At 33.6% G+C, this 125,820-nt stretch overlaps 2 protein-coding genes, 1 long non-coding RNA gene and 1 pseudogene across 6 annotated transcripts; 2 read left to right on the top strand and 2 right to left on the bottom strand.

Annotated features, from left to right (window-relative positions):
- Positions 1 to 4,388: 4,388 nt before the first annotated feature.
- On the top strand, positions 4,389 to 7,806 carry LOC129907549 (uncharacterized). The gene is made up of 3 exons (XR_008771073.1): positions 4,389 to 4,723; positions 7,077 to 7,255; positions 7,322 to 7,806. It is a non-coding gene; the product is annotated as an uncharacterized LOC129907549 (long non-coding RNA).
- Positions 7,807 to 7,892: 86 nt separating this feature from the next.
- Positions 7,893 to 110,236, bottom strand: LOC129907538 (SHC-transforming protein 4). Of its 4 annotated transcripts, XM_055983822.1 has the most exons (8): positions 110,050 to 110,169; positions 91,470 to 91,566; positions 72,816 to 73,029; positions 26,658 to 26,728; positions 26,373 to 26,604; positions 8,670 to 8,821; positions 8,339 to 8,619; positions 7,893 to 8,276 (listed from the first exon to the last, which is right to left on the bottom strand). In XM_055983822.1, the coding sequence occupies exons 3-8, from the start codon at positions 73,008 to 73,010 to the stop codon at positions 7,918 to 7,920; spliced, it is 1,290 nt and encodes a 429-aa protein (XP_055839797.1). In that variant the 5' UTR covers positions 73,011 to 73,029; positions 91,470 to 91,566; positions 110,050 to 110,169; the 3' UTR covers positions 7,893 to 7,917. The 4 variants fall into 4 exon arrangements, with proteins under 4 accessions (XP_055839797.1, XP_055839798.1, XP_055839796.1 ...); XM_055983823.1 differs by lacking the exon at positions 91,470 to 91,566 and having other exon boundaries at positions 110,133 to 110,236; XM_055983821.1 differs by lacking the exon at positions 91,470 to 91,566 and having other exon boundaries at positions 110,050 to 110,183.
- On the top strand, positions 86,558 to 87,475 carry LOC129909508 (dentin sialophosphoprotein-like). Its single transcript, XM_055986585.1, has one exon. The coding sequence runs from the start codon at positions 86,558 to 86,560 to the stop codon at positions 87,473 to 87,475; it is 918 nt and encodes a 305-aa protein (XP_055842560.1).
- Positions 110,237 to 123,983: 13,747 nt separating the features above from the next.
- The window catches only part of LOC129921042 (C2 domain-containing protein 5-like), a 13,742-nt pseudogene continuing 11,905 nt past the window's right edge, over positions 123,984 to 125,820 (bottom strand).

The raw sequence follows: 125,820 nt of genomic DNA, 5'->3' as shown, positions 1-125,820 counted from the left end.
GAAGCTGCAGGGGGTAGATTTTTTGAAAAAGAAGTTTGTAAGTTGGTAGATAGAGATGCTGTGGGGGGGCAAATTTTTTGAAGAAGAGGCTTTAGATGTAGAAGGAAGACAAGGCGGAGGAGATGATGATGTGAGGAGAGGAGCAGGATTAAGAGTATGTGAATGTATGAAATTGGGATACAGTGGTTTAGATAAAGCTGTTTGAGGGGTGGGTGCGTGTTGTGAATCTAGGATGTGGAAGGAGACTCTTTTTTGCTTGGAGCTGTAGGGTTTTTCAGTGTGGGGTTCTCGAGGAGTATGCAAATCCTTTTTTTTTATTGGGATTGATTGAGAAGGTGAAAATTTGGGTATAGAAGGGTGGGAGAAATTTGGGAAAAGATTAGTCTTAAAGCTCCAATTGTTTTGGATGATTTTATTTTTAACAATCCATTTCTTAATAGTAAGTTTTCCCAAGAGTAATGGAGTCCCGTCGAAGTTAGTGACTAGCCAATCATATTTGGATGGGATAGTCAGCTTCAGTTTGATTGGACTCGATTTATTTAGTATAACGAAGTTAGCTATTGGAATTTTCAAATTATTAAATACTTTATGGATATATTTAATATTGATTGCACGGGAGGATGTTGTTACGAATAAGGTGGAGAGTTTTTCGTTGCAATTTTCAATTTTTTGAATCCGTTTGTTCCAATCAATAAGAGTCCAAGTTTCGCCAAAGCGCTGAACAACAGAAGAGATAGCCGGACTCTCAATTGGTGCTTGATCTTCAGGACTACGTCCAGGGTGTTTAGGTGAGGAATTGTTGTTAGTGATTATATCTGATAAAGCTTTATTTTGAGTTGCATTGCAGGCAGGTGGAATAAGGATGGGAGAGGGGGCTATAAGGATGGGAGAGGGGGCAAGCGCTGTAAGAGAAGAAGAACCTTGATGTTGGAGTTGAAGAAACTCATCGTGGAGTGATAAATTAGATGATGTGGAGGGTATATCGTCAGATGGGACATCATGAAGAGAGAGATATTGCTTCGTTGAATAATCGGATGCAGGAACATTTAATTGGATTGAAGTTCTCACAGCAGCTATTAATTCATTTACGCTTTCCCTTGTCGTTGTAAGTTCAACGGCAAGACCCGCGATGTATTAAACAGCATATTCGATCAGTGAGGGATGATTGGTAGGGGGATGGGTTTAACAGGATCTAGCGGTAACTATGCTATTCGCGGTTCGATTCAGATCGTCGCGTAACAATTGTATTGGTTTGTCAATGGTTATATTCTTTACCGCGGAAAGAGTTTTACCTTGGGAGGATTGGAAAGAAGTATCAAGTTCACTGATCGTATCATTAAATGTGGCATTTTGTTTCTTGAGTGCATCAAGCTGTTTATTTAAACTTGTCATTTTGTTCGATAGGGCAAAAATAGTTTGTTGTGTTTCCGATTGATATTCTTCGATACATTTAATCAATAAATCAAACTTCATTGCTTGATTAGATATTTTTTAAGGCAATCAGAATTGTCACTTCGCAAGGAGTCACTCAAGCATTTGATTGCTAGCATTATGTCCGATAGCGAGATTGTTTTGCATTCATCACAATAAAAAACTAATTTCTTTTTGAAATCATTTAGGTATGTGCATGCTCTTTTTGTAAAGGCCCCAGCCCATAGAATCCGTTGCGTCCGTTCCGTCGAAGTTTTTGACTGACAGCTCGATAAAATACACACGTTCTTATGGGAAGCGACCCATAAGCGACGGATCGGACGGAGACGGAGGGTTTCGACGGAAGAAGTTGCCCAACTTTCTACTTTTTCATCCGTCGTATGGTTTGACATTGGTTGTCAACAATAGATCTGTTCATTTTTCTGTTTGAAAATGCACACCGGGGAATTTCAGAACTAAATGAACTGCGTTCTTTTCTTCTCCGATTTTATGAGTTGTGAAATTTCAGTATTCATTAGTGAATTAATTGTAATAAAAGTAACATTTAATGATGTATCTTATAAATTATATCAATTAAATACTCAAATTCTGTTGTAGAGTTCAATTTTACTATGCCAAAGTCATATCTACAAATGATAATCTGTTATTAAAAATTGTTTTTAACTGAAGAGCAAGTACCTACATGAAATCTAGTCGTGCATTTAATTTTATTAAAAAAAAGAACAACAATAATAGTTAAAAATTTCTTGCATCAGAACTTCCTTAGTGCACATTCAGCGATAAAATATCGAACACACCTCGGAATTTGAAGTGAGCTGTCAAAAAGCAATCCGTCGTACGACGTATTCTATGGGTCACCCCTTTCTGTCCCAAACTTCAACTTCAACGGATGGATTGACGGAACGGACGCAACGGATTCTATGGGCTGGGGCCTTAAGGCCGGCACACAAGGGTTGAAAAGAATTACCGCACAAACCGCTACATTTGATCAATTCGGCATTGACATCAATTTGACCACAGATTGGATTAGCGCACGACATTGTTTTATTTTTTTTATTTTATTTTTTTTTTTTTTATTTTTGTTTACAAATGGTTCACTGTTCAGGTTTTTGGGTTGCACAGAATACAATTACCGAATTGCAGAATTTTGGTGACACAGTTTGTGGTACGCGGTGAAGTTAATGGGTCAAAAGAAAAGAGTCAAAACAATCAACGAGTCGACAAGTAAATTGCAAAATGCCCTTAATAATGTCAATGAATGGACAAAAACGTGGCGAATAGCGCTTAACGAATTTAAGTCAGTCCACGTGGACTTTACATATAAGAAAATAAATAGACTACCTGTTTTTATTAATACTACTCAAGTCCCATTTGCAAATGAGGCAAAATATCTCGGGATGACTCTCGACGCGAAATTAAAATGGAAACCGCATGTTAAAAATAAATGTGATCAATTAAATATGAAATTGAGAGAAATGTACTGGTTGCTAGGACAACATTCTAGACTTAGTATCGAAAACAAATTATTAGTTTGCAAGCAGATACTTAAGCCTGTCTGGACATATGGTATTCAACTCTGGGGTTGTACCCGCGATACAAATTTAAATAGATTACAAACTTTTGAGAATAAATTATTAAGATCAATTGTAAATGCGCCGTGGTACATAAGAAACGAAGATCTTCACAGGGATCTTGGAATCCCCACGGTTCGCGAAGAAATAAAAACGTTTGCCCAAAAACATCGAAAACGGTTAGTCGAACATACTAGTAGAACAATACTAGAAATTCTCGACGAGACAAACTTAGTACGACGTTTGCGAAGGACTAAACCTTCCGATTTGGTACAGTGAAATTTTTTAATTTAATTCCTTTACCTCAAAATATCATTGATTAATATAAATTTAAATGTTTTAAAGATTTTATTTGTTTAACTTCCTATAAAATGTTTTTTTGATACCAAAATTTAAACCATTACCTAAATGATTTAATTTTAAACAAATGTTATTTATTTATTTTTAAATATCATCAGTAAGAACTTTCATCGGAAAGTTACCTACAACACGTAACTTAACTTCGAGAAAGATAAATTGCTAGATAAGTTCCATATGAACTTAGTTGCAATCGGGAGGAGGAGGTGGCTTTAGTGGTTAAGAGTCCTACATATAGCATTCGCACTTTTATTTAAACTAAAAACAAATTAGTTTCACCTTTCACAAATATATTTCACCTTTTAGCAAATATATTTCACTTTTTAGCAAATATAATTAAACTAAAAGCAAATCAATTAAACCCAAAAGCAAATATAATTAAACTAAAGCAAACTATTTAAACTTTTAGCAAATCTATTTAACCAAAACACAAATTTATTTCACCTTTAAAATGAAAAATGATAGTGCTAATATTTTTTTAACAACGTTAGCTAGTTTGCTGGTATTGGAATAAGTAGAATAATGTCAATAACATTGCTAGGGCGATCTACTTTTATCAATTTTACTTCAATAACTGCAACAAAGTTATGGTCCATGTTAATCTTACTTAGAACTTTTCATGCGTATGTTTTGAAAGTGTCTTTTTATCTTAATAAGCTATACTATAAGAGTTGGAGTATGTTAGTTTTAATTTTTTCCAACATAACTTTTTCGGAAATAAAAAACATTAAAAAGCACAGGTTTTCTGTACAACAAGTCGTTCTTGAGATAATGAGAGTAACGCGGATGTCCCACCCAACAAAAAATTACGTAAACTGGGATTTTGTTTTTAGGGTCTTATTGTGGTTTTTGGGATGTTTCGTTGATTTTTGTGCTACGGACAGCTTCAAAATCCTCATCCATTCTTCATAGCTCGATACCAAAAGCTTTTTCTAGAAAAGGTTAAATCACTTTGCGATTAGTTTAAATAGATTTGCTAAAAGTTTAAATAGTTTGCTTTAGTTTAATTATATTTGCTTTTGGGCTTAATTAATTTGCTTTTTGTTTAATTATATTTGCTAAAAGGTGAAATATATTTGCTAAAAGGTGAAGTATATTTGTGAAAAGGTTAAATCATTTGTGTTAAGTTTAAATAAAAGTGCGAATGCTATATCTATGAGCACGCGTTTTCCGGTCCTCATAGAATCTTTTGAAGATTTCAACACCTACCCACGGACAAAAAAAAAAAAAATAGAGTTCCCGCTCGTTGTTGTATTTTCATTCATAAAATCCGAGAAAATATAATTGGCCCTGGAACTAGTTGTTGGTTGTTCGTCCAAAATATCTTCAGATTCCGCAGCAGTAGCAGGAACTATTGACTTTATGTAATCATATATTTCAGTCTTTTCAGTTGGGGACAATAATTGCATTTTATTGCACGGGGGATATAAAAATGTCGCACTTTTGAATGACATTTTAATTTCGGGATAAAACAAATTCACTAAATAATGTTTTACTTTGTATTTTAAATCACTTAAATTTTCTGAATTTTCCAAAATATTCACTGAACAAGTTTTTAATAAATTATTATAATGAGGAAACACTAGATGAGCCGTACAAGTTTTTGAAGATTGTAACTCTAAAAAAGCGTCTTTAACATTTTCTCCGTATTTAGCACCGGTATACACTCTTTAACAAATGCCTGCATTTCAGACCCTTCTACAGTAGAAAACGGTCTAATATCTTCAATACACAGCTTCACGGACACATCAAAAACTGCTTTCTTATCGGCCATCGACACAATCACTTCTTTGTTTATATTTGGCAAGGTTTCTTTAAAACATCTGTGCCTCAAAAGGTTCGTCGATTCTTAAAAATTTTTCATCACTTTTTTGCACGATCTGCATGCCACAAAGTTTGGTATAGTATCACCATTTTGATTTTTTATTTCGCCAAAAATCCTCCATACCTTACTTCGGCAGTTTCTTTTGTCGCAAATAGAAAATATGGGTGCTTTCATAATTGCATGGTTGCTTTGTTTACATGCGGTCATTTGCGATCAGACTAATGTCAGAAAAACTATTTGCGCATGTATTTTACTTTGAATTTATGAACACTTTTTCTGATTTGCGTCGTTTGTCAAATTTTTTTAAGTTGCAATTCAGCCTCTTCTCCAAAATAACAATATATTATCTTAATTCCATCCTTAAAAAAAAAAATTTTTTTAAAACATTTCTGTCAATATTTACAAATTTATTATATCCAAGAAATTCGCGGCTATTTTTGTTATTTTGACTTGAACTTTGAATTTCCAATTAATATTTTAACAGAATTGAGAAACAAAGAAAAGCTGTATCATCTTTTACGTCATTTTTCTTCTTTCTTTAAGTTTAAATTCATTGCGCATGAGAATTTTTTCATTTGCACATTTGCGTTGCAAATATTTGCGTTTTGCATTCATGAACACCTGACAATTGTCATTTGCATTAATGAAAGCTTAGCATTCGTCAGACTTGCGCAACCTTGCATTTATGAAAGCGCCCTATATTATTATTAAGATTTAAGCTAATACTTTGTTCTTCCGTTGTTTTTTTTTTTTATAAAACTATTACTTTTTTAAATGACCTCAGAAGATTACTATTTAAATATTGTTCTCGCAAGAAATCAGCTTTTGAACTAAAATATTTCATTCATAACTTTCCCTTTAACCCTTTCATGCTGATTTGTTACTTTCCTTATATACCTACCCGAAAAAATAGTAATTTGTTTTAAAAACAATCATCCCAAATCATATTATTGCATATTTTTTAGGGATATGTTTCTACTACGCACCTACCTGCATAAATTAACTGGGCATTCCCCACTACCCCATTTGTATTGTTACCTAACGACTAATTACTTTTTTATTTACTCAGTCATTGAAAATCCTTTTCTAAAACCACAATTGTAAAATTAAAATAACCTGCTTTAATTGCATATGGGCCGCCTAATGCACGCAGACGTCATGTCGCCCAACGACATCGGCTTAATATATACCTGCGCAGATACACACTGTGCTCATGTTCATATTTCACCAACACTCTGCACCTCATATGTATGTATTGAACAATCTGATCGATGCCCAGTGCCCATGAAATCTCAAAATCAGCTGACACCCTCTTATAAAATATTTTCAATTACATACAGTTTATGTACATATCGTCGGCGTAAAGCAAAATTGTTCTTAAGAAATCCTATGTACGATATATACCTATTTGAAATATTTCACAGCAGCTGACTGCTTAGGAAGTCAAAGACGAATTGAAATCACTTCTATCTACCCACATGCACTCCTTTTTTTATTTTCGCGGGAGAGTGAGTAAGGTCATGGTCGTAATAGATATCCTTTCCTATTATTCTCTTTTTAAATTAAAAAAAAGCTTTTTTGTCGGCTGAAAAATTCTCTTCTCCTTTTTGATTCCAATTTAAAAAGCTCTTGTCGGCTGGAAAAAATTTTGATGACATTTGTTTTCTATAGGATGCGATATCTGTATATAATTGTCTGTGCTATAACAAATCAATCTCCTAACAATACTCACCAAATCACCACAAATTACAAAAAAAAAATCCTGAAAATAAACAGCTGACTTTGAACTTGTTTTGTCACACCTCACACTTTACCATAAAAAAAAGAAGTGCAGCCCATGTATATTTACCATCCGCTTTGTAAAAAATTTAATTCAAAATTTTGATTTTTAGAAAATCGACTTTTGTCCAGCTTTTCGACCAGAATACTCCTACGTGCGCCGTTTCGAAGTCGAGGTCGGACTCACTACGGAGCCAATTCGGACTCGTTTGCTTGAAAGGTTCAGCCCTATTGTGAGTTTCACGTGAACAAGATTTCACACGGAAATCATGAATTTCATTTTTCCCCTATTGTGAGTTCCGGGCGAAAAGTTGTTCGCGTTCGGACATCTCCCTGTATTTTCAACTTTTTTTTTCAGGTAACTTATGAGGTATTCGACAGCTCTTCTCTCACTTAAATTTTGGTGGCGAACAAGAAACTAGTTAAGCGGAAAGTGTAAATTCCCTTCGGCTGAACTTCATCATAGCTTTGGAAATTCCGGGCGAACAAAAATAATCCGGGAGGAAAACATTCCACGTGCAACTCACAACAGGGCTGACTATCTGTTCATCGCTAATGGCAGCATCTATACAGACGAGCTGTAGAGACCTATCTGTAGTTTTAGCATCCCTTCCAAGCTAGTGCGTGAGCCGGATGACGATAGAGAATGCACGCTGCTCTGTCAGGGTCTATATTATTGATGAATTTATACCTCGTGAGATAGTGTGGAAGCACTTTTAAAAATAAAATCAAACCATTCGACGATACCAACTATTAAGCATAGTTCTTTTATAAACGATTTTCTATTTGTTTTTTTTTTTTTTTTTTACAAGAAATAAATTTATAAAATTATTTCATTCATACATTCGTTCACAATTTCTTAACATTAAAAAAATCAATCACATTTTTTTATGTTGCTTTAAGCATTATTTAAAATAATATACAATGAATCAAAAGCCAAGGAAAAGAAATCTTTTAATCTTCTTTAACAATAAATTTTTTTAAAACAGGGTTTTTCAAAACCAATTCAGTCTCTTCGGATATTATTGGTAATGTATTGTACCAGTGATAATTTATTAAATGGCTTATACTGTCAAATATTCGATCCTTAGTTCTTACTATTCCTTCGGGATCGATAAGTAGTAAGTGTTTTGGTGTTTTGCCTTCTAGTCCAGTTAGAACATATTGCCCATGTTTACCTTGTGATTCTCGAACCAAAAAATCACCATCGTAGCATAGAAGACTTTCGGAAGTTGGTCGACTTATCCCACCATGAAACCAAGACTCTGTCATAAGTTGTGAACGTTGAACTTCAGCTGACAGTGAAAAAGGTTCTGAAAAACAACGAATTATGTCATATTTATTAAATATTTGAAAAGAAATTTCTTTTTCATACGAATGTCAAATACATCTCGAACTGCTGGTGATGATTGTTCTTCTTTTAAAGTTTCAAAGCTTGAGAGATTCATTTTTGCAATTTGATCTGGGGGTGGACTATTGAGATCAATAAGATTGCTACTAAGACGATTTCGAGGTTTTTTAATATGAAGCTGTGTAACTTTGTGAGGCAAATTATTTTCACATAGTAGATCCGGTGGTAGTTTGTTTGGTAGATCATTGTAGTAATCTTTGTCGTTTGCATTACCGATGTTGTAGTTCTTATTCGGATAAGGGCTCCTTTTGAAAAGAATTAATGTTAAACCAGATTTGTATTGAAAAAAACTTACGTGTTTTTATTTAGAGCATTATATCTAAGCATAAATGCTTTGCCTATGGTGACTATCAGGTCTTCACTTTGACCTCCTCCACATTCCAAAACATAACAAGCACGCCAATCATCTTCGTTTTTTGCAATGTAAGCCAAGAAATCAAGTGTATCCTAAAAAAAAATAATGAAAAAAATAATCAATAATTTTTTTGATTTTTTGTCAGTGTTTGAGCAGTTTTTCTACATGCATTTCTCAAAATTTAATTTTCCCACACCGACTAACTCTTGAGCAGATAACATTTAATCTCGCTGTTTATTAGTGTAGTGCACAAACCGGTTGTTTCTTTCTTAACGCATCCTTCCCTCCCGCTCTAATCTTTTTTCTTTCTTTTGTGTTCACGGGCCAAACCACGTAGGTGGTCGTTACAAACTACTCGATCTCGATCCTGACTCTGACCTACAACAACCCATGAATATATTCCCAGATCTTTCATCGTGTTCCAACTCGATAAATCCTCGCTTTTTAGTCATGTCACCAAAAACAAACGAAAAACCAATTATCTTCCTCAGCCCATTTGTTCTCAAAATTGACGCAATAAGCAAAGATTATGAGAAAGTAACTCAACTTCGTGACGGTAACCTTTTAAATTTTGTCGATTCAAAAAAACGGAGACATTTTCTTAAAGGCAAAATATATCAAAGATCTCGCAGGGAATTGCCCAATTGAAGTGAAACTTCATGATCGCCTTAATCAATCAAAAGGTATAGCTTACGCTCCATACCTTATTAATTTCCTGAAAAAGAAATACTATGTGAAATGAAATCTCAACGTGTCACCGAAATATACAAATTAACGAAGAAAGGTGACGATGGCCTTATGCTTTTCAAATTTGACCTTTACCAAATACCCAAATCAGTTCATATCGGTCTTTTCTCCGCTAAAATAACGGGATATATCCCGAATCCATTGAGAGCCGCAACAGACAACTTCTCAGTCATACGAGTAAGCGTTGCAACGGTAATACAATATGCGAAATATGCAATCTTCCACCAGACATCCCAGAACCTTGCTCTCGCACAATGTGTGCAAACTGCTCTCTTTCCCACCCGTCCTCTTCAAATTCATGCCCATCGTACAAATAAGCTAAGGAGATTATGAACCTCAACCCATCTCTATCCTATCACTCACTCCTTAACTCCTCACAATCACAATCACCTCTAAACAACAACACAACACCAAACACTCACTCCTCTACAAGTGCAAATTTAACACCTACTGATAACCTATATTCCCTCCTGTACCACACTCAGTCGGTACCCGAATACTTTTATAATGACGATTATTATATAGCTAATCCAGAAGAACATGATGTTGCCATGCAATAACAAAAATACTAACCACCCTAATGACTGCTGTTCGGTTTCTGACTCACTCAGGTTCCATTGGGAACCTGGATTATTCAGCGTCCGAGCAGCAGAATCGCCTCAAAAAAATGGAATTTTTGGTGTTAAAAAGGAACATGAAAACAAACCGAATTCTTTTTGCGATTGTGTGTGTGTCATTTGACAACAAATTTTACACGAACGTCAAGCTGAAATCAAAACAAGTAAAATAAAACCAAAGGCTCCTTTGATCAATAATTTTGTTTATTTGCTTCGGTAATATTAATTTAATTTAATCCAAATCAATAGGAAATTGCAGATATTATTAAGTGAAGATGAAGTAAAAGGTTAATTATTTGGCCGTATGCTGTGGTTTTACAGAGAAAAAAAATTCCTGAAGATAATCACGAGAAGAAAAGTCACAGTAATTTGACTTTTTCACAAGAACTATGCCAAGAAAAATTATATTTTGATCGCACATTGTTTTTTTTTATTTATTTCATATTTTTCCGCAATAAAAACACGATATTCCATTATAATTTACTCTTTATTTGAAGTTGGTATTCTCAAATAAACAAACAACACGAAGGAATCTTTCAGCTTGACGTTTGAGAAATGTCAAATGTTCCAAGTGTGTGTGTGAATCCGTGTAAATCTCTCAAAAAAGAGGGATTAAAAAAAATTCGAATTCTGCTTCGTTTGAGGCGAATTTTTTTTCTATGGAACATGATTTTCAGAAAAAATTCGCTTCGAGATCGCCGAAAATTCGATTTTTCAATTGAAAGGAATTCGACATTATATTAGGAGTATTCACGATTCGATGCGAATGGTCTTATATTTGTATCGTTAAAATAAAATAACCAAATATAGAGACTAAAATTTTTTTCCACTTTTACACTTTTGCTATACCCTAATCCTATTGCAAAAATAAAATACAATGGTGCAAAACTTGTCTGTTGTAGTTGTTGTAGTAGAAAAACAAAATTTAGCAATTTTACACGTTATTGTTGCACCGGATCGTGAACACCCCTATTGGCAAGCATAGGTTTATGTCAAAATCGAACGAACTGCTTCGTTCTGTTTCTGAAAACATGAGGATTAACCATAATGAACGCATGTGCGCATAGCTTTCTGTCACGATTTACATTTTTGTTTGCCATAATTGAATCATTTATTTTCAAAATTCGCTTTTTTGACCAAATTTGTACTCTAGGGATAACCACGTCTGTCTTCAAAATATGAAGTATCTATATCTATATCCGATCTTACAGCTACGCGAAATATTTTTTAGTATCAAAAACAGGATAAAGCCTTAACTACATTGGCTCAAAAAGTTAAAAAGTATAAAAGTGAACATTTTCAAACGCTTTTTTGTACAATTTTTCGACCTGATAAATTACAACAATAGATGCAGAAAGCTTTTTTTGTCTAATAAACAATTTGTATACTCTTTTTCACAAAACAATTGCGCTAGCTAGAAAAAAAATATTTTCACTTTTTGAAAAAGTGGTGTATGTAGTTAAGCCTTAAGTCCCGGACTTATCATCTTTTGAAAATAAACAACAGCTTCTTTATGTGTAAATGCTATATTACACTACTGGCCGAATCTTAAGTTTAAAACGTCTTTAAAGATAAATAAGTGCTCTGAACATTGTATTTTAATCTCAAATACAATTGTTTGATAGACTGGGGCTAAAAGCAAGATTGTATATTCATTTTAAAACTAATTTAACATCCGTTTATTTTCAAAGTATGATAAGTCCAAAAGCGTTTTTATTTTTTATCTTTTGAACTATCGCTCCAAAAATTAAAAACGAAACGGTATTCTGTAGCTAGGCAAAAGTTTTACAGAATATATTTTTTATAAATTTAGCTACACACATCAAAAGAATATAGAACGTGAAAACAGAATATAAGGCACTTTAATCCAAAATCAAACTTTTGAGTGATCTTTCTTTTACGGAGACTGACTACCCAGAACCTCAAAAGTTGGCATTTTCAATTTGTGTGCCAAAAATGAAATACAAAATGTATAATTAATGTTACATGTAACAGGGCTGTTTAGGTACTGCCTAAAACAGAAATAATTCTACCTTTTTCAACATTTTTAACCCAATTCCTGTTTGATTAGTCTGAAACTGTGCAGTTTTTTTTTTTACAAAAAAGAAATCCCCGAGAAAGAAAACTGTTTCGTCTTCTTGCGAGTTTCTGCTCAAAAATTTCTCCGGACAAAAGTCTGAAATCTATCAAAAGCTGTTGCCTTCTTTATTTCTTTTAATAAATGATATTTATGTCCTAAAAGAGTTTGGGTACTTTTGCACATTTTTTTCTTTCTATTAGAAAACTTAAACTTATTTTTGTCCAAACTTATCTGCAATCTGTATGTACATAATAATGCCAAAAAATGTTTATCATTAGAATTTTTAAGCAAATCGGAGAATTTACTCGCCTATATATGAACGCGCCTAATGATACGAACTAATGATATACGAACACCCCTAATGTGAACATGAACACGCCATGTCAAACATTTCCAGATTTATTGGAAAGTGGTAAAAAGTCATTTTAAAATTCATTTTGACTGGAAAAGTATTTTTTAAACAAATTAAGATTTCTTAAAAATTATAAACATTTATGTATTTATATATATATATATATTAGGGTGGGTCAAAAAAATAGAATTTTTTTGTTTTTAATTGGTACTCCGAAAAATCGATTGCTAGAATATACACACCAAATATGAGCTCTTTATATTAATGGGAAGGTCCTCCGCTTTGCAATTTTCCATTTTTACATCAAGCTTCTACTAAAAAAAAATAATTTTTTTTATTAATTGACTTTTTAGCAAATTTCTTTTCATATTCTTGTAGGAAATTGAACGCTCTACAAAAAAGGCCTTATACACTTTTTTCGTTTATCTAACCGTTGAATAGATATTTGAGGTCCAAATATCGAGAAAATCTTTAAAAATTCGTTTTTTGTTCTTAATTTTGTAACAAATTGAAAAATTATAATGATCAAACGCGCAAGACATATTCTTGTTGGAAATTGATTGTTCCACAAAAAAGGTCTTATTAACTTTTTTCATTAATCTAACCATTCGAAAGATATTCGAGGGCAAAGTTAAAAAAAAAAAAAAAATTATTTTATATTTTTAAAAAATTTCAAATTCACTGAAACTTCATTATTTTCAAATTAGCAAGATATATTCTTGTAGGGGCTTAAACGTTCTACTAAAAATTCCTTGGAATGAAATTGATTGCTTTAACCGTTTAGAAGATATTCGTATCCAAATCGCAATGCATACGGGTCATAAGAAAACTATTGAAATCAGTGAGCATTGGTTTTGATATACAAAATCATTCGAACACAAATTTAAAACTGATTTATCCAATTGGACCTTATTAAAACAAAAAACCTTTGAAAACTTAAACCATAAGAATCAATCCTCAAATAATAATAAAGAAGCTGCTGTTTTACTGAAAGCTATCAGAAATGCTACAACCATTTCCAATCCCCAATCCAAACCAATTAAACGTAAAAAAAATTTTCCTTTTTTGGAATTATGAACTTTCATTGCTACGCAAATAAAAGATGACCTATCTTAAACATTTTCAAACTAATCCTACGACACAAAATCGACGATTACTCAAACCAAGCAAAGCTAAAAGCTTCGCCGATATCACAAGGTATTCGCCGCATTACAGGGGGCCCCCAGTAAAAATTTTCGCAATTGTGTTCATGAACGAAGTTCCTCTATAGTTCATTGCATTATTGGGGTCACCTTTCTTGAATATTGGGAAAATTATCGACTTTTGGAATTTGTACTTTTGGTACTTTCGCCTCGTTATAAATACATTATTCAGTGACCTTAAGACTTTTTTCAAGGAAATGGTTCGGAGCATTTTGGAAGAACTCATAAGGGATTCGATCTTCCCCAGGTGCTTTATTTATTTTGGCTTTTTTCAACACTTCGCAAAGCTCTTGCATATTAAATGGAATGTCCAACGAGTCATCAATAACATATGGCATTGAATACATGTATATTATTTGTTGTTCCACTGGATTAAGCATTGCTTGGAAATGATTTTTTAATGCATTTACTATTTGTCACAAGAGTTTTTATATTTGCCGTGTTTTTTAGAAAAATATTTCTTTTTATGTATTTATTTTTAAAATTTTTAATTTATTTGAAAACAAAATAAGTTTTTAGAAATCTAATCTGTTTAACTACATAAAAATTATAAATTTTACTTATGGGCAACCGTGGTTTCATTTCTACTTATGCATCTTTCTATCTCCAAAGCTAAATAGTAACCTTCCCCCGAATTGAAATTTAAAATAATAATAATTAAAATATATTCCAATATTTTAAGGCCGTGTGTGAATTGCGTCAAATAGTTAAACTCGTGTAAAATTTTTGACTGAGGTGAATAAAAAAATTCAGCTGTATGACTGATTGTTTAATATTTTTCGCTAACTCTTTCTGCCATTATACTCCTTTTTAATAAAAAACAAAACAAAACCATCTGCAAAAAAATTTAACCTTATTTCACAGAGCCCATTAAATTTTTAACCGCTGAAAATGTTTTATTCACCTCAATAAATCAAAAAATAAGTCAAAAATTTACACGGGTTTAACTATTTAACGCAATTCACACACGGCCTAAATAATATTCCAATATTTTGGCGACTTCTTCATTATCTGATTATTCTTAGTTTCCTACTCCTGTCATTCCATGAATAGATCCGCTCTCTCGAACAAGACGACGCACATAGGGGTATTTAGTCAATATAGGCGGACAAAACACGAAATTTTAAACTGATCCAAACGTAAAAAATCAACATCCTACTAAAAGTAGATAACTTGCTTAGCGTTTTCTTATAGTTTAAAAATTGATTATCACTTAAGGTGACTAAAAGCAGCGGTCTAAAGTTCAAAGTTTTCAGCCCAAAGATAAAATTAATTTTTTTTTTGTAATTTAGCGACTGTGCTTAAGTACTTTTTTACTTGCTCTATAGGGCAAGTATTGGTTTCGTGTAGAAAAAAAAATTTGAGGTTTTAATCAAAACCAACATAACGATAATGGAGAAGATCAAAAAAGTGGTTTTCGTCATGCCGTCCGTCGGTCCGTGCGTCTGTGCGTCTGTGCGTCTGTGCGTCTGTACGTCCATCTGTACATCGAGCTAGGGCCTAAACGGATGGATGGATTTGCTTGAAACTTGGTACAGATGATTTTTACGTGATTCCCTAGGTCCGTTTTTTTTATTTTTTTAATATCTCCTTTCTAACGCATATCTCCCATATAACGTTTTCGAGGTATTTGCAATTTTCTCGAAAACGGCTCTAACGATTTTGATTAAATTTGGTGTGCATAATAGTCTTATTGATTCTAACAAAACTGCATTTTTAGTTTTTCTCAAAAAATGCGGAGAACAGAAATATGGCGTTGCCGTTTTTCGAAAATCGACACATTTTTTATGTTCATATCTTTCATGAAAGCATAAATCAATTTTTCCCAAAACTTACAGACATCATTTTTGAACTACAAGAGCAAGTACGTGCGACCCCAGTCGTGCATTTTATTTTAAGTGGATTTAGAAAGAAGTTTTTATGGAATATTGATAAGGAGATACGCAACTGTCTACTAGATGTTGTATCTAAATGTTGTATTACTTAATAAATAAAAACGTGATATGTTGAATCTTAATATAAATTAATCGTAAAAAAAGTAAATTTCTGTGTTGGTAAGGAGATAAGTTATACAATTTCACATTATTGTGTGATAAAATTTAATGTTTTCTAAAGGTTAAACTTTTATCTAATTGAATCTGTAAAAAATAAGTGCAACTAAGTGCAACTTCGAAGCATTTGCCCTTAAAGGTTTTAGGTTTTGAAAAATGGTTACCTTGCATTCAGCATCCATATTTTAAGTTTTTTTTAAAAGATTTAACTTCTTGAATTACAGAACCTGAATCCTTATGATTTTTCCTAAATTTTAAGACCTTTATCTTGGTACCATTAATAGAACTGCTTTTATAAGCGTTTTAACAAACCATAGGGATCCATTCTTGACACTTTTTTGTTTGATCAAAAAGTGGTTTAGGAAGAAAAATGTTTTCATCGAAATCAACACTTTAAACACTTTATTCCAGTACTAAATAAAAGCTTTTACCTTGTTGATGAAGATCAACCGGAAAAATAATTTTGTCCGCGTAAAATAGGTAAATACCCCTATGTGCGACGCACAGTGTGGGAATTCGCTCATTTAGCGGAATTAAATTAATAGCGCTTACAGGTTTAACTTTTTGAGAATTCTTTTTTTGCAAGATTAATTATAAATATATCAATAATGAAAAATAATAACAATTATTTAAATATCACGTCAAATTTTTTATGTACAGAGCTCTGAAAGTACAAGTTTTTTGCCTTTCGGTGGACTCATTTTTAAAAGTACTGTACGGTCACAAAAAAAAATTTACCATTTCTTTTTTATAATATTTTTAAAAAATAAGTACAATAATGAATAGAAGTAGGTACTATTAATAATATATTTACACACATTTTTGATTTACAGAGCTCTAAAAGTACACGTTTTTGGCACCTAGATAGACTCTCTTAAAAAATTAATTTCGCGCAGAAAAAATACTTTGTATTCATTTTTGTTGGTAATATTTATAACTATTACATACGAAAATGAAATAGAAATAATTTGATATGAATAATTAGCCAATTTTGTGATAAACGGAGTTCGGAAACTACATAAAGGTTAACTGGAAACATTGGGTTTTTTACCTTTTTTGCAGGACTCATCAAATTCTTTCTTGTTTTATCTTGTGATGGTCTGTTATCATAATATAAGAAAGTTATTTCATCTTTGACTATTTATAGTAGTCTTAAATACTCAATGAGTCGTGAAAAGTATGTGAATTTCAAGCTTCCACAGTTTCGACCGATTTTAGCCCATATTTCACTGAATCTTTAATAAAGCGTTCTTATAGTTGCCATAAATAAATTTATTCTATCTTCAGAAAGCCACGAATTATAAATGACCAAGCACTTGATTATTAACTTAGTTATGGAAACATGAAAACCCTGTTTAAATATCGATAAACGTTATGAAAATTAAAAAATTTTAAATTATTTAAATTTTTTTATCATTACTGAAACACCCTTTATCCGAAATAATCTTTTTTTATCCCTTGGTAGTTTTCTTTTTTAATTTTTCAAATTACTTAGTTCTGTTTTTCTCTTACTCTAAATTTTGGATTTGAACACCCTGTATTTCTGTTATAACTATTTTTAAATGAATTCACTAGCCTATTGTTTTTTAAACACCCTGTGAAATAAAAAAAAGTTCTTAAATTTATAACATAGCTAACCAAATCCTAAGAAATTATTATATTATATTATACGAATATTTTCTAAACGGTTAAAGCAATCAATTTGATTCCAAGGAATTTTTTGTAGAACGTTTAAGTCCCTACAAGAATATATCTTGCTAATTTGAAAATAATGAAGTTTCAGTGAATTAGAATTTTTTAAAAATATAAAATGTTTTTATATTTTTTTTTTTAACTTTGACCTCGAATATCTTTAGAATGGTTAGATTAATGAAAAAAGTTAATAAGAACTTTTTTGTGGAGCAACCAATTTCCAGCAAGAATATGTCTTGCGCGTTTGATCATTATAATTTTTCAATTTGTTACAAAATTAAGAACAAAAAACGAATTTTTAAAGATTTTCTCGATTTTTGCACCTCAAATATCTATTCAACGGTTAGATAAACGAAAAAAGAGTATAAGGCCTTTTTTGTAGAGCGTTCAATTTCCTACAAGAATATGAAAAGAAATTTGCTAAAAAGTCAATTAATAAAAAAATAATTTTTTTTTAGTAGAAGCTTGATGTAAAAATGGAAAATTGCAAAGCGGAGGACCTTCCCATTAATATATAGAGCTCATATTTGGTGTGTATATTCTAGAGGGGTCTAGCAATCGATTTTTCGGAGTACCAAATCAAAAGAAAAAATTTTGATTTTTTTGACCCACCCTAATAATTATACCTTACTATAAAGGAAATATAAAAAAATAAAACTTTTATTAAAACACACACCAAACGCAAGAGAAAAAATTAAGAGCAAAGTAATCTCTTCCACCAAATAAACAGAATAAAAATCGCCAACTGCAACTTCAAAGCTGTTTTTTTTTTTTTGTTTACATGATCCCCACCTATCAATGCTTTTGTTATCACTTTCTACAATCTATTAGCTTTAAGAAAAAACGATTTTGGCATCAAACAAGGCAAGTCATTTTTCGAATTAAATTCCGCTAAATTCGCGAAATCCCACACTGTACGACGCACAGTGTGGCCGATGGTAGGAAAAGTTGGCAAAAATTATTTTTCTTCGTTTCTAAGTTTGTTATGGGTAAAAATACTATATTAAAGCACAAAACTGAGACAACTTTTGTGATTCTATGAAAAATTATCAAAAACGCACATTATAAGGACATAAGTATCTGTTACCTTTAACTTTGAAGTTGTTTGAGAAAGAAAATTGTTATTTATTTGTTCAATACTTAGATTTTACTGTTTTTTTTTTTAAATAAGATTATTCTTAAAAATAGATTTTAGACCTGACTCAACGGTTTAGTCATAACAAAATCTTCTTAATGAAAAAATACACTGGTCAACAAAATTCAACTTTTTTTGTCCGAAGAACCAAAACATACTTTTCTGAAAGATTAAGGGATGCTGAACTCGAATCCACGAAAGAAATATTCTATTAGCTTCCATTTTTTGGAATATTACCGTTATAAAATGCAAAAAAACACGTTATTTTGAATGTTTATGAGGTTATGGTAAAAAAGTGTGGTAATTTCTTTAAGCATAGTTTGACGCGGTCATCTTCTTCAGAGAACCGTTTCAAATTTTCCGATCTTTTTTCATGTATGAGATATCTCAAGCTGCGCCTGCGTCTCCATTGTGTAGATCAACACTATTTCCTTAAATTTTTAGCCACAATGCTAACCGTACACACATTCAGTTTTGGCTAATAGAATAATTCTGACAATGGATACGAGTTCAGAATTTCTAACACCTTCAGAAAAGTAAAATTCTGTTGAACTGTATTGTCAGTACTTCCGGAATCTGAGAAATATATACAAAAAAATCGTTATTTTTAGATAACTTCACATAGTGTTTACTCAAAAAGGGGCAAACATGGGCACCACTTTTTTAATTGACACGAAAGACGACACTATCAACAATAAAGGGACACCAAAAACAAAGCGCCACTTCACACCTTTGTGAACTTTTTCTTAACGAGTTTGTATGACGCACACAAAAAACGAATGATTTTAAAGACACCGAATTCGAATAATTTTTTCAAACAAACTAGACACTCATAATTTAAAAGAGGAATGAGAATCGAAAGTTTCTCTTTTGCTTGTAATTCCATATTTATTTCAAATTTTTATCTTTTGATTTAACGAAATAGCACTTAAAACTTGAAACACAGACGGGAGCTAGAAAAAGGTAAATAACGAATAATTTCGTCAATGGCGACATTTTAAAGTGTAGTTACTCACCGCGTTAGACTTAAACCGTGGAATAAAAACCGGTTTTGTGTAGCTTATTAATCCCTTTATTAAAGTAAATTTGTATTTGGCAGTTCGGTACAATTTGAAAATAGCTATTTTTGCCAGCTTTTGATACCATTGGCCACACTGTGCGACGCACGGTTGTCCAAAATGACTTATCTCGTTGCAAAAATCATAACTTTTGAACGGATTTAGGTAGAGGTACAGTTTTTTTTTTTTTTTAATTTGAAGGAAATTTCCAGGGCTGTTACACCAATGAATTTCAAGAAAATTGTTTCATAGGGTGTTTAGGAATCATCGGCCGAAAACAGATTTTCTTTAAAAAAAAAATGTTTAAGGGGTAATATCACCTTGTAAACCATGAAATCGAGCGTCATTTTCATCAGCCTATAAAACAGAGAAGAAATATTATTTTCTTTTGGTGTTCGTTTAGTTTAATAAGGTATATTAATAGGTAACAGAATAGGCTAATGTTAAATTTTTTAATGATGTGAAATTTTTTAAATGGCGGTGTAATTCAGGATGATAGTAAAATTCTGTGCTCCCATCGGGCGACCAACTAACTCCTACAGTTTTTAACCGATTGGGCTGAAATTTTGTGTGGAGCTCAAAAATACTATTCTCTAGTGAAGTACGTTTTTTTGAAATATTAATTTTTAAGGAAATGGCATTAGTTTGAAAAAATTATTTCATTTCAAAAACAAAATTCGTTGAAAAAAAGACCATAAAATCCTTAAAAATTAATATTTCAAAAAAATCCTACGTACCTATTTTTGAGCTCCACACAAAGTTTCAGCCCAATCGGTTAAAAACTGTAGGAGTTAGTTGGTCGCCCGATGGGAGCACAGAATTTTACTATCATCCTGAATTACACCGCCATTTAAAAAATTTCACATCATTAAAAAATTTAACATTAGCCTATTCTGTTACCTATTAATATACCTTATTAAACTAAACGAACACCAAAAGAAAATAATATTTCTTCTCTGTTTTATAGGCTGATGAAAATGACGCTCGATTTCATGGTTTACAAGGTGATATTACCCCTTAAATTAAAATTGGTATGCCACTTTGTAGAAATCACTAATCCACATCTAAAAACAAAATTTCAAAAAAATACAATGTCCCGTTTTCGAAAATTTTATTTTTCAACAAAAATTTTCAAATTTTTTTTTTTAAATCCAAAAATTATTTTTTTTTGAAATTTTATGTTTTGGCTTATATTTGAGTTATATAAGTGCTTCTTCACAAAAAGTTTCGTTGAAATCGAATAAGCCGTTTCCGAGAATATCGGATTTAAAAAAAAAAAATGGTTCTATGGCAGGTACCGTTAATAACACGGTGTTACAAAAATGAGGTTTTAAAATATACGCGGGCGGAGAGCTATCAGGTTTTGTAGAGCTAGTCGCACTGAATACGAAACGGTATTTGAAAATCCCCTAACATCCCCAAAATCTGGAGTTACGGGCAAAAAACGGTTTTTTGGACCTTCACCCATTGAAAAAATTCTAGCTTCGACAATTTTTTACCCATTTTCGATTTTTTTACAGTTTCTGATAAAAGATAAATATACCTTTTTAACAATGTATAAAACATGTAAGTCGGTTAAACCACTTAGAATTTATAAGATGTCAAAGTTCAAAAATTCAATTTTTTTTTGTCATTTGCCCAACTTCGGCATCAATTTAAAGTATATGTTTTCAAAACAACATGCTATTTAAAAAATATATTCTAAAACTATATCTATTTCCCAATTGATCGAGGTATTTTTTATGAACATCACTTCAAAATTGGCTTAGAAAAAAAAATTTTTCGATTTCAACCCAGATACAGAAATTCGAACTTTTAGGTATAGAACAAAAATGTTGTTTCGGCACGTAGTAGGATAAGTTGGGCGCCAGGATTTGATGAAGGGTTTTTGTAGAGGAGCTCAATACAAACATTTTTTTGTTTGGGAGGGGGTCTATCTTTCCCCGTTTAGGTGGGAGGGGGATTTTTCTAAAAAAAATTATCAAAACAAAAAAAAATTATTAAAAAACAACGGCAACACTTACAGTAATAAATGATACCATTTCCGAAAGGAAAAATTGTACATTTGATTCTAATTTTTAAATCAATATAATATAACTAATAGTTTTTGAAATAATCGATTTCAAAGTTAAAAATAGGGGAAACAAAATTTTAAAACTCATTTTATACTATTTTTGTCCAGACTGTGAATTTTAGTAAAAAAAATTACTCACACAGAAAACTGCCTCAATTGATTCCTTATCGAACCGTGAAAACTATATGTTTCTATGTCTTCTAGTTTTTGGGAAAATTGAAAAATTATTTTATCAGATTTTTCTTTTTTCAAAATATTTTTTGTTTTTATTTTTCAATTTTCTCAAAAACTAGAAGACATAGAAACATATAGTTTTCACTGTTCGATAAGGAATTAATTGAGGCAGTTTTCTGTCTAAGTAATTTATTTACTAAGATTCACAGTCTGGACAAAAATAGTATAAAATGAGTTTTAAAATTTTTTTTTCCCCTATTTTTAACTTTGAAATCGATTATTTCAAAAACTATTAGTTATATTATATTGATTTAAAAATTAGAATCAAATGTTCAATTTTTCCTTTCGGAAATGGTATCATTTAATACTGTAAGTGTTGCCGTTGTTTTTTAATAATTTTTTTTTGTTTTGATAATTTATTTTAGAAAAATGCCCCCTCCCACCTAAACGGGGAAAGATAGACCCCCCTCCCAAACAAAAAAATGTTTGTATTGAGCTCCTCTACAAAAACCCTTCATCAAATCCTGGCGCCCAACTTATCCTACTACGTGCCGAAACAACATTTTTGTTCTATACCTAAAAGTTCGAATTTCTGTATCTGGGTTGAAATCGAAAAATTTTTTTTTCTAAGCCAATTTTGAAGTGATTTTCATAAAAAATACCTCGATCAATTGGGAAATAGATATAGTTTTAGAATATATTTTTTAAATAGCATGTTGTTTTGAAAACATATACTTTAAATTGATGCCGAAGTTGGGCAAATGACAAAAAAAAATTGAATTTTTGAACTTTGACATCTTATAAATTCTAAGTGGTTTAACCGACTTACATGTTTTATACATTGTTAAAAAGGTATATTTATCTTTTATCAGAAACTGTAAAAAAATCGAAAATGGGTAAAAAATTGTCGAAGCTAGAATTTTTTCAATGGGTGAAGGTCCAAAAAACCGTTTTTTGCCCGTAACTCCAGATTTTGGGGGTGTTAGGGGATTTTCAAATACCGTTTCGTATTCAGTGCGACTAGTTCTACAAAACCTGATAGGTCTCCGCCCGCGTATATTTTGAGTGTTACACCGTGTAATCCATTCGAGTTCATGCATTAAGCCGAATAGGGTATGTGTACCAACCAATTGTTGAACCAAAATAAAAATATTTAGCTGCGCATGCTTGCGCACTGCCGAGATTTTGAACTTTGAAAAAAAAAAATAAAGGCTTGAGAAAACGCTTACTTTGGCATACCTTGACCCACGTAAGCGCTTAGTTCTCTGTTAATAGTAATGCTAGCAAGGATTTTAAGGTTTTAATTTTTAGAAGAAATATTATCCATTGTAACTGGGTTTACAATTTTTTTTAAATCTTTTTTTATTGGTCAGATATTATTTTTTGAAGGATGTTCCGTTGTTCTTGTCCGTGATAATTTTTGACAAATTTGACGACAAAATGAAGATTTATTTAATATGCTATCCATATCATCAGATCCACTTGTTTCATCTTCAAGACACGTTATATCCAAAAAAGAGCTTAAAAAAAGCTACTGTACAGAGCTGATTAGTCTATTAAATATTAAAAGTGATGATGATGGCAGTGAACTTTTTACCAAAAATAAATTATTGTTTAAGATATTTTATGTATATTTTTACATAGGTACTATACATATATCAAGTTATGCATTCCTACAAACAAAAAAGTTGAGATAACATTTTTCCATGATATTACGATAGTAGAGAATGCCAAAAAAGTTGGTCCCCGAAGTCCGTCTGTCTGTCTGTATAAGGATCTTCAGCCTAAACGGATGGACCGATTGACTTCAAATTTGGTATGTAGCATTTTTTGGAGACTCTCCAGAAGGGTTTTTGGAATTAATTTGTTTGGACCAAAAATAACGGTACTTGTCATACACCAATTTCAGTAAAGTTGTAATTGCTCAAAAACGGCTCCAACGATTTTGTTTAAAAAATTCAAATGTAAGTTTTAAGACAAGGTCTATCTTTAAATCAATTTTTTTTTAAATCATTATTAACGGTACCTGCCATAGAACGGTTTTTTTTTTAAATCCGATATTCTCCGAAACGGCTTATTCCATTTCAACGAATCTTTTTGTGAAGAAGCACTTACATATATAACTCAAATATTAACCAAAAATAAAATTTAAAAAAAAAAATAATTTTTTGGATTTAAAAAAAAATTTGAAAATTTTGTTTGAAAAATAAAATTTTCGTTGTATTTTTTTGAAATTTTGTTTTTAGATGTGGATTAGTGATTTCTACAAAATCGCATACCAATTTTAATTAAAACATCTTTTTAAGGAAAATCTGTTTTCGGCCGATGATTCCTAAACACCCTGTGAAACAATTTTCTTGAAATTCATTGGTGTAACAGACCTGGAAATTTCCTTCAAATTAAAAAAAAAACACTGTACCGCTACCTCAATCCGATCAAAAGTTATGATTTTTGCAACGAGATAAATCATTTTGGACAACCGCACAGTGGTGCCATTTGACGTTTTTGGCGACAAAATTCATTTGCACGGCCATTTCTGGACGAAAAGTCATGAAATTTGGTACACGGAATGATTATAGTATGTAGAATACGAAAAGGCTGCCAACTTTTTTTTATTCAAAATGGCGGAAAGAATGATCGTTAAAATAGAATTTTCATTTTCAAAACAATATATAAGCTAAAAATTGGGCTAAATTCATGTCAAAAAGGTGTTAGATTTAAGATTTAGAACTCATAAATTTATATTCTTTACAAAAAAATCAAAAAGAATGAGAACAAAGTCCAAAAAATGCCAATTTAGTAAAACACACTTTAAGACCTCTAATTACGCTATTTCATGCATTTTTTTTTTTAATTTATCACAATTTTGAGATCTCTTCTATTTATGTTTCATAAGAAAATTGAAAATATTGGGGTTATATGGTTGCCAACTATGTTTTTAAGAATACATGATATAACGAAAAGTTTCAATGTTCAATAAAACTGAGAATTTATTTTTTCCGTAAACCAATATATACTTTTCTAATAGATTTTAGCGTTTTAAATTCAAATCCGGAGTCAAAAAAAATTTATGACGGCACGTTTTTGAGATATAAGCGGATCAAAATTAATTTTTATCTTCGAAACGTGACGTCATACAGTGTACCAAATTTCATGAATTTTCGTCCAGAAATGGCCGTGCAAATGAATTTTGTCGCCAAAAACGTCAAATGGCACCACTGTGAACCGTGCTGCGCACATAGAGGTATTTCAACAATCTAAGCGGCCAAAATTATTTTTTTTGTTTTATAAAATGCAAATTACTAAAATCAGTTGTTTTGATTACCGATTTGATTTGATACCGGGAGAAAAATTCAGATTATAATATTTTTAATACTTATTATGCAAATATATAACAATTTATGAAAAAATTGTTTGATAGCATAGATTTAAAACTCTTCAAAAGTTAAGCCCAGAGAAATCTCCGGGCTAAACAACTAAGCCCAAGGGGCTAAGGTGTTGTTGTATTTAACATGTAAATTGCTTAGCCCAGACTGCGTTTAATAATGGATATATGTTAACTTTGATATTTTGACTTTTGGCCGCGTAGATCATGCAAATACCTCTATGTGTGGCGCTTCAGTCGTTTGAACCCATGATAGTACTATAGATAGAACAAGAGTAAAAGCTTGAGTAAAAGCACATGTCAATAATTGCTTTCGAATCAAAAGAAATTAAAATCGACGCCTACTTTTTGAAAAAATCCAATTGAAATTTGAAAAAATACTGTACTCAATTGAGTACAGTGGCAGGTAATGGGTTAAAACAGGCTGTAGGACCAAACAACCCAATTTTTGCACTGAAGACTTCTGGTTTTCAAAAGTAGAGGTAATTACCTTCAAACTTCAATTTGAAATTAAATTCTCTATTTAACTCGATAAAAACAAAGGGGCGCAGGGTTCCTTCTGATTCTTTTCTTTCTTCATGAATGAAATGAAAAAACTCGCTTCCATCGCTTCTACCCTGCACCGTGACGAAACTGAAAACCTAAGACCCGAAAAACATCTGAATTTGGGGAGATGTTATTACTTTTAATTTGGCACCAATAACATCTTTAGCTCTATGAGGTACACAATGCACTTTACCCAACCAATCGTGCCAGGATGCGTACGGGAAGAGGAAGACGTGTGGTTTTCGTAACTACAAAAAGCCCTCTTTCACTTCCAATTTCAAATTTTCTTTAGCTCGACGAGTAAAGCGTTTCTGCAGTGGTCGCCCTGCCTCATTGTAACATGGCCCTAGCTAATATGAATTATACATAAGTTTAACCTAACTTAAATATTAACTTATTGAATAAATTATAACATCAGAAGACTATATATACATATGTGCAAGAAAAAAATCGAAAATTATTTAATAATTTTGAAGACATAATTCTGAAAAATTAAAATAAAAACATATCACGTATTGAAAAAAACTTACAGAATCTCCACCCGATGCAAATGATATTCTCGGCATATTATGATTGACAATTATATCACCAGTTTCAGTATTTACTAAATTCAGCGCCTTGCTACTCACATTGATGATGACATTAGTTCCGGCATTTTGCAAACACGGTCTGTCGGATATGTACTGAAGAATTCTTTTATCTATTCGTCTTTTTCCAGCACATTTAAGCCCCGCTGCTTCGCAAACTCGATTAATACTTTCTCTGAAAGTATTCTATTAAATACAAGCTTCAGAAAAATTAATTTTTTTTATTACCTAGCAACTTGTGTGCGAGTTTGGAAATCCAATGACTTCATTGAAGTCTTTACTTCAAGACAACCGGTGTACTGAAACACGAAAAATATTTATACTTGAAAAACTATTTTATTGTTTTTAAATTACCTTTATAAAATGAAATAAAGTGAAATAAAATTACACGAAATAAATTTAAAAAAAAGCATTTGTGCAGTTCACATGTGGTAGAAGTGATACCTTCACAACTTTTGGTTTCAAGATATTTATTTTGATTTTAAGGCCGTGTGAATTGCGTTAAATAGTTAACCCCGTGTAAAATTTTTGACACTATTGGGGTGAATACAAAATTTTCAGCTGTATTGCTTTTTGTTTAATAACACTGGTCAACAAAATTAAACTTTTTTTTTTGTTACAGAAACCAAGGTATACTTTTCTATAGGATTTTGGTGTGCTGAGCTCAAATCCGAAGTCAAAAAAATTCTATCACATCACGTTTTTGAGATAATCCTGTTAAAAAATCGAAAATGCCGCTTTTTACCAGTTTTCGAGATTATTTCATAGCTTTTGGTTATTTGTTTTAAATAAATTTGTAACGGTTTCTAATAGAACTAAATGTTGTCTTTCTAAATCCGTTTAAATCTTTTAAAAATCTCTTATCTTCTTTGAGAAATCTGAAATTGAAATCAACGTGTTTCGTATATCTCATATTTATTTACTTTTAATAGCGAATCTCGAAAAGTTCTTTGCCAATCGCTTTCAAATTTTGACACAACGTTCCATTTAGAATCTTGCAAGTTTTTATATTTGCGAAGGTGGTGAATCGCAGTGAGATACATCAAAGCGTGACCGTGTCAGATACTTGTACTAAATAATTACTAGTGAGAAAAATATTATTTTTTTTTCTTGTTAAAAACAAGATAAGAACTTACTGGAATGTAAATGAAACGTTGTGTCAAAATTTGAAAGCGATTGGCAAAGAACATTTCGAGATTTACTATTAAAAGCAAATAAATATGAGATATACCAAACACGTTGATTTCAATTTCAGATTTCTCGAAGAAGATAAGAGATTTTTAAAGGATTTAAATGGATTTAGAAAGAAAAGATTTAGTTCTATTAGAAACCGTTACAAATTTATTTAAAACAAATAACCAAAAGCTAAGAAATAATCTCGAAAACTGGTAAAAAAGCGGCATTTTCGATTTTCTAACGGGATTATCTCAAAAACGTGATGTGGTAGAATTGTTCTGACTTCGGATTCGAGCTCAGCACCCGAAAAACCTATAGAAAAGTATATCTTGGTGTCTGTAACAAAAACCTTGTTGACCAGTGTAATTTTCTCTGCCTCTTTTCTGCCTTGATATTCCTTTTTAATAAAAAAAAAAACAAAACAAAATCGTCTGCAAAAAAAAATTTAACTCAAATTTAACCAGGTCCCAGAGCCCAATAAATTTTTAACAGCTGAAAATTTTTTATTCACCTCAATAGTGTCAAAAATTTTAGGCCGTGTGTGAATTGCGTTAAATAGTTAACCTCGTGTAAAATTTTTGACACTATTGAGGTGAATACAAAATATGTACCTGTTAAAAATTTAATGGGCTCTGGGACCTGGTTAAATTAAGGCCGTGTGTGAATTGCGTTAAATAGTTAGCACCGTGTAAAATTTTTGACACTATTGAGGTTTATAAAAAAAATGTCATCTGTATGGATTATTGTTTAAAATTTTGTCTGCCTTTTTTCTGCCATGATACTCTTTTTTAATAAAAAAAAAAACAAACAAAACCATCTACAAACAAAATTTAACCCAAATTTAACCAGTTTCCAAAGCCATATAAATTTTTAACAGCTGAAAATTTTTTATTCACCTCAATAGTGTCAAAAATTGTACACGGTGTTAACTATTTAACGCAATTCACACACGGCCTTAATTTAACCACGGCGTTAAATAGATAACCCCGTGTAAAATTTTTGACACTATGGAGGTGAATAAAAAAATTTCACCTGTTGAAAATTTAATGGGCTCTGAGACTTGGTTAAATTCGGTTAAACTTGTTTTGTAGATGGTTTGGTTTTTTTTTTTATTAAAAAGGGGTTTCATGGCAGAAAAAAGGCAATAGCGTCAAAAAATTTACACGGGGTTAACTATTTAACGCAATTCACACACGGCCTTACAATATTCATTTGAAATATCCATTTGAATCATGGTATAATCATGGTATCAGTTGTCAAAAATAGATCAGTTCGATTTTCGGTTTCTGAGTGCACACCAAGGAATTTCAGAATTCAGAACTGTGTTCTTTTCTTCTATGATTTTATGAATTATGAATTTTCATTATTTAAAAAAAAATTGTTTGTATTTTTATTTTACTAACTGAACCAAAATACAAAACATTCGAAAAAAACCTTCGAAATTTAAGATGTTTGAGAAAATTTTTTTTTCCTCATCGGCTGTTTTGGTCGTAATGGTGTTTGATTGATATAACAATTTTATTAGTTTCCCGAAGTTTCGATGGTGATTGCCATCCTCCTCAGGAGATCTTTTATTTACAAAATATATAAATTGAACAATTATAAACATTGGAACAAATATGGTGAAACAAAGTGATTGAACTTTTAATTAACAATTTTTAACAATTATTTGAATTTAGGTAAACATAGCAAAATGTAGAATTTATTGATATTATGACATTTGAGTTGAATTTATTTTAATTACTTTTTTAAATTTATTTGTTTTATTTGCAGAATTTTTGTTGTAAAAAAGGAACATGAAAACAGACCGAATTCTTTTTGCGATTGTATGTGTGTCATTTGACAAAACGAACGTTTATCCTTTAATCAATAATTTTGTTTATTTTCTTCGGTAGTATAAATTTATTTTAATCAGAATCAAATGCAAATTGCAGTTATTATTAAGATCTGAGTGAAGATGAAGTAGACGGTTATTATTTTGGCAGATGCTGTGGTTTTACAGAGAAAAAATTTTCTGATGACAATTACGAGAAGAAAAGTCATAGTAATTTGACTTTTTCACAAGAACTATGCCAAGAAAAAATATATTTTGATCGCACATTGTTTTTTTTTTTTTTTAATTTCATAGTTTTCCGCAATAAAAATACGATATTCAATTAAAATTTACTTTTAATTTGAATTTGATGTTCTCAAATAAACAAACAACACGAAGAAAACTGTCAGCTTGACGTTTGAGAAATATCAAAAGTTCCAAGTGTGTGCAAATCCGTGTAAATCTTTCAAAAAAGAGGGATTAAAAAAAATTCGAATTCTGCTTCGTTTGAGGAAGCTGAGTGAACATTTGATCTATTAACAGAATTCTTTTCTACATGATCATGGGGCCCCCGGACACCACCCCGCTTGCCCCAATGGTATTTACGCCCTTCAAGCAGGGGATTGACAGATAAGATTCCTCAAGAAACATGGAGCGGGCAGAAACAAAATTTGGAAATTTTCAAAGTTTTGCTGCCGCGCAATGGTGCACATACCAAAGCAATTAAGAAAGAAATTTGAACCCGAAGTCCAGAGAATGCCTCATGATAGGGTTTGTGGGAACTCGAAAACTTAGTGGACCCCAAAACAAAAAAGATCTACATCAGCAATGACGTAGATTTCTTTGAAAACGAAAATGATTAGCCAACAAATAAAAGTTTAAATGAAAAAGATTATGTGACTATACCTATGCTATGAGGATTCAATGGGAGATGAGTCTGAACCTGTAAATGTAAGCACATCCGAAGAGGAATCTATTATTGAATTACAAGAAACCGATACTTATTCAGAAGTAAGTTCCAGATCCGGTCTATCCGATCCATCTGAAGAAACTTTTTTCTCTGAAAGTGAAAGAACAATTCAACCTGAAAATGAAGAATACTTACCATAAGAAAGTATAGAAGTTCAAAGTTCAAACCTTAGAAACACGAAAATCATCTGGGCTACCTTAGCCTATACAGTCTGATTTTGTGAGCATGGCAGCCGTAAGTGAAGCTATGGCCAGAGCGGATGCCAACTTATGGCGTGCAGCGATGAATGAGGAGTTCGAAGCTTTTGACCAAAACAAGACCTGGACATTGGAATCGCTGCCACCGAAACGAAAACCAAATGGCTGCAAATGGGTGTTCGTACAAATGCAACAGGTAAAATTGTGAAATACAAAACTCGTTAAGTAGTGAAGGGCCGTGCGCAAAAAAAAGCGTCGATTATGGCGAAACATATTTGCCAGTGGTGCGCTACAGTTTCATAAGAGCACTTTTGGCTTTGGCAGTTCGGATTGATATGGACATTGACCAGATGGACGCTGTGTCTGCATTTCTCCAAGGGGAACTCTACGAGGACATCTTCATGATTTCATCCGAAGGTATGAGAGTTTATACAACGAAAGCCTGCAAAAATTGATTTATGGACTCAAACAATCGAGCAGGGTTTGGAACATCAACTTGGATTCAGCATTGGTAGCTTTTGAAATAAAGGATCTTCACCTGATCCCTGTGTTTACTAAAAGTCGATGGGGAATAAAAAAATTATTTGTAGTGTCAAATGATATATCTATGAAAACGGACTTGAAATCAAAGCTGATGGAAAGTTTCCAAGTGAAACCTGGGAGAAGCGCGCTTCATAGCAGGTATGCAGCTACAGCGCGATCGAGGCAACGGCACCATCTCTATTGACCAGGAGCAATACATTAAAGAGATCCTTCAGCGCTTTGGAATGATGGATTCTAATCCAGTTTCAACTACAGTTGACCTCAACACAAATTTCAAAAGAAATGTGTCCAAAAACTGAAGAAGAATCTGCAGAAATGAAAAATGTGCCTTATACTCAAGTCAAAGCGTCGGAAAAAAGGGCCTCACCTTGCGCAGAGAGGCACTGTCAGTTTTTATTTCATGGATCGATAGGGGTATATTTAAAAGGCTTAAACCCAATTTCTCACCACCTGATCATTCTTTTTAGCGGAGTTATTCACAAAAATGCATTTTTTGGGATATTTTACTTCTAAGCTAATATCTTTGCTCCAGATTGTCGTAGACCAAAATATAAACATACATTCTCTTCCTTATAATATTTTCTATCGTTGTATGTAATTTCATTGTATTTGAGTGAGTAAATATAAAATGGCAGCCATTTAAAGTCAAATTCATGTAACGAACAATTCATTGCTTTATTTTTTGCCGTAGGACATTCTGAAGTCGAGTTATTCCCAAAAAACGATATTTTTGGGTGTTTTCGCACCGGTTTTGCATGCGTTCATTTATCAATAGCTCGGCCATCTTTGGTGATAAAGAACTCATTTTTTCTTTAAAATGCAGGACATGAACAGGGCTACAAAATAGGTTAGAAAAATGTTAATCATGATATAAGCTTTTTTCGAAATAATGATAAAAATATGTTTTTTAACAACAAGAATTTGACTTTAAATGGCTGCCATTTTATATTTACCCACTCAAATACAATGAAATTACATACAACGATAGAAAATACTTTAAGGAAGAGAATGTATGTTTATTTTTTGGTCTACGACAATCTGGAGCAAAGATATTAGCTTAGAAGTAAAATATCCCAAAAAATGCATTTTTGTGAATAACTCCGCTAAAAAGAATGATCAGGTGGTGAGAAATTGGGTTTAAGCCTTTTAAATATACCCCCATCGATCCATGAAATAAAAGCAAGGTCAAATGACGCTTTGATTGGAGTATTATCAAGAAGCCATCGGGTGCATAATGTTCGCTGCTCAGGTTAGACGCCGTTTGAGCCGATATAACCAAAATCCTGGTAAGTCACATTGAAATGCCAATAAAAGAATAAAAGGGTACCATAAACACAAAGCTGCTGTTTAACAAAATAGTACCAAAGATCTACTGGGCTTCCGAGACGGACGAGAGGCGATCAACTACCGGATAGATATTCAAGTTGCAGAATGCTGTTATTTCCTGGAGTACTAAAAGACAACCTACTGTTGCATTGTCAACCATAGAAGCTGAATTCATGTCTATGTCATCAGCAACCTAAAAAGCCCAACAAAAAAATCTACTACGACAACAAAATAGCATTGCACTTGGCTGTTCTCAATGCGTATAGAGCCGTACAATACATATAGACGCGCGTCACCATTGTCCGATAGCAAATCAACTCAAATAAAATCATCCCGTCAGTATTAATGTACAGGGTGTCCCAAAAGTAATGGATCAAACGAAATATGCTGATAGGCCAACTTAAGTGCTCTCAGAATTTGGTAACTTGTTTTTTCCAAATCCTTACAGTTTTCGATTTAATGCAGTTTTTGTGAAATTTTGAAAAATCCCGACATTGCAACAGTATTTTGCTTCCTCCGCTCATAATTGATTTTTGTTTTTTATAATTCTTTCACTTAAACATTGCCTAATAATAAGAAATAATTAATTAATCCAAATATTTTTTATTTCAATCGCCATTTTGCTGCAAATTAATTAACAGTTCCAAGTTTTATAAGAACTCAATTTCTTACTTTTATTTCAGAACAACACCCTGAAAAAAACTTGTATGGAGTGACACTGGTTTATTATTTTGAAAACTTGTCGTTATTGCAGTTTTCAAAAAGCTACCATCTTTACTGAAAATGAAGAACAAAGGTCGACTCTGCTACTTAACACTCACTTCCCAGGATCGCTTCCAATGATATGAAATGTTAAAGAAAGTACACCTTTCAAACCTAATAAAATAGACTGTAAGTTAGCTACAACGATCTGTTCAGGCAAAAAATTGACTGGGCGATAAACACCTTTCAACATTTTAAGTCACCAGGTGTCGATGGTATCTTCCCTGCTCTACTTCAAAAAGGGGCGGAAGACCTGATGCCGTACATTATTAGCATACTTCGTAGTAGCATGGCACTTGGGCATGTACCAAGCCTGTGGAGAAGAGCTAAAGTAATTTTTATTCCCAAAACTGGGAAAAAAGATACCACCCATCCAAAGTCATTCAGGCCAATTAGCCTGACATCATTTCTACTTAAGACTTTGAAGAAAGTAATAGATAACTTCATTAGATCAGAAGTTTTAATAAATATGCCATTTAACCATCGCACAGTGTGACAATTCGCACATTTAGCGGGATTTAATTAAAAAAACAACATACATGAATGTAAACAAAAACCAGTTTCTCTTAATGCCTAAACCTCCCCCTCAATGAATATGCACATTTTTATGCGGTAGAACCAAGCACAACAACAAATAAATTGCACGACTGGGGTCGCACGTACTTGCTCTTATGCTTAAAGTAACTATAATGTTAAAGCTTTTCATTCAAGAAATTTAAAATTTGATATTTTGAAAGAATTTCATAAGTAGTATAAAAAAATTAAATCTGTTTTTATAATTAATTAAACTCCGTTTTAAATTATCTTAAAAAAAATAAAAAATATGCCATTTTATTTCTCACTAAAATCACTTAGACCAACGTTAATCATTGGTGGCGATTTTAACGCTAAACACACGTTTTGGGGCTCTAGATGCATATCTCAAAAGGGCCGAGCATTATACGAAGCCGGTATGGAGAATAATTGTGACTTTCATTCTACTGGAAAACCAACTTATTGGCCGGCAAATTCCTCCAAAATACCTGACCTGATTGATTTCTTTATAGTCAGGGGAATACCGTCAAATCGAATTAAAGTAACGGAATGCTTTGATCTTTTCTCTGACCACTCTCCCGTTATTCTCACAATGAGCGAAAGTCTTGTTAAAATTGAAATACCACCTAGGCTAACAAACGGTAAAACTAACTGGGAAGGCTTTAAGAAAGATATTGAGGATAATGTTGAATTAAGGGTATCACTACAAACACCTCTTGAGCTTGAAGCAGCGGTAGATAATTTTGTGAATATTATCCAAAAAGCCGCATGGAACAATACCCCTTGCCAAAGAGAAATTGCAGGGTACAAAGATGCTAAATATCCCCAAGAGATAAAAGACGTTCTTAAAGAAAAGCGAAAAGCGCGCAAAAAATGGCAACAAACTCGTGCTCCTCAACACAAATCTAATCTAATTTAAATTAAGTAATTTACTTAAAAAGATGATATCAGATTTCAAGAACCGCGAAGCTAAAAATTACCTTGAAAATTTGACGGCAGGTAAAGAATCTAACTACTCTCTATGGAAAGCTATAAAAGCCACGAAAAAACCTAAGATTCCAGCACCTCCGATTATGAAAGACCAAAATGAATGGGCAAGAAGCGACAAAGAGAAAGCAAACGTTTTCGCTGATTACCTAGAGGAAACATTCAAACCATTCAATGGGCAAGCATTGAATGATAGTATAAATATGAATATAACGTCAAGTGAAAGCTTCATCACAAGAAATGTTACGCTTGCCGAATTAAACAAAGAAATTAAGAAGCTAAAATCAAAAAAAGCTCCAGGATACGACTTAATTACTGCGGAAATTCTTAAAATGCTCCCACGGAAAGGTTTAATAAACCTCCTATACATAATGAATGCCACTCTTAGGTTAGAATATATTCCAAACCAATGGAAAGTCGCAGAAGTAATAATGGTCTTGAAACCTGGCAAACCATCACATGAAAAGAAATCATACAGACCCATTTCACTGCTTCCAGTAGTATCAAAGGTTTTTGAGAGAATATTTTTACAGCGCCTCCAGCCAATAATAGAAGAAAAAGGTCTTATACCTGAACACCAGTTCGGTTTTAGAAGCAAGCACTCGACGATTGATCAAGTACATAGAATCACCGATGTCATTGAGAAAGCTCTTGAAGAAAAGAAAATTTGTTCAGCGGTCTTTTTAGATGTGTCTCAAGCTTTTGATAAAGTATGGCACGAGGGTCTCAAATTCAAGTTAAGACAAGTCCTACCTGAAGGACTCTTTATCATTCTTAGAGAATATCTAGAGAACAGAATTTTTCGCGTTAGGCACGGAAATGATTACTCAGACTTTAGGGAAATAGTGGCTGGGGTACCACAAGGTAGTGTTTTAGGTCCCATTCTGTACCTTCTATTCACACGCGATATACCTCAAACAGAAAACACAATTGTAGCTACTTTTGCTGACGACACCGCAATACTTGCAGTAGGCAAAACAATTAACGAATCGACAAGTAAATTGCAAAATGCTCTTAACAATGTCAATGAATGGACACAAACATGGCGAATAGCGCTTAACGAATTTAAGTCAGTCCACGTGGACTTTACATATAAGAAAATAAATAGACTACCTGTTTTTATTAATACTACTCAAGTCCCATTTGCAAATGAGGCAAAATATCTCGGGATGACTCTCGGCGCGAAATTAAAATGGAAACCGCATGTTAAAAAAAAATGTGATCAATTATATATTAAGTTAAGAAAAATGTACTGGTTGCTCGGACAACATTCTAGACTTAGTATTGAAAACAAATTATTAGTTTACAAGCAAGTACTTAAGCCTGTCTGGACATATGGTATTCAACTCTGGGGTTGTACCCGCGATACAAATTTAAATAGATTACAAACCTTTGAAAATAAATTATTAAGATCAATTGTAAATGCGCCGTGGTATATAAGAAACGAAGATCTTCACAGGGATCTTGGAATCCCCACGGTTCGCGAAGAAATAAAAACGTTTGCCCAAAAACATCGAAAACGGTTAGTCGAACATACTAATAGAACAATACTAGAAATACTCGACGAGACAAACTTAGTACGACGTTTGCGAAGGACTAAACCTTCCGATTTGGTACAGTGAAATTTTTCAATTTAATTCCTTTATTTCAAAATATCGGCATTGATTAATATAAATTTAAATGTTTTAGAGATTTTATTTGTTTAACTTCCTTTAAAGTATTTTTTTGATAACAAAATTTAAACCATTACTTAAATGATTTAATTTAAAACGAATGTTATTTATTTATTTTTAAATATCATCAGTAGGAACTTTCATCGGAAAGTTACCTACAACACGTAACTTAACTTCGAGAAAGATAAATTGCTAGATAAGTTCCATCTGAACTTAGTTGCAATCGGGAGGAGGAGGTGGTTTTAGTGGTTAAGAGTCCCACATATCTATGAGCACGCGTTTTCCGGGCCTCATAGAATCTTTTGAAGATTTCAACACCTACCCACGGACAAAAAAAAAAAAAAAAAAAAAAAATTTCTTGTATAAAAAGGTATTTTTAGAAAAAAATTTTCGAAAATTGTAGGAGCCGTTTTTTAAAAAAATAATTTTTTATATATAAAAATTTTTTAACATTTTTCAAAAAAAAAGTTGGTATGCCATTTTGAAGAAATAATTAATTTACACATAAAAACTAAATTTCAAAATTTTTCATTGATCCGTTTTCAAAAAATTGATTTTTCAAAAAAAAATTTTGAAATATTTTTTAAAAATCCAAAAATGCGTTTTTTGAAAATTTTCTAAAATTTTAATATTATCTTTACTTACACACTTTTGTATAAAAATTTTCATTTAAATCGGGTTAATGTTGTACGAGATATTCAGAAACGAAAAAAACCGTTCTATGACAGGTTAATAACGGTACAAAAAATATTTTTTTTATTTAAAAAGTTGGCTATTATGTGTAGTACTACACACAAAAATTTTAATCAAAATCGTTAGAGCCGTTTTTGAAAAAAATTAACTTTTCTATTTCCGTTATATGGCAGGTACCGTTAGTTTTGGTCATAAAAAAAATTTCAATTTCCCCTCTAGGGAATCACCAAAAACTGCTAACCACCAAGTTTGAAGAAAATCGCTTCACTCGTTTAGGCTGCAGCTCCAGATAGAGACAGACGGACAGACAGACAGACAGACAGACAGACAGACAGACAGACAGACAGACAGACAGACAGACAGACAGACAGACAGACAGACAGACAGACAGACAGACAGACAGACAGACAGACAGACAGACAGACAGACAGACAGACAGACAGACAAACAGACAGACAGAATTGCCGGACCCACTTTTTTGGCATTCTCCATCATCGTAATGTCATGTAAAATTGTTATCTCGAGTTCGATTTTTTTTACGAATCCTAAACTTGCCCTATAGTACCTATGTATATCGCAAGTAAAAATTACTTTCGAAATTAACTTTTGTATTATTTTTAGGAGAATGGTCTGATTTAGTGCCAAGTGGATTTTGCTTCTGTTGCAAGTGGTTCGTGAGCTTTAAGGGAAAAGTTTATTTTTTTTATATTTAATATAATATTTGTGATTATAAACTTAAGTTTTTTTTTTATAAATTGTTGTCATAAAAATGGGGGTGCTTGAAAGCGAAAAAATAGTGAAAAACTATGTGTTTTATGTGTTCATTAGACAAAAAGTATAATTTTACAGTGTTTTTCAAGGTTGAGGCCCTTTTTGTTTTAAAGCTGTATACTGTGTTGGACAAAGAATTAGCACATTCATAGGAGAAAAAATTAAATTGTATTTAGAAAACTTATTTCTATTTCCATATGAACATTTTTCTGTTAAAAACATTACTGACACATATAAGTATATTTTCCCAAAAAAACAATCTTATAATTTTAATATCTGAAAGAAAAAAATTAAAAAAATACTAAAAATATCCATTTTTGTGTGGACACGCAATTAGCACATTTCAATAAAATTGCTTATTTATGATACTTAGCGTTACTAAAACTATATTTTTTTAATATAATTTGTTGGAAATCCGTTATCCTTTAAAACTGAGTTGAGTCTTCTTGGCAAGCTCTCGACTTAGGCCTCACTGCGTTGCTTAGGTATTGAATAACAAGCATTCTGTATCTCTTGCCACAAATCTGTTAAAATTTTCGGTTTTTGTTTTTCAATGCGTTCCTAAGCGTCATCCCATAAATTTTCTATCGGATTTAGATTGGGTGATTGAGCAGGCCACTTTAAAACATTTACTATATTGACCTCTAAGGGACTTTTCGTTAATTTTCAAGTGTGCTTAGGGTCATTTTCGTGCATGAAGCGCCATTAAAGCGGCGAATTTTCTTCGGCATGTGTAACACTCTCCTGTGAAGGTTCAGGATAATATCTTTGTACAAGTTCTGATCCATTTTGGGGTTTATCTTCACTATTGGACCAGCACCGTGCCAAGAAAAGGCAGCCCACACCATCGCGTTTCCACCACCTTGCTTAACTTCTTTAATGGTGTACTTTAGAACGATGAATCCAAGTCCTGTCGAATTGGATCGGGCGGTAAAACACATTTGTGGCGTCCACAAAACAAGGAACATGAGCTAAAGTACACCATTAAAGAAGTTAAGCAAGGTGGTGGAAACGCGATGGTGTGGGCTGCCTTTTCTTGGCACGGTGCTGGTCCAATAGTGAAGATAAACCCCAAAATGGATCAGAACTTGTACAAAGATATTATCCTGAACCTTCACAGGAGAGTGTTACACATGCCGAAGAAAATTCGCCGCTTTAATGGCGCTTCATGCACGAAAATGACCCTAAGCACACTTGAAAATTAACGAAAAGTCCCTTAGAGGTCAATATAGTAAATGTTTTAAAGTGGCCTGCTCAATCACCCAATCTAAATCCGATAGAAAATTTATGGGATGACGCTTAGGAACGCATTGAAAAACAAAAACCGAAAATTTTAACAGATTTGTGGCAAGAGATACAGAATGCTTGTTATTCAATACCTAAGCAACGCAGTGAGGCCTAAGTCGAGAGCTTGCCAAGAAGACTCAACTCAGTTTTAAAGAATAACGGATTTCCAACAAATTATATTAAAAAAATATAGTTTTAGTAACGCTAAGTATCATAAATAAGCAATTTTATTGAAATGTGCTAATTGCGTGTCCACACAAAAATGGATATTTTTAGTATTTTTTTAATTTTTTTCTTTCAAATATTAAAATTATAAGATTGTTTTTTGGGAAAATATACTTATATGTGTCAGTAATGTTTTTAACAGAAAAATGTTCATATGAAAATAGAAATAAGTTTTCTAAATACAATTTAATTTTTTCTCCTATGAATGTGCTAATTCTTTGTCCGTTTCGATGCTGTGTTTTCCTTCGTTATGGATAGTTTTAACAATTTTTCATTTTCTGAAGAGGCAATTAAGTCAATAAAGGCAACCTTCAAAACTTTATACTTGAGGTTTGACGAAAAAATGGCCAAATGTGGTCGTAATAGAGAACGCTTTGAAAGCAATAATTGTGATTGGTTAAATGAAATCATTAAACTGGCACAAATTGTTTTAAATGAAATTCCCTAATCATATATAACATCTTCGTCACAAACCTGCTAAATTTGCACACAAAAACCATCTGAAGTGAACATTCAGCTTATAGACTAGATGTTAAAGTTTGGCAGGTAAGAGATCAAGGGCCAAAGCAAGAACAAAATGATTCAAGATAGATTTAGAGCTGAAACTCAAATGCCCGGCAACACAAATGATGGCAACACGGCCAGAAGATTTTTTAGAGATGAAGAAAAAACTGCTGAAATTACAGGAATCGATATTGAAATCATAAAAAATGTTCACATTATTTTAGAAACGCTTGGATCTGGGTATGTAATTGACGTAGATTCCTTTTAAATATTTGCAAGAGAAACGAGGGAGCTATATATCAGAAACTATAGCTGGTTTTATATGCCAGCAAGTATTCATGAAGTTAAATATCAAAGACCATTTTTGATAGTGGCACTGTTAAAGCCAAGGTTATGGAAAATAGCAAAAAAATAAAAATCTCATAAGAAAGTAGTTTCCTTATTTTTCAATTTTCTCAAAAACTAGAAGGCATAGGAACATATGGTTTTTAGTGTTTGATAATGAGTGAATTAAAGCAGTTGGATTTATCAATCAATTTTGTATTGATATCCACAGTCTTTAAAAATATAGTTCTCTATGTGTTTTTTAAAACTTTTTTTCCCCAAATTTTGACTTTGAAATTGGTTATTTCAAAAACTATTTATTAAAATAACTTCATTTAAAAATACGAATTTTGTATAAAATGTTGGCTTTTGAAAAAGGTATCATTCATAACTGTGAGTGTTGCCATCGTTTTTAAATAATTTTTTCTTAATTTTAAGTAATTTTTTAGAAAATGCCCCTCCCCTTAAACGGGGGGGGGGGGGAATTGACCCCCTCTCCTGTAGTAAGAAATGCTTGTATTTACCTCCTCTACATGAATTCGTTACAATTCCTCACCTTGTGAGTTATCGTACTTTTGCCCAAAAATGACCCCCATTAAACCTCTTTTGTTTAAAAATATGAAAGAATATTAACAAAATTGTTGTTTCATTTCATTTTGTATATATTTGTTATTAATTCTATAAAAAAAATCCACGAAAAGTTATAATCTGTGAGCGTTATTAATTAAATCCCGCTAAATGTGCGAATTGTCACACTGTGCATCGCCAGCATGCTTACAGGGCAGGAAAATCTACGGAAACTTTGGATGCAAAAGAAACAGCCCTATGTGCTTTTCTAGACATAGAGGGAGCATTTGATAACACCTCACATGTCGCTGTAAACAAAGCTCTTGAAAGGAAAAAAGTTCCTATCACTGTAGTGAGATGGATCAATGAAATTCTGAGCACAAGAACAGCTGAGGTAAGGGCAGGTCTTAATGTACAAACTATCATCACAACAAGAGCCTGTCCTCAGGGGGGAGGCCTTTCACCCTTGCTTTGGAGTATTGTTGTTGATGAACTACTAGAAAATCTAACTTCCCTAGGTATACGATGTCTCGGTTTTGCCGATGATATAGTAATAATAGCCAGTGGGAAGTTTGAAGGAACTCTTTGCGATATTAATCAAGGAGGATTGAAAAACATTCGGAAATGGTGTCTATCGACAGGACTTAACATCAATCCTACCAAGACAACAATTATACCATTTACCAAAAAAAAGACTTCTTCCCCGTATGAAACCTACACGGTTAGCTGGAGAAGTAATAGAAACACAGAAGGAGGTTAAGTATCTAGGTATCACACTAGACAGTAAATTCCACTGGAACAAACACGTAGAAATAACCACTGGTAAAGCTACGAAAGCCTTAATAATTTGGAAAAGATTAGCAAGCAATTCATGGGGCTGCAAACCATACATCCTAAGATGGATGTACACTAGAGTGACCGCAAGAAATCGATTTTCGAAATTTGGTCGGGGGAACCCCATAAAATGTTCCGCCTTTGCAGATTTTTAGATAGCCAAAATTTCAGCTCGATTGAATAACTCTAAATGGTGCCGAAACTCGCTCAAAGTATCAAAAATCTCTGTTTTTTCACTGTTTTTCGAAGAAAATTAGCTCTAGCTCCCAAACAGATCGGGTTATTTTAACTTTTTATATATTAAATTATAGGTAGTGTTGTTACACATAATTCATAATTGTTTAGTTTTACTAAAAAAGAAACATTTTGTCATCAATCTAAATTTTCAGTACTTACCTCAAAAAGAGCTGAAGTGCAAACTCGATTTAAAATGAAACTTTTTTTTAAACTGTTTTATTTAAAAAAACGAAACATTTAACAGAATTCTAAGGCCGTGTGTGAATTGCGTTAAATAGTTAACACCGTGTAAAATTTTTGTCACTATGTGAACAAACAAATTTCAGCTGTATGGCTTATTGTTTAATATTTTTCTCTGCCTCTTTTCTGCCATGAAACTCCTTTTTAATAAAAAAAAAAAACAAAACAAAACCATCTGCAAAAAAAATTCAACTCAAATTTAACCAGGTCCCAGAGCCCAATAAATTTTTAACAGCTGAAAATTGTTTATTCACCTCAATAGTGTCAAAAATTTTACACTACGTTAACTATTTTACGCAATTCACACACGGCCTAAAAAACAAAAAAAAATAACATCGTGTTACATTTCTTATATATACATAATTAATGAAGTAAATACTAAAAAAAATTAATCAAGAGATTTACAAAGTAGTTTTGGAAGCATCAGGATACAATTTTCGGCACTCACTGACTACATATTGTACATATTGTTTTTGTTCCTCATCTTTAGTTAAAAGGTTATTAAAATCGGTAATTAATTTGACTCCTCTTTCTGTCATGTCATTTACGACTTTAAGTGATTGCACTTTTTTAAAGCCTTCTTTAAAATGCCATTTGGTAAAGTTAGGTCAAAGAACGCCAGACCTACCAGCTCTGAACTCAAATACCATAAATGGTTTGAGAATTTAGCAAGAGCCTTCTCTGAAATGTCTTTGTCTATCTTGCAGTATTCAATGCTATTACGCAAAAGATCAAGATCTTGTTTAGGAGCCAGATAAGCTCTTGGGGCATTAAACCAAGCAAAAGTTTTTTCTTGTTGAATGTAAGTCTGATTTTGAAACTACAAAGTCAATTGGATTTTGCCCTAGTGCTTCTATTGTAGCTATAATTATGCGAGAAGCATTTCTATCAGATGCCTTACATCCGTCCAATAACATAGAAAGTTTCATTGTTAATAGCTCTTTCACCCCACGACTATACCTCATACTTTTGCTACCCGAGGTCCCAGAGATAGAGAAACATCCATTCTATCCCAATCCGCAGAGTAAAACAGTTAAAAAAAAGTTTAATTTTAAATCGAGTTTGCACTTCAGCTCTTTTTGAGGTAAGTACTGAAAATTTAAATTGATGACAAAATTTTTCTTTTTTAGTAAAACTAAACAAATTTAGCATCTGAATTATGTGTAACAACACTACCGTTAATTTAATATAAATAACCCGATCTGTTTGGGAGCTAGAGCTAATTTTCTTCGAAAAACAGTGAAAAAACAGACATTTTTGATACTTTGAGCGAGTGTCGGCACCATTTAGACTTATCCAATCGAGCTGAAATTTTGGCTATCTAAAAATTTGCAAAGGCGGAACATTTTATGGGGTTCCCCCGAAAAAAATTCGACAAAAATTTTTTTCTATGGGAGTTGCGGTCACTCTAATGTACACTATGATGGTAAGACCTATAACACTGGTCAACAAAATTTAACTTTTTTTTTGCCACAAGAACCAAAATATACTTTTCTAGTAGTTTTTGAGGTGCTGAATCCGAATCAGAAGTCAGAAAAATTTGATTGGCCTCCGTTTTTGAAATATTACCGTTATAAAATGCTAAAAAACGTCATTTTGGCTGTTTTCGAGGTTCTCTTTTTTTGTGGGGTAATTCATTATAAACAAATTTGTAACGGTTATTATAAAAACAGATATTCTTCTTTCAAAAACTGTTTAAATTTTCCCGATATCTCTGTTATTGCTCCAGATATATTTTTCCGATTGTGGATTCGAGTTCAGCAACCCAAAAACCTTCAGAAAAGTATATTTTGATTCTTGTGGCAAAAAAAGTTTAATTTGGTTGGCCAGTAGAGTGGAGCGTTTTTGGACTTTTCTTTCAGATCACTGCGTGCAACTCATGGTTTATGCCTTGTTCTCTTCTAAACATATTCTGATACTTTTTTTTATTCGACAATGGAAAAATAAAAATCGGGAAGCCTCTGAAGATTGCTCGTATTTCACGAAAATCGATATTTTCTGAGGCGTTAGAACCCATTTGAATTGACTTAATCTTTTTCATTTCACTACCAACTGCTCATAACTTATGCTGAGTCATCTCTAGTACCAGATCTGAACCCCTATTTTGAGTCGTTAATGGAAAAAACGAAATCGGGAAGGCTCCGAAAAATGCACATTTTCGCAAAAATTCAGATTTTTTAAATTGTATAAAATCTCACCCAGAACAAATTTCTTTTACAAATTGTTTGTATTTGCTATATTTGTGAGAACCTCATTGAACCTTATAAGCTATGGAGCACTCAAACTGAGAACTTTTCTGTAATATTGACGTCGTTAGTGCCGGTTTAAGCACTACCGGCGCCCCTGGGCAAGATTGCAAGTGGCGCCTCTAAAAAAAAAAAATTCATCTAAAAACAATTTTTTAAAATCAAGAAAAAAAGCAATAGCAGATTATGTCTTACCTCTCATATACTTGTTAATGCATTTATTAAAAATGTGCAGTGTATTAACTTAAAAAGGTTACCTTAAAAAAAAAATTAATTATGTCATTTAGGCTCAATTGACAAGACTACCTTTATCTCTGACTTTTTTGTTTAAACACATTTAAAGATTAGGTACAGCTGGTTTTATTTGAACAATATTTTTTCAAAAACTTTTTCAACTAGGTACATTAATGTCGTTTCGATTGGAATCACTCAATGATTCACTCATTCTGAAATCCAATAAAAAACTTTGAATCGCTTCCACCCAATTCTAAAATTTAATATCTGTATTGGTGAAAAATCAAATATTTTGTTTTTGTTTTTTCACTAGGAGAATAAAAAACTTGCAGCACGCTTCTTAATGATTCCAGGCGCTTCCGGACGGCTGTCAATTTTTGGCATTTCTGGATTTTGGGTTTTCGGGATTTTGGGATTGTGGGTTTTCGGGATTTTGTGTTTTTAGGTTTTCGGAATTTAGGGTTTTCTGGATTTTGGGCTTTCTGGATTTTTAATTTCGGGATTCTGTCCGTCTCCCTTCTCTTTCCTTATTCATTATTATAGGGGCACCTTTGCAAAAATTAAATTGGTAGGAGGAATATTAGGATTGCTTTAGTCTTTCAAAAGAAATTGGGGCGCCTTGTTCTTCAAAGATGAACGAAGATTTTGGACACCATTGTCCTTCCGGAAGCCAAATAAATTAACCCAAAACTGGGGGGCGCCTTCATTCTTCAAAAAGTTTAGGACAAACAATACGAGCGCCGTTGAAAATGTAAAATAGAAAAAAATTGGGGCGCCTTTGTGAATGTAAAAAAAAATAAAACATCGATTGGAAAGACTTCGTTATTTATATAACTTTTGTAAAAGTTGGGGCGCCTGCGGCGCCCCTGGGCGACGGCCCAGTCTGCCCCCCCTAAAACCGGCTCTGGACGTCGTTTATGGGGGATTTAAGAAAATGCTACTTTGACATCCCCTGACCCATTTCAATAGAATTTTAAACTCCAATACTACACTTAAAAACTTGGTTAATAAATTTAATTTTTATATATAACACTAACCTTTGTAACTGCGTTTAATTTATGTCGATATCTTAGTTCAATCCTTAGATATTTGACATTTAGGTGTTTCCATAATTCTTGCCTATACTATTTTCTTGCCCATGCTAAATTTTTATTTTGAAGTCAAAATTGCGTAATAATTATACCGTTTAACGATTTATTTTTATGAATTTAACAATATTAAAAACAAAAATTTGTGGAAAACAAAAGATTGTATGGTATTTAAGAAAACCGTCTGCAGGCAAAGTTAAAAAAAATCAAGCATGGGCAAGAATTATGGAAACACCTAAATGTCAAATATCTAAGGATTGACCTAAGATATCGACATAAATTAAACGCAGTTACAAAGGTTAGTGTTATATATAAAAATTAAATTTATTAACGAAGTTTTTAAGTGTAGTATTAGTTTAAAATTCTATTGAAATGGGTCAGGGGATGTCAAAGTAGCATTTTCTTAAATCCCCCATAAACGACGTCAATATTACAGAAAAGTTCTCAGTTTGAGTGCTCCATAGCTTATAAGGTTCAATGAGGTTCTCACAAATATAGCAAATACAAACAAGTTGTAAAAGAAATTTGTTCTGGGTGGGATTTTATACAATTTAAAAAATCTGAATTTTTGCGAAAATGTGCATTTTTCGGAGTCTTCCCGATTTCGTTTTTTCCATTAACGACTCAAAATAGGGGTTCAGATCTGGTACTAGAGATCACTCAGCATAAGTTATGAGCAGTTGGTAGTGAAATGAAAAAGATTAAGTCAATTCAGATGGGTTCTAACGCCTCAGAAAAAATCTTCAGAGGCTTCCCGATTTTTATTTTTCCATTGTCGAATAAAAAAAAAGTATCAGAATATGTTCAGAAGAGCACAAGGCATAAACCATGAGTTGCACGCAGTGATCTGAAAGAAAAGTCCAAAAACGCTCCACTCTATTGGCCAGTGTTGTTTCTGATTCAAAGACCGCTACTTAAATTTTAAATATCTCGGGCAATAAAAGAGATATCGGAGATTTAAACATTTTTTGAAGGAATAAAACTAGCTCTTATAGGCACCGTTACAAATTTATTCATAATGAATTACTCCACATAAAAACAAAACCTCGAAAACAGCTAAAATTACGTTTTTTGACATTTTCTAACGGAAATATTTCAAAAACGAAGGCCAATAAAATTATTCTGACTTAAGATTCGGATTCAGCACCCCAAAAACTACTAGAAGAGTATATTTTGGTTCTTGTGGCAAAAACCTTGTTGACCAGTGTAATTACCTTTGGTGCGGTGGCTTGGCACAAAAGAACCGATCTTGCAACAACTAGGAAATCACTAGATAAAGTGCAAAGACTTGCATGTGTCTGCATCACCGGGGCTATGAAGCATGCCCCACAGCAGCAATGGAGGTTATTCTTGATTTAACTCCACTTCACCTTATTATTGAAAGTGCTGCTAAGGGAGCTATCATGAGATTTGCCAAGGAAGGAACTGGGGCTGGAAAATGCATAGGCAACAGAGAAAGAGAATTCCTATCCAGATCCTCAGAAGAAAACTTCCTAGACTTTCCAAGAGATGCAGTGGACACAAATTATAACTTTGTGAAAAACTACAATATACATATATCTCAATCTATCAACTACTCTTTTAAAGAAAATACCATCAAATGGTGCACAGACGGGTCGAGAACAGCGGAAGGTACAGGGGCAAGCGTCTTTGGGCCTAGTACCAAACTCTCCGTACCTATGGGTCAATCCCAAATTATCTTTCAAGCTGAGGTAAATGCCATTGCAAAATGTGCAGAAATAAACCTCGAATTAAATCACCGGAATAAAAACATTGCCATTATGTCTGATAGTCAAGCTGCCCTAAAAGCACTTAAATCCAACGAAATCAACTCCAAGCTAGTATTGGAGTGTATAGGAAAACTTAACGAACTTGGCAAAATAAACAAAGTCACTCTCCACTGGGTACCTGGGCACGTTGGTGTCCAGGGTAACGAGGAGGCGGACTCCTTAGCAAAAACGGGAGCAAATTCCCCTTTAATGGGACCCGAACCGTATTGCGGAATAGGAGAAAATGTCATTAAAAATAAAATAAAACTAGACGAGGAGTCCAGGAGAGCAAAAAACTAGGCAGAACTACCAAAACTGAGACAAGCGAAAATGCTCCTCGGGAACTACAACCGAGAGCATTTCAAATCATGTATTAGTCTAAGTAGGAACAATTTCAGGTTAATCACTGGGCTCCTCACGGGCCACTGTAAGTTAAGAAGGCACTTACATATTTTGGGCTTAGTAAATAGTGCAACATGTAGATTCTGTAGCGAAAAAGAAGAAACACCAGATCACATCCTGGGTAGTTGCAATGCACTAATACACCAAAGATTTAAACACATGGGTCGCTACCAAGTCGATGAGGATAAATTGCACTCTTTGAAAATACCCCAAGTAATCAATTCCATGAAAGGAATTAGGTTAGAGGAGGAGCTATAAAATGAGGTACTAACTCATTTAGCTTAAAAGGAGGGTACAATAGATCATACAGGTCGCAGTACATCTTACACCTCAAATATCAATCAATCAACCAACACACACTTATGAATTTGAAATTTGACTTTTTGTTTGAAAAGAGAAAAATGCGAAAAGTGTTTCTTTAAAATTCTTTTGTTATTAACAAAAACAAACACTATGAATATATTTCCTATTATATTATATTCCGCCATACATATTTCTTCCATTATTTTCGTTAATTCTTCACTTTTTCCAAAATGAAATTAGCCCTGTTCCATTGGAGGTGATATTTTACTACTAGTAGATGTTTTGGTTAATCTAGTACTATCATCTACTCATGCTCTTCTTCCCGAGTAGATAAGATTTGTATTGAATTCGTTGAATGTGCGTTCCATTGAAAATCGCTAGTAAAATACTAGGAGTACTTTACCACCTCCCAAAGGAACAGGGCTATTGAAAACCGAATAAAAGAGTTTTTCAGCCAGTGTTTTTCATCAATAAAAAAAAAAATCCTGTGTCAGATAAAAAAAAAATCCCATTTTTTTTTCTGCGATGATGGGATATTTTTATCTTACAATTATCAAACTGATGTCGTTTTCCAAAATTATGGGAGTGAATCACTCCTTTTTTGTGTAGTTTTGGAATTTGTTCATGACGAATTTGACAAGCGGAGTGATTTGACGTTTGCTTTGCATGTGTTTGTAATACTACACAATAAACAAAATAGTAACACAATATTTTAAATTCACTTTTATGGATTTTTTGAATTCCTTATTGATTTTTTTCATAAATAAATATAATTTTCTTAACAAAAAAAAATATTAAAACAATCACCCAAGAATATGACAAGTAGTCCATGAAGTGAAATGTAGAAGTATTGGTAATCACTCCGTCACACCTTCAAAATTTTGGGAGCGAAGAATTCACTCCTTTTTCAATTTTGGAATTTGAAATCACTCCTTTTGGAGGTGATTATATAGCTAGGAGTGACACTTTTTGAATTTTGGAAAACGACATTAAACTTTTTTTCTAAAAATTCTTTGTTTTACAAGAAATTAAATGGCATACCTACTTGGTTTGCAGTTAAAAACCATTTTAACGAGTTATTTTTGTAACTTTAAACGAACTTTTATTATTCTTTTAAGTTTTTTTTTATTTCTTAAGAATGGATAGAGAATTTGTTTGGACACTAGATAAGAATCTTTGTAAAACTAAAAAACCGAAAAATAAAAAGCTTCAAAATTTAATGAACACATAAAATAATTAAAACGAAAAAGTATGTATTAAAATCGAACCCTTTCACTCAAGATAATTTTATAGACTTTTAAGATGCTTAACTCTTATAAGAGACAAAACTTTTTCACCAAGTTTAAAAAATTAATAAAATGTAAGTCAGCTGTTATGATACCTTTCTCACACACAACTTAACCCATCAAAAAAAACACCCATTCACCAAAAATTATTTTAAGAACTTTATGAATCCTTTGTCCCTACTTTATCTAAAACCTTCATCCCGAATTTTATCAATGTAGCAAGTTGAGGTCCGATGTTTACATTTACCCCAAATGTCAAATCAAGAATATTTGAATAAACGAATAAAGCCTGCTAAGAACTTCTCAACAATATAATAAACATCATATCAATAGAGCATCCGGCCAATGATGCAATCCATAACTATAACCAAACAAGTACCTACGATCACGATCATGCAGGTAATCAATACCCCTGGCATGCAGTGTTCCAGACTGCAGTTGATGAGATCACCATCTCCCACCACATAAAAGTAATAATAAATTAGATATAAGAAAAGACGACACATAAAAACGACAGTAAAATCTGTAATTGGTCCCAAAAAGCCAATGATTCGCGTAAAACGTGTAAGAACTTATTTATCCTTCCGAAGGCAAGGCTTTTTTTTACGTGAATACAACATCATTGTACATAAAATTATTAATTTTTTGATAAAATAAAAATAAAAACTTTCAACAACATTTTAATTTAAATAATTAACTGACTTCAATACAAATAAATTCTAGACCGATCGATAGAGAATTACAAGAACAGAAGCAAAAGAATATACTCTTTCTCAAGTGGTGGGGTGATGTGTAACCCCACTTGCCTTCGGAAGGTTATAAATGTTTAATTTGTCATAAAAACCATAAATAAAATGAATCATTGGCTTTTTGGGACCAATTACAGATTTTACTGTCTCTTCGAAAAAAAAACACTTTCACCAAATTTTTTTTATGAAAACTCTTTATTCTTGCTTTCTATCCCAAAATCAATGTTTTCACCAAATTTCATTAGGGTGACCCATCATTTTTGTTTTCACTCAGAAAAACACCCTAATAACCATGATATTTTTTTAGACTTTTTATGTACTTGTTTCTTATCTTAAAAGTAACATAATTGCTAAATTTCAATAGGGTACCACTAATATTACTCTAATAATACACACTTTTTCAAATATACCCATATTTTCTTTACTTCTAAAAAAAAACACCCTTTCACATAAAAAAAATTTATAGACTTACATTATTCGTAATTTCCATGGGAAAGAGAACATATTTAATGAATTTCGTAAGGGTACCATTTATACCATTGATTTTATCGGACTTATCGAGGATTTTTTCCTATTTCCCAAAAAAACACCCTTTAACCTTGTAGTAGTTGCATTTACATATACCTCACTTATAAGAACTTTGTACTAAACTCACACTACCTTAACTTTATATAATGCTTTCTTATATTAATATTCTAAAATAAACCAGTCTTGTTCCAACCTTCGAAGCGTGTTTCATTCACTCGGTTACCACAGTGGCGACGAAGAAAAAAATAAAAAGACTTAGGGCCATTTTTTTCACTCGGAGTTGAACATAACTTGAGAATTTTTATATTAGTTTTCATATAAAAATTCTCAAGTTATGTTCAACTCCGAGTGAAAAAAATGGCCCTTAAACTGTTCCCCGTGAAAGTGTAATTGATAAAAAAATGTCTATTATTGGCAACGGACCACATTTTGACCACGAGGTCAACGATTGGAATATTTTCCAGAACCAAATTGAACAATTTTTTATCGCGAATAGCATTACAGACGAAATTAAAAAGAAGGCGATTTTTATAACGAGCCTATCAGAAAAATCGTATGTGCTTCTTAAAAATCTTATTAACCCTCTTAAAGTTGAAAATGCAACAACCACTTATGATATTTGTGTAAATGGTATGAAAAGTCATTTCAAACCACTATCATCGGGATTTACCGAGCGCTTTAAGTTTTACAACGCCAGTAAAACTGCAAATGAATCCATGAACGAATGGGCAGTACGAGTGAGAGCTTTGGCAATAAATTGTGAATTTGGAGCTTATCTGGAAGGCGCAGATTCGTAATGGGATTGTAAAAGGGTCCAGCCCGCGATAAAATTTACTTGGAAAGCGTCGCATCGTGCGGCATAAGTAGAGCCTTGGAAATCGCAACACAAACGAACATATACGTCATCAAAACGAAGAGCATGCGGTAAAGCAAGAACCGCATGGTTCATTTTGTACATGGGCAACAACAGAAAGAAGCAGCAGGGTAGCGGTTCTTCTCAACACCTGCAACGACATCAGACAAGTCGTTGGCGTGGCAAAATCGCATCGTCACCTCCTCGCGGTGCCCGCTGGATATCCAACTAACGACGAGCGTTTGATCCATTCGATCCACGAGCTGAGTCACCTGAGTTATCTTTTCAGGAACTAGGAGCAAAAGAACAGAAATATCGCTCTGAATGCACCAGCTCACAATTAAATCCAAGAGCGTCTGACACATATTGTGCGGCACACTGGTCAGCGTCTGTACCCTGATGGGCGGCTGAATATAAACTATGGATAGAAGTAACTGACCTATTTATGGTACGAAAACAAAGTTAAAAAAATTATGGCAATGAACAAAACGACTAGATTAAATACCCCAGGTGGCAATCCAGTTAAACTGGTAAATCCACTCTCTTTAGAGGTCGGTCCTATGGATTCTGGGGAGGACCAATTATTGCTTATAAATATTGAGAGACGGAGTTCAAAGATGCAAAGAACTCCCCCAAACAAATTTACTTCAGGGGTTACATCATCGACAACCCCAAACAATACTATTGATGTTAAACACATCAGCGACCAGGGACCAAGAAAAATGAAGAGATCGACATTACAGATCAACAGAGTTCCATCGAAAACAAAGAGATAGACCAATCAAAATCAAAGAACTACTTTGAAGAATGGCAAATTGAAATAGCGGCAAGAAAACAACTTAAAGTTCTAGTTCAAAGTCTTCAGCTGCAGGTGAAAAAACTGGAAGAAAAAGTTTCCTTACTTGACAAGAAAGATTCAGAGTCCACGCTTCAGTTAAGTCCAAAATATATTGAGTGTGAATATCAAACTGATGAAGAAGAGCTCTTGTTTGAAACTGAGAAAAAGAAAAATAAGCGTATCACAAAGAAACGTAAACCAAACGGGAGTCCTGAGATTTGTTTAAGAAATCAGAAAAGCTCTAAAACCGAAAATAATAAAGAATTGTTTACAGAAACTAATGAACCGAATAATGTGGTAGCTGTTGTTAAATCAAATTCTCACGCTAAAGGCAGCAAAAAAATTACACCACCAAAATTATGATCTCAGGATTTCCAATTTTTGGAGATCTTAAGAAAATAATAGAAAAATGTACTAAAAAAGCTTGCAAATACACATCGTACAACAAAGACAACTGAAAAGTCACAGTCGAAGAAGCCGACGAGTATAGATCTGTCACTGAAGAACTGAGCAAACACCAAATTCAATGGCACTCATATGAGAACAAAGCTACAAGGCCAATAAAAGTAGTAGCCAGAGGTCTCCATTCCTCGTGCTCTCCCGAGGAAGTAGTGGAAGATCTTGTACAAAAAGGCTTCCAAGCCCTTGATGCAGTCAATCTATTTTAAAATGAGACAATTAAAAACTCCTCTGGAGAATCCACGTCAGGTAAAAGGTTATTACATTTATTCATGCTAACTTTTGACAGTAAACAAAGTGTCGAGGAGATTTATAAAGTAAGATCAATCTTGGGCATAGCTGTTAAAATTGAACCACTCCGAAAATCTAAAGTTGTTCCGCAGTGCAAACGTTGCCAAGCTTTTGGTCATACCCAAAAATACTGCAACCGCGAGTTTGCTTGTGTAAAGTGCGAAGGAAAACATGCAACTAAAAATTGTCCGATGAGCAAAGATCAGAAAGCAAAATGTGTGAACTGCCAGGGTAATCACCCGGCAAGCTATAGAGGCTGCCCAGTCGCCAAAAAATTCCAAGAGTTCAGAAGCAAAAATACATCTGCTAGAAACAAACCCAGAAAAACAGTAAATACCGATTTAACTGCTGACAACAAATACTAAGAATGAACCGCCTAAAAAAGCTGTTCAAAGTAAAAGCGATGAAAATAAAGCCTATTCTCAGATTCTAAAAAATGTGCGGAAGAATGAAGAGACTTCCATAAAAGAATTGATAAACAGGATTTGAATATCAAACAGTTAAGCGAAAAAGTCGCTTTTAAAAAACAATGATGGACAGAACACTTAAAATCGCTACATGGAATGCAAACGGTATTTTACAACACTTATCCGAATTAAAAATCTTTTTAGATCTAGAACATATAGATATTTGCCTGGTGTCCGAAACTCATTTCTCCAATGGGCAAAGTCTAGATAATGTAATAGAACACTATTCATGTTACCACGCTCCACATCCAGCTGACAAAGCAAGAGGTGGATCGGCGATTCTTATAAAAGAAAGCTTAAAACATTATGAAGAAACCAAGCTTACTAATGAAAAATTGCAAGTAACAACTATTAGTATTGGTATGAAAAAGAAAGAGTTTAAGATAGCAGCTATATACTGCCCACCAAGGCGATCCCCGACAGAAGATGACTATACAGATCTATTAAATCTTCTTGGGCATAACTTTCTTGTTGGTGGAGACTTCAATGCGAAACACACCCATTGGGGTTCAAGACTTATATCAACAAAAGGCAAAAGACTTTTCCAAGCAGGCCGTAAATACAATTGCGAATTCTATTCCTCCAGGTCGTCAACTTACTGGCCTTCCGATACTAACAAAATACCAGACCTTATTGACTTTTTCGTAGCTAAAGGAATTAAACGAAATCACATTAGTGTCGAAGGTAATTATGACTTGTCATCAGATCATACTCCAGTGATTCTATCACAATAGAAAAAAGTAATCCAAAGCTTGTAAATAAGAAAACAAACTGGAGTGATTTTAGAGAAAGGCTTTTAAGTTTTATAAATTTAAGATCTCCCATGGATACAATCGAGCAAATTGACCATGAAGTGGAACAATTTATTGCTGATGTGCAACAGGCCGCTGAAGAAAGTACTCCAACATTTTCTAATAGAAGACAAAATGAAATAAAATATCTTAGAGATAAGAGAGTTGATAATAGAGAAAAGAAGAGCTCGAAGAAAATGGCAAAATACTAGATTTCCAGATGATAAAACAACGTTTAACCGTATAAGCAACAATATTAAAAAACAAATTTATAAATTCAAAAATTATTCACTCAGTACATTCCTAAAGAATTTAACGACTGATGCTTCAACCGATTTTTCGCTATGGAAAGCAGCCAAGCGCCTGAAAAGACCGCAGTTACAAAACTCGCCCTTGAAATCTCAAGATGGGAAATGGATCGGTAACACAAAAGAAAAAGCTAACCTTTCCGCGGAGCATCTTGCGAATGTTTTTAAGCCATACCCAACAAACGCGGCTGAAAATAGCTTACAGTTTGTTGATAAGATAGATGAAAGTGTAATACCAATTGTAAGATTAAAAGAAATAAAAAGTATGTGTTTACATCAACTATCAAATAAAAAATCATCAGGTTACGATCAAATTACTGCCCAGGTTATGAAAGAAATGCCTTTGAAAGCCTTCATTAAACTCCAATATATAATAAATGCATGCTTTAAGCAACGGTATGTTCCACAAGATTGGAAAATTGCTGAAGTTATTGTCATACCCAAGCAAGGTAAGCCACCTACAGAAGTGACGTCTTACAGACCAATATCGCTTATACAAATTATGGCAAAAGTTTTTGAAAAACTGCTTCTGAAGAGACTTAGCAAAATTATAGAAGAAAGAAGGTTAATCCCAAATCATCAGTTTGGCTTTAGAAATAAACATTCCACGATAGACCAAGTTCATAGAATAACGGATGTAATAGAAAAAGCATTAGAAGAAAAACAAGTATGTTCAGCTGTTTTCCTAGATGTTGCTCAAGCCTTTGACAAGGTTTGGCATGAGGGACTTGAGTACAAACTGCAAAGGGATCTTCCCAGACAGTACTATGAAATATTAAAATCGTACATCTCAGACCGATTGTTTAGAGTAAGGTACGATCAAGAATATTCGGAACTGAAGAAAATAGAAGCCGGTGTACCACAAGGAAGTGCCCTAGGTCCTACCCTGTATTTACTATACACAAGGGATATTCCAGTTGGTAATCACACCATAATGGATACTTTTGCAGATGATACCGCAATTTTGGTACCCGACAAATGTGTCTCTAAGGCAGCAGTAAAACTGCAAAATGCCGTCGACACAGTCAGAAATTGGACCGAAAAATGGCGTATCAAACTCAATGAAACAAAATCTTCACATATAAACTTTACAAATAAAAAGATAAACAATATTCCAATATTCATTAATAATCAAGCTGTACCTTACGCCAATACGGCCAAATACCTTGGAATGGCTTTGGATGCAAAGCTAAAGTGGAAAGAGCACATCAAAAAGAAAAGAGAAGAACTAAACTTGAAATATAGAAAAATGTACTGGTTACTTGGTAACAACTCTGATTTATCAACCCAAAACAAAATAATGCTGTATAATCAAGTACTAAAGCCTGTTTGGACCTATGGTATCCAATTATGGGGCTGTACAAAGAAAACAAATACCGAAATCATCCAAAAATTCCAAAACAAAGTCCTTCGTGGAATAGTTAATGCACCTTGGTGCATAAGAAATAGCGATATACATCGTGACTTACAAATAGAAACGGTTACAGAAGTTGTTAAAAAATACGCTGTATCGTATAATCAGAGACTGCAAAGTCATACCAATTCTGAAACGGTGTCCGTCTTGAATACAAGAAACCATTTTCGGAGATTAAGAAGAACCAAGCCTCATGAGCTTATGGTCTAAAAAAACATGGGAAAGTATTAAAAGTTTAAACTTACCCCAAAGTAATTTTACAAAGTTAAGAAAGAAAAATCTGATGTCGATCTCTCAAGATTGGTCCTGATAAAGAGCTGGTTTTAGTGGTTAAGAGTCCCGCACTACTTGGTGTCGAATACTGCCAAGTGTCTTTTGAAGATTTCCTCCCGTCAAAAAAAAAAAAAAAAAAAAAGAAAATCTTTGGTGTCAACGTTCATCACTCAGTTTTGGTCGTGCAGTTTGGTGATATATGACCAAGATTTCCACACTTATAGCACGTTACTTCTTTTTTCTCGCCAGGTGCACTGTGCGGTGGTCGAATGTTTTTGCGACGAGAATTAAAACTGCCATCAAATCGCTTAGGTGTAATATTCCGTGCTTGCAGATGGTGTGGCGCACTTCTTGATGGTCGGTTGTCGGAGTGATAATCGTGGCAATTAGTCTTCAGTTTTTCATACTTCCTCAGCGCTGACTTCAATTCTGTGACACTGTTGGCGTTATACAAGATTGTCTTATTCACTTCCGAATCGGTGATGCCATGGATAATAAATTGAATTATGTCTTCTTCTTCTACGGCGCTTTGGGCAGCGATCTCCTGCATAGAAAGAACATATTGTTGGAATGTCTCATCCCGACGTTTTCGTCTATTTTGAAGGTCACTGTAGACTTCAGCTTTGGTCACATTTTTTTTAAATTCGTTGACTAAAAGGTTTCTTAGATCTTGCCATTTTTTTGGTACAGTTGTTCTGACGAATAATTTTGCCGTGCCTGACAGTAGCCTTTTGCCATAGAGAAATTTGCTTCTCTCATCCAGACCTAGAATTTCAGAACATTCTTCAAATTGCTCAATCCAACGCTGTACAGGTAAGTTGTCATCCCCACTAAATGCTGGTATCGAGTCCTCAATGTCTCTGAAACAGGCTGTTGTGGATTTTGAAGTTGTTGGCGTCTCCTCCAATTGAAGTTCACGAAGTTGTCGTTTCAGTTTTGCGATATCTTCTTTCTTTTTGCAAATCCTTTGAAGTTTTATCAGCTCTTCGTCTAGAGCTTCCTAATCGGTATGCTGCTCCTTCTCGACATCTTCCTCATCATCAGACTCTGGGGTTGTTGAATGAGTGCCAACGTCATAGATAATTTTTTGCAGATCATGCTCAGTGAAGCCTTCAACACCTTCCAACACACGGCGCACTGTTGTCCAAAATGACTTATCTCGTTGCAAAAATCATAACTTTTGAACGGATTGAGGTAGCGGTACAGTTTTTTTTTTAATTTGAAGGAAATTTCCAGGGCTGTTACACCAATGAATTTCAAGAAAATTGTTTTACAGGGTGTTTAGGAATCATCGGCCGAAAACCGATTTTCTTAAAAAAAAAATATTTAAATTAAAATTGGTATGCCATTTTGTAGAAATCACTAATTCACATCTAAAAAAAGTTCAGATTACACTTTTCCATGATATTACGATTATAGAGAATGCCAAAAAAGTTGGTCCCGGAAGTCCGTCTGTCTTTCTGTCTGTATAAGGATCTACATCCTAAACAGATGGACCGATTGACTTCAAATTTGGTATGTAGCATTTTTTGGAGACCCTCCAGAGGTGTTTTTGGAATTAATTTTTTTGGGCCAAAAATAACGGTACTTGTCATACACCAATTTCAGTAAAGCTGTAATTGCTCAAAAACGGCTCCAACGATTTTGTTTAAAAAATTCAAATGTAAGTTTGAAAACAAGGTCTATCTTCTAATGAAAAAAATTTTTTTGGAAAATCATTATTAACGGTACCTGTCATAGAACGGTTTTTTTTAAATCCGATATTCTCCGAAACGGCTTATTCGATTTCAACGAAACTTTTTTTGAAGAAGCACTTATATAACTCAAATATAAGCCAAAAATAAAATTTCAAAAAAAATAATTTTTGGATTTTTAAAAAAATTTTGAAATTTTTTTTTTGAAAAATAAAATTTTCGAAAACGGGACATTGTATTTTTTTGAAATTTTGTTTTTAGATGTGGATTAGTGATTTCTATAAAATGGCATACCAATTTTAATTTAAACATTTTTTTTAAAGAAAATCTGTTCCTTCTGCCTTCATTTTTTTTCAAAGTACAAAATCTCGGCAGTGCGCAAGCATGCGCAGCTAAATATTTTTATTTTGAATCAACAATTGATTGGTACACATACCCTATTCGGCTTAATGAATGGAACCGAATGGATTTTTTACGGTACCTGCCATAAAACCGTTTTTTTTCAAATCCGATATTCTCCAAAACGGCTTATTCGATTTCAACGAAACTTTTTGTGAAGAAGCACTTATATAACTCAAATATAAGCCAAAAATAAAATTTCAAAAAAAATAATTTTTGGATTTTTAAAAAAATTTTGAAATTTTTTTTTGAAAAATAAAATTTTCGAAAACGGGACGTTGTATTTTTTTGAAATTTTGTTTTTAAATGTGGATTAGTGATTTCTACAAAATGGCATACCAATTTTAATTTAAACTTTTTTTTTAAAGAAAATCTGTTTTTGGCCGATGATTCCGAAACACCCTGTGAAATAATTTTATTGAAATTCATTGGTATAACAGCCCTAGAAATGTCCTTCAAATAAAAAAAAAAATTGTACCGCTAACTCAATCCGTTCAAAAGTTATGATTTTTGCAACGAGATAAGTCATTTTGGACAACCGTGCGGCGCTTGAGTTCAGCTTTGGAACCCTTTGTTTCAATTTGCAAAGAAGTTAATACTGCTTTTATAACAACCACCGTTGCGGAATTCAAGAAACTATTCCACTCTTCAAACATTTTAATGATTTGTTTTTTCTTTTAAGCAAAACTTTTATTTAATCAAACAAAAAAAAATTTTAGCACGCGGTATACATAGATGTACTCGTATCACACTTCTGAAATATTGTGGGGGATTTTCTTTAAACAAATGAAATTAGTCGCAAACAACAACTTCTTTTCTCGATGGTTCTTTATTGAGTGTCAAATAAATATTACTCCATTTTGTAAAATCGCTACTCTAATGATCATACCTTGTCTTCTTATACCATGACTATTTGACACTTTAACCAGTGCTGCCATAAATATTTTTTGAAATTGGGTGATTACCACATCAAAAATCGGGGAAAACCGGGGAATCAAAGCCTATTAAATTAAATTAATACAAAAAAAAATCAAGACTTTAAATAAAACAGAAATTTTAAATAAAACAGAATCTTTAATTTCGATAGAAAACTTCCTGTATAGCATTGTCATCAAGTTCTGAGTTGAATAGCAATATAAGCATCGAATTCCGGCCTGGACATTTTTTATTTCATGAGCAAAGGCTGAGATGTGGTTTTGTTTTAATATTTAACTAGAATAAAAAGAATTCTTTGTTGTTATCGACTTGGTTTGTCGTTTTGAAATGTTTTGAGGTTTAAACTGGGGGGGTCGTTCCGTAATTTTTGAATTGATAAAATCGACAAAACGATAATCATTAACGTGGTTGTCCGTTTTTTGCTTCACATAAAGTTTTTGCCACATCACAGTTTGAGAACCTTCAAAAATATTTGAAATCTTTAAAACTTCAAAGTTCTTGAATACCCAAACAGGAAATGGTTTAAAAATGTTCAAAAAATTATTTTTCCTCATAGTGATTAACTTCAGGACACACTCTGGCAGATTTCCACATAAAACAACGGAGAAACAGATTCTGGTGTTAACATTTACTTGAAATTGCAGCAGTGATGATTCCAGAGAAGAGGAATGAATTTTTTTTCAAGAAAAAAATTAGTGAAGCATCAGGAGAAGCCGCCACCGATACAAACACATATTATTATCATTTTATAATCATAACATTGATACTCGTTCATTTAAAATAAATTCGTAAGATATAGTCCGGTCAAATTAGACTAAAATAAGGGGGTGAGGTTACATTAATTCCCAGCAAGCTGAAAATTGGTAGGATTGTTTGAAACACCATCATAAATTAAATTTAAAAAGTCCTCATCGATCCGAGGTCTGGAAAAAAATTTACGGGGGTCAAAGGTCACAAAAACTGGCTTTTCACGATTTTCAGCAAAACGGTAAGTCTCATCAAGAAATTTTCAATGCAAGAATTGTAGACCAGATTATTATATATAAAAAGTGTCATGACACTTTTTTTCCTAAGACTCACCGTTTCTTAGGTATAACGATTCAAAAAGTTGAAGTTGAGTTGTAATCGTCATAATCAGGCCTATTTTGAAAAAAAAAACTCCTAACTGAAAAGTTCCTGAAATTTCATTATTTTTTAAGCTTGAATTTCGTTCTTCAACGGTTAAGAATATGGGAAAGCAAAAAAAAAATGGAATTTTTCGCCATTTTTCCGATTGGGGCCCTTCTCCCGAAACCATTTCCCTGGGAATTTTTTTTATAATATGTCTGAATATATACAGGGTGTGCAATAGAGAATGGACAACCCTAAAACGGCTGATAGCTACACTTATGACTGTTCTTAAAAACAGATAGAAAAAAGTTCTATCGCAACCAGTTCATAAAATATTGGCTTTTTTCGTTCAGTGTATTTTAAATTTTATCATCTTGTGTTTTCGTTCACTACTACCACGAATGAATGAATTTTATTTATTTCTTTTTTTTATAATTTTCTTCAATAATTGTATGAGTACATAAATGCTTAAAAAACTGCACAGCTATTGCACATTTTTGTAAAAAAAATTTTGAAATCTGTTTTTTGATGCAAAATGTAAAAAAAGTATTTTATGAAAAATTTTAAACACCTGTGGTATAAAATAAATCTATAGAAACCTAGGTGGCCAACTTTCTTAAAAATATTCTCACATTTGACCGTCGTCATATCAGCGCTACAATGGGGGGATAGAAGAAAAAGATTTAAATTTTTTTTCGCTACTATACATGTACGATAGTTACCTTCAGTAGGCCCTTTTTTGCAATAAATAATGAAATCTTTGGATTTAAGTCCGCAGATGTTACCGCTGTTGATCCGGCTCTTGCACCAGGGCGATGTCTATATTATTTTTTGACATAAATGAGGTTAGGGTGGCAGATGCCAACTTGCTGTGTTGCAGATTGAGTTGCAACACTTTCATATTTTTGTTTTTAGTTATTGTTGTTGTTATTTTGCAAGTTGGCTGCCGTTACCGGTCTCACCTTTACCGCATTTATGCCAAATCTCAAAAGGAAGTCTAAAGATGGTAGCATAGCCATGGTTTCATGGTTGAGCAGGATGATTGCTTCCCGACCTGATTTTGTAGGTGCCTTAATTTGCATGACCTTCCAGTCTGCACTGGGGAGGCTTGGGTTTTGTGCTCTTAGGTACCTTTCAAGGGTGGTCTCGTCGATATTGGGGCCCGGTACGTTAATACGGACTTTGGGTCTGGTGGGGAGGTCATCTTTAAGAGCAACGCTAAGCGTAACTCCGTCCAATAACCCCTTCATGCAGCCCACTTTATCTCTGAGCCAGTTCAGGGTAGGTTCACCGCAACAGGCAAGAACCTTGAAGCCTTTTACTGTCGATAGTGGCCCGAAGGTTGGAACGAAACCTGTGGAGGCAAGTATCTCTTCGTTGACGAATTCGAGAAGCTTAACCTCCACTTGTGACCACTGTTCATTGGTTAGCTTCCCTTCTGGGCTCCCTGCATTGATAACTGCCGCCTGAATGTTCATGGGTGTTTGAGCACTGTTTGCCGACTTATATTTCTTGGGGTCAGTTTCTTTCGGGGACGACGTGTCGTTTTGCCTACCTCTCTTTTGGCGATTGCTTTCACCAGCATCTTGGACCCTAGAGTGTTTGGGAGCGTTTTCCGGTATCACCCTTGGGTTGCTGGCTGCAGCTGCTTTTGAGGTGGAGGCGCGATGTTGATCATTTTTCTTTTCTTTTGTGTCGCTTGGGGCTTCGTTTTTAGCTTCGAACTTCGCAAGAAGTTTCCGGCCCCAACTCCAACTTATGAGTCGATATAGGCCCTTTTGGGCATCGCTGTTCGGGTCCGGTGTTTCTCAGCACCTTTGTGGGGTCTGAGCCATCCTTACAGACTTTGGTAGGTTCACTATTCCTTTTGTCCGGAGTCGACGAAACTTTGGCTCCTGTCAAGGACAGGGTTTTGGACAAAGTTTTGTCCAGTGGGTTGTCAATGTCCATGCCCATCGCAGGGTTTTCTGCCACTGTGACATCTGCGTCCGAGCTGTCTGAACTGGGTAGGGATTGAAAGTCGTCGTCATTGAGAATACGATTCTCTTCATCCGAAGACATCTCTCTCTCCCCAGTTCTCAGTGTTGGTGAGGTTCATGAGATACGCAGAGAATATCTCATCAACCCCACCGGCATGCAGTAGGCCTGCTAAAGGATGAAGCGCCATTAGTTCCTGATTGTTTTGTATTTTTGTTTGTTACCTTCATCTGTGCAATACAAAAATAAAAACTCAAACTATGATAAAGAAATAACCAACTTATTCGCCGACTTTTCTCAACAATCTTATAATTCGTGCAATCCAAATTACTGTGATAACTTAACCTTTAACCGATTTAACTTTGATATACCTTCAATAAGACTGACTGAAGCGGAAATAGTGCAATATATTGACGAGTTAAAAATGTAATTGTTCATCTGGTCCTGATAATATTCCGTCCAACCTTGTAATTCATATATTTGTCCTGCAGTCACATACATATTTAGTTGTTCGTTGTCATCTGGTGTTTTTCCTGACTTGTGGAAATCTTCGTTCATTTTACCCCTTCATAAGTGTGAAAACAAAAAGAACACAGAGAATTATCGTGGAATAGCTAAACTTTCTTGTATTCCAAAACTCTTCGAAAAAATTGTCTGTAGACACATTCAATACTATTGCCATTCACTAATTGTACCTGAACATGGTTTATGTCTTCATAAATCAACGACAACAAATTTTCTCGAATTTACAAATCTTATAAATAATAATATTATACAAAATGGACTGCAAACAGATGCATTCTACGCTGATTTAGATAAAGCTTTAGACAGAGTTAATTTCAATTTAATTTTAATTTTATTACAAGCTTAGTACAAGCTACTTAAATCTATAAAAATACATTAAGGTACACCCACCGAAATAATTATAATTTTTTTCGTTTTTAAAGAATATAAAGGATATTTAATTTTTACTCCTTGCACGAATTAGACGACAAGTATATGCTGGATTGTTTGCCACCCTTTATTTTTATTTAATTCGTTAAACTTAATTTTAAAAATTATTTTTTGAATTTCTGGTGCGAAATAATTATAAAGGCACAACTGATTTTCACATTAAAAGTGTGGTTTAGCGGGATCAAATGTAACCAAAGGTAAGCAAAACAGTTGGAAAATGAATTTAACCCATTTGAACATTTTATAAGTAAAATTTTTCGGTTAATTTTAAATAAGGCGTGAAAACCCCTTGACGCAGGCAGAAATGGGCAAAATCAAGTCTTACCATGAAAATTGATTGTCCAACCGCGAAAAATCTGGAGGAGAAGAAAGGTCCGATTGTGTAATTGATAATTTAGTTTACAAAGATGACAAGTATGGTTACCTAAAACGATCAGGAAAGAAGCCTTTGGTCGAAGAGAGAGCCAAAAGTGACAAAAAATGAAGTAATTTTCGTGAGAATTTAATAGCGAGAGAAGTTTTCGAGAAAAACTTGGTAGTGGGAGTACGGCAAATGCAGCAAATAATTAAGATGGAATTAAGTCATTCCTACGAAAGAAAATGTGGAAAACCGGCGTTCTTGTCAAGGCATAAACTTTCCCGCCTCCGCCTCGGTGAAAGGCATAGATTCTGGGATGAAAAATGGAAAAACCGATGTGTACACCATCTAGGCTATCCAAATTAAACTTTCTCTCATTGGTGAACTTAAAAGTTTTTCCTGGTTTTTCCTATGGTATCCAATTATGGGACTGTACAAAGAAAACAAATACCGAAATCATCCAAAAATTCCAAAACAAAGTCCTTCGTGGAATAGTTAATGCAGCTTGGTACATAAGAAATAGCGATCTACATCGTGACTTACAAATAGAAACGGTTACAGAAGTTGTTATAAAATACGCTGTATCGCATAATCAGAAACTGCAAAGTCGTACCAATTCTGAAATGTTGTCCGTCTCGAATACGAGAAACCATGTTCGGAGATTAAGAAGAACCAAGCCTCATGAGCTTATGGTCTAAAAAAACATGGGAAAGTATTAAAAGTTTAAACTTTCCCCAAAGTGATTTTACAAAGTTAAGAAAGAAAAATCTGATGTCGATCTCTCAAGATTGGTCCTGATAAAGAGCTGGTTTTAGTGGTTAAGAGTCCCACACTACTTGGTGTCGAATACTGCCAAGTGTCTTTTGAAGATTTCCTCCCGTCAAAAAAAAAAAAAAAAAATCAGACAAGTAGACGACAACAACAGCAGTCACATCGAAATCCATCACAGAAACAACAACAGCAGACATGTACAAGTACATGTACAGTGTGTGGATATAATAATCATGCAAGTTGTAGTTGTAAATTTAAGAATATGAAATGTAACAAAAAATGTCAAAAGAGGGGGCATTTAAAGAAAATGTGTCCAGAGAGAGAATTAAATTATATAGCAAATAATGATAACATTTTAGATAACGATGATATATGCTTATTTTCGTTTACGGGTTGTAGCAATAACTATGAAGATGGTCCAATTAAAGTTAAAGTAATAGTAAATGAAACTGCGCTTGAAATGGAATTAGACACGGGTTCAGAGTGTTGTGTCATCTCTCTATGTACATATGAGCGTTTTTTGCAAAGATTATGATAAAAAAAAACCGATATGATATTAAGATCATATAATGGCGTTATGATTAGTCCAGTTGGAATTTGTGACGTGTGCATGACATACAACGGCTTAAGTAAAGTTATCTCCTTGGTAATTATTGAAAATGGTGGTCCTCCACTACTTGGTAGAACATTTTTACGATTATTTAATTTAAATATATCCAAATTTAATTACATGAATAGGATAACAAATGAGCTAGGTAACGAAGTTATTAAAAAATTTGATTCATTATTTGATGGTACTTTAGGACGTTTTCGAAAAAGCCAGGCTAAATTGCAAATAAAAGATGAAACAGTTGCTAAATTTTTTAAACCTAGACCTATACCATTAGCCATAAAAGACAAAGTTGAAAAAGAAATAGATAAGTTGGTTAGGCTAGGGGTATTAGAGCCAGTAGATTTTTGCGATTGGGGTACACCGATAGTGCCTGTTGTGAAAAATAATGGTGATGTGCGAATATGTGGCGAATTTAAAGTTACCTTAAATCCTAGTTTATTAGTGGAAAAATATCCTCTTCCGCGAATAGAATATGTTTTTGCAAAATTACACGGGGGTGAGGAATTTACAAAACTGGATTTATCAATGGCCTATCAGCAAATTGAACTCGATGCATCATCGAGGAATTTTACAACAATTTGGTATTGAGGATCTAGTATACTCATGAGTTCAAACAATTTGTATGGTTTAATTTGTGAGTATTATTGTTTATGAGTAAGATGATTTACGAGTATAGAGAAAAAACGATCGAGCACGAACGATCATTTTAAAAAATTGAAATTGTTCGAACAGGTTCGAACATACTCATTTCGATCTCTGGTACCTACCTACCTACTAACTTAACTTGATCAAAATTAAAAACAAAGTGTAGCAGATATGTTACTATATCGTCGGCACAAAGCCAAAACCGCGAATCTGCATTTTTGGACATTTTCACTTTAATGCGTCATTTTACTTGTTATCGGTCCCTCTACCCACTGCTTCGAACCCAATCATCCATCTGCTGCCTAAAATATCAATTTCCGTAGCACGAGTTCCCATAAGATTGCATGAATTTCCAAAACTTTGAAGCCGTTTTTCTCAAAACTACAATTTTGCAGATTCGTGGTTTTGGCGTTGTGCCCACGATATGTACCTACCTACTTGTTTCACATTTATTATCTATTAAAAGGTAGGTGCCTACCTACTTAGATACTCATGATTTCATACCAGAGTTCAACAAGACAAAAAAAAAAATAAATACAAACCAAATCAATGCGCAAACAAATAAAACTGTGCATGCATTCTTTTTTCCTTGCATGCGTTTTTTTATCCCAAAACCAGATCTCATTTGTTTATTCCTAACCCCAAAATATTAAAGAACAACATTTCATTAAGGGTATTCACGTAACGAGATAATTTTCAACTTTATAGAAAAATAGAAAATTCCGCAAAAGGTTTAAATGAACACCCCAGCAGAAAATAATTGTGTAAACAAGGGAAACAAACAGCTGTTTGTTAAACGTCAAATTGAACTTATAAAATTTGTTTAATTAAAAATAATAAGTCAAGCTAATTTTGCAAATACTATGCAACAATAAAAAAAAATGTAATTTGCTCAAATAAAATAATATTCTCTTTTCAATATTAACATATTTTATTTGTGGTTATCTGAATAATGAGACATAAATCGCGTTCAAAAAGATATACCAGATACGGGGATCTCAGTATGTTGTTCTCTTGAAGCTCTTGATCAAAAGTTGATATGGGCAGAAAGCCGAAAAATGGACAGTTTTTTAAATAACGGGTTTTTTCCGATGACTATCTCAAACCTTTTAAAAGGGATAGTAACTCTCTATATTGTGTTTTGCGCTATTTTTAAGTGGAATCCATATGTTTTTGGGGTCGCTGAAACCGAACCCGAAGTCCATTTTGCCCCATCACGTCAAGTTTTCAAAATAACCTTATGTCGTTTTCTTTCACTCCAATGAGAGTACCCTTTTAGTACTTATTTTTGCACTTTTGAAGGTTTTGTGTTCTTTGACGAAACAAAAGTGTAAAAAAAAAATTACTCTGGAGTAATTTTAGTACTACGGAGTACCACGGATTTACTCCACATTTTTAGTCAAATTGGGCGCATTCACAAACCTAGGTGCTACGTAGTCGACTCGTTCTGATTGGCTGAAAAGAGCTAAAAAATTAGTTGAAATTTCCCCTCCAACGTAGTGTAAAAATTTTCGACTTCAAAGCTAGCTCACATTTCTCAGTCAGCTGTTTGATGAAAACAAATTCTATTTGAATTTTAAATTTGGTGGAAAAAAGCATATAAAATAATATAAATCAGGAAATTGAGGAATTTCAAAGAAAAAAAGCTATTTAAACCACTCAAAACAAATTTTTTTTTATTTCATCTGTCACCTAGCTTTGTAGTGCAAATTCGCATTCCAAAAGCTAGTTGAAACTCGACTACGTAGCACCTAAACTAATGAGTTTGAAGTTTGACATTTAAAAATTTTGTTTGAAAAGTGAAAAATTCGAAAAGTTTTTCTTTCAAACTCTTTTGTTATTAACAAAAACAACCATTATGAATATAATTTTTTATTGTATTATATTCCGCCAGATATATTTCTTCTATATTTTCTTTAATTCTTCACTTTTTCCAAAATGAAGTTGAAATCCGAATAAAGGATTTTTCAGCCAGTGTTCTTCATCAACAAAAAAAAATCCTGTGCCAGATAAAAAAAAATCCCATTTTTTTTCTCCGATGCTGGGATATTTTTATTTTACAATTATCAAACTAAGGGTGTGTGTCAAGTAGGCTGAAAAAAACCGATCAGAAGTATAATGAAAAATATACCAAAAGTAAAACTAAGTCCGCTTCTACACGAAGACGCAAAGCGCGAGACACACATAAGAGCAAGGGAAAAATAAAATTCGAGTCTCTGTGAGTCTATGGTAAAACAATTTGTGACTCGTTTTGACGTTTCTCTTTGAACTTGTTCTTTTCTTGCTGTTCTGATTTATTTTATTTCGTCGGCATACGAAAACAAGAACAAAATAAAACCAAAGGAAATAGCTGTCAAATTTTCGTGTTCAAAAAAACACTACGTGTAGATCGCGAGACGCACCGAAACGAAAATCAAAAGCAAATTCGAATATAATTTCTGCGCCTTGCGTCTCGTGCAGAAGCAGACTTATCAACGAACGCTTATGATGCTTCATATGTTATTAATACTATTTTTTTTTCCAATTCATTAATTTTTTTTCCCTAGGCCTGTTATCACTATTTTTTTCAAGGAAATTATCCATTTTTGCCTTGTCACACACACAATTACAAAAGAAGAAATTACTCTCATTATGTTCTTTCACTCCAGAAAAAGGAGTAAAAATTTAGAGTACTCCTTAATAGAGTGAAAGATAATGACATTAAAGAGTCTCAAAAAATTTTATTTCGATCTGGGAGTGCGACTATGTTTATTATATGTTTTTCGGGTCGCTGAAACCAGATTCGAAGTCTTTTTTGACCTATCACACCAGGTTTTCGAGATAACCTCAAAAAAGATGTTTGTTTCTTTTTTGCTTTTATCTCGAAAACCTGATGTGATAGGGCAAAATAGACTTCGAATCTGGTTTTAGCGACCCCAAAAACATATATTTAGCACTGTCGCACTCCCAGTTAAAAAACAATTTTTTTTGGGGCTGTGACATTTTTTGAGGTTATCTTCAAAACCTGACGTGATGAGGCAAAATGTACTTCGGATTCGGCTTCAGCGACTCTAAAAACCTATGGATTCCACTAAAAAATAGCGCAAAACACAATATAGAGAGTTACTATCCCTTTTAAAAGGTTTGAGATAGCTATCGGAAAAAACCCGTTATTTTAAAAACTGTCCATTTTTCGACTTTCTGCCGATATCGACTTTTGATCAAGGGCTTCAAGAGAACAACATACTAAAATTTCAGACAATTCCACCGAGGGCCACTTCCCATACAAAATGTGCGGGGTCCTTTGTGAGATAAAATTCTATGATTTGCGGAATATTTTTCCCATACAAATTTTTCCGCGTTTACGTGAATACCCCTATCATTGATTTACCTACTTTCTTAAAATGCGTTCACAATTCTTTTGCATACCTACACACAATTACTTAATCCCGCCATCCAAAGAAACAAAAACAAAACTGAATTGCAAAATAAAAAAACAAAGAAAAACAAAAAACCAACCCAAATATGTACAAGTACCAGAGGCGAGGAGTCCATATAAGACGATTCCTTCCGTCTTACCTTCTATAATTCTGTAACTCAATAATATTTTTTCATTCAATTTAACTATATATATATATACACACAATAGTCTGCCTTTATTTTTTTCAATATTCCCCACAAATACACACTTAATCATCAAAGCTACAGCGCAGCGACAGCCAACAAACAGAAAGGCAACCCGAAAGAAGCCGTCTTATCGCTGGATAGAACAAATCTGTTTTCTTTTTCATTTTTCCCTTATAAGTTACTTTGTTTGACTCCTCTCTGTTTTACGCACGCTCTCTTATGCAAAATAATAACACGGTTTCTATCGTCTTATTTTGAAAAAAAATTGTGTGTATCTCACAAGCAGCAGCAGAATATTCAGACAGAGAAATGTAGGCAATGGAAAGTCGTAGTCGTAGGTTTCTGTTTGAAAAATTTAGTTTGTTATAAGAACAGAATAAGACGGTTTTCATCGACTTATTTGGGGAATATTGTATGTAGTAAGCAAATAAATATAGAACAATATTATGTGTTTCCTTGAGTCAGGACATGATTCTTTCACGCAATATTTTGTCGTTAGATAACCTAAAAATTCGATTCATTATTTTGTGGGTTCAGGTTGATTTTTAGAGCTTAAGAAAACTGTAGAGGATTTAAAAAGAAAAAAATACTTGAAGGTACCTACGAAAAAATATCCTGTTTGACATTTTGCTTTCTTATTTTATAGATATTTTGGTGCATGAAAAAAAAAAAGAAAATAATTGATGATTCTTCATTTGAATACCTATTTCAATAAGAGTTCTTGAAGAATGCTAAAAAGATATTTAGTAATTGATTTCGTCGGCACAAAGCCAAAACCGCGAATCTGCATTTTTGGACATTTTCACTTTAATGCGTCATTTAACTTGTTATCGGTCCCTCTATCCACTGTTTCGACCCCAATCATCCATCTGTTGCCTAAAAGCCTAAAATATCAATTTCCGTAGCACGAGTGTCCATAAGATTGCATGAATTTCCAAAAACTTTGAAGCCGTTTTTCTCAAAACTACAATTTTGCAGATTCGTGGTTTTGGCGTTGTGCCCACGATTTGTCCTGGGAAGCAGATAATAAAAGCCAATTTTTGAGGTTAACATAATAATAATCAACATTAACATTAGTTATTTATTTATTTATTGATATTTGTTGCAAACATTATGCGTGGAGTTTCTGTTTAATAAAATTGTTTAATAAATGTCTTGGAAGGCCTTATTTTTTTATTATGTTGGTTCTGTCATTACTTTAATTTTTTTTTTGAGGAAGTGGAATGGATTCTGATTAGACTGGGCCAAAAAAATAAAATATTTTTTTTTTTGAAAGTTACTTCGAAAATCTTGTTCAGGATGATGAAAAAAAAATTTGGTGAAAATTTGAGCCGTTAAAAAAAATTTTAAGAGGTCTATCATCGGTGTTTTTTATTTTTATACATGATATGATGTTTTACAACAGAACTGCTAGACGATCAAAGTAAAAAAAATTTCTGTTCATTTTTTCTTATATAAAATTAAATTTCCTACAAAAAAGATCTTATTGAAAATTTTCGTCAGACGAGCCGTATTCGAGTAATTAAGCTTTTTAATTGCTTTAACCGTTAAGAAGATATTCGTATCAAAACCAATGCCCACTGATTTCAATAGTTTTCTTATGACAAGTATGCATTTGCGATTTGAATACGATTATCTTCTAAACGGTTAAAGCAATTAATTTGCTGCCAAGGAACTTTTTATAGAACGTTTAATTCCCTACAAGAAAACATCTTGCTAATTTGAAAATATTGAATTTTCAGTGAATTAGAAAATTTTGAAATTGAAAATTGATTTTTTAATTTTTTTCTCGATTTAAATCGTGAATAACTTCTTCAAAACTCAATTTAGGGAAAATTACTACGAGACCTTTTTTGTAGAGAATTAAATTTCCTATAAGAATCTGTCGTGGTTTTATTTTTCTATTCACTTATTTGCTCATCACAAAATTCCAAAGTGAAACAGGCAAATTGAAAAAACACTTCGATTTAAAAAGCTTAATTACTCGAATACGGCTCGTCTGACGAAAATTTTCAATAAGATCTTTTTTGTAGGAAATTTAATTTTATATAAGAAAAAATGAACAGAATTTTTTTTTACTTTGATCGTCTAGCAGTTCTGTTGTAAAACATCATATCATGTATAAAAATAAAAAACACCGATGATAGACCTCTTAAAATTTTTTTTAACGGCTCAAATTTTCACCAAATTGTTTTTTCATCATCCTGAACAAGATTTTCGAAGTAACTTTCAAAAAAAAAAAATATTTTATTTTTTTGGCCCAGTCTAATTCTGATACCTAAAATTTTTTTTTGTTGACTTTAAACTTTGTTGGGATGAAGTACCTACCTATGCAAATACAAAATCTCTTCTCTATGTTTAGTTTAATTTCAGGTAGAAAGCAATAATTTTCTTTTGCAGATAATAATTAATTTTTCATCGACTTCCCTTTTGAAATTATCGACGCCTCGCCACTTACAAGTACATATTCATTATTCTTTCTTTCTCTTCTAATAGATCTTTTGTGAGTAGGTACTGAACTACTGAGTAAGTTTTTTTGTTGTTTTTTTAATGAACCGCTCTCGTTGAGCCAGACTGACCAGCGTGAACCGTATTTTCTTTTGATAGAAAGAAACAAAAAACGTGTGCCAGGACGACTCGATACTCGAGCCACAAGGTCTATTTCTATGGACAGAAGGAAAAAAATTATGTGCAAAACGGTCTTGAGTTGTAATCGTATCTGAGTTCTATTTTCTTTGGTACTCTTTTACTTCAAAACGACGATTTTAGCCTTTCCATTTTTTTGATTGACAAACAATATTGCAACACCACAGAAAAAAATTTTAGAGAAAAAAATGCATTTATTGTTCAGGTTGTTTTTTTAAATACGTCCACAATCCATCTGCACACACACAATTCTATTTTTCTTCTAAAAATCACGCCTTAAAAAAGAAGCAGTTAAAGCGCGATTTTGCAAAGCAAAAACACAACAAGAATAGAAGAGAAAAATTCAAAGATACAGAAAAATAACGATTCCAACTCAAGACCGTTATGCCATGATTTTTTTCTTTTCTATCCATACAAAAAGATCTTCTCGCTCTGTCTGAGCGAGAGCCGTGAAAACACATGATACTCACTCTCAAAGACCACGTAAAAGAGAATCAGAGAATAAAGAATCAAAATTTTAAAGAGAAAAAAAGCATTTTAAATTTTCTCGAATTTTTCATTGAAAAAAGCTTTCTTAAAAGCTCTTCAAAGTGGTGATTTTCAGTTTTATATGTCACTTTTTTCTATGAAGATGAGACATCTGAATATAATTATTTGTGGTATAAATAAAGAAAAATACAAAAAAAGTATAAATAAAAAAAAACATGAAACCTACCCTAACTTGAAAAGATACTCCATCATCCATGATAACGTTGTCTGGATATAAGCAGCCGTCTCCACCTGCCGCTCCACTGCTTGAGCTTTCTTCAAAAGAGATTTGGCTCTTACTTAAATCCTCTCTACTGTGGAGAGTGGTGTTTTTTCCACATTCCTCAGAACTTGTTGATTCACATACGACACCCCGTAGCATAATTCAAGTATACTCGTATCTACAAATAAATAATAGTTTTGTGGGGTTAATATATATTTTTAAGCTTCCATTTTTTTTTTTCAGTTTAAACTTAATTAAGGACTCTATTATGATTTGCGAATCGCTAGAAAAAATTGGCAAATCAATGTTATTGAGCCTTTATTAAGCGATTTAGCGTTTTAATAATGATATTGTCACACCATTTTCTTTATTTTGACTGCATTGTTTCATAATTTTATCCAGTTTAGCCCGGTGGTAATAGAAAACACACCTAACATGTCCCTCCGGCAGACAGCGATTTTCCATTTTCTTTAATTTGAGAGCAAAGGAGGTGAAAGCGAAATAAAAAAATTAGCTGACAAATGCGTTTTGATGAAAATTGTCTGTGTGTGAACTCAAAACATCATACGGCCAAATTACAATCGATCTGTCCCGTAAGTTAGTCAATGGGCGCATTCACGAATCTAGTGACACGTAGTCAACTCGATCTGATTGGCTGAATACAACTAAAAAATAAATTAAAATTTCCCCTCCGACGTAGCGTAAAAATTTCGACTTCAAAGTTAGTTGACATTTCTCAGTTAGCTGTTTGATGAAAAAAGCATTCAAAATGAAATTAAATTGTGCAGTATTTAAATATAATTGTGCAATTATTATTAAATCGAAATTGCAATTATGAAAGCAAAAGCTATTCATATGTCAAATATGACAGTTTTCGTTTGACTAGCTTTGTAGTGCTAATTCCCATTCCAAAAGCTAGTTAAAATTCGACTACGTAGTCACTATATTCGTGAATGTGAATCCCCCTTTTCATTCACACGTTTCACACCGCACCAAAACCGGTTTTTTACGAAAAAATTCAAAAACAAAATCCAAAACACAAGTTTTCCTACACATTTTTGTATAAAGCTATAGGCTTGTTATCGTAAATCACAAGTTTTCGATAAACTGAAACCTGAATTGAGAAACAATTCAGTTCTAGCGGGTGGTAATGGTGCAGTGGATGTAGTGCTTGACTGCTAGTCTGTAGGTGTGGGTTCGAGCCCCACCTCAGGCAGCATTCTTTTCTTTATCCTTATTTTCTTTATCTTTATTCTTTAAAAAAACGTTTCCCAAAAAGACAGATCATTGTATTGGAACTTTCTACCTGCCAGGCACCTAACAAACATTTTTTTAATTATACAAAATTCGTTATTTAGTCAATTGTAAATGTAATGAATTACTTAAATATTTGACATAAGTGCAAGAATATTGTTTTTTTTTTTTCAACAAATCACTAGGGACATTTTTTAGAAAAATGTTGAAATTAATAATTCTAGGCCATTAATGATGTTATGATTACAAGAATATAAAATTCGATGTAATGAAATAAAATAATTACATTGTGCAAGTTTTTTCAAAAAAAAATTTTTGAGACATGTCAGCTGTTGACTGTTTCCCCCTATTTCGGACCTGAGAAATCGATTGTAATCATTAGTTTTTCAATTTATCGGTACGACTTCGAACAAATTTTTTTTCGGAGTTTTTTTTTTCAATAATTTTAAGCGTTATGCCGGTTTAAAGTCATTTTTTTTGTTTTTATTGCTATTTATTTTGCTCAAAAACTTAAAGACACATTAACAATTTTATGCAATTTATTTAACAATTTAGCAAGTTTTTATTGAAATAAATTGCACGACTGGGGTCGCACGTACTTGCTCTTATGCTTAAAGTAACTATAATGTTAAAGCTTTTTATTCAAGAAATTTAAAATTTGATATTTTGAAGAAATTTCATAAGTAGTATAAAAAAATTAAATCTGTTTTTATAATTAATTAAACTCCATTTTAAATTATCTTAAAAAAAAAAAACAAATATGCCATTTTATTTCTTGTATAAAAACGTATTTTTAGAAAAAAATTTTCGAAAATTGTAGGAGCCGTTTTTTTAAAAAATAATTTTTTATGTATAAAAATTTTTTAACATTTTTCAAAAAACAAGTTGGTATGCCATTTTGAAGAAATAATTAATTTACACATAAAAACTAAATTTCAAAATTTTTCATTGATCCGTTTTCAAAAAATTGATTTTTCAAAAAAAAATTTTGAAATATTTTTTAAAAATCCAAAAATGCGTTTTTTGAAAATTTTCTAAATTCTTAATATTATCTTCACTTACACACGTTTGTATAAAAATTTTCATTTAAATCGGGTTAATGTTGTACGAGATATTCAGAAACGAAAAAAACCGTTCTATGACAGGTACCGTTAATAACGGTACAAAAAATATTTTTTTTATTTAAAAAGTTGGCTATTATGTGTAGTACTACACACAAAAATTTTAATCAAAATCGTTAGAGCCGTTTTTGAAAAAAATTAACTTTTCTATTTCCGTTATATAGCAAGTACCGTTAGTTTTGGTCATAAAAAAAAATTTTAATTTCCCCTCTAGGGAATCACCAAAAACTGCTAACTACCAAGTTTGAAGAAAATCACTTCACTCGTTTAGGCTGCAGCTCCAGATAGAGACAGACACACAGACAGACAGACAGACAGACAGACAGACAGACAGACAGACAGACAGACAGAATTGCCGGACCCATCATCGTAATGTCATGTAAAATTGTTATCTCGAGTTCGATTTTTTTTACGAATCCTAAACTTGCCCTATAGTACCTATATAGCAAGTAAAAATTCAATAAATTTGGATTTTATTGCATTGTTATCGTTGTATTATGTTTTAGTGGAGTAACGCAAATTAAAGATCCAATTTTGATAATTTCTGTTCTTAAACGTCGGTTAAGAAAAAATACTTTAACCTTTAAGGGTAAAAATTGCCGGTGTTGCCGTTTTGTTTTTTAAAACTAAAAATGAAATTTTTTTTCAACACTTTTTTTTTTAATTCCATAAATAAAATGATGTTAAAAGATTATTAAGATTTAGAGAAAAAAATTATATGGGCGTGGACAAGATTAAATCCTTTAGACGGTAGAAGCAATTTTCTCACAAATCCATTTCAAATATAAAAAAAAAAATGAATTATAACACAACGTCAACACATACATTATTCGGCCCTATCGGCAATCTCACGTGAGAAATTTCCCTGGGAGTAGGTTTTCTCTCCCAGGACTTTTTCTCCTTATCGGGAATCTCAATCGGAATTTCGTTTTCGGGAAAGAAATACAGCCAACTTAAAAAAAAAAAAACTTTCGAACACATTTCTTCGAAAGTTTTGACAACTCTAATTTGATTGTATTTAGTGCACAAAAACAATTAAAATGTTTAATAGTCAATATTTATACATATAATATTTTTCTTTGGTGTTGATTTGTGGATTTTTATTCAATAATTTATTTTATTTTTTGCCCAACTTACTACTTTGTTTGTTTCTTCAGATGGACATGTAATTAGTTTAGTGTTTGTTATTTTAATTAAAGAATCACAGCTCTTCATCTGTGGTTTCTTAAGCTTTGTTTTTTTTTTTGACGTGATAACTAAAATAAATTGAGGCATTCCACAGATTTCGATCATTTCTTCGTCCAAAGCAGAAGACTAATACTCTCGGAATGGTCATCTCCAGTTCCATGCTTTTTTTTAAGGTTTTCTTATGTTTTATTTTTTATATACTCTTTTTGCGTTATCCAGTTGCAATATAATTTTGTTTTTGTTGCCTTTAGGAAGTAAATAATTTAATATTTTTGAAAGAATATCTATTTTGAAAGAAAAAACGTACATTTTTGCTTTAAAAAATCTTTTCCCTATAAAAAATATGATAGAAATACTTCGGGGGGGAAACTTCATTCCCGATAGGTATTTTTGTGAGGGAATTTTTTCCTAGGAAATTGTTCCATTCAAAAAGTATTGCCGATACCGATTTTTCGGACTAGAGAAATTTTTCCAGGGAAACTGTATTGCCGATAGGACTGATTAAGATATATATTTTTACAAAGCCAGGAGTTTATTCCTATCTGTAAAATTAAAATTAGGTTAACTGAATGTGGTATTCTTGAAAGAATGGTTCTCAAACTCAAAATTTTCTGAAAAAAATTAATTAAAAAAATTAACTTGTCTTTATTCAATATTTTTCTCAATAAAATATAACTTTATGTTTCAAAAATTGTCGGCCACATTTATATTGAAATTTTTTGGAAAAATATTGAAAAAAGACAAGTTCAATTTTAGTAGTTAATTGACTTTGAACCGGGCAAAATGCTTAAAATTATTGAAAAAAAAATTCAGAAAAAAATTAGTTCGAAGTCGTACCGATAAATCGAAAAACTAATGATGCCAATCGATTTCTCGGTTCTGAAATGGGGGGAAACAGTCAACAGCGCACATGTCTCAATTTTTTTTTTTTTTTTTGAAAAAACTTGCAAAGTGTAATTATTTTATTTCAATAAATCGAATTTTTTATTTTTGTAATCATAACTTCATTAATGCGTTAGCCTTTATTGATTTCAACATTTTTCTAAAAAAATGTCCTTAATGATTTGTTGAAAAAAAAACTCTTGCACCAATTTCAAATATTTAATGGGATTTTCGTTTGGTAAATTTATTTTCTGATCTATAAATTGATTTTTTTCGTTATGAAACGAATACACTTTCAGATTGTTTTTAATTTGTTATAGTGTTGGTGCGAATTTGTGTCTGTGAACAAGGCAGCGATCACAGTTGTCAAATATTGATTCGGCCTTCGATTTTTTTAATCCGAAATTCAGCTAGACGAAAAAGTTAATTCTACTTCCATTTGAGTACAAAATAATTTTAATTCTTTCTTTAAACCAAAACAAATTATTAACAAACAAAAATTTGTCAAACGGATAGATGCCAATAATGATGCATAGTGGTGTTGGAAAAAGAGGGGTTAATCTACCGAAAAATCTAGATCTGGAAAATTGATCTAAGATCAAAAAATAAATCAATTTTTTAGGCCAAACGAAGACAAAAATTGTCAATATCAGTTTTTTGACAAATCTTAATCAAAAAAAAAATTGATTTTTGTACCAAACGAAAACCCCATGAGTAATTCATTACATTTACAATTGACTAAATAACGAATTTTGTATGACTAAAAAAATTTGTTAGGGGCCTGGAAGGTAGAAAGTTCCAACAAAATGATCTGTCTTTTTGGGAAACGTTTTTTTAAGTTATAAATAATACCATTGATCCAGTCAAAGCGTCGGAAAAAAGGGCCTAACTTTGCGCACAGAGGCACTGTCAGTTTTTATTTCATGGATCGATAGGGGTATATTTAAAAGGCTTAGCCTCAATTTCTCACCACCTGATCATTCTTTTTATTTTATTTTTTATTTTAAATTCATTTTTATTATTCATCAACTTAAAACTATCTTAAAGCTAGACAAAAATTCATAAAAACTAGCCTACTTATCAATTACTTACAACTAACTTACTGGCAATATACGGGCACTGTAAGTTATACTTAATTTTTCTTAATTCTAATGCCTTTCGGCTTTATAACTATTTTAATACTAATATTTTAATGGTTTTTATTTTTACCAAGAAATAATTTTTAAAAAAACTTGGTATCATATCATTTTTTTTTTTTTATTTTAAAACTTACAAACTAATTAAAACTACTTAAAAAACTAGAACAGCCACAGCAAGCAATTTTGTATTTTTTTTTTTTGTATTTTTTTTTTATTTTCTTTTTGTATTTTTTTTTTGTATGGTTTTTGTATTTTTTTTTGTATGGTTTTTGTGTTTTTTTGTATTTCTTTTTGTATTTTTTATATTTTTTTTTTGTAATTTTGTTTTTGTATTTTATTTTTTTTTTGTATTTTTTTTTTGTGCCACCTCGACTGTCCCTTCTTAAAACTAAACAACTAAAACTATGTAAGCCGGCCAAGGCAAAAAAAAAAACGAAGACCACTTTTACCTATACATGAATACCATTACTAAGCCACCAAAACTGGTTCTCCTGCCCTATCTCTTCCAAGGCAACGTCTAAGACACTGCCTCTCAAACACCCGAAACTTTTCCATTTGAGATGGAGCAACGTTGAACCACACAGGGCATCCATAGACAATCATCGGCCGGATGAGGGCCATTTAGCAAATCACCTTAACCCTGGTGTCAAGCCGACTGCTATAAAACAGCCGTTTCCTCGGGACAAAGGCTTCCCTAGCCCTGGCCAGAGCAGCATCCATATGTCTATTGAAATATAGATATTGATCTAGCCAGATGCCAAGGTACTTTACTACACTTTTACTTGGCAGTGGATGTCCGTGTGGTCCAGCGATCGCCAGCTTCCGCCAGTTCCTTCGCGTATCCCCTGAGGCCCAGCCAAGGGAGTCCTAAATAGAATCGTTTCTGATTTCTGAAAGTTAATTTTCAACTTCCAGTCATCACAATGTATCTGAATTTTGTCAAAGTCACGTTGCAAGAGATTTCTGATGATCTCAACTTTTGGAGCTGTTCTGTACGCAATTAGATCGTCGGCATACGCAATTGCCTGAGTTAGACTTCCTATCAGAGCGCTGCACAGTGCGTTGACTAGTGGACAAAAATAAAAAACAAAAATGCAATATTGATCTTCTAAGCTATGGAGCTGGTCAAGCATATGTTAAATTACTGTTTTTGTCTGTTTTTAATTTTGTTTTACTCATTTTGGGGGATTAGCGGGACTTTCAAAAGCACTGAAAAAAATTTTAGTCATTTTGATAGCTCGAGATTTTATTTTTGTGCATTTTCATTTGGTTCGTGTAAGAAAAGTACCAAAGTTTTATTTTTTTTTTATTTGTGAATAATAATCATGGATACATTAAGAACTTGTATGAGTAGTTATATTTAATTTTTTACTGAATTTTACTGAATTATCGAAAAAAGTTCCTTTTTAAGGCATACAATTTCATCTAAATTAAGCCTACAAAGTTGTAGTAGCAAATTGTAGCACAATGATTTATGGCATTATCTTGTGTTGTTATTGTTCTTTGAGAACACGTTTAGTTTCATTGCTAACTTTTGCTAACCTTCAAAATATTTGACTTTTTGTAGGCCAAAGTCGGACCAGAAAAAATTAACGACTTTTTGAAAGGTGGATTTGTTTTGGCAAAAACAGGGGAGAAGATGAAGGCATTGAAATTATTTTGAATTAGTTAAGTACTAGCAACTGCCACATAAAAGGTCTGTTTGGGTTCTTTTTGCACAAAAATATGAAACCTGTCAAATTTTAGGGAGTGGGGATGAAATTCTCTCAGAGAAAGAAAAATTGTGTAAAAGTACCCAAACGCTTTTGGCACAAAAATTTCTGCTACTTTTCCTACAACAACAAAAATGTAAACAACAACACCAATTGGAAAAAAATAAAGAAAGGAAAAATATCAAAACATTTTGTTTTGTTTTACAAACACTTTTTTTTATTAATTTTTTCATAAATCATTTATAAAATAAAGCACTTCTTAACCATTAAAACACAAAAAATAAAAATAAAAACACAAAAATAGCCATATCGCCATGTTTGTACTTTGTTTTGTTCATTAAAAAATGTGAACACAAATTAAAAAAAAAAAAAGAAATGAATAATATTAAAAACACTTTGTTTTATTTTTGAAACACTTTTTTTATTATTTTGTTCATAAAATATTAATTTGTTATGAGCATTACATCACTAAAACGAAATAAATAAAAAAATAAAAACAAGAAAAAAATCCACGCCACCATGTTTGTAGTTTGTTTTCTTTATGTTGTGCGACAAGAACAAATAAAGAAAAACAGAGAAAGCACTACCTTTTGACAGATTTCAGATTTTTGTTCGATGAAATTTTTTGGGCAGAAATTCGCAAGAAGGGGAAATTTTTTTCTCTCTCGCGGCCATCTTTTTTGTGAAAAAATGTACAATTTCAGAGTACCCAAACAGGAATTGGGCTGAAAATGTTGAAAAAAGTTGAAATATTTCTGTTTTAGGCAGTACCCAAACAGACCTTAAGTGTTTTACGAAAAAAAATTGATAAATTTCGACATAAATCTTGATCCGAGGAGGAAGAAATGCATAAAAAACAGCTTTTGAACGCTTTTTTCCATTTTGGCAAAGTATAGCAACATTTTTAGTGTCGTTACACTGTATTAATATTTTACTTTGTGGAAATGTAAAGTTTTCATGCTAATTTTTGCTATCCTTAAAAATTTTCAACATTTCTAGGACAAGGTCAAATCTTTAAAAAAATTAAAAATTTATAAAAATGGATTTTTTTTTATATAAAAATCACGAATTGAATATGTTAATAATTATTCTGTATGAATTGAAGATAAACAAATGTTCCATAAAATTTAAAAATGATCTAAAATACAAATTAAGTTTTTTGACTCAAACCTCGACGATGGGAACAATGTTCATGCTTTCTTCGAGAAGCATCATGAAGCTAATCCTAAACATAGACTTACTCTTCCTGATAGCATTTTAACCTCTTGATGAAGGGGAACTAGTCGTGGAAGACACAAACACTACATTTAAAAGCGTCGTCAAAGATGAAAAAAGGAAAATTTGCAAGCGTTTAGCCTTTAGCCACTAAAGTGGGCGTGGCAGAGGGCGGCAAAACTATTTTATATTTTTTTAACTCATCTAGATAATCAAATTTCCTAAATTTGGTGCATATAGTGCAAACCGTTTTTAAGGTATAAACAATCATATACAAAAGTAGGCGTGGCAGGGGGTGGAAAGGGTCTAAACTATTTTTTTAATTTCCACACTCATCTAGATAATCAAATTTCCTAAATTTGAATCAAATGGTGCACGCCGTTTTCGAAATATAAATAATCATTCACAAAAGTGGGCGTGGCAGGGGGCGTGAAAATTTCGTCAATTTTTTTAGAATTTCTCTTTATTACATCTACAACAATTTTTCTTTGCCAAATCAATTCCTTTTTATAAAACTGATTTTTGTCCACCATCTCCATACAATCGCCGCACTGTGCGCTGGTGTAAATACTAAAGAGAATCGGTGAGTTCACCGCTCCCTGTTGAAGACCATTTTTAATATTAAAAACTCCAGTAGAAGTTACATTGCCACTTTTGACAACAAACGTTCTACCATTGAGCATGTCATAAAGCATATATAAAAGTGGTTTACTTATACAAAGTCTTGTTAATTTAAGATAGAGACCTTCCAACCAAATCAATAAGACAGGCACCCGTGCACTGTTTTTTAGATTTGTTCCACTGAATATCAGATACAAATTTAGACGCGGCATGAATAGTGTCATGTCCTGCCTTAAACCCGAATCGATTATCCGGTATGATATTGTTGTCCTCAGCCCACTGAGACAGAGCCCTATTGATAACTTTTTCAAATACCTTGCTGATACTTGGAAGGAGACTTATCGACCGTAGATTTGCCGGATTAGAGTTGTCCTTTCCCTTTTTCGGTAGAGGATGTACCACTGCTGTTTTCCAACGCTTTGGATAATATGCATTATTCAGAGCGTTGTTGAACAGAGTGGCAAAAATGTCAATACTTTCTTGCGGTAGATGTCGTAGTACAATAGTGGATATACTATCGACTCCTGCTGATTTCTTTTTCTTTAATGAATCGAAGATGAGCTTGAGCTCTACCTTCGTAACTAACAGGGTGTTAGCCCCAGAATGCTCGGCGATGATGGCGTTTGCCAAGTGTTCTTCATTGAACCCGGTAAAACCGCGATTCTTAGATCGCCATTGCGTAATATCATTACGTAGATAGAAGTGATGAAGGAGGGCCCTGTTTTCCAGGTCATGGTTCGGGTTAATGCTAGCATTTACCTTGTACACTTGCCGGAATGCAGCACCCACCGCCTCCACTTTCTCTTGCGGGTCTTCGATTATAAAGAGGTAGTCGTCAAAGATGTCTTCCCCTGGATTTATGCCTGCGGTCAGGAGTACGTCTCTGTTTTCCACAGTTCTCTGAAGATTAAGACACGGAAGCTCGTTTTGATCATTCCGTCTAAAAATCTTATTAATCTGCGGAAACATACTCGGGTCGCTAGAATTGACGGCCCGAATTTTTTTGTCAAAATACAAATTAATAGACAACCTATAATTTTCTTTGATCAACTGGTTGATGATTTTGATCGACGACTTCAGTGTTCTAATCTCCAGATCGTGTGGGTCGGTAAATCGCCGGTATAAACGTTTAAGTCTTGTCAATAGTCCGCTTTTTTGTCTGTGGAGTGCGTCAATAGTCGCATTTCGGTAAACGTTATTTTGGTCACGTTCTTTGTATTTAGGTATCGTTCTGTTCATCGTTTGTAAGATGGTATGGTCCATCTGTTGGAAATAACCATCGATCTCACTGTTCGACAGATTTCGTTTGGAGGGGCTATGCTGTTCGAACGCAGTTCTCTTGCTAAGGCGTTGGTGAAGAGTGGCCAGTCCATCTTACCGTAGTTGTAAGAATGCTCCGGTACATACTCCTCCAATTCCACAAGCTCGTTCGGAAGCTGTATTGCGGCGGCGAGTCCGCAGTGGTCGCTGTCGTACTCAATTGTACGAAGGCAGTTTCTTGGGTGTTGGCCCACAGCGTCTGTTATTGTCAGTCTTGAGTCTAGAAGCAATATATCCAGAAAAGAACTGCTTCTTGGAAACGATGGCCTTTCAGTAGCCAGCAGATCAACCCTATACTCAATATTGTTTTTACTCATCCAATTATACAGATGATTACCTCGCTGATTCTGTATTTGATTTCCCCAATCTTGGTGTTTGGCGTTCAGATCACCGTCCATGAGGATATAGTTTTCCTCCAAATTCAGTCGTAGGACTTGAAAAAGTTTTTCGAGTTCTGCCGTAAAGTCAGCTGGTTGAGGTGCTTCTGGCGCATAAGCTGCGACTGCATACACCCGCTTTCCATGTTGGAGAGGAATGCATACAATGCACACCTCAAGCGATCGAAATTTTAGCACTTCATTATTGTATATTACCTTATAACTAATGCCTTTACGTATGAAGATTGCAACACCGCCCCCTTGAATGGAGTCGGGCCGGTCTCTTCTTACGATGTTGTTATTATTATTTGTCAGTTTATGTTTCTTAGCTTAGTTTCGCTAGCCATAAACACATCGGGACTTAGATCTTTGAACAATTGGAAAAGGTTAGCTCTACGTTCGACCCTAATCAGTGAATTTACATTCACATCTAGGATCCTAAGGGGCCTGTCTGACAGCGCGCCTATTACAACCTAGGTTGCGTTAAGCTAGGCAGTTGAGAGTAGATATGATCTACCCTCACTGTCTGCTCCCTTATCTGGCTTTGAAGCCCTGTTAACTGTGCTTGAATGCTCAGTAACAAGGTCAAAACCTCTGATTCTGCCGCCGGTGCTTTAGGCACGGAGGACTGTTGGGCAACCTTTGGTGGCTTTTGAGTCGCCTTCGGCATTGCTCTTTGCGCTATTTGGGCGAAAGAGATGCTTGGGTTGACGATAGGAGCACGCCCTCCTGGACGTTTTTCTGCGACAGCCTGCTTCGCCGTTTTTTGTTGCTTCATTTGCTGAAACCTCGGACAGCCCCGATAATTAGCAGGGTGCCCGACGCTTCCGCAGACTGCGCATTTTAGCTGGGCCTTATCTTCGACCCGTTCCTCCCCGAGTTTGCACTCCTCCTTATTGTGGTTCTCTCCACACTTTACACAGCGCGACTGCATTTCGCAGTTGGCTGCGGCATGGCCGAGCCTTTGGCAGCGCACGCATTGAAGCACATCACCGCGCCTTTTTAATTTATCCCAAGTGACAACCTGGTAGTTGAGGACGGTGATATTCCTCAAACTATCCAGTTTGCTGTTGGGCGAGAGCTGCACTAAAAATATCGGCAGTTTCCTTTTCTCCCGTCTGGACAAAGCCGTTTGGAATGGCTTGACGCTGATGATCTCGAGATCACCACTCGCTTAGCGGCAGAGTTCATCATAGAACGCCTTGGGTTCCGTGCAGGAATCTATGCCCTTTAGAAGGACCGTTTGGATTTTCTCCAACTTAAGGGTAAAACTGAAGTACTCAGTGGTGGCTTCTTTTAACAAAATTCTAATTTTTTTATGATTCTACACTGTTTTGCAGTGGATAGCATGTCTATTACTACTTATACGTTTAATAAAAAAGCTTTCGCCTATGGCCGACTTACATAATTTTATGGTGTCTTCTAGCTCCATTTTAAAAACATTTATAGGTGGCACATTCTCTTTCCTTATTTTGTTTGTCTGTGGCTGCTGATGGTGTCCTCTCTGCTGCTGCTGCTCCTGGGCCTGCTGCTGATGTATCCGCTCCTGCTGATTGCTTCCACTAGGCTTGTCTGCCTCTGCTGCTTGTTGTTGTTGCTGTGTGTTTTGCTGTTTTGGTTGTTGTTGTTGCTGCTTTGGCAGTTTTTGTTGTTGTTTTTGCTGTGGCTGATCTTGTTGCTGCACTGGCCCTTGTGCTGGCAACTGTTGTTTTTTTTTGTGCAACTTGTACTGGCAACTCTTGTTGTTGCCTCTGTTGCTGCTGTTGTTGGTGTCGCTGGGGTTGAGGGTCTTCTTTTTGCTGCAGTCGAAGCTGCTCTTGTTGTTGTTTTTGTTCCGCTGCTTTGGCTGCTTTAGCGGCTTCCTTGTCGGCGAGCTCTTGTTTTTCTTTGGCTCTGCGCGCTTGTTGCTTTACTTTCATGAGCTGGATCAGGGGCGCAACTTCTTTTTTGAGGGCATCCATTTTCCTCTCAAATTCATCAATTTTGGTTTGGAGGGTCTGCTCCTCCTCTTCGTCTTCGTCTGATGACGGCTCTGACGATGTCAGACCAGGCAGATTGTTGCTGTCACCAGAAATGAAATGCCCTTCTCCCCCCTCGGACATGTAATTTACATCATCTTCCTGATGGATTTTAGCTGCCGCTTAAACATTCGCTGTACGCGCCGTTTCCTCCTCTACAGCTGGCAGCTCAGCTTAAGGGTTTTCGGAACGACGCTTCGGCAGGTTATTTAGGTTCGGCTTCCCAAAGTTGCCTCTCCTCTTATGCCCCATATCGGCTGTTGTTGCCGTTGGCCCACTTGCCGTGGGCTTGATTGCCGTTGATTGTTTTTTTTTGTGCTGTAGCTGGGGCACCTTCCGATGTCCCCGCTATATCACCCGATTTCATAAGCTTTAATTATTTGTTTTTAAAAAAAACCTCCAAATAAACTTGGACACAGCTGGGAATCAAACGCCGTTCCTTCAGCTCTCTGGTCCGACGTCACTACCACTGAGCTATTGATGACTTGAAAGCCTTACTGGCTAACTAAGTACTTGTTAAATCCGATACCGATTTAAAATTTACTATGAAAGTCGAATACGTCTACACTCTTTCACAGTACACGATCGATAGATGAAAGAAATGAGAACAGTATAGACGTGTTATTTGTCGCTCCTGTCATTTGAACAATTTAAACCGAGATCCGCTCATAGAATTTTAAATAAAAGTCGTTCAGTTTGCCTATTTTGTGTATTTGATTCACTCTTATAAATTCAAGCTAGGTTGTGCTTGTGGTCAAACCGAAATAAAAAACGAAATAAAAAATATTAAAATTAATATTTAACTTTATCATTGTGCTGTATATAATCTTGCTATATTGTTGTTGTTTAAACACTCACCATGTCGGCCTCTGATAACATTTCTAACACTTACACAATCAACACAATAGACACCACCTACACAGACCCCGCCACCGTACTCTCCAACACAATAGACACCAACTACACAGACCCCGCCACCGTACTCTCCTCCGACTCCAGCCTCACTACTAATACAAGTCCTGCCACTGAACCTTCATCCAAAGGCCCAACCATTGTAGATACAGGCTCTCCAACCGGGGCTCAAGCTGCAACTGAAACTGATGAAAACAAAACTAATTCCGCATCCAACATAGCCGCCTCCGCCACCACTAAGCCTGGAAAGGGAGCCACAAACAATTCTAAAACTAGCAAAGCTAATGGTAGTAATACTAAGAATGCAAGAGCTCCCGTCACAAGGTCTCGTACTGTTTCGTCTAATAGCCCGGTAGTAAGCGATTCCACACGATCTAAAACTAAATCGAACCTACCAAACTATTTACACACTCCGAAGCAATCTGGAACGTCATTATTATCTCCATCGACATCTTATTCTAGAGCAACAAATAATAACAGTCGAACGCTCATGCCCGAACATTTTCGTGAGATTGAGTCGAACCTCTTATCAAAATTCAAAAATTTGCTCTCTACTTTTGAACAAAATATGAAAGATGAGATTAATGGAACAATAGCTGCTTTATGTAGTCGTGTGCAGCAATGTGAAAGAGACATTCTTACATTGAGACAAGAAAATGAGAAAATCAGAGACCAACTTGAAGATTCTCATCGTCAACAACGGCTTAGTGATGTAATTGTTAGTGGATTACTACCCACATCAAACAAGAGTCCAGTCGATCTCGTTAAACAAATTGCAAATAAACTCCAACACACACTAACTCCACATTTTGATGCTTTTCGCTTGCGCTCCCAAAATCAGAGACATTGGCCCGTTGCTAATTAGATTATCTTCCCCTTGATCGTCTCCCAGCTATTTAGCAATGAAGATTTACCACACACAACTGACACTAACACCTGGAACCGCCGAATTTACATTAATGAAAGCTTAACACCACAAAACAGTGCATTGATGCGTCATGCCCTTCAATTAAGAAGAGAAGGAATTTTATTCTCAGTCCGATCGAAAAATGGTTTCATTTTTGTGAAAAAGAGCAGCGATGATACTGAAATTAAGATTCAATCGAGTACACTCTCAACTATAAATGTGCCGCAAATTTGAATGTCACCAGGAGCGGAGCTGTTATCATATTATTTTTATTTTATTTAGGTAGATACTTCTTTTCATTTCAAAAATATTTACATAAGCATATTGTTTATTTTTCATTTTCTCTCTTTTGAATTTTATTTGTGTTTTTTGTAAAGCCTGTTTATTTTTTGAATATTTTATCTGTTTTCTTCTTTGTTTTTGTCATAGTTTTTCTTCTTTTGTTGATTGTTTCAAATCACTGTTGGGTGGACGGTTTCATTTTAACAGCATGGACTATCTATCAGTAAAATCTATTGTGAAAATACTTTCAAATGCCCGTGAAGGTTTCAAAGTATGTTGCATTAATGCTCGTAGCCTTAATATAAATAAGTTAGATTTTCTTAAACATGTGTTTGACCAATCAGGTGCTGACATTATTTGTATTACTGAGACATGGTTTAGACCAGATACTCCCAGTAGTATATATCTTATACATAAGTAATTATAATCTTATCAGAAATGACAGAATAACAGACACAGTTGGGGGTGGGACGGCAATTTATTGCAACACATCCCTTTATAGTAAGGTTCTTGTTAAATCAGTGAATAATGGTATTGAGTTTCTAATTTTAGAGGTAAGTGATGGCAGTACTAAAACTATTTTGGGTGTTTGCTATAATCCAAATAGAAGCATTTCTCCAAATCCCCTTTTTTCTGCTCTACAACAATTCTCTGCTTCATATGAACACATTATAATCTGTGGTGATTTCAATTCAGATCTCTTGCTTTCAGACACTCGGGCCAAGCAATTAACAGATGAAATTGCAAGTAAAGGGCTCTATGTTTCAAACTGTTATGCCACTCGCTTCGCCCCTAACTCAACACCTAGCCTTCTTGATCTTATGATTGTCTCTGATTTATCAAATGCTTTCTTACAAGACCAACTGTCCTTGGACGGCATATCGGACCATGATCTTATTTTCTGCACCTATAACATTGACTTCTCACGTGTACCAACTCCCTCTACTTTCCAATTTAGAGATTTGAAATCAGTTGATAATTTTGCGCTTCAAGCTGATGCAATGGAGTTGCCTTGGCATTTATGCCAACATTTCGTCAACTCTACTGATAAAGTCGACTATTTTCAATCATTGGTTCTTGAACTGTACGATAAACATGTTCCTATTAAAACCGTATCAGTTCGTAGCAAAAATTGTCCCTGGTTTACCACTGATGTTCAAAGGTCAATACAAAAACGAAGAAAGTATTATGCAAAATGGAAACTTAGCCCTAACCCTGAAAATTAGGAATTGTTCTGCCGTGCAAGAAATGATGCCACTTATGTGACTCGGAGGGCCAAAAAACCGTTTTTTATGTCTAAACTGGATACAAAACAATCATCCAGCAAGCTTTGGAGTAATCTTCGCTCAATTGGTATCGGCAAAAATGAGGTTGTTCATAAGTACCCTGATCCTAATGAATTAAATAAAAGTTTTATATTGAGAGACCTTCTAAATCTGGACTTTGTGCCTAATGACCAAGCTCATTGTGATCCATGTAATGTTTTTGAATTTGTTTCAGTCCCTGAATTTGAGGTTTTAGAAAGCATTCGTTCGATAAAGTCTGATGCTCTTTGTGAGGATGGTGTGCCAATATGCTTCATTAAAATGATAATATCACATTTGTTGGGTGTCCTTACACAATTGCTTAATTTCTGCATTGCTTCCTCATCATTTCCAGAAACTTGGAAAATTGCTAAAGTTGTCCCTGTAGCCAAAAAGTCGAATCCTAGTTCGTGCTCTGATTTTCGTCCTATAAGTATCCTTCCCTGTCTGTAAAAGGTCTTTGAGAAAATTCTAGCATCACAAATGTCAAGTCATCTGAAAACATTTAATTTACTATCACCATTTCAATCTGGATTCAAATCTGGATCAAAGTCCTCGATGATATTAGATTTGAATATGATCTGGACAATCTTACTGTTCTTTGTTCGCTTGATTTCTCAAAGGCTTTTGACAGAGTAAACCATGAATTACTTTGCAAAAAACTTATGTTTTATTTTGGCTTTCATGATAGAGCAGTGCGCCTTGTAAGGAGTTATTTGTACAATCGCTGCCAAAAAGTTAGGATAGGCCAAGAAGAATCTGAGTCTTTGAACCTTCACATGGGTGTACCACAAGGTTCTATCTTAGGACCTTTTTTATTTTTGTATTTATATTATATAAATTTATATTTATACGACTACATTTATATGCAGATGATTTACAGATATACCTATCTCGACCGCTTGGTCTGCAGGAAGATTTGATCTGTAGAATAAATGAAGATCTAGAGGCAATATCCACTTGGTCCCTTAACAATGGTCTCACTCTTAATCCGGATAAGTCCCAACTTATCGCAATATCCAAAAAGCATATGGATGTCAAATATTTAACACGAATTTAACTATTTAACTCAATTCACACACGGCCTAAATTGACTGTCTTACTTTTTTTTGTACTCTCCAAACCTAAGAATAAGAAGTACAGGAATGGGTGTGTATCACTTTTAAAGTGTAGGATAGCGTGAAAAAAAACTGTCAAAAATAAATCCAACGCTGTCATTCGAGCCATTCTGGTGTGTGATAGAATTAAAACCAAAGTGTAATTCAAATTCAAAAACCCTTAAAATCATTCTTTAACACAATTGCAAAAACTTTTATAGAATTAAATAGTGAGAAAATAAGTCTTAGTTAATAAAACACATATAAAGCAATAAAAACAATAATGTATTGCTGTGTAAATTTTTGCAAAAGATATTTTTATAACCATTCCCAGACCCTTTCCTTTCACATGTGAATACACTAGTACATTCTCGATTAACGCAACTAATTAAAACAAGTGTGGTTGTAATGACCGAGGTTGTTGCAATGACCGAGTAAATATTTTTTAGGCTTAATCTATTTTTTAGGCTTAATTGATATGAAACGAAACAAATGGTAGTAGTTTGTTAGATTTTAAAATTGACATATCCCGAAGTTTTTGAACAATCAACACTTTTTCAATAAGGGTTGGATTCTGGTCAGTTCATCGAATTTTCGTATTGAAAGTTGCACTTATCAAGTCAATTTTTGTAGAAGAGTTGCGATTACTGCGTCAACAATGGTAAAAATTTAGGTGTTGCGAAAATCGAGGAGTTGCGTGAATCTAGAGTTGCGTTAATCGAGAACGTACTGTATTTGCAACATAAATGTATGTAAAGTGAATTTATTCATACATATAAATAGATTATCGTAGAATAAATTAGAATTGGTTTCTGGTAGAATTAAGTCATAAAAATAATAAAATTTGTTAAAATAAAACTGTCCTTTTTTCTTGGATTTTTTCAATCCACAGCTATCAAATTGAAAATCTCACAAACAGGGGTGTATTTATTTTTGTTTGGTGATGTTAAGGCGCTGCAACCGCCGGGCGCCCTTATGTGAAATTTTTCTTTCCATTTGTTATTTTTTCTCCCGCTAGCCCAACTTTAATGTGAAAAAGAGTATATAAATTGCTTTTTAGATCAAAAAATTAAGCTTTTTTTAAGTTTTCCATCCAGAAATATGTTTGAAAATTTTCGCATAAGTACTTTTACACTTTTAAGCCCATGTAGTTAACGCTTAGATGACAATATTTTATATTTAAAAAAAAAAACCATAAATAACGTGTTTCATAAAAAATATAAATTTTTAAGTAGATAAAACGTTGCGCCTTGCGAACAACCATCTTACTGCACTCCGTCCCTGGTTCAATGTATATAGGTATCTTCTAAACGATGGCAGCTATGAAAAAGCACATCTGAATATTTTTTATGGAAAACATCATGGGCTATAAAATAAATGTAAAATATATTTCAAAAACTGCATTTTAGAAGAGTTAAGTATAAAAAACTGTTATCTTTTAATTAGAAAAAAATTTGTATTTTTAATTAAAACTCTGAGAAATAAAAACTGAATAGAAATATGTAACTATACGCCCTATCATAAAAACGATAATCGTTCAAGCAAACGAGTCCGACCTCGGTCAGAATCGGCTCCAACGTGAGTCCGACCTCGACTACGAAACGGGTCCCACGGGGCACAGTGGCCCATTTAGGCAAAAGTGCTTGCAATATTCATTTTTCGGGTGGGTCTACAATGAAAAACTTTTTAGATCAGTGCATTCACAAATGTTTGGAGCTCGAGTATTCGAAAAAAATTTTAATTTGGGTTATTGGTGTGCCTTATAGAGCAGGCCAAAGTTAATAATTTTTTATTATGAAAAAAAAAATGTGTTTTTTTATTTTTTTTTTTTTTCTTAACTTTGAGTGTTTAAACTAGGAAGAGGACTTCTAAAACGTTTTGATTTTTATTTTTTTTTTCATATGCTGTGTAATTATTTAAACCAACAATTGAAAAAAAAAAATAAAAAATTTATTTTTTAGTTGTTTAATTTAATGTTTTTTGAAACACCGTTTTTTGCACACTTTTTCGACTTCAAATTGCATAGAAAAAAGAGATTCCTACGTAATCAAACCAAGCTCAGCTGATTCAAAATCCTTATATATTTCTTAATAAAAATCCAAAAGCTCTGCTGGGGGAAGTTTAAACTTTTAATACTTTCCCATGTTTTTTTAGACCATAAGCTCATGAGGCTTGGTTCTTCTTAATCTCCGAAAATGGTTTCTGGTATTCAAGACGGACACCATTTCAGAATTGGTATGACATTGCAGTCTCTGATTACACTGGTCAACAAGGTTTTTGTTACAGACACCAAGATATACTTTTCTATAGGTTTTTTGGGTGCTGAGCTCGAACCCGAAGTCAGAACAATTCTATCACATCACGTTTTTGAGATCATCCCGTTAGAAAGTCGAAAATGCCGCTTTTTACCAGTTTTCGAGATTATTATTTATTAGCTTTTGCTTATTTGTTTTAAATGAATTTGTAACGGTTTCTAAAAGAACAAAATCTTATCTTTCTAGATCCGTTTAAATCTCTTAAATATCTCTTTTCTTCTTCGAGAAATCTCAAGTTGAAATCAACGTGATTGGTATATCTCATGTTTATTTGCTTTTAATTGCAAATCTCGAAAAGTTCTTTGCCAATCGCTTTCAAATTTTGACACAATGTTCCATTTAGAATCTCGCACGTTTTTATATTTGCGAAGGTGGTGAATCGCGGTGAGATACATCAAAGCGTGACCGTGTCAGATAGTTATACTTAATAATTACTAGTGAGAAAAATATAACTTTTTTCTTGTTTAAAACAACATAAGAGCTTACAGGAATGTAAATGAAACGTTGTGTCAAAATTTGAAAACGATTGGCAAAGAACTTTTCGAGATTTCCTATTGAAAGGAAATAAACATGAGATATACCATACACGTTGATTTCAACTTAAGATTTCTCAAAGAAGTAAAGAGATATTTAAGAGATTTAAACGGATTTAGAAAGACAAGATTTTGTTTTTTTTAGAAACCGTTACAAATTTATTTATAGCAAATAACCAAACGCTAAGAAATAACCTCGAAAACTGGTAAAAAGCGGTATTTTCGATTTTCTAACGGGATTATCTCGAAAACGTGATGTGATAGAATTTTTTTGACTTTGGATTCGAGCTCAGCACACCAAAATCCTATAGAAAAGTATACCTCGGTTTCTGTAACAAAAAAAATGTTTAATTTTGTTGACCAGTGTTATGGGATACAGCGTATTTTTTAACAACTTCTGTAACCGTTTCTATTTGTAAGTCACGATGTAGATCGCTATTTCTTATGTACCAAGGTGCATTAACTATTCCACGAAGGACTTTGTTTTGGAATTTTTGGATGATTTCGGTATTTGTTTTCTTTGTACAGCCCCATAATTGGATACCATAGGTCCAAACAGGCTTAAGTACTTGATCATACAGCACTTTTTTGTTTTGGGTTGATAAATCAGAGTTGTTACCAAGTAACCAGTACATTTTTCTATATTTCAAGTTTAGTTCTTCTCTTTTCTTTTTGATGTGCTCTTTCCACTTTAGCTTTGCATCCAAAGTCATTCCAAGGTATTTGGCCTTATTGGCGTAAGGTACAGCTTGATTATTAATGAATATTGGAATATTGTTTATCTTTTTATTTGTAAAGTTTATATGTGAAGATTTTGTTTCATTGAGTTTGATACGCCATTTTTCGGTCCAATCTCTGAAAAAAGAAATTGATTTTGACGATTGTATATCAATATACCATAGTGTTTATCACCTTATCTAAAACTTCTTACTTTAACACCAAATTCTGAAACACCCTGTAAAGTTTTTTTGAAACTCACAATTTTCATAGCCTTGGAAATTTCCTTCAATTAAAAAAAAAAAATTGTGGCGATATCTTTATTTGTTTAGAAGATATTAATTTTGCAAGCAAAAAAGTCAAAACGGGCCACTGTGCGGCGGCTCAAGTAAGTATGGAAACTATAATCACCGCGGAGCCGATTGCATACGTATTGGTAATTTCACCATGATTTCTCCTTCGAATTTGTGTTCATACACAAAAAGTTGCAAGTGTGTGAGTGCAACCTCGTTTTTCGCGTTTCGAGGTCGGGGTGTCTTTTCTGAGCTCGATTTTCTTGCTTGAAGGGAAGTTTTACTAATGTCGTTTTCCAAAATTCAAAAAGTGTCACTTCTAGCTATATAATCACTCCTAAAAGGAGTGATTTCAAATTCCAAAATTGAAATAGGAGTGAATATTTGGAGTGAATTCTTCACTCCCAAAATTTTGCAGGAGTGACGAAGTGATTACCAATACTTCTACATTTGACTTCATGGACTACTTGTCAAATTCTTAGGTGGTTGTTTTAAATTTTTTTGTGAAGAAAATTATATTTATTTATAAAAAGAATCCACACAGTATTTTAAAAAATCAATAAAAGTTAATTTAAAAGATTGTGTTATTATTTTACTTATTATTTAGTATTACAAACACATGCAAAGTAAACGTCAAATCACTCCACTTGTCAAATTCGCCGTGAACAAATTCCAAAATTGCACAAAAAAGGAGTGATTCACTTACATAATTTTGGAAAACGACACAAGGCATATCTTATGTCGTTTTCTTTCACTCTATTAAGTTTTATTTCACTCTATTAAGGAGAACATAATGAGAGTAATTTTTTTTTGTAATTGTATGTGTGACAAGGGTGACAAGGCCATGGATAATTTCCTTGAAAAAAATAGTCATAACAGACCTAGGGAAAAAATTTTATGAATTGAAAAAAAAAAAAAATTCATGGCGAAAATTTTGTTTCACAAAAGTTTAAATAGTAGGTATGGATATGAAATTGTGCTATGTGAATTTATTTTTGAATCATTTTATCGAAAATGTATATGAAGTTATATTGGAGTGTTCTTTTTGTCATCCTAAACTGTCTCGAGTAGTTCCGATTAATTTAGAGATTATTGGCTTGTCTGGTACTAAATCACTGCACTTAAATGGTAATCTATATTAAGAAAAGTGCAGTTTTTTCAAATAAATTATTTCTCGATATTGACCAATGTGGGTAATTTTTGGCATTTTGCTTTAACAATTACTAAATTTTTTGGAGTGCGAAAAGTGATTTGACGTTTGTGGATACACAATTTGTGTGGTAAATATGAGATTTTTCACGAAATTCATGATATAAGAAACTAAAAAAAATGTCAAAACAGAAATCAGCTGATGAAACTAAAGCTCTGAGGTGTTCGATATAAATGAAAACCCGAGAAACTCTGATTTTTTTGTCATGACTCAGAGTGCCCTCTGCCCTGAAGCGGGAAAACAACGAACAGACCTTATATTTTATAGAAAATCATGCATGAAATTGATTTATAATTTTCCGAGGAATTCGAATATTGCATTCAAAATAACTAAAAAACATATTTTCACCATTATAAATAGACTTTCTTGAGACCACTTTTTTGAAAAATCGTTATTTTTCTATTTTTGTTGTGCCAAATTCACACCCGTCTGCCGACAGAAGGTTAATATTTCAACGACGAAATGATAGACATTTTCAAATGCTTTTCACTCATTATTTAGAACTTTAAAAAATTGTCTCTGATTCCTTCAGCCATCGGTTATTTACAACTTGAACACATTCAGTTATATTTTAGATTTTCGTAAATTGGTTCTCAAAGTTACCAGTTATTTTACATTAGACAAAGTTGCTTAAGTTCTTAACTCTAATAAAAATAATTGCTCGTTGTTTTGAAAAAATGTAAGAGATTTAAATAATCTAGTACAAAGTAGGTACTATTATATAAATATTTTAAGCAAATAAAATTCAAAAATATGATCGGACTTATTTATTAAACAGAAACATTGCAAAAACATAAAAAAATTGAGAAATGAGATTCTTCGTAAAAATTGTGTCCCAAAAGATCAATAAAAGTAGGTTCACAGATTTATCAACAAAATGTACCACACAGCAAAGCCACAGAAAGCTTATTTAATATTTTATTCACTCCATCGAATACAGGCCCATATGCATAAAAAATAATTGTAAAAAGTAAGTAAATGTAAAATAATTTCACTTTTCATTTTCGTTCATGTTCTGAAACTTCAACATTTTGAAGTTTGAAGGGGAAGACGCACAAGATGCACATAAGAACAAGGGAGAGAGGATACCGATTTCTCCTTTGCTCTTATGTGCATCTTATGCGTCTACGTCTTCCTGTAGAACCAGACTATTTATTTTAATTTAAAAAAAAAAAAAAACACCAAAATATACAAAAAAAAAAAAAACAACTCCAGTGCAACGAAACTATGTGCAACGAAAACTTTAGAATAAATTAAAAACGACTCACGGTAGAAAATCTTCCTTCCCTATTTTTTGAGCTTTATTTCTCCCTTGCTCTTATGTGCGTCTCGCGCTTTGCGTCTTCGTGTAGAAGCGTGTGTGAATTGCGTTAAGCCTAGTATACAGTTCTTCTAGCAAAAAAAAAAACAATGCATTTCATATGGGAGAAATTTTTTTAGATTTTTTCCGAAAAAAAAATATTTTTGAACTTAGGCCGTTTGCGAATTGCGTTAAAATGTTGGTTAAAATATGACGTTTGGTTAAAATTTGACACTAGCATGGTGAATAAAATGGGTTAAAATTTACCCAGCTGCGGAGCAGGGTAAAATTTGACACTAGTGGTTAAAATTTGACGTTTCTCAAGATAGAAAGATCAAGATAGATTTGAAATTATTTTTGTTATAATGCGTTGATATTTTAAGAAATGTTAAAAGTATTAATACAAAGTACTTCCTCAAATTAATATTCATCTTGAAAAATTGAAAATCTACTAATTGCTTGTTTGTTTTTTATTTTTTATATTTCCATTTTGTTGGCAGCTGGTGAACTACGAATTAGTGTTAGAAGACTGAATTAATAAATTTCTTTTTGATCATAATGAAATGGGAATTTATCGATAAAATAAAAAAAAGTAAGTGAAATTGAGAATTTCTTACATTTTCATACTAGAATATTTAACTTGATATATTTTCAACTGGGTTTTGTTAAAACAAAATAGTTAATTGAATATAAGAAAAACCATTTTTGAGGGTAATTTTGTTTTATCTTGAGGGAATTTTATTCAAAGTAGTACCAAGAAAAAAGTCCCATTTAATACATTTTAACCCAATTCGCACAGCAAAAAAATAAATTTGATCCCTTTTTTAACCAAACGTCAAATTTTAATCGTGGTAGAAATTTTAACCAACATTTTAACGCAATTCGCACACGGCGTTACTATAGCTGTAAACCAAAATCGAAAAAAAAATTATATTCACCACGATTTTTTTTTCTCGCAAAACAATGTGCAGCCCATTGTTTTTGCGGAAAAAAACATACAACTGTCACTGTCATCTCTCATCTGTTGACCACAGATATTTTTTTCAAGAAATTTTTTTTTCTTCACCACTTATTTTTTTTATCAAAAAAAACTGTATAATAGGCTTTAAATAGCTAACACTGTATAAAATTTTTGACACTATTGAGGTGAATAAAAAATGTTCAGCTGTTAAAAATTTACTGGGCCCTGGGACCTAGTTAAATTCGGGTTAAATTTTTTTTGCAAATGGTTTTTTTTTTTATTAAAATCGGAGTATCATGGCAGAAGAAAGGCAGAAAAAATTTTAATCAATAACACTGGTCTACAAAATTTTATTTTTTTTTGGTGCCGAGTCTATTATATACGTTTCTATAGGTGCTGAACTCGAATCTGAAGTCAGAAATATCCTATCAGCTTCCGTTTTTGAAATATTACCGTTAGAAAGTTCGAAAAAATAGTTTTTTAACTTATTTTGGAGTTAACAAGATTTTCCCCACATGAAACAAAATATAATTTTCTGAAGGTTTTCGGTGTGTTGAACTCGAATTTGAAGTCAAAAATATCCTATCAGCTAATGTTTTGGAAATATTACCGTTAGAAAATGCAAAAAAACGTTTTTTTACCACTTTTGATGTTATGCCTTAATTTGACAAAAATGTGATCAATAAGACCCATTTCACACATAACCGAGACCGGCTATCCGGCCCGGATACACGGTTTTGTCAAAAAATGAGTATCCTTTCACACACACCCGGCAGCCGGTCGGTTGCAGCTGCAGAAGAAACAAGAACATTTCTTGTAGATTTCACTTCGAGTTGATGTTGATATACCTAAACAGAAAAAAAAACAACCCCTTCGTTACCTCACAATATAAAAACACAAAACAACTCTATCTTACCTCACAATACGAACTGACATCAAAATATAAAAAAACAAAACAACCCCTTTCTTGACTACAGCACATAATAAGGAAACCAGAACGGCAGCTAAGTTGAAGCAAAGGCAAGAGAAATATATATTTCTTCTGTCTCTGGTTGTAGTAAGCGCATTTGGTTTAATTTCGGCAGCCGAACCGTGTACACGGTTTCGGTTTCGGTTTCTACGTGTGAAGGCGCCCATAAGATTCTGTATCCTAGCAACCGTGTATCCGGGCCGTTTATCCGGTTCTCGGCGATGTGTGAAATGGGCCTAACACAGGTCTACAAGGTTTTTGGTGCCGAGACTATGATATACTTTTCTATAGGTTTTCGGTGTGCTAAATTCGAATCTGAAGTCCTAAATATACTATCAGCTCCCGTTTTTGAAATATTACCGTTAGAATATTTAAAAAAAAAACAACTTTTGAGGTTATGATTTTACGTGAAGACATTTTTTTTTAATATAAATTAATACGGTTTCTATAAGAACTATATTCCTTCTTTCAAGATTTTTTTCAATTTTTTCGATATCTTTTTTTCTGTTCGAGATATCGTCAGTTTTTTGGCTTATTGTAATGTATCAAACAGATATCACGTTTTCATCTCCTTCTTGATAAAAACACACTTAGCTCATTTTAAGATATCTCCATGATATTTTTTGACATTTCAACTGTCATTAGTAGAAGGTTGAAAAAAGTATAGCTTCTTTGAAAAGTAAAAATTAAATTATTAATTTATTTTTTTAAATTGTTTTTTATTTGATAATTAAACATAGTTCAATAGAACACACACAAATTTGAAAAATTGTCAGTTCCTGAGCTTTAAAATATGCTTAACGACATCTTGTCTGACAAACTTAAGGATCTAAGGACTAAAACCGACCTCAGTGCACTTTCGGCTGAAATAACATCATTAAAAACAACAAATGTACGCCTCAACGAAAAATTGGCAAAAATGACTCAGAGATGTGAGCTTATAGAGTCCCAAATGGAATTGTTGTCACGAAAATCAAACGAAAATATCGTAGTTATATTCCTTTCCAGAACACAGATGCAGTCACCTTGCAAAGGTCTTCTCAATTTAAAAGATAATGAAGATATTCTGGTAAATACGACTCGTGAAATACTCAACACAAAATCGAAAAGAGGAACAGTTTTGTTGGAACTTGATTCATCTGAATCTGTTCAACAAATTATTACGGCCTCAAGGAGTTTAAAAGGAACCGGGATAAGTGTACATCGAAAACAATCAAGGAACCGGGATAAGTGTACATCGAGAACCATCACTTCTGCAAAGGAAAAAAGGCAATCTCTTTTCGAAGCAAAAAACAAACATTGAATAGTTACAAACAGGGGCGGACTGGGAGTCAAAGGGCCTTCCGGGACTTTTAGGAAAAGGGCCACAAAATACTTACATAATTATTTGCTTACTCGAAATATTTTAAAATAAAAGTTGATATGCAGGAATTGTTGTTTTATATACAGTGGTCGAAAAATAATTAGAAACAATTTTTTTTTTTTCAAAATGTATGTATGTTCTTAATATAAATAAAAAACATTAGAAATATTTTTTAACAGAGACATTTGAAGACCTTGATGTTTTATTAACGATCTCGTCTTTATTGCACCTTCTTTTTCTAAAATATAAGGGGTTGGTCTGTCAGGAATATTTGTTAAGGACGTTTTATCTATTTTTTCGGAACATGTGGCATTTTACAAGGACTGCAACCACATTAACCGACTCATAGAAGTTAGTCGGTGATAATCCTTTTTATTAATTGTATCTACTTTTAATTAATTGACCAAGTTTGGAAAATGTAAATGCTAAAAATCATTTATTTTTTCAAATAAAAGCATTTATTTTTAAAAGTTTTCGTGAATTTATCTAGTGCTTTTGTTTGTCATGTTAAAGCTTCACAAGAAAAAGTTTTTTTGAATAATGAACCCTTTAAAATTTCAAAACTTTTAATTACATGTTACAAAAAAAAAAAAATAATATTTTTAACAGTTACTAACAGTACCTTTTACTGAACCGGTAAATTAGGTACTTCGACAAATTAATTAAATTTTATATCATTTTTTAAATTGATATTAAAATTCTTATAAAATTAAATTAAAAATATTTTTGTGAGTTATCAGGTACATAAAAAGCTTTGATATTCTAAGCAATTTTATCTATGCATTCTATTACGATTTTATAATGTTTTTTGTCCCGGGTTTTGCTCCCAGAAATATGGTCACCGTAATTATACCACAACTCGTGTTTGCTAAAAATTTGTTAAATATTTTGTATACACAGCGTGTCCCAAAAGTAATGGATCAAACGAAATATGCTGATAGGCTAGGGTTGCCAGATATATTTTGACGAAACTAGTAATCGAGATGTAAAATCCCGGACTTTCCCGGACAAATAAGGACACAAAAAAGAGTACAAAACTAGGACAAAAAGAATGCATAGTTTTATAAAAACAAAAAAAGCGGAACAATCTTTTAAAAAATTTAACTAAAAATCGCATTTTTAACCCTTGTTCCCGTAGCATTTTTTTCTTATTTTTTTCACAAAAAAAATAAAAGTACAAATTTTAGCTAATACCTATTACAAAAGTTGGAATGTAGTTACAGTAAAAAAAATTTAAAATTCCATTAAAATCCAATTGCTTAAAATTTTAAACGATTTAGAGCCAATTTTTCAATCTTCTAATAAAAGGTCAGTTAACTGTTCGACGAATAAAATTATTAGGCTCATAAACAATCAGATAAAAACATTGAATTTTTCAATCAAGAATAATTTATTTTACAGAATAACAAAAAAAAAATTGTCAAATTCAAAAATATTTAAAATTAAACGTCATTTTTATTCACGATTGTTTTTGTTTTCTTGTGTTCCACTGTATTTTTTTCAAAATTCTTTCAAAACAGCTTTGACAAAATATTTTTGTTGAGTTTATTCCTTAGAATAATTTTTATTCGTCTCTGAAAGAAGCAGATAGTTTTATTCTAAGGAATAAGCTATATCTGCTTGTTGAAAAATTGATTTTTTCTCTATGCTTAGGAATAACTACTAAATGACTGTTTAACTGACTATTGAAAAATTGGCCCTTAGTTAAATGCTAATAGAGTTTTTAGTAAGTTACTATTTAAGTTAAGAAATGGTCTTTTTGATTTAGCAACTTACTTAAGCAGCCTTATATTTTTCTTAATCGTTTAAAATTTTGCACCTTGAGTCTTACAATAAGGTACCTACTGTAATAAATAATAAAATTTAAATAAATTATTAAAATAAATTTTTGTTGGTCAGAGAATTCACTAACCAGTACCTCATACGCACATTTTTGAGTTTTGATTATATTGGAACAGAACACAAAAAAGAATTGAGCAGATAATAGACCAAAATAAAAACGCCTCGCTTTTAATGAACTCGATTAGTTTTTTGAATAAAGAATGAATTAAGCGTAGCATACAAAAAGTGAGATTCTTAAAGGCGTCAAAATAGTACAATCCCGGACAATTGATAGAAACTATCCCGGACGTCCCCCACACAGCCAAAAAAGAGTACATGTCCGGGAAAACCCGGACGCATGGCAACCCTATGATAGGCTAACTTTAGGACTCTCAGAATTTGGTAACTTGTTCATCTCAAATTCTTACGGTTTTCGATTTAATGCAGTTTTTGCGAAATTTCGAAAAGTCCCGACTTTGCAACTGTATTTTGCTCCCTCCGCTCATAATAGATTTTTGTTTTTTAAAATTCTTTCACTAAAACATTTCTTAATAATAAGAAATAATTAATAAATCAAAATATTTTTTGCTGCAATAATACAGTAAAATAAGGAGAAAAAAGGGGTAAATCTCGGAATGAATGTTAGTTGAAATTTTTTTTGCTCAATATCTTCCTTTTGCCATTCTATAACATATCTCAAAAGTCTAGAAAAATCTCATGTCCGCTTGTCGCGATTTCAAGGTCAAATCGCGAAATGGAGATTTTCAAAATTAGCAAAAATAGGCTATGGTAGTATATACACATATGATACATGATTTCAAGGTATTTTTTAATACTGATTCCAAAAAATCTCATGTCCGCAAGTCCTAATTTTCTTGGTTTGAAAATAAGGTGCAGATTTTAAAAAATTGGAAAACTACACTTCATATATTTGTGTAAGATCAACATGAATAAGGTGCATTACTTTTCAGGGATGGTCAGGTTGACTTGTTTGTGAGTTTTGTTGGAATTAGTGTTAAAAAATACCTTTAAATCATGTCGCTTATGTTGGTATACATATAAAAATTTAAACTTTTCTTATTAATTTTTTAAAATCTGCACCTTATTTTCAAACCAAGAAAATTAGGACTTGCGGACATGAGATTTTTTTAGATTTTTGAGGGTAGTTAGAGAATATCCAAACAAAGATTAAAATGAAAAAAATTAGCCTATTTGCACTTATTCTAAGATGAACAAGAATCTTCTTTAGTGCATATCCTAAAATTTGCCCCTCCATCAAAAAATACCATTATTTCGTAGGTATATATATTTTTTGTAAGGGATTGTTTTGATTTTTAATAATGATGGATTCTAAAATCTTCATGCAAAATTTGGTTCATCTACCATAACTTTTAAGGGTTTTTCGGCAGTAAGTTTGCAACTGTTATAATAATATGAGTTGACAGATGAAAAACAGGTATAACTTTTTCCAGAGACGTCAGATTGTCTTAATTTTAGATTTTTTGGAATCAGCATTAAAAAATACCTTGAAATCTTGTATCATATGTGTATATACTACCATAGCCTATTTTTGCTAATTTTGAAAATCTCCATTTCGCGATATGTCCTTGAAATCGCGACAAGCGGACATGAGATTTTTCTAGACTTTTGAGATACGTTATAGAATGGCAAAAGGAAGATATTGAGCAAAAAAAAATTCTACTAACATTCATTCCGAGGTTAAACCCTTATTTAACTGGATTACAAATCAATTAAGAGTTCAATATTTTTTAAAAACTCAATTTGTTACTTTTATTTCATATTTTGTCACCTAAATCTCTAATTAAGGGAGATTAGGTACTGTTGAAGCAAAGGACGGTTGAAACAATACAAGTAGCTCGAGAATCGTTAGTGATACAGTATGACTTATAGGGAATCGAATGTATTTGAAATTTCAATTGTTTGCCAAAAGAGCTTTTTTTTTGGAAAATGACAGGAACTATGTGATCGAAGAGCTACCTTACGGAAAGGATATAAAATATTGTTTCAGTGTATTTGTTTTTAAAACATTGTGAAAATCGAAAGCTTGGTCTTGTTCAAGCTTTTTGAACCGAATACTTTTTTAAAATGAAAGAGAGATATACAAACAAGCTACTAGGGGGAAGAAGAAAAAACATCGTGTTTACTTTTTTGTACTTTTTTGACTTTGTGTTTTGATGTAGTTCAGGCTTAACACAACAAATAAAGTATCTTGGCACCACTGTTTTTATCGAGAGAAAGTAAAATCTGGATAATTATCTGGATTTTTCAAAAATCTATACAGATAAAGTTTTTGTTGTTTTTTGTTTTTTGCCTCGAAAGATTCATATAGGGCCCCCAAACAGAATTCGGTAGGCCTCCAAAGATCCATAGGAGGCCTTCATTGACTTAAAGGCCATAAAGATAATTCTGTGGGCCTCGAAAGATCCATATGGGGCCCCCTGAAAATCCATAGGGGGCCCACAAACAGAATTCGGTAGGCCCCTAAAGATCCATAGGAGGCCTTCATTGACTTAAACGCCATAAACATGATTCTGTGGGCTTCGAAAGATCCATATGGGGCCCCCTGAAAATCCATAGGGGGCCCACAAACAGAATTCGGTAGGAACCTAAAGATCCATAGGAGGCCTTCATTGACTTAAACGCCATAAACATGATTCTGTGGGCTTCGAAAGATCCATATGGGGCCCCCTGAAAATCCATAGGGGGCCCACAAACAGAATTCGGTAGGCCCCTAAAGATCCATAGGAGGCCTTCATTGACTTAAACGCCATAAACATGATTCTGTGGGCCTCGAAAGATCCATATGGGGCCCCCTGAAAATCCATAGGGGGCCCACAAACAGAATTCGGTAGGCCCCTAAAGATCCATAGGAGGCCTTCATTGAATTAAACGCCATAAACATGATTCTGTGGGCCTCGAAAGATCCATATGGGGCCCCCTGAAAATCCATAGGGGGGCCACAAACAGAATTCGGTAGGCCTCTAAAGATCCATAGGAGGCCTTCATTGACTTAATGGCCACAAAGATAATTCTGTGGGCCTCGAAAGATCCATATGGGGCCCCCTGAAAATCCATAGGGGACCCACAAACAGAATTCGGTAGGCCCTTAAAGATCCATAGGAGGCCTTCATTGACTTAAACGCCATAAACATTATTCTGTGGGCTTCGAAAGATCCATATGGGGCCCCCTGAAAATCCATAGGGGGCCCACAAACAGAATTCGGTAGGCCCCTAAAGATCCATAGGAGGCCTTCATTGACTTAAACGCCATAAACATGATTCTGTGGGCTTCGAAAGATCCATATGGGGCCCCCTGGAAATCCATAGGGGGCCCACAAACAGAATTCGGTAGACCCCTTAAGGTCCATAGGAGGCCTTCATTGACTTAAACGCCATAAACATGATTCTGTGGGCTTCGAAAGATCCATATGGGGCCCACTGAAAATCCATAGGGGGCCCACAAACAGAATTCGGTAGGCCCCTAAAGATCCATAGGAGGCCTTCATTGACTTAAACGCCATAAACATGATTCTGTGCTCTGTGGGCCTCGAAAGATCCATATGGGGCCCCCTGAAAATCCATAGGGGGCCCACAAACAGAATTCGGTAGGCCCCTAAAGATCCATAGGAGGCCTTCATTGACTTAAACGCCATAAACATGATTCAGTGGGCCTCGAAATATCCATATGGGGCCCTTTGAAAATCCATAGGGGTGCCACAAACAGAATTCGGTAGGCCCATTAAGATCCATAGGAGGCCTACGTTGACTTAAATGCAGCAAACATAATTCTGTGGGCCTCGAAACATACATAGGGGGCTCACAAACATAATTCTATAGGTCTCGAAAGATCCATAAGGGGCACAATAGATTTATACTGACTAAAAAGGCCAGAAACCGACTTGAAGCATGACGTGAGTGAATTTAAAAATTGAATTTCAAGTGCTTTTAAGAAATGTTTTCTTGTCCGAGGGCCTACCGGGAAAAATCCAGAATGCCCGGTGGGCCAGTCCGCCCCTGGTTACAAATAGAACGTGTCACTTAAAAAATCGCCGCTATGATCGGGGTACGGCGCACACTGGAAAAAAAGGACTTTTTAGGTGGACATTACTCATAAACTGCATTAAAATTGTAAATTATCTTCTTCAAGTGCTATTTTCTGCAAATTATCAGCTAGTTTCTACATTTCGGTTTTACTCGAAACAAAATTGAAACAGGTGTTTGAAAATTATCTTATTGATTTTATTTATTTTCGAAGTTTAAAAAAAATTATTGCTTTCAGTAAACTCATTCATCAGCTTTGATTTCAGCCGAAGTGATTTCGAATAGTTTTCGAACAAAAATTAACAAAATTGATCGAAAAATCAATTTCAATCGGATTTCAGTTTCCACTTAATTTTAATTGATTTCTGACACTATTATGCACACAATCCAACTCCAATTGGATTTCAATTTTTATCATTATTCATAAAATGTTATTCATGAATATGCTTAAAATCGATGTCAAAGATAAAAAAGTGAGAATCGATAATTTTTTACCGACTTCCAAAAAGGATTCAATTCGTCTTTTTTTTTTTTTTGTTACCGCATAACTTTGCAGAGTGGCTGCAATGTAGTCCCATTTCAATTTTGTTCAGTTTAAGCCATAGGAACTATTAGAAAAATCATAAAACCCCGTTTTGGTTCATGGAAGTCGGTTTTGTTTTTTTGATAAAAATGATTATATTATTGAAGTACTTAAAGACTAAATGTTTTCTAACCATAACCACATTTAAAGATTGATACTTCATTGAAAAGGTATATACCTTTATTAAATAGAAAAAAAACCTAAAATTGGTTCAAAATTGACGAATCTATATTTTTTTCAATGTCTAAGTCAAGTCAAAATCGTTATTTTTGAACACATTTTGAATGCTTGAAAACAGTAGTGATTTCAGAAAAATTAAGTTATATACACTGAGGGAAAAAAAAAAACTTAAAATCAATGAAAACCACGTTTATTCAACTATTTTTCGGAATGATTTCGCGTTTAAGACAAATATTTTAAAATCAAAGTAGAACATCGTTAGTTTAAAGTAGTTTGCTGTTATAAGACATCCTTTAATCAAAGTTGTTTCAATTTTGAAAAAAAAACTTCTATTTAAATAAAAAAAGAAAAAATTGGCAGCCACTGGGATAACTGGGCGAATGATTTACCAACGTGCTATCTCACTGTTGGAAATAAGGGTGATAAAATGCAACTAAAGCTAAAGTCCGACAAAAATAAAAAAAAATAACGTTGTTTCAATTCTAATTTAAAGATATTTCATATTAGTTTTTTGAACATTTAATCAAAGTTGACCATACCTATCAGAGAACCAAACGAGTCGAGTATTGTTTACGAACATCGAGTACTTACTCGAAAAAAACGATCTCGAACAAAAAGAATCAACACAACTCAAATATGTTCGAGCTTTCCTATTTACGAGTTCGAGCTTTCCTATGACTCGTAAGTAACAATACATTTCAAACGAGTTCAAACGATCATTTTTCTGTTCGAGTAAAATCGAGTAACATGATCGTGAATTTACTCGAACTGGAATGGAAATGTTCATGTTCGAGGGTGGTTTTTCTTTTAGCATAAATAAAAAGAGAATCTGTTGGTACACAAAAGCAAGTCACATTTGTTTTATTAAAATTAATTAATTTGAAAAGATATAGGCCAGGGAAATTAGTAAATCGAATCGCATTTTTCGCGGGAATGTGTTCGGGGGGTTGTCCTTATCATAAAAGTCAATTTGTTGGGATGATTGGAGGTTGGAAGCAGCCGCCATCTTGGAAAAGAGATTGGTATCGTTTTTATTGAATAGCTCCATAGCATGGGTACAAAACTACGTACTTATATTTTGGTTATACCTCTACTCCCAAAATTTGCTAGGCCTAATAGCAAAAAACTTGCTTTTTTCTCACTTTTGACTAGTACATAGAGAATTTCGAAGTTAGATTACTTCTACAATATGATGGTTACAATAACGATTATGGGCTCATTTTATAAATAATTATAAGTACTATAATTCATTACCTAGACCAATCAAAAGTTCGTCAGATATATGAAAAAATGTCATTTTGCCCAAACCTTGCGACACAAACCCACACTTAAACCAACTATAAAATTTTATTTAATCAACTCACGGAATTGTTTTGTATATCATTTTTTAGTTTATTTTATTTTTAATAAGTCTTACCTTTGCCATTTTTTTTTGTTAAAATGAATAACAATGGAGCTATTCAATAAAAACGATACCAATCTCTTTTCCAAGATGGCGGCTGCTCCCAACATCCAATCATCCCAACAAATTGACTTTCATGATAAGGACAACCCCCCGAACACATTCCATGAAAGAAATTTTTTCCCGCGAAAAATGCGATTTCATGCCAATATTTTGACTAATTTCCCTGAGCTAATAATGAAATGAAGAAAAACATATTAGAATAAAAATAAATAAAATACAGAAAAAAAAGAAAAATTTAATAAAACTTGATATTTTGATATTTTTTGATATTTTATTAATCGATTTAACTAACATTTACAAAGATTACAATAGAATAGTATCTTAAATAACGTAAATGTGAACTTACAAGTAGTTACAGTTAAATTTAATTGATTTAAATAAATAAACAATTTGGTTGATTTAATTTACAATAAAACTAAAAATTTAAATTTATTTATTTTTTTTTTTAATTTTAATTTAATTAATGTTTTAAGTAGCCCTAACGCCTATTATTATTGCCAGCCAAGTAATTGAAAAGAGCCAAATCAAAACCACCACCAAAACAAAGCCTTCTCACCCCAAGAAGAAGAGAGAACATGGAGATCCCATTTTAAGTTATTACTTAACCAAATACCAAGGTTCTTAGCCTTATCAACAAAATCTATTTTTGAGTTTCCAAGATAAACTTGTGAAAAACCACTTGGGTCTAAGCCATTTTTAGATATGAGCATGCACTTTGACTTTTTTGGGTTCAAAGAGAGATCGTTACTTTTTGACCACTGAAGAAGACTTTCAAGGTCGTTATTAAAGCAGAAAAATTTGAACTTTTCTGTGCTGAACAAATTCATGAAACATAAAATGACAGATTGTAGAAGAAGTGTACTTTTTGGATCTATTCTGTGTGAATGAGATTCATTTAAAAAAGAAATGTCATTATCTAGCAGACAGCGGCATATGTCATGTCCATAAATTCTTTATAAAGCTTTTGTGTAACTTTTTTTTGAAATAAAGAAATATAATAATAATATAGTCCATGATATGAGTTAAAAAAATATATGTTAGAAAACTCATATTTTAGAAGCTTGGTACAAAAATTCGCAATTTTTGAATTTTGACCAAATTTAAAAAAAAAATTTCTTTGAAGGACTACTTTAAGAAAAAAAAACAAAAAACGTAGTTATATAGCGGAGCACATTATCTACCAGTTTTACGAGACAACTTTTCGATAGAACTAATCGTTTAAGAGTAATAGGCAAAAAAAAAAAACAATATTTTCGACATTTGACATATTTTAAAATCACATCTTCTAAACGATATCTCGTAGAAAAAAAGTGTCATAACATTTTTTTTAGGGAATTACAAAACCTATAAGTTTTTTTTATGTACTTTTTTTATAGCTTCTCACATTTCAGTTATTTATGATAAACCTACATTTTCGACATTAAAACTTGAATAAATTTTTAGGCACACATTTTACTTTAATCGACGCTATAATGCTAGGTGCGACTTTCCATTAAGGGCGCACACCTAGAGTTCTGATTTTTTTTACATTTAGCTTAGGTTTTGGGTTTGGTGTGATGTGAAAAGCCTTTATCGTGTGAAACCGAACCGAATAAGGTTAAAAATATTTCTATTTTGGTCAGTACCTAAACAAACCTTAGATGTTTAGGAAGAATGAGGTTTACCCCCTGAATACAACAGTTTAGCTGTAGTTGTAACTTGTAGCGCAATTTGAAGAATTCTCAACTTTTACCTCAGCTGTAGCATGCAGCCTACTTTTGTAGCGTTTTCCCTTAAATTTTCACATTACTTCAAACTACAGCTACATTTGCACTATTATAATCGTCAATAAAACATAAAATACTATGTAATTTATGAAGATACCGCCCTTACGGTTTAATTGGTTTCATTTTATTTAATCGCATGGATTTATGTTAACAAACTACATTACAACTTTTATTTCTTTAACTTCCTGTGCAAAATTTCAAGGTGCGCCATTTTCTTTACAACTCATGTTTAAATAATAGAAGACATAGTAAAAATAAACAAAAATGCACTTGAAAATAACAAAACTGCATTAAATTAGTATAAATTTACCTGGATAATTTTAAAAACTACATATATGTAAGTAATATTCGTAAATTTCAATGTCTGTTTTTGCTTTTGCTTGAATGACTCACATTAATCAAAAATCTCGCAGCTGCACCAGAGATAACAGCAGGAGATCGGAAACCATCAACAAACTTTACCAAGACTGCGAACTGCCCTTCAAGCACCCTTCAAGCAAGAAACGGAAAAAATATGCAATCGGCTAGGCGGTGATTATAATATCCATACAAATTTGAGCCGCCGTGGGACCCGTTTCGTAGTCGTGGTCGAACTCGTTTTCTTGAAGGCAAACAAGTCCGACCTCGGTCCGAATCCGCTCCGTCACAGGCGGAGCTGAGTCCGACTTCGGCTCAGAAATGGGTCCGAAGGCTGCTCAAATTAGTATGGAAATTATAATCACCGCGAAGCCAATTGTATATGTATTGGTGTGGTGAAAATCTCCACTCCAAGAAAATGGAGCCGAAGTCGTACCCGAGTCGGAGCCGCGAAAACCTACCAGAAAAAGGAACAAAAAAAATAAAGAAATGACGCATTTGCGACCAAAAAAAGAACAATATATATTTTTTTTTCGTTGAATTTTTTTTATTTTGATAAACAAACTTTTATTTTAATCAGAATAAATACAATAGCTGCGTTCCTTTGGAAATATTTATCTACTTTTTAGTACTTAAACCTACTTTGATCTACAATAAGTCTTAATTCATTTGTTGTTCCTGCTGGTTGTTGGTGTTGTGCAGAATTCTTTCATTTCGCTAATGATGTCGTCTCACGCCAAAATATTTTTTTTTTTTTCATTTTTCGAACCTCCACTTCCCGGTTGCACATTGAAAATCGCGACTTGCAAACACAACATTTTTCATATTTCATTTTTCATAGTAGATTTTACATATTTTTGTATTATTATCTAATATATTTTAAAAACAATTAACTATACAAGACACGACACGAGACACTTCACAAATGGTATAACAAAATGACGCTGTTTTTTTTTTTGCCCTTGTCTCTCCTACGTTCTTTTTTCCTTTTCACTCTTTTTCACCACGCTTCTCCTTCGACTTTGTGTTCATACACAAAAAGTTGCAAGTGTGTGAGTGCAACCCCGTTTTTCTCAGTCGGAGGTCGGAGTGTCTTTTCTGAACTCCGTTTTCATGCTTGAAGGGGGGGCTTTTAAGCCAAACGTCAGTGTCGCAGATAAAAAAAATAAAAAACAAAACAGAAAAAAAATTTTGACATTTTTGCATATGTATTGGTGAGGGGGAAATTCAACACTCCGAGAAAATGGAGCCCGAAGCGGAGCGGAAAACGGAATGGAAAAAAATGGCGCTTGACATTTGGAAGCATTTGCGAACAAAACACGAATTATTTTCTTTTTCTTGAATTTTTTTATTGATTTTTTTTTTACACAAAATTTTATTTTATTGTATTCGTTGATACAGCGGCTGGAGAATTTGCATCATTGAAGAATATTGTTGCTGTTGTGCGTTGTGGGAAGTTTAGGTTAGGGTGAAAATTCTCAACTAGCGTCTCATTATTGAACTCCTTGAAAAACAACAAAATGATAAATTATTAATTATATAATCGCAAAAGCACGTTAAGCAATTCATACCCTTTTTTTATTTATGCGGTTTTTGTTATTCATTAAAGTTTTTATCTTTAAAAAATATTAAATGAAGTTTTGCTAGTATTTATTTAGATACCAGAATTTATATTGTGTGTTTATATTAGAGATGCCGCGAACATTAGGCCACTATTCTGTATTCGGCCTATTCGGTTTATTTTTCTGGTATTCGGTATGGAGAAGAAAAAAGACATAAATTATTATACCAAAATGTGTGTTTTATTAATAAATTGTAATTTTAGTACTTATAATCTACTAAAGGCAAATTGTGGTGAATGAAAACTATTTGTTTCGCATTTATTGTGTAGTAAACGATTACGTTTATCTTCGTAGAATATTCCTGCTTTGAAAAATAGTCTTTTGCTGTAATTACTTGTCCCAGGAGAGGAAAGGTAGACTTAAGCAAATGTTGTCAAAATTGGAAATTTTGTAGTATGTGTAGACCACCACTTGCAGAGATACCCAAAAGAGATGAGAAACTTCTGACGTCATACGGGTTTGCCTACAAGCTGCTTTAGACATTTTTGGATAAGTATGCGTGAAAAAATATACATTTTTGGCTAAGAATGCGTGAAAAATCGTACATTTTTGCTTAGGTGTGCGTAAAAACACCGTGGCTACACTATGTGTGTTTTTCACATTTATTCACGAATACAAAAGAGATTACAACAACACGTAATAAACAAATAGGTTTTGGGGGGTAAAACGTACGAAAGTTTCCCATCTCCTTTGGGTATCTCTGACCGCTTGTATGGGTCCGCTGTTCGATCTTGGCGAACAGTCCTCATATGTAATTCGATTTTAGATATCTACCTTTGCAGTAGTAAATAGTGTGTTCAGACATTTATCCTAAAAGTAGTTCAGTTATTCATCGTTACAATACGATGTAGTTGGGAATTTTTTAAGGTGAATGTCGTCAATCTATCGTTGTGTTCGTGTTGGATGTGTGTTGAATGAATATGTGTTGGCTTTCACATATATTCACAGACAACACTGTACACAAAAGGGTTTTGGGGGGAAAGACGTACGAAAGTTTCCAGTCTTGGTATTTTTTGTTTATGACCTAGAGAGCCGACTCGTACCCCCCTTGCCTAAAACACCCGAAAATTTAATTTCAGATAATTAGTATACATCTCTCTTATTTTTTTTCTTGTTTTCCTATCTGTGAATACGTGTGGCGTTTAATACCTTTCTAGATATCCTCACAAACAGGTTCATAGAGGAAGGAATACCTAGAGACGCGACTTCGGTTGGTTTTTCTCTTCCATCCTACAAGCTGCAATGAGAGGAAAAACTCCACAGTGCTTATATGTGGTAGTTTTCCCGTGCATTTTAAATGGCACCAACACATTCAACTGTGGAGTTGGGCTCAAAACAATTAAAACCAATTTAAGTGCTCAGTAGAGGAATTAATTCATAAAAAAATAATATAATAAATTCAAAACACGAACCTTTTTTTTTATTTCTTTAGGGGAAAGGTGCGAACAGTGAGACAGTGCAAACAGTGAGACAATCCATTTTTCTCTTTTCTGAAAATAAGCACAGTAACTCTAGTTTGGGTCAAAACGTTTATTTCCCCGTCTGCGTCTTTTAATTTTGTCCCGACTTAATTAAAGCTGTCCATTTTCCTACACCGTAAAATATCACACAAAATCAGGTGAAAGTAGTTTTTGGAGTGTTATAAAAAGAGTGTATAACACAAAAAAATCTGGTTAGTGGACAGAACTTTTTTCACATATGTATTATATTTATATGTTCTTTCATAAAAAAATATCATGTAATTATAATCACAACAAAAACATTACTGTAAAAAAAAGAGCCAAGTTCTCCTATGTTGAAATTATGCTGGCACAAAAAGTACTGAGATGTAAAAGTGTACCAAGTTCTAAAGTTTGGGTTCAAACTCGTATCAATAAAATTTTGACTGTTCTCTTGACAATTTTTCTTAATTATCGATTTTTAAAGTTATTTCAAAAATTGCCAAGTAAACAATCAAAATTTTATTGATACGAATTTGAACCCAAACTTTAGAACTTGGTACACTTTTACATCTCAGTACTTTTTGTGCCAGCATAATTTCAACATAGGAGAACTTGGCTCTTTTTTTAACAGTAATGTTTTTGTTGTGATTTCACTACTTTTTGCAAGGTATGGCTGTAGAATATAAAATCTCTATATTTGATGAAAATTCAGTGAAAATGGGTGGTTGCCACGCCCCCTGCCTGAAATTCTCAAACTTTAAATTTTTTCCTTTGTGTAAACTACCAGCTCCATTATTCTACCAAATTTCAAGATTCTACGACAATCAGAAGTGCTCTATAATATTTGATGAAAATTCAGCGGGAATGCCGGTTGCCACCCCCCCTGGCTGCAATTCTCAAATTTAAAATTTTTTCCTTTGTATAAACTACCAGTTCTACCATTCTACCAAATTTCAAGATTCTACGACAATCAGAAGTGCTCTATAATAATTTATGAAAACTCAGCGGAAATGGGCGGTTGCCACGCTCCCTGGCTGAAATTCTCAAATTTTAAATTTTTTCCTTTGTATAAACTACCAGCTCTACCATTCTACCAAATTTCAAGATTCTACGACAATTAGAAGTGCTCTATAATAATTTATAAATTCAGCGGAAATGGGCGGTTGCCACGCCCCCTGGCTGAAATTCTCAAATTTTAAATTTTTTCCTTTGTATAAACTACCAGCTCTACCATTCTACCAAATTTCAAGATTCTACGACAATCAGAAGTGCTCTATAATAATTTATGAAAATTCAGCGGAAATGGGTGGTTGCCACGCCCCCTGGCTGAAATTCTCAAGTTTTAAATTTTTTCCTTTGTATAAACTACCAGCTCTACTATTCTACCAAATTTCAAGATTCTACGACAATCAGAAGTGCTCTATAATAATTTATGAAAATTCAGCGGAAATGGGCGGTTGCCACGCCCCTTGGCTGAAATTCTCAAGTTTTAAATTTTTTCCTTTGTATTAACTACCAGCTCTACTATTCTACCAAATTTCAAGATTCTACGACAATTAGAAGTGCTCTATAATAATTTATAAATTCAGCGGAAATGGGCGGTTGCCACCCCCCCTGGCTGCAATTCTCAAATTTAAAATTTTTTCCTTTGTATAAACTACCAGTTCTACCATTCTACCAAATTTCAAGATTCTACGACAATCAGAAGTGCTCTATAATAATTTATGAAAATTCAGCGGAAATGGGTGGTTGCCACGCCCCCTGGCTGAAATTCTCAAGTTTTAAATTTTTTCCTTTGTATAAACTACCAGCTCTACTATTCTACCAAATTTCAAGATTCTACGACAATCAGAAGTGCTCTATAATAATTTATGAAAATTCAGCGGAAATGGGCGGTTGCCACGCCCCTTGGCTGAAATTCTCAAGTTTTAAATTTTTTCCTTTGTATTAACTACCAGCTCTACTATTCTACCAAATTTCAAGATTCTACGATAATCAGAAGTGCTCTATAATATATGATGAAAATTCAGCGGAAATGGGCGGATGCCACGCCCCCTGAATTGAAAATCTCAAATTTTCAATTTTTTCCTTTGTATACACCACAAGTCCTATCACCGTGTAAAATTTCAAGTTCCTACGATATCGGGAAGTTCTCCATAATTTTGATGATCTGTCAGTGAGTCAGTTACGGTTTTTGCGATTTTTGAAGCCCTATATCTCAGAAACTACTCATCGTAGGAGGCTGAAATTTTGTGAGGAGTTTGGTTTTTACGAGCTCAACAAATGTAGTGATTTTGAAATTTCTAGCATCTTTGGTGTGGAAGTTAGAGGGGGGTCGAAAATGGCCTGAGTTGTTTCCTGTAAATAAGGGTGTAGTGCCAAAGTTGCTAGAGAACTTGGCTGGGCACTACCGTGCCCCTTGATTCCTTCTCGTTTTTTGTAATTTTATATTTTTCAGAAAAATGACAAAAAGTAAACAGTGAGACATTATGTAAAAGCAAACAGTGAGACATAGATTTTTTAAAAAGCAAACAGTGAGACATATAGATTTAAAAAAAATCTATTATTTTAGCATGACTTCAATATGATTTCGTTGTGGTTTTTCTTTCGTTTTTTTTTGGCTTTTTGTTATTTTTTTTTGAAAAAATGGGTTACAGTAACATAAATTAATTAATTACATACTTGTCAATTACCTAATTATTTGACGTTTTCGTAAATTTTTTTTTCACCTAAGAATGTCTCACTGATCGCACCCCTTGTAAACAGTGAGACGTTTGGACTTTTTCTACATTTTAGTCCAATGTGATGCTCTCATTCATTCTTTAACTACAATTTTTTTTGCAACATTAAGATAAAATATGTCTTAAACTGACTTCAAAGTTTCGTTAAACTATCTTGAAAACATTCTAAGATATACCAATTTAAAAAAAGGGTGTCTCACTGTCCGCACCTCTCCCCTACATATTTATTGAAAGGTGGGTGTCTGGAGTGAGCTATTTGAGCTATTCAAGTTCATGTACAAACCAAAATCATGTTTAAATTCAAAGTTTGTGAGGACATCTACTGGTGAAAGGAAGGTATTAAACGCAATATACCTTTCCTATCTGTGAATACGTGTGAAAGGTATAACATTGTATATATATTCTTATAGTACTCTCATTGTATATATATTCTTATAGTACTCTCATGAAGTAGAATTTTCTGTTTTGCGTCGCCACCGCTGGGATCGCTAGTTTATTTTATGTTTGAACCTTATGCAGAAAATTAAAGGGCAGATCTACCAAAAGATGTCGCTAAAGTATTTTCATGGATTGATAGTACTATAGAAATATATATACAATGGTACTCTCATGAAGTAGAATTTTCTATTTTGCGTCGCCACCATTGGGATTGCTAGTTTATTTTATGTTTGAACCTTATGCAGAAAATTGAAGTGCAGATCTACCAAAAGATGTCGCTCAAGTATTTTCATGGATTGATAGTACTGAAATGTTTTATTCCGGGTTCACAATAAAACTTATTTAATTTCCACTTATATTTCCTTTCAAATAAGAACACACTTTATTTCAACTCAATTTACTTTTATTATTCGCTCAAACAAACACACTTTTAAATCATTTTATTTACTACTAACAATTCGCAACACTTTATTTTACTTTGTACTGTACTCTTTCACTTTCAAGATTAAACTGTCCCCGGTCGGTGTCTACGCTGCCCTTTTATACCGGAATCTCGAGACTCGAGAACGTCCTCGAAGGCTCTCGTCCCTGTCTCTCGAAACTTCCTTTCCAGGAAGGGCACTTCATACTTCCAGTCTAGTGGGATATTTTGAGATGTGTTCAGTGGGATATTTTGAGATGTGTTCAGTGGGATATTTTCTTAATTACTAAAGGTCCGTTCACATTTCTACCTTTGCAGTAGTAGGTAGTGTGTTCAGACTTTTATCTTAAAGTAGTTCAGTAATTCATCGTTACATTGCCCCCCTCTTAGGATTGTTCGTCCCGAACAACTCCATTGCTTCTTTCACCATTATAACGCTATAAACGGTCACAATGAACTACCTTTAGTTTGCCTCTTACCCCTCTTTGTATACGGTAAACCACGTCGTTAATTCTGGTTATTACTGTGTAAGGACCTTCCCAGTTTTGTTGTAGCTTCGGTGATAGTCCCTTTTGTCGGTGGGGATTGTAAAACCACACAAGTTCTCCTTCTTGAAACCCTGTTGCTGTCGCTCGTGCGTCATATCTTGTTTCCATCCTGTCACTAGACGCTTTTATATTTGTCCTTATCCGTTGGTGAATGTCAGCCAGTGTTCCTTTCAGGTTATCTACGTACTCATCCATTTCATGTGGCTCGGTTGGAACACTTCCAAATTTTATCTCACTTGGCAGGCGTATTGTTGAGCCAAATAGGACTTCCGATGGTGTATGTCCAGTAGAACTATGTGTTGCACTTCTATAAGCCATCAAGAATAATGGAATATGTCGGTCCCAGTCTCGTTGATTATCATTGACTACTTTTGACAGGTGTTCCTTAAGTGTCCTGTTAAATCGCTCAACCATCCCATCAGATTGTGGATGAAGCGGTGTTGTTCGCGTCTTCTTGATGCCAAGGAGTGAGCAAACCTCTTGAAAAATCTTAGATTCGAAGTTCCTTCCTTGGTCGGAATGAAGTTCCATGGGTACTCCGAACCTGCTCACCCAATGAAAGACAATCTTATCCACAACTGTTTTGGTTTCCTGGTTTGGAATGGAAAATGCCTCAGGCCATTTGCTGAAGTAGTCCATCACTACAAGGATGTTTCGATTTCCTTTGTTGGTTTCGGGAAAAGGACCTGCTACGTCTATTGCAATTCTCTCAAAAGGTGCACCCACATTGTACTGCTGCATCTTGCTTTGGATTTTTCTAGCTGGTCCTTTGCTAGCGGCACAAGTATCACATTTTCGGCACCACTTTTCAACGTCTTCTCTCATACGTAACCAGTAGAATTGCTGTCGTAGCTTTTCCAGCGTCTTGTTGATGCCTAAATGGCCTCAAGAAGTTCCACCGTGCATCTCTCGGAGAACATCATTTACCTTTGACTGAGGTACGACAAGCTGCATTACATAGGATTTACCATCTGCGGATTCCCACTTACGCCTGAGTAGCCCTTCTTGCACATGAAGTGAGTCCCATTGTGCCCAATATGCTTTTAGAGTGGGGCTTCGGTCGGAGATGTCGGCCCATTCTGGTTTCTCTTGATGTTCCTTCCATGCAAGGATGGGTTCGATGTCCGAATCTTCCTGTTGGGCCATTCTGAGTTCTCCATTACTCCAGCCACAAATGGGATCAGCTCTCGTTCTTCTAACAGCGACAACTTCCTTTTCTTCTAGTCGTGTGCAATGCTTGCAGTCTTGCTTGCACGGGCGCCGAGATAATGCGCCTGCATTTGAATGCAGCTTTCCACTTCGATGTTGAATCTGACATTGATACGTCTGAAGTATCTCGATCCATCTTGCTACTTGACCCTCAGGATTTTTGAAGTTCAAAAGCCAATTTAGCGCACCATGCGCAATAGTTTCTTTCTTGTTTCGAGAGTACCTCGCTGAAATAGGCAACGACCTTTTCTTCTCCGTCATGAACTTGCGATAAAACAGCACCAACTCCAACATTACTTGCATCTGCGTCAATGATGAATTGTTTGCCTGGAGTCGGATAGGCCAGCACAGGAGCTTCACATAACCGCAGCTTTAGTTCCTGAAAGCTTTTCTCACACTCACCTGACCATTTAAAGGGTTTACCCTTCTCCGTAAGTTGGTGCAAGCTTTTGGCGATTCTCGCAAAATCCTTCACAAATCGTCGATAGTACGTTGCCAGACCGAGGAAACTCCGAAGTTGAGATGATATGCCCCAAGTATTTAACCTCGGTCTTGAAAAGTGCACATTTCTTTGGATTCAACTTAAGATGTGCTTCTCGTAGCCTTTGGAAAACAGCCTTTAGGTTTTCACAATGGTCATCAAATGTTTTCCCGTAAACGATGACATCATCCAAATAGACTAGGCAAGATTTCCACTTTAATTCATTCAAAACACACTCCATCAAGCGCTCAAAAGTAGCTGGAGCATTACATAGCCCAAACGGCATGACATTAAACTGCCACAGACCATTTCCCGTGAAAAAAGCCATCTTCTCCCGATCTTCTGGATGGATTTCTACCTGCCAGTAGCCACTTTTCAAATCCAAAGTCGAAAACCATTGTGCTCCTTCCATTGCATCTAGAGTATCACTGATTCTTGGCAGTGGGTAGCTGTCTTTCTTCGTCACATCATTCAGCCTGCGATCGTCGACACAAAATCGAGTGCTTCCATCCTTCTTTTTGACGAGAACTACCGGTGATGCCCAAGGGCTTTTGGAATTTTCGATTAGCCCGTCTTTCTTCATTGTTGTTATCATTTCTTCAACTTCACCTTGTTTGGCCAAGGGGAGACGTCTTGCTGGTTGACGAATCGACCTAGCATCTCCTGTATCGATTCGATGCTGCACCAGTTGTGTTCGGCCGTATTGCCCGCTGGGTGAAGAGAAGATATCAGCATATTCATGAAGAAGCCTTCCCGCAACATTAAGCTGATGTTGACTCAGGTTGTCTGAATTGAGAATTTGTTTCTTTAGTTTCTCCGAGTTCATAGTCATCTGTGTATCCACCTCGTTGATCTTAGTTATTGCGCCACAGATTCACATTGCCCAACAACTTCTCCTTTCTTAAGCTTGATTGGGTACGGTTTGATGTTAAGTATCCGTACAGGTACCATGTTGTTCTTTGGTGCCACAAGAGTCTTCCCGATGATGATGTGTCCGGAACTTTGCTCAACTTCTGGTTCAACCATGAGGTATCGATGGCTTCCAAAGTTCCCCTTTAACTTGATCCACACAAAAACTTCTGAAGAAGGAGGCAGGCACATGTCTTCTTTCGTTGCCATAGACCATTGGGATCTCCACATTTCTGTATTTCAGGACTTGATTACCTATATCCAAAATGATTCCATGCTCCTTCATGAAGTCGATTCCAATGATGCACTCGTCACATATATCTGCCACCAAAAACACATGCGGAAACTCTAGTTCTGACATACGGATCGTAAGACGAACTTCACCGTACACCCTTGCTGCTTCTCCTGTGGCGGTCTTCAGACGGTAGCTGTTGGTGTTATGTAGCCATGTCATCTTCACCAAGTCTCTTCGTACAATAGAGGCGGTGGCACGCACCGGTGTCAATTGTAGCCACGTGTTGTTTGTTGTTTATGGTTGCCTCCACTGTCAGACTTTTGTTGTCTCGTTTACTCTGTGAGACTTGAATTGTGGTTCTGGGGCCATCGATACCAGAAACCAGCTTCTGCCCCTCGAAGTTGGTTCTTACTCGTTTCCCGAATGGGAATCAAGCTGAGGATGAGTGTTGGTTCTATCGCTTACCTGTTGTTGGGCAATATTCCTGTTTCCACAGTGTTGGCAAGCAGTTCTTCTTGGTGGCAATCTGCACTGCTGCTGGAGATGTCCGGTCTTGTTACAGTTCCAGCATCGAGCAGCTCCGTCTCGCTGGTTTCTTTGGAATGCGAGTTTTTGACAAGAGCATTCCTCCACTTAAACTTCTCTTACCCGATGAACGCCTTGAGAAGCCTGTTCTGCTGCTTCCATAGTCAGTGCAAACGCTAATGCTTCAGGAAGGGAACGTTTTCCAGCTGTTCGAATTGCTCGCTGAAGATTTATATCAGATACAGCACGTACAAAGGCTTCTGTCGCAAACTGATTGATAATGTCGTCTCCTGCTGTCGGATATGCCAGATGAGCTAACCTTTCAATATCAGCTTGGAGTTGTTGCAGAGTTTCTCCTCTTTTCTGGACTCTTGTATTGAGTTGGACGCGGAAGACCTCCTGCATATGCCCATCTCCAAAACGTTTTTCAATGACCTGGACAAGAGCGTTAAAGTTACCATTCTTTTCTGGTGGTAAAGTTTGCAACAACTCAGCAGCAGGACCTCTAAGAGTAAGAGTCAGCGCTATATATTTGTCTTCGTCATCCCAGCCATTTGTTGTGGCAGCTGCCTCAAACTGTTTCTTGTAGATTGACCAAGAACTTTGTCCATCAAAAGTTGGTGGATGCATTTCCTTTTTCTTTGGATACTCACCAGAACTTTCTCGGATCTTAATTTTCCGAACCTTGTCAAGTTCTTCAGTAATACTTTGCATTTAAACTTCCATTTTTTCAAATTTGTCATCCACTTTCTCGAACTTTACTTCTACTTTCTCGAGTTTTTCTTCAACTTTCTCGAACTTTTCTTGAGATTGCTTTTCAACGCATTTGATGGAAGCATCAAGAGCAACGAACTTGTTCTCAATCGCGTCAAGCTTACCTTGGATGATGTTTTTCTGTTCATCTAATTTTTCGAGAAGATTTTTCTGTTCATTCTTCTGTTCATTACGTTGTTCTTCCAATTTGGCAAGGAGAACAGCCATCATGGACGACATATCGGAAGTATTACTTACTTGTTCTTCTGTCATTTCAATTTCGAATTGAAATGTATCCAAATTTTCGTTCTTCTGGGTTAAATAATGGGCGAATAATGAGGTCATTTTTCGATCCAGCAGTAGGAAGACCTCCCAACTAGCACAACAGCTTCTATAAATTGAGATCTCACAGGTACTACTTTTTATACAGCTTGTATTGAGCTTGCTTCAGAATTTAATTGCTTATAGAAGTTCGAACTTGTTAAATAACTTCTAATAAGTTGTTTAAATACTGTTAAAGAAACTTAAACGAAAAAAGTTTGTTTTCGAAAGAGCCTGCTTAGTGAGTTTATAGGAGCTTTACAGAAATTACCAAGTTTAGTACTTGATTTTTGGTTTTGATATTGAATAATCTAGCTCGGACACTTTTTGGTTTTGACATTGAATAATTTAGCTCAGACATTTTTTTGACATTTCTGCTATTTGAACTGATTAAGTTTTTGATTTCATTAATGAATATACTAGGATGGCCGAGTGGGTTGAGTGGCGGACTGCCACCAAGTAGGTACGAAGTTCGATTCCTGGGTGTGGTAAAAAATTATATACTTTTAAAATTATTATCAATAGATATACATAAAACTAATGGAATTATATAATATATAATTTCACGTCAAAAGATAAAATTCATGATTAAAAATAAAATAAAAACCAGTTAAAAAAGAATTCTTTTTTGTTTTAGTAGTTGTTTTTTTAATTTCGATAAGACATGTATTAAAGAGCTATACAAGCTCTTCCGAAGCTATCTGTCAAATCTCAAAGCTTCGGTAGAGCTTCGGTTAAGCTTCGTTTAAACTTCTTATAGAGGGTCAAACTTGTATAACGTTCTCCTTTTTCCATGCCCAACAACCTTACTAAAGTTTAAAAGAAGCTGAAATGTAGCTTTTGTAATACCTTAACCGAAGCTGAAATGTTAGTTGGGCTCGCTTAGTAAATTCCACCTTCAGCTCACTCAAACTTAACTGATTTAATGTCTTACCCATTTTAACTTTTTAAAACACGAGCACTTTTAGTTATTTCAAAATGTTTTCAACTTTGTTTATTGTTAAAACACACGCGCACTTTTTGTTTTATTCGCGAAATTATCTGATTCGCACAAATAAATAAGTTTTATTCCACTTTTCTGACACCAATGTAATGTTTTATTCCGGGTTCAAAATAAAACTTATTTTTGTTTATCTAATTTCCACTTATCTTTCCGTTCAAATAAGAACACACTTTATTTCAACTCAATTAACTTTTATTATTCGCTCAAAGAAACACACTTTTAAATCACTTTATTTACTACTAACAATTTCCAACACTTTATTTCACTTTGTACTGCACTCTTTCACTTTATAAATCAAACTGTATCCGGTCGGTGTCTACGTTGCCCTTTTATACCGGAATCTCGAGACTCGAGAACGTCCTCGCAGGCTCTCGTCCCTGCCTCTCGAAACTTCCTTTCCAGGAAGGGCACTTCATACTTCCAGTCTAGTGGGATATTTTTAGATGTGTTCAGTGGGATATTTTTAGATGTGTTCAGTGGGATATTTTGAGATGTGTTCAGTGGGATATTTTCTTAATTACTAAAGGTCCGTTCACATTTCTACCTTTGCAGTAGTAGGTAGTGTGTTCAGACTTTTATCTTAAAAGTAGTTCAGTAATTCATCGTTACAATACTATCTTACAGAGAAAAAAAACATTTTTAACTATTTTAAACTATTTTTAACTATTTTCATAGTTAAAATCATGATAACTATTTTGGATTTGGATTTATTTTTGAGATTTGACAATTTTACATTCAGATGTATTTTTTAAACTAGTGAATAATATGGCCGTTAGGGTTAATTTCATATATACATACTCCATGTAGGTATTGAATAACTTATTAAAAATAACAGTTCACCTAGTGAAGATTGTTGGTTTATAAATTCTTGGATGATAAAGATATTTCTCTTGGATTGAAAAAAAACATGATTTTTGGGCACGAAAACATTAAAACATGATTTTAGTTCAAAAAACATGAAAATCATGCTAAATCATGATTTCTGGCAGCCCTGCTGTGGAGTTTTTCCTCTCATTGCAGCTTGTAGGGTGGAAAAGAAAAAGCATAAACAAAAAATACCAAGACTGGAAACTCGGCGGTCAACTGACGTTTGCCTACAAGCTGCGAGGGGTGGTGAATGTCGTGAACATTGACCTATTAGATATATATATAATATATAATAGGTCAATGGTCGTGAACCTATCGTTGTGTTCGTGTCCGATGTGTGATGAATGTCGTGAATCTATACAAAAAACTCTGTTTATCAATTTTGTTCACTGAAATTGTTTTTTTTTTATTTTAATGTTTTTTAGATTAAAAAATTACAATAAATACAATATTAAAATAAATATTAAATAAAATAAATCTTTTTATTTGTTGTTGCTGCTGTTGTTTGTGCACTTTTGGATGTCTAGTATTCCCTCCTTTGTTGATTCTTTCATTTGTTGATATCTCTTGCTGATTCGTTATTCTCTAGAAAGATATTGATTAAACAATGATCAATGATATTAATGTTATTAAATACCTGCTGTCGATTCCCAGTCATTCGTATCACATCCGGATGCATTGGTGTACCTTCGGGTAAAGGGGTTGGTTTTATTCCCAATGTAAATTGGGTTTGCATGTGGTGCACTCGGCCGGGTGGTTTTTGAGAATGTGCAGATTGCTGCTGCACACATTTCATTAGGGAATCTCTCAATTTCAGTCTCAACGACTGCTTACCCCCACACACAATATGCGTTGAGTTTTCATCAATTTTAATTATCGTATCTTCACTTGGTATGCTTATCGTTAATACACCTCCAATTCGTTCTGTTTTAATATCTGTTATTCCATCTTGCGCCAATATGGAATCTATATCGAATCCTCCATATTCATATTAACTTTCTTTAGAACTTCTTCACGTTTAGGTGGATGTAGAGTTGTGCCAGCACTTGTATTTGCTTTACTATGCGATTCATCATCACATGGAGCAATATTATGTATTTTATCTTTGACTTCAAGAATTCCAGTTAATGTGGATATTGTCAGACCGGGAGTTGTTTCACGAGGAACAATTTTGATTCTAATTCAGATTTAAGATAGACTCGATCCATTTTTCGTTTGAGTGGCAATCGAATGGTTTCGCCACATTTGAATGTGATGATTTTCTTGTCCTAAAAATGAAGCAATTAGAAGAATTTATATGACCTTTCAATATGAGTATTACCGGTTGTTCAATATAAAGTTGTGGAATGTGGAGCAATTGGATGGGGTTTTTTATAGTTTTCAGGAATAACCAAGACACTAGGTTTTAGTTCCTTAATCAGCTTGTTTGCTTGTTGATAGTTCATTGACGTATCGATGGGACAATAGAATGCCTTCATGGACAAGGGTTGGAAAGGAACCAGCACTTGAAGATATGGGAAGTCAGGTTCTAAAAAAAATAAATACAAATCAATTTAAATATTGGAAGAGCCAAAAAGTATTCATCATAGAACCTGTAAATTGATTGAATTATTCGGATTTGAACCCCACATTTCAATAAAGTGGACCGCATCGCCAAATCTCAAACTCGGATGACCACAGAACACAATGGGTAGAAGAGAAGCAATTAAATTGAAACTATTTGTATATGGGTCCAAATCATGGAGGTGGAAAATTTGATGTTCCGCGAGTGTGATTTTTTTCTCTGCCTTGTTTCTAAGGCAATTTACACGTTTTTCTGTGTACACAGAGGAATTCACTCTTGCGGAATAGGATCCCAGGTATTGTTTTAAATCAAAACAACATTTAATTAGAGATTTTGTCTTATTTACCAATTCAAATAATAGCAACGCACCTATGAATATAATGTTTCCGTTAGAAAAGTTTCCATTTTTTTTTTATTTAATCTAGTATACCAAAAACATGGTTCCCGGACATGTCCATAAGTTGAATTGGGTTATTTTTTATACACTAATAAAAATAGTCCCATGAAAAATGACGAATCGTACCAAAATTTATTAGTGTCAATATTTTAATCATCTAACGTACAAATCGTGCTGCAAGAAGTTTTTTGAGTTGATATTATATAGATTTATCATTCCAATGATAAATGGATAAATATATTATATGT

This window comes from Episyrphus balteatus, chromosome 1 (genome assembly GCF_945859705.1).
Source record: "Episyrphus balteatus chromosome 1, idEpiBalt1.1, whole genome shotgun sequence".
Classification (NCBI taxonomy): Eukaryota; Metazoa; Arthropoda; class Insecta; order Diptera; family Syrphidae; genus Episyrphus; species Episyrphus balteatus.
This window is presented reverse-complemented; position numbering and strand designations above follow the sequence as displayed.

Bases quoted from the DNA above. Each gene is read 5' to 3' on its own strand.
- LOC129907538 (XM_055983823.1), bottom strand. From the start codon at position 73,010: ATGCTACGGGGTGTCGTATGTGAATCAACAAGTTCTGAGGAATGTGGA. The intron at 26,729-72,815 runs GTAGGTTTCATG...TTCGTGTTTCAG, and splicing joins GAGTATCTTTTCAAGTTAGG to TACACCGGTTGTCTTGAAGT. The intron at 8,277-8,338 runs GTATGAAAAAGA...GTTGTTTTTCAG, and splicing joins TCGAGATGTATTTGACATTC to AACCTTTTTCACTGTCAGCT.
- LOC129909508 (XM_055986585.1), top strand. From the start codon at position 86,558: ATGTCGGCCTCTGATAACATTTCTAACACTTACACAATCAACACAATA.